This window comes from Enoplosus armatus, chromosome 13 (genome assembly GCF_043641665.1).
Source record: "Enoplosus armatus isolate fEnoArm2 chromosome 13, fEnoArm2.hap1, whole genome shotgun sequence".
NCBI classification, from domain to species: domain Eukaryota; kingdom Metazoa; phylum Chordata; class Actinopteri; order Centrarchiformes; family Enoplosidae; genus Enoplosus; species Enoplosus armatus.
The window spans coordinates 20096588-20218483 of record NC_092192.1 but is presented as its reverse complement, the minus strand read 5'-3'; the positions used below and the strand labels follow the sequence as shown (position 1 = coordinate 20218483).

Below are 121896 nucleotides of genomic sequence, written 5' to 3'. Positions count from 1 at the left end.
AGGGGCGGGATGGAGACGACCCTGAACATTGTTACGAATAAATGAACCCTAAAGCAGTCAACGAAGTCGTCCAGAATGGAGATCGTAATGGGCAAAAATGAGTCTAAATATAAAACGTCTTGAGAGAGCAGACGAGATTTACATTTCCAACCAAATTGTTAACCGTTTGTCCCAAATACACCTCATCAATGGAAGGGTTTCTTTGTTTTATTACAAACAAATACAGTACAAAAGCTCTACATATTATTTTAAGGCAACATTTTCCTTTTTTCAGTTACTGAGAAAAAGGTCACAATGCTTACAGCTTGGAAAAATATGCCTACAGAGGTCAAGAAAATGGACCCATTTAACATTTGCAGTATTTTCACTTTCTACAAACTGAGAGCACATAAACAAACAAAGATTTTCTAAATAAATTGCAAGTCATGATTCATTTACAGGGTGTCAAAAAGGAGCCTGGCGGTAGAGAATGGATTTTTGAGTGCTTGACTTAAGTCCAGACAAGAACGGATATACTATGTCCCATCATGTGCACAGAATGAGTGCAGCCCACAACCTTACATTGTCTGAAAGCCCTTGACAAAAGTGACATCAGTCTGATTCCATTTGTTAAAGATGAATGGGTGTGTGTTGACAGAAGCCCTCCCAGTATGGCAATGTCTTTCAGAGGCAGTGTTTAGAGTTGTTGGTTGAAGTCCAGTCCCCCCTCTTCCTCTAGAATGTGTTTGACTGGTCTATAGTCCATGAAGCGTGGAGCTGATGATGTCCATGAAGGTGGCCTCTACACAGTAGCAGAGCTGAACATCAGGGTCAGCTCCACCCAGTTCCTCTGCTGTCCTCTGGGGTAAAGTCAGCTTGGAGGAACCTTCTCCTGGAGCCACAGCCCCCTGAGGCTTCTCCTTCAGATACTGCAGGCCTGAGGCAGGAAAACAAACTTCTTATTCATGTCATTACTTAAACATTTATAGATCTAACTATAGTCTTTATCATCTGTCGTCATTACATTGCTATGGTTCTGACTGATCTACAAGACAGAGGTGTTTACAGTTTCTGGTATGTACATATCTCTAGAAATATTCTTCATCATATGCCACCTAACTTTTTTGTTTTTTAAATCTTTTTCTGTCCATGTGGTGTCTACAGGGTAACACCACAGAATGGGACAGCTGGATGAGCAGGCCAAAAAATACAAAACATGTCCAACATTGCAGGGGCACAGGTTAAATCAAGCCTATGGTGTTTCCAGCCAGGCAGGAAACTGTCAAAAATATAGATCGAAGTTGGATTAGCTTTATTAAATGTAAGGCAGGCCTACTTTAGGTAAAAGTGTGCAGTTACATCATGAAGTAAAATTAAAATATTGGATTCAAGACTCAATATTAAAAGGCAGTCCTGGGACATCGGAGTTTCTGTTAATACATTCTAATACATTAATTTAACACATTCTTATAATGCCAGCCAAGTGACTGACTATACTTACGGGCAATAAGAGGGTCAATGTCCCTGGCCTTGGTGGCAACATCGGAGGCACAAACCTGGCCCACTTGTACTAGCAGAGCTGCCACATCATCATAGAGTGGAGGGAAGGCCTGGCAGAAGGCCACCAGGCATGGCAGGATGGGCATGAAGAAGGAGAAACGCTTGGCACGAGTCAGCACTAAAAAACAGAACACACACACACAAGAACAGTATAAACAATAAATACAATGGCTAATAGACTGGTTTACACTGTGCATGTATGTAATAGGGAGAGAAAATGCTGCACTAACAGCCAAAGGCCAGATGGTGGCAGCCAAATATAGGGATAGAAATAACAATACATACTGTATGACAACAGCTGATATACTGTATACAGGCTGCATTGTGATTTACAGTATACAGTCTGTTAGGAGCGAAATCAGTGGCAGAGATGTAGAAGAAGTAGAGTGACTAAAGGAGGCTGCGTGAATGTAGAGCGTAGCGTGAAAAATAGTTCACTGACCTGTGAGGAGGGTGCCCATGACACTGATGGCCAACCTGGCCACACTAAGGGACTTGGGTAGGGCATACTGGGTACACAAGTATGACAGCAACTGGATTGCAAAGATCTGTGGGGACACACACATTCATAATGGCTACACATTTGTCCCACTTATTTATGCAGCAAATATGCAAACACTCGGCAGAGAGCACCCAATAGTGCTGCTTTAAAAAAAAACACGACAGTGTAAGAGAGGTTCTGGCTCAAGCCCAGGGCAAGTCTAGGATTTAAAGCCAGGAAAAAGAGAGGAGAGGGGAAGGGAGGGGAGGCTGGGAGGCCTCACCTGCTTTTCCAGCTGGGGCTGGGCCAACAGCTCTGGGATGAAGTCCAGACAGATATGGATGGAGGGGATGCCTGCCACAGTTAGAGGCAGCAGAGCTTGAGGGTAACCCTGACAGAGAGAGAGGCACAAAGAGGGAGAGAACAGGAAATATGAATCTTATGATGAAACCCAAGAATGATAACGAAGGAATAAGGAATACACAGATAATTCAATCAAGTACTCATTTAAGCACACAAGTATTTGTTTATTAAACCTGTGCCAATGCACACTGCAGCTTCTGCTTGGCAGTGTGGACGAGGGTGGATTAGTGTGACAGAGGAAGGATTGGTTTGATGAAGTCCACCATATGGCCGTCCGTTACTTCTGGGAGTGCTGCAGTCACTTACCACTAATGCCGTGGCAGAATGTGATGACTAATGGGGTCAACATGACTTGGCTCTTCTTGAAAAACTGACTCAAAGGTATTTTCAGCAATATGGCACTATGCACTCAACTACTCACATAAAGGGTATTTGCACAATAACATTACTTTGTAATGGCACAATTTGGAGCACAGTAAGAAATCTAGTCATGCAGGAATGTCATAAAGAGCCCAAGAACAACACAGGGTCAGGAACAACACATGCCCCTGTTGGTCTTGGATCCAGACCTGTGTCTTTTATGTGAACCTGCCAGCCACCCCACTGTCACAGTAAAACAAGTATCAAGTGTACAGCCCACTTCATCTTTTCCCCCATTGTGTTACCTGAAAGTGGACCAACTTGGCAATGTTGGGGTCGGCGATGAACATCTGATGCAGCAGACAACAGATGAGACATTGCACCTCCCTCAAGTCACTGAGCAGGCCTCCCTCTGGCTCAGCGTCCTCCCCGCCCCCCCTGGCTCTCGGCCCCAGGCTTCCCTGTTTCGATTTCCCTGGCAAGGGGCCCCTAATGCCCCTCAGCAGGCTCTCTGTGTTGGCCCCCAGCTGCTGCTCTTCAGAGGTTGGCAGACACACCTCCAGAAGAATCTGGACTGCTGCACTGTCCTGGGGTTAAATAGAAACAGGTGGTTACCATGGTACCAAGGTGTGAAAGGTCATCTGTTACATATTTGTCTTCATGTAAGGCCATATTATTTCTGCATTCATGCTTTACCAAACCCCCATGACATGACAATAAAAATACAGTCTTCTGTAAAAAAGTGAGGTTTGAGAATGTAAGCGAGACAAAGTGTGTGTGTGTGTGTGTGTGAATGTGTCAGTTACGGGTTAAAGCACCTGTGCAGCTAAAAGGGCATTTTTCAGCTCCTCCCTGGTGACCTCGGGTGTATCTGGTGGTCCGGACACGCCCAGGTTTGAGACCGTCTGGCTCTGCCGATCAAAGTCAGCTGTCTCCTTCAAGTGGCAGTGTAGGTAGGCTTTTGAGGCCAGCAAGTAGCCATTCAGCATGTGAAGGACAATGTCCATCAAAGGAGGACACCTGGCAAAAGAAAAGTTAAACCTGTAATTTCATTTGCTTTGGTATGAAATATATGCAGCGAAAATAAATGCAGCCAATTTTGTGGGTCCATGCAGCCAAAAAAACGTACACATGTGCGAACATACACCCAATGTAGCATAAACAGAACTGCATCTGTGTGCCGTTTGTGTCCATATATGGCACTTTAGAATATGTCCCATAGTTACCTGTACACCCTTTGATCACAGCGCAGCACAATGAGAGGGTCCACCATCAGGTCGTTCTGAGTGTACCTCTGCTGCCTGAGCAGCTTAGCTGAAGGTTGGAGGGCGTTTACTGTCATCACCCACAACCTGCAACACACACACACACACACACACACACACACACACACACACACACACACACACACACACACACACACACACACACACACACACACACACACACACACACACACACACACACCAGTTTTAACCTTCATTCACATCACAATAAGTATTACAATGCACTACCTGACTTGGGAGGTAAAACATTTTGTGCCGAGCTTTTGGGGGTTTCACTTCAAATTGAGATGTCTAACATGTGTAGAGTCTTGAAAAGACTCACAGCACATGAAAAACACATTATGGTATTTTTTAAAGGATAATCATCAAATTGCCAGTTGAGAAAAATATCATACTTATCTAGATGAACTACTAACCGTGAACTAATCATAAACTGTCCACCTTTTTCCCCAAACTTGATTTATCGTATTTTGGAAGTAAAATTACTCAAATGCTAATAAAATATGATATGAGACACACTTCAGTAGGGGTTTAATGAATTCAATTACTCACAAATTAGCCCGTGGCAGCATTTCACCCTCTATCTCTCTTGTCAGACCAATGCTAAACTACAAACAGCAGGGTACTCTTGGAGCTCCAAGCCTTCCTGCAGCTTGCGCACTAGCATCAATCAGTGGATCTGTGTGAAATTTGACACTGCTGCCCTCCTCCTAGATTCTCTCGTCTAGCCCTCTGCAACATTCAATACTACGAGAGGGAGAGAGGAAGCGAAGAGGGAGGGGGCAACAATCCTTTACATGCCCCTCATGGAGAGTCTCCCTCAGTTTTCCTGCCCTGAGCTCTTCTTGTTACAGACCCCTTTCGGATCGATAGGATGTCTGCTCAGAGCTTTGGTAACTGTGCTCCTGTGGGCCCTGGGGCAGAGTGAGGGTCACCCTCTTCTGTCCAGAGAGTTCACGCAGGCTGACAGAGTTGCCTGGCTCAATACCTCTGATCTATTCACACAATAACCATTGCGCAAGTAGCCTAGGGGTTAAGGGCAACAACTGTTGTTCCACAGGTCTTCCTTTAATCCATTTACTGAGTCTCACAGCAACTTTACACAGCCTTGGGAGAGACGACACCAAGTCAAGTACTACTGTTAACCTTTCACTGAAAAGATATACAACAAAAAAATGTAACCAGCAGCCAAAAAGGGATTAGCTTTAATATTCATATTTTTATTTGGGCCTTGAATAAGTTTTGTTTTTATTTACTTTTACTTTTTTCTTGTGAAGTTGAGCAAAAGATCCCAAATTAGAGAGGCAAGATACAGATTTGAACTCTTGATTGATTTTGAGCCCCAATACCCAAGTGATGCCATTAATTTAAGGCATAGTAATAAAACCTGAAGGCAGAAAATATACCCATGTGACATTCAGTGATATTTCTCACTTGAGGTTGTCACAGGAGCATTTTCTGTCCTTTGTCCACACCATCTAAATCGTGTCCGGAGCATGTACCTGCGGGGCATCACAGTGTTGAGGCCCATCCAGAGCTTGTTGAGGGTCTGCAGTATTCGACGAGGCACAGCAGGCTCCAGCAGCAGAGCCATGCTGGCTGTGAGGGCCTCCGCATAAGGGATCAGGTCTCCGGGTGAAAGCAGCGTTAAATGCTCCAAGATCCGCATCAGCCTGGGACTGCTAGATGGTAACTTCTGGAAGGCTGAGGCGGGGGGGGGGGGACAAACAGCTGAGTTAATCTCTGGAGTCTTGTTGTGTTCCCTTAACTGATTTGAACCAAATGTGCACACTGAAATTAATAGAAACCAAAAACGTCTGGAGAATCAGATCAGATCCAGTGCAAGACAGTAGCAGCATCTGGCATTTTGTTGTTCTGCAGTCAGCATTTGTTTAGACTTAATGGTGGCGAGAAGAAAATAAAACTACAGTTGTATCATCCTTTAACCTTTTCTGTTTTCTGTTTTTAGCCTAAGAACACACCCTGGATGCGTTATAACAACACATTTGTGTAAAGTTGCATAAATACATAAAATATCAATTTGTAAATGTATATATATATGTACTGTACATCAAGCTGCATAATGGTGTGTGAAACTGATTATATGTTACACTTTTGCATTTTGTCAAGGATCTCTACCAAAGAAAAGCCAATTACAGCCTAATCCTCTAAAGCCTGAAGGATTAACCATTGACATAAGATTTCAGCTGGATAATGGCTTTCACCTGTAAATGTATTACACAACACAATATTAGTATCTCTTCCCCGTTCTATTCAAGACTGGTAACACTACTCTCTCATCTACACCTCTAGGGTTAGTCTCACTGGTGCTGGCTTATTTCCAAATGAGATCTTTCTGGATTCACTTTGGCTTGGTTTAATCTGAAGTTTTCCTTTTACCTTTTTTTCAATCCAAACATTGTCAGTTTATCCTTTAATTTTATCTAATCAACTCATGTAGAGATATTTTGTTATTTACCTTGTGAATATATGGGGCACTGACTGTTAAAGGACTTTGGTATATTTAGCAGAAAGGCAGGGGTCCATATTAACTCTAACTTCAGAACTACAAGCCTCAACCTTCTGCCCCAATCCTGTTTCTTTCATCCCTTATTGCCACCCTGCTCACCCTGGTGTAGCTGACTCTGAGTGTATCTGCAGGTGTTGCTGGGGAGCATCATCCTCCGAAGCAGAGGCAGGGTACCAGTCACCTCCTCCTCACACACCCAGTCCTCCACTAGACATAAATGGGGGTAGTTGGTGGCCAGCAGCCTCAGCAGGGCAGAGTGCAGACCTGGGAACAGGGAAAGAGAGAGGAAGGTTATACGTTTTTTTTACCAGCAAGAATTTTGGTTTTTGAGCTTTTTTAATTTTAGTTTTTGTGTTTTTCATTTTTTTCCAAAAATAAAAATTACAAAAAAATACAATCTTGGTAATGTAATTTGCACAAGTATGTAATACAGTATTAGTAAAACAAAATATGAATATAGAGATGTAACCAAACATTAAGTCCATATCTCACCCCCTAGCTCCTGCTGCAGTCCCTGGGCCTGAGTAACCAAGTACTTAATAGGGATCTGGTCCATCAAGGCTGCTGAGTAGGACTTTGGCTTCCTCTGCATCAAAGCTTGAAAAAAAAAGAAGAAAACAGAACTATACGACAGGAAATAGAGAGGGTGAGGACATAAGCAAGAAAAGGACAAGACTGAGCATAAGTGTTTTATTTGGCAGTGTAAGGACGCCAGAGCCGCTGTGCCGATGCGTTAGAGGAGCAGAGGTGATTTTTCATTGACGTGGGTTCATTACCACTGCTGATGGGCTTCATTACTCCTTCCTTGAAGGCTGCGGGAGCACTTGGGTAAACACAGCAATTAAAGAGACGGGCATAAACTCTCACATAAATCTGGCCTAATGAAGGGCAAGAGGAGAGCTCGTCATGGGAGAGAATAAACACTGACTAGGCTAACTGCTAATGCTCAATCTAACCTACAGCTGTCCTAGTTAGCTCAGCTCCCGTAGCCATTGTACTTGGCTCTTTGTCAGCCCTCCATTTATTCTCTATGAAGCGGCCAACATTCAGTGCCGAGAGAGAAAGGGATGAATGACTGCACATCCAGAGTGAGAGCATCTCCTACAACTTCACAGAGGACAAAAGCTCCCTGTCTCCTCTCACTGCCTGACAAATTCCCTCCATCTCACAATGGCTCCTTCAGTGGAGGAGATGACAATGGATGCACTTTAGGCAGGCAGAAGAAGAGAAAATAAGAAATAGAAAGGAAGTGAGCCAACAGCACAGTGAGAAGCCAGGCACAGTGCAGAATTATATGGGACACAGTTATTGTCTTGTAACATACCCAGTTGTTTGGTGCTCGCCAACAGGTTCTCCTCATAAGACAGGATGTAGTAGAGGATAAGGAGTTGGGTGGTGATGGAGTAGCGCTGTCGTCCTCCTCGATTACCCTCCCCTTGCTAACCAATAGTGAAAGAGAGAAGCAAAACAACAGCTTCAGTCAAGGATGGGCAGCATAATAGGGCTCTGCAGCATCAGTGAATGTGGAGATGGACACTTTCAAAAGATTCATCAGTAATATAAAACCTGGAATGCTTGGAGTTGGCAATGAATTGCTGGCAATTTATCTTAACAACCCAATTAACACCGACTTCAACTAAAAATAATCAGTAATTATCAACAAATGTAAGTCTAACCATTTAAGAAAAAAAGCTTATAAGCATATAATCCATAACTCCTGAACCCTGATAGCAACAAAAGTTTCATCTATCAGCAATAGGATGGACATGGATGAAAGAAATACAATGTGCAGTAGTGTTAATGAATTCCAACAATAATTACTGCTATAACAATAACTAAGTAAAGTAAATCAGGGCTGGCAGAAAGACAGATAAACTCCATTCATTCTGGTAACTTAAAGAGGAAAACATGGCCTCACACATACTGTCATCAAAAAAGGATATGGAAAATTAACAACACACCACAAAATCGAACCACAAATGCCATTAACTGTTCAGGGTGCAGTTTTAGGTTTTTGCAGTTGCCCTGAAGCCACAGTGCTGACTAACCCCAGCAGAGCTCAGGAAGACATTGAGGATCTCCTGCTCCGTGATGGGCTGGTTGGTGGCCTCTGGGTTGGCCTTGGATGCTGGAGTGAGGATGGAGTTAATGTAGGCGTCAATTAGGGGAATCAGTTGAGTGTGGATAGGGGTGGTTGTCTCACAGAGCTGACGATAGATCCAATCCTGGAAAATGCACACAGGAAGAGCACGGGGGGGTAAAATTAAAACTTTTTTAAAACAGACATAACACTTAGAAGCTAGATTCTGAGCCATCTAGTGCACATCTCCTACCTTGATGGACACTTTGTGCTTGGTGAAGGCTCGGCTCCGAAGCAGCTGGTAGATACAGTGAATGGGGAGGAATCCTGTGATGTTGGCACTTAGGTTGTTGGTCACTGCAACTCTCACCGCATGGGCTGTAACCACCTACACATCGGAAATAATTAACAAGTTATGTAAACAGCAACAATAGAAAATAAACAAAGATACACCTACAAATTCTGTATAGTTCTACGTCACATTATAGTGAGAATGTGCACAACTTTTTGAATTTCTTTTTTCTGGCTCCTTCACTAACAAGCTGCTTCTTCTACTGAGAGTATGTTAACATGAGGCTTCTTGATTGCTAATTACCATTAGCAACAGATGTGATGCATACTACTAATAGTGCATACATCTATTGACACTCCTCCATAAGTAACAGACAAGATATGTTGACAGAAAACTGGGCACCACGACAAGTTTCCATGTCACTCTGAAACAAAATGTAACAAAACATATCAATGTGCTTTCTTCTTATATAAAGGTTTTTCACATTATTAAATTAAGCCACCGTTTTAAAGGGTGTCAGACATTTTTGTTTGATGGCCTGATAGTCATGATCACAGGTAATGCAATATTGTTTACAAATCATTTACCACTGCTGGGTAGTGTCAAATAACCTACATTCAAGTGATTTATGGCCAATTGAAAACTTTATTTAGTGAAAAAATTTATTGTATTTTGACAATTTGATACATCAAAAGCTTCTACATTCCTGAATTTACAGCAGCCCTCAATGGGGAAAAGAAATGAGCATTGATGAGAATAAAAGCCCACACAAATACACAATAAATCATTGACCAATTAGGAATTTGCAGGTAGGAAATATGCATGTGGATGGACTTGCTATGTACCTGTTCTGTGAAGATCTCCTGTGTGAAGATAGTCTTCATCTTGCTTAGAGAGCTGGGCTTGATCGCAATCTATAGAGAGTTGAACATTTGGCAAAAAAAATAAATAATAATAACATAAAAGAATGAAGAATATCAACAACGGTAGGTTTACTGTGAGTGAAAACAACCTGCAGGCAACAGTGCTGGTATTTTGTAATTCCCTCCTTTCATATTTCATAAGAAGAATTCTACACGGCAGGCACAACACTGAATTGAGAGGATTGCCCCAGGGGTGGAAACAAACAGGCTCTAAATCCAATTACATTAAACATCTTAGTGGAAAATACACTGACACAGGAAAACTACTTAGCACACAGGCAGGAAACAATAGTGCACTTAATAAGTAATAAAAGAGCAAATTGGCCACAGGGTATAGTGTCTTCGTAGACATGAGTATGCTGCAAGTGTTTCATCAGTGATATAGTCTTTATATGTGCCACTGCTACAGTGGAGGAGTGGGGCCAGTAGCTGGTCAGCCAGACTGATGTATTGATCACTGCCTCCCTCCCACCTACCACCTTACCTTCATCCCCAAAGTAGAGCACACCAACTCAATAATGGAGCTGAGCTGGTTGCTATGGAAATACATGGCAACCAGTAATAGCATCTCTCCAAAAGAAGCAGATACGCCTGCAGCACTGTAAAGAGGAGGACACACATATGCATGCAAGGCAAGTGAGAAAGGACACTTAGACTTGTCGTTAATCCTACATTTTACAGGATAGAATTGTAATAAACTGATTGTTAGTTGCATCAACACACACACACACACACACACACACACACACACACACACACACACACACACACACACACACACACACACACACACAAACACAAACACACTTCTATCAGCCTGTGCCCCTTTAGTCACCCCTAAAGTCACTTAAAACTCTGACATGATTTATACTTCATGGACTAGAGTCACAAACACACACACACACACACATTCATATGAACTGCTGCAGTTATTACTTGTTAAGACAGGCCCATATTAACTTAATTGTAACAAAGAAAAGCTTTGCTGACTTTATCACTGGCTATTCTAACAAAGAACAAACTATTACAGAGGGAACATCAAATGCCTCCAAATAGTGGACACACACACACATTCAGTATGAATTCAGACATGGATTTGCCACATTTAACTTGTTATTTAACTCCTACTGCTCCTTGTTTCTTCCGTGAGTATTATTGTGTCGGCCCTTCTACCTCATTTGTTCTGAAGTTTCAATAAACTCTGTAGCTGACGTGCTCTTCTGGAGCAGAAGACCAGCAACCAAGTGCAACAATAGAGAGGCTCGTGTACTCTGTCTGAACCACATAATAATCAGACATTTGCCGAGGACGACAACACAATGCTATAAACAAGCTAAGATTATTTGACACATTAAATGGAATAAAACCATACAAGACTGGCGACAATTGTATGTGTTCAACAAATAATAAAATACAATAAAATAAGGAGCTCTGTCAAAATACGCACGGCTATCAGAATTACACATGATGTCCTCAATATATTTATAAAATGTTAATGCTTTCTCATATTGGCTAATGCAGCATTATAAAATAATCACCAATTCTGTATAAGTATTAGTAGACTATGTAGACAGGCTCTGTAATTAAGTGCAGTACAAACGCTTTAATGCAAGCTGCGTGCTAAACCCAGACACACCTTCCAGTAATTTTGAGAGCCACTGCTTTTGAGAGATACATATTCATTGTACCACAGGTGTCCGCTACATAACCTCGGTGTTAATACCTTAAATGATTACATAGTGTAGTCAAGACTTATGTCACAATTGTGGAAAAAGTGGAACATATGTATAAAATTAATATTGGGATAATTATCGTATTGAAGATAGTAAAAGTAAAAAGTTAAGCTTGCTTCATTCAATTAAGTAAAATGGCATGAACATGAATAGCAGAAACAGTGCTCTCAAGATCTCAACTGTGACAGATTTTGGTCAAATTTTACTCACTATTCTTTTGGCCAGTAAACGAAGAACCACAGTTTCTCTATACAATAATGCATCATTATCATAAATATAGAGATTCTTCTTACCTCTCAAAGTATTCCTCCTCTTTGATCATCCAGCTGAGCCACATGACCATCAGCTGTTCTTGCTCTGGAGTGCTGGACACAGACACACATGAGATAATGCTCACACGGCAAAAACTCTCAAACTCAAGACCACTGTTAGTTGAATAACGTTTGTGAGTCAATAAGACAACTTTATGTACCTGACCAGAGTAGGGAAGGCCAGCAGCTTGCAGAAGGACAGAGAGACAAAGCGAACACCAGCAGGAGTAGCCGGGGGACGGCTGGTCATCAGCTGCAAGAGCTGCTCTGCCTCTTCATCTGTAGGTCTGTAGAGAGATCACAGCGAGTGTATTATCTTTACGAAATGAACTTTTTCCAAATTAAACCAATCCTTTAAACAAATTCACTGACGTTGGAACATTTTAAATATTTGTACTGGACTAAATAAAGGATTCTGATTTAAAAACAAGTAATACACATCAAAAGTATGAAATATCAGGGGGGCTACTGCATCCTCTTTGACCTACCTGAGGCCCGCGATGCCCATGAGGGCACAGTAGAGACGGAGCAGGGCGCTGGCCTTCACCACGTGCTCCTCTCTGAGGCCAGAGTACCCTGAGCCGCCCCCCTCTTCCATGTCACCGTTATTGGGCATGTGGGTGCTGCGTGAGCGTGGCAGGATGGCGACCAGCTCCAGCAGCAGCTGTCTGCGCATCTGCCACAGCACCGAGCTGCTTTCTCTCTTTCGCTGGCAGTGCAAAGACAAAGCGAGGGAAGGACATGAGCCAACTGTTGTGCTCTGACATTTTTGTATGATAGATGACAAACAATAAACAATGAATTGATTAACAAGACTGTCAACAATTAATTTTCTGTCGATCAATTAATTGACTGATCGTCAAGAGGCAAACTGTTCAAAACAAAACAGAGCATTCCAACACATTTCCCCAGTGCTGCAGAGAGGCTTTTCTACACAGCTGAGGGAGAGCTTTATCGTCTAAAAATAAATAATAAAACTATTTTAAAAAGGGAAACAAACAAATGATGGCATTTGCAGTGAAAGGCTGATTGTGAAAGTATCTGTACTCCATAAACTGCCAGAAATGCCAGCAGATGGAAAGATTCCTGATTCCATTTATATCTTTTGTGATATTTTATACGTCAATTCAAGAACTGTCAACTGAGATAGACAGAAAAGAATGTGGATGACACAAAACAAAGACACTGTGAATGAGAGCATAGGTGTGTGTGTGAGAGAGAGAGCGAGCGAGCGAGAGAGCGAGCTTTAATATGGTGAGGTTCACACTTTTGCCTTAATGTCCTCTGCTCAACATGAGGAGACACTGCTCACACTTTTTCAAGATACTGAGGAAGATCTTATTGCATTACAATCTTCTCTATGTAAAGTAAACTGAATAAACCCGGGCCCCTCACCTGTTGACCATTGCGAATAAACATGCTGAACCAGGTGCGGACTTTGCTATTGGTACCCAGTAGTAGACCGCTGACATAAGAGACTAGAGGACTGACTGCCTCATCTGCTGTATCTGGTTTATAGTCCAGAGTCAGAGCCACACCCAGACCAGGCAGGTGACACTCCTCCACCTGAAAATACACAGAATAAACAAACACACAGTAAATCATATTATTAGATTAGTAAATTATTCTGATGGCAAGGCAAGTTTCTGTTAAAATAAATAAATAAATAAATAAATAAGTCAGTTTCATTCTACAACCCACTTGTTTATGTCTTCTGGTATATTCAGCAATTAAAGTAAGACATTTTGTTTGAATTATTTTGTCTGATCATCTGTCCAACAGGAGGGAAGTAAGAAGACACATTTCTCCCTTCAGGGATAGTATCACAAGTGAATCACAACTTGAATCAGTAAAGAGAAAAATCTTCTGTTCCTAACCTCTATGAAGTGAGTGTTTGTGTGAAATAACGAGAGACTAAAATGTGCCTGGCAAAACAAAGCATATCACTCGTCGAATCAATTGGGAATTTACAAAAACGCACAAAAAATATATATATATATATTTTCATGATCAATTCATCTGCAACTGACTATTTTTTGGATTATCAATTAGTGAGCTGCAGATTCAGGAAGTCTTATTTTCACATTGCTATTTGACACATTGTTATTATAATTATTATGGCCATTTTAAAGCCATTATGTTTAGCATTTGAAAATTCACGACCATGGCACTTAAAAAGGAGGCACTGATGGATAAGGCCTTGAATTTGAATGAAAATCATTAAAGACGTGGTTACAGTAAATACTTGTCAAGATTAAAACTTAATTTTTATTGTATCACACAAACTGACGAGATGCTAAAAATTGTGCTATTCATTTTAGTTAACACATAGCAGCTGTGATGAATTCTCTCATCTGAAATAGACACACGGAAGGTTATGGATTAAGTGTGATTCTGGCGTTAGTTTGGAGTCCTGTGATAATATTAATAGTGCAACGGACCACCATCGCTCTGATGTTGAGGGCCTGTGAGGGGTTCATTTGACATAGCTGCCTGAGGGCTTCAGTCCTGCGTCGACCACCCACACTCTCCTCATCCTGACGCTCTCCATTCTTGATCAAACCTCTACAAACTGCAAAGACAGACATGCATATTTAATTAAACAAACAGCATATGACACCCTTAATTTGGACTACTGAACATGTTGATACTTTTAATCAGGTGATTGATTAGAAAAATGCTCACTGAATTTCCCCACAAAGTGAAATACTACGCAAGCAAGACATTTTAATGCTGTAAGTCATGTTTGTTTAATAATGTAATCTTTGCCTAAAGGTCTCCTGGTTTTCTGCACATCACTGACAGACAGTAACACTGTATCATTTCTCCAATGTCATGGCCAAGTCATGTCCCCCCAAATACCCTAGAATCATGACTCAGTTATTTGCCTGTAAATAAGATTTAACAGCCATCAGAAGACAGCCATATCTCATTTTCCTTATACTTGTCCACAGCTGACAGTTTAAAAGGCAAACTGTTTATGGCTGGCTGATATTATGACATGCACTGAAATCATATTAGTTTCCATCTCTGCCACTTCCGGAGCATTTCATATGTCATAAAAGATGCAGTGGAGTTAGGTCTGGTTACCAGCTTGTGTTCAACATGAGAGACCTTGACGCTTCTAGACAGAGCTATTTCCCACACTTCACCCCTTAGATCAATTCATTTCACTTCTAATTCAATGAAACAAGGTATTTTCCTGTAACAAAGCCAAAAGGATTCCTTGACGTTGACTGCTATGTAACGCACACAAAAGCTATTGACATAGCCCTGATAAGGAGGCACTGGAGACAGCGGGCATTTTCTTATAATGCAGCTCTCTAAGCACACACAACACACTCTGTGAGCCAGAGCGAGACAATGATGTTCATCATAAATCAAAGACAAATACATAGGCAAGGCTAGAATTAGAATTAGGTGGAATTATATTGAAGCTGTCACAGAAAGCTTCTGAGGTAATGTTGAGTAAAGCCTGATTCCTGCCATAGCAGGTACACCCACTATATTATTACAATATGAAGCTAGAACTGGCAATTAACCAGCCACTCCATCTCACATCATCAGCTGTGCGCAGTGCTGTGAGACAGATGAATTACCTTCATTGAAGCTGTCAGGGACATTGGCAACCAACAGACACAGAAACCAGTCTCCATTGCGGACATGAAGCAAAGCCTCTGCCACATCCACAATGGGCAGCAAGGAGGGCAGCTCTGAGAAAAAGAAAAAATAAACATACATTCTAGACTCATTTGTCAACTGCAGAAGACAATATCACTGTCATAGTGGTAATATACAGCTAATGTTTGCACACAGATATTTTCTCCTCACTATCATCAAGCTGAGAATTTTGTTGCGATTTATGATACATATTCTTTATCCAAAAACATAACTCCACTTCCAAAACACATCTAGGTAAAACTATTAAGAAGATGAAAGGAGTTGGGTACCTGCTTGTAAAATGCAGAGGACATCGGCAACCTCTTCCAAGTAAACGGGGCTTTCAAAGAGTTCAGAGGACTTTAAGAAAAACTCTCCATTTGAGTCCACCACCTGAGAAACAACAACAACAAGGGAAATAAGACTGTGTGGATCAATCATCCAAGTCATCCTATTAGGTGAAGATGAAAGTACTGAAGGACAAGTGCAGTGCAGAGAAATATAGAATTCGTCAGTCAATGTGAGAGCAGCTGCCAGAAATTTGGGAATCGTCTCTGATGCAGACTTTCATGAACAAGTAAAAGGAAGCTGTGCAGGCTTATTTCTTTCATCCAAGAATTTCCACAAGTAAGATATTTTTATCATTCAGTATTTTGTACTAAGTCATTGATACTTTAATTTCTTTATATTTAGACAACTCTGTCTCTCTATATTCAAGCATGAAAGATGTCTCTTCCACATCTCTATATTATACAAAAGTATCGACAATACTTTTTATCTGCGTAGTTTAGGTGGCATAACAAGTACTATCTTTAAAATCAATCAACAACCTTTATAGATTAAATGTATGCATTTTATTTTATTTTATTTAGCATAATTTATCTCATATTCTTGTATTTTCTTGTCATTGGGCATCTTGTTTTGTAATTGATCTCAGAAGAATAATACTTATTGTATGTCCTTTGATTTACTGAATTATTTGGGGGCCTCTGACTGTACCTTATTCATGATAGCCAACAGTTCACTGAGGGTCAGACGAAGTCTCCTGAGGGGATCACTGTGTTCAAACTCCAGGGTCAGGCCATGCTGTAGCTGAGACACCAGGATGCTTTCTCCATTAGAGCCACCTGCCTTGTGCCTGGCAGAAGAGACAGCACATTGTGTATGCTGCTAAAATGAACTCCCCGTGAGTTATTGGAAAACATCAGTTATCAGTTGTATGTGGTTTTTATGAAGAAAGCAATGCATGTTTGACTTGATGAAAAAAACAGAGGCACTTCATTCTAATCATTACTAGACTGTAGCAATACTCATATTACCACGTGTAAGTCAGCTATACCTAAGCTGCTGTTCCTTTCGTGCATCCTGCTCCAAGGCATGAAAGTCAACAGACAAAAGCGCTACAATGGAGTTGACAGCTTCCACTCCAGAGAGCAGGCGGAGGATAAGTTTCTTGTCCTGTGCCCAGGACTGGCTCTGATCCGCTGGAGCACATAAAGCCATCCTCACCAGGCAGGGCAGCAGCAGCCTGAGCTCTGGGTCACTTAGGGCAGCCAGGCGCACCACATCCACCTTCTGCATGGCTTCAAAAGCATAGGAGCTGACAAACTGCAGCCCTGCACTGTCTGCCATCTCTCTGCAACTAAACCTTGAGGGAACAGGCAAAACACACAACTTAGAAAGGGCAGAATCGGATTCCATCTGGAGCAAATAAAGTGGACAGTCTTCTAGTCTGGGCATCTTGTGGGGCATGAGCAGATGCACTGATTTAAGGGTTTAGCAAACAATACAGAAACTCTACAAAACTATACAAAGTTAACTGTAGTCAAAAAGCCGCAATGCATTCATTTACCGCTTTACTAAATCTTTGGCTCATTAGTAATGTGTTTGTTAGTTCATTTCTCTAGAGGTTTGGCTAGTAAGTTGCTACAAAATAATGTTAACTTACCTTTATTATTATCGTGAAAACGTAAGCAACAAAACAAAGTAAAAGCTGGCTATCGCGGATAACTGACGCTAATGCTAATGGTGCTGATGCTAGCTAATACTTGGAATATTACATATCGTTTACTTTAGCTAACTGACATGGAATTTGCTTACCCCAAGTCACAGCATTATGTCGATACATGTAGCACTCACAAATGTTTAATACGTATTTTTAAAGCACAAGCAATATCGTAAGATACAGTTTAGTCTAACTAGACCGCTTATTATCGCTAATAGCTAACTGGCAGTAAGTTAGCTAACACTCGTTCACTATCCCCATTGCTTTTGAAGCTCTTAGCATTCTACTAGCCAGCTAACAGCTAGGCTAGGCTAACTTGCCAGACGACAATACTCGCATTTGCTGCCCAGTCCGTCTCTGCCGTGTAGACATGTAATGCAAATGCAATGATTCGACAAGGACAATCTTACCTCACTTATTAGGATGATACTTAGTCTTTTATGAGAGAAATTTCACCACCGAGGCCTTCAGACCTCGGACTCGGTTGGGTACCGTCAGCCTCTAACGTTATTGGGGAATCCTAAGCCAATGACAGAGAATGAAGCTTGTCCTGGCTGCTGCCGGTAGGTCTATGGAAATGTCTTTGTATTTCTTAGCGCCCTGTCTATTATGGTTTCCGCATATCCACTTGGACCATATCTTTACTTACAGTGATTACTATGTCAGTGTGACAGTGAGGGAAGTGGTCTCGTCAGCAGCGTGGAGCAGCGCTGACTGACTGTGGCACTGACACTCACCGGAGGCAGGACGATACTCCGGTCCTGCCTTGACCGTCTGCAGGCAGCGGTGTGATAAACACGGGCTGGGCTGATGTTGACACATTGTAGAAGTATTATGGAAACTTATTTTCATTTGCAGAACAAAGCAGTGCCTCCAGCGTCATTTTCTTTTTTTTTCTTTTTTTTTTTTTTTAAAGTTGTTCGGCTCCTTGGATAAAAGTAACGGACAAAATAGTGGCACAATGACTCCATGTGGGGAAATTCACCTGATCCAAGGTATACTCGAGTATCCCTTCTGCACCGTTCATAGTGAATGGAAAATAGACAATGAAGATAGCCACTAGCGCCCAGTCTATTCTCCAAGCCCTTGTGCCAGACAGGCCCATTATCTACATCTGGTTAAGATGCAGAAATGAACATATTAAGATTTAATGTGGCATGGCAAACTTGGTTTTACAGTTATAAGAGCAAACAAACACCAGTGTCTGTTGATTTGAAACAATACATATTTCTATCTTAAATGCTGTAGACTTTTACCTTCCCAGTCATTGTAAATTCCACTACATCTTCAAGGGCACACTGACAGCTGAGGGATAAAGGCAAACGGAGCAGGACCTCTGCGTATTCAGAGGCTGCTGACAGCAAGGAAAAAGGCAGTGCATTCTCTTAAGAATGAATGGCCAGCTGCTGCTACATGACCCCGGGGCAATTCAGAAATTTACAAGCAAGATATCGGACTCAAATTATTATGCAGCGCTATTTTCTGCCTGTCCCTGCTTGCAGACCTACTGTACAGTGTAAGCAGATGGTCACTGCGAACAACCATGATTTCCCAAAATGAAAACATGGCACTGGACTGAAAATAAATGTTCAGGGTTTTATTAAATATTGAATGTATTTAACTACACTCAAAAGAAGTCCAAATACATGATGGTCAAATTTTCCAAGCCAACAAATATTGGCAAATATGCAAGGTAAGGAGCAATAACCAATTTTTATTGGTTGGAGTACAGTTTAGAAATCCAGACAGTAGATCTTCCTTTGTGCACAAACACTACATATCCAATGGGCAGCCATCTGTAGCTGGTTAAAGTTCATTTACACCACACATTTACTTTCACAGTGAAGTAAAATGGGATTGGTCTAAATGTGTCCGTAACCAATCAGTGTTGCCAGAAGAGCCCAGAGCTCAGCCAATCAGAGTAAGGAGAGGAATAGCAAACTCAAGGGATGTGCTGAAAAGGACACCGCATGTCTGCCATTAAGACAACCGCTCTCGTTTTTCTTTTTCCTGTAAAAAAACAAAAACAAAAACCAAACCTGTGGTCAGATACCTCCAAGAGATGCCAATCGTTCTCCTTCCACTCCACTATTGGTGTCCGTGTCCAATTGCACATCACAGTCCCCCTCCCCAAAGCAATAAACACAAGCACAGGAAAATAAGTTGACGCACTTTATTCCTAAAACAGAAGCCACACCACCAACTGCTGGCATGGCATTCATATATAATTATTTATATATATTGCCGTTTGGTTTTGTGTCTAAATGTGTGGTATAAAATACTATATACAACAATGTACCTCTTTATTTGAACACAGTGAAGTTCATTGCTGTACAAGTCCTCTGTAGCTACAGCTTTGCTGTAAGTCCACCATGCTCAAAGGCATGGAACATAATTCTCCACTCTAATTCTTCTGTACATTGTGACAATACAAATATTCTGTCTCCATTACAAAAAATAATACTCTAAAATCAGCCTACTGGGACTTTATTGAATTTTTATGGGATTTTTTTTCCTGGTTGTTTTTTTAATTAAGACGATTACATATATCTTAGACCAATTGCTTTAAAGCAGGAAGGTGATATAAACCTTCTCCATTTTTTATATATAAAAGAGGTTAAGAAATAAGACAAATTATACATTTAAAAACTTACAATAAATAAGATAGATGCAGGCATTTCATTTGGATACTATTTCATCCAAAGGAATAAAAAGGAATTTCAGGTCTTAAAACCAAAGATCCATTCTTGAGTTTTTTTCCTTGATCAAATATGTCCCTTTTCTTCCAATAACTTGACAGACAGACTTGTCTCTCCAATACAGACTGGCCAGTGACTGTGCTGCCATGCTACATACCATGACAGCCAATCTGTCATTCTCTCACGTTCATTAATTGCGATTCAACTTCTGGTTTCCCCCTCTTCTTTATTCCCTTGTCTCTATGGCCCTGTTTACACCAGGGCCTATGTGCATGTCTCTGAATCACAGGGACAGGACTGTCTCAACCAGTAACAGCTACAGGGGACAGGACCATCTCAGCTTAGAACAGCCGTCTGATCCCAGTTTGGTGCAGGATCCAGCACCGTAATCTTGTCTGGCTCCTGCAGTTTTCTTCAGTCTTGGTGAAACCTCCTTTGGAGTTGTCACTTTCCTCTTCTCTGAAATGTTTCCCCCCCCCCCCCCTTAAGTGTTGGTTACAACATGTTCATGATGAAGTTGTACATCTGGTTGAGCACCACAAAGTGAATGGGTAGACATGATCGTCGGTCCTGTGTAGCTGGGTCACACGTCAGCCAGGAGAGGGCGTTGTACTGCTCCAGCACAAATCTGTCAGTCAGGCATACAAAAGAGATGCAGTTACTCTTTTGTATAATTAACCCACTCTTTTGTATAATGTTTAACTCCTGTACATTGTCTTCATTTTATCTAAAAAGAACTATTACAAAATATACAATACAAAATCCCCTCCATGAAACAATGAAGTTCAGCAGGGTGGTAATAGAATTTTGTGCGCTTGACTTGTGGCGGAGTGTGTTCTGGTGTTGTTTACCTGAGTACATCTGAGGTCTGATTGGAGTCGAGGGGGTGGGAGTGTTTGCTGTGCAGTAGTTCATCTGATTGCACTGAAGACACATGGAGGTGCAAAGAGGCCTGAGAAAGGGAGCACAGGGAAAGAGGTGGTATCAGTGGCATAATGAAGTTATTAACTTTTTATTATATATCATCTAAATAATTATAGCTCTTTGCACGGAGAAGAGACGGCAGCCGTAGAGTCTGTAGCTAATCCCAGAAGCAAGGGATATCAAAACGATGTACTTTTCTTGTATGTACAGGAAAAACACTCGATAGGTAGTGTCACATAAGCAACAAAATTGACAAAAATGAAAATGGCATTGTAAGGGCATTTTTAAAAAGGACAGTTGTGGTTTTTATGGGGAGTTACGCGCTGGACTATTTGTTAGCCGTGAGCAGTGGCCTTCTGGGGTCTTGTCGTCACAGTAAGTTTTCCAGGCAAGGCCAAGAAATAGTCCAGCACGCAATTCCCCACAAAACCACATGACTTTTTTTACACCGCTATTTTTACACAAATGAAACAAATGAGACATCACATGTTAATTTGTGAGCTTTTAGAGGTGCTACTGGGCACACTTATGACAGCGCAAGGCTAGCCGTTTTCCCCTGTTTCCAGTCTTCATGCTAAACTAAGCTAATCTAATCACATGTGGGCTTCATCTTCATATTTAATGGACAGACATGAGGGTGGTATCATCTCACATAACTCTCGGCAAGAAAGCACATTTCACAAAACGTCAAAGCATTCCTTTAAGGTAAAGTAAGTAATATCCCCACAGTCTGATTTAGTTGTACACCTAATGCGCCATGACCTACCTTAACTGTTCCACTAAGTTGTCATGTTCAACCACGAAAAGTAGTAGGCAGCACTTAAAAGAAGGCCATTACATGAGCATGCAAGAGGGGCAGAGTCTGGTACCTTGAGGAAGAGTGGACACTGGTTCTGAGCCTGCGGACAGGCAGACCAGAACCAGTCAGGTAGTGGGCCGGCTTTAGCCGTGGAGACAAAGTAGCCGAGGGCCAAAGGCTGCTGCAGGAGGTTAGGAACCTCTTCATGAGACTCCATACGGTCCGTACTCTGGCCCTGCAACACGGTAGCAACTCAAGGTTAGCTTTGTTTGTTTGTGTCATATCACATGTTGTACTGTATGTCTTTTGACAGACTTTTCTGACACATTTAACAACGTACAGAGCAATGGGAGACGCGACGTGTGACATCACCACATCACCACCATCATATGGTACACGCCTTGACATGTGCATGCGATCTCACCTTACTGCCATCACCTCCGTGGTGGTAATGAGAGCCAGGGGAGTGTACTGGTGAGGTGTTGGGCGAGATGTTGATGATGTCTGGGTCAACCAACTCGTTCTCCTGGTCCAGCAGGTCAAAGATCCCGATAGCATCGGACCCATCTGAGGGGAACAGGAGAATAATTGAACAGGTCTGCAACTGATGAAGTGGTAAGATTTATTTTAACTGATTAGCTCCCTGGGTCTCTGAAGAAGACATTTCTTCTCCCTTTAATTTGTCTGTCATAAGCCAAGAATACAGATCTTTTTGTGGCAATAACTTGGACGGAATACATTTCAGAAAATATAATTCAGACATTGCCTTTACCTTCAATTGTGGTTAATTTGACTATTTATTGAGTATGGATAGTAAGTAAGCGTGCTTCATAATACATTTGTACAAAGGAAATAAGCTGAAGACGCTTGAGGGGGCTGTAGATGCATGTAAGCACACAAACTACAAAACAGACTCTTGATAGCCTGGAAAAGTAAACAGGAAGGATTTGGAAACAAACAGTACAGATTCAAGGGGAAATGCAGTAATTGCTGCATTTCCCTTAAACATCTGTGACTTCGTTTGAGGTCAAATAGGATGAGCCACACTGAATTGAAAAACCGCAAGAGGATCCCAGGGAATGACTGCAAGATAAATGAAGGAGCACTGCTGACCAGTGGTGGCGTTGAGAATGTCGATGTTGGGGTCGATGTTGGTGTAATTGGAGCTGGCCACCTGGACGAAGGCGGAGGTGGGGAAGACCAGGATGTGGGTGCAGGAGGTGTCCTGTGGGGTGCTCAGCTGGGACGTCTGCATGTTCAAGGTGGTGCTGCGGCCAAACACGGAGCCTGTCGACACAGAGTCTGATGGGACACACAGAGGGAGGAAAGAGAAACGGGTCAATAAGCTAAGAAGAATGAAACAAAATGTGGGTCCTTGTCACAATCCTTTCATCCGGTATGGGGGAAAACCTAACTGGTCTCTGACCGAGCAAATTCTCAATGTTTGAACCAAGGACATCATATAACTCACAAAGGACTGTGACAAGCATCAAACAGTAAACTGAAACTGACAAACAAATCACTGAAAAGTAACCCTCGATCAGTTTATACAGAATCCATTGTAACCATTCGTTCTATAGCCTTGTTTTGTTTATTTAGTTTCCCTCTACTAGCGATATAATGACATCTGCTGTAGTGTGTATCAGAAGTGAATGTTAAGCATACAGAGGCATGGAGGCCCGAGGAGAGACTTTATTTTAATGCCTCCACAAGGCCCGAGTGGAGATGGAGCTGTCCATCCATCCATCCATCCATTTTCTGTAACCTGCATTATCCTCAGCAGGGTCGCGGGGGGCTGGAGCCAATCTCAGCTGACATTGGGCGAGAGGCAGGGTACACCGTGGACAGGTCGCCGCTTTGAGATGGAGCTGTACTGGAGCTTATTTTTATGTCAAGTCCTTTCACTGATAATATATATATAAAAATACAAGTAAGATCTTTAACTGAGCACCAAGTAGCAGCTTTACAATTCTGATTAAAATAAGAGTCTAGGAGAAATATTTGTCTTACTGTCTTAATTTTAAAATATTGATTGTATTGATTGCATAAGCTAAACTCACAATGGTGGTTTCCACATGTCAACAACTCTCTTAAGTTTAAGTTCTATGTTACAGCGATGTAAACCGCCCCCCCGTAGTCATAGTCATCTGAGGCTACCGCAGCCTTGCTAATCTCTTTCAGCTTGAAGAGCTTTTTAGGAAGGAGCTGTCGTCAGCCCAGCATCGCTCAACACAATCCTGGTATGATGCACTGACAATCCCCCCACTCGTTTCCCAAAATAAACCCATTGATCTGACTCTCCATCACACTGCTTTGAGATCAATGGGAATCTGAGAGGTAGTGCTTTATGAGCGAAAGGTACATGATCTTCCCTGCCATCAATCTGCTCTGGACAAGGAGGGGACACGCATTCTGATATGCCGCTGCCATCCATCACGCTCACACACACACACACACACACACACACACACACACACACACACACACACACACACACACACACACACACACACACACACACACACACACACACACACACACACACACACACACACACACACAGACAACACACCTCAGCGCCGCCTTTCTTGGTAGAGTAATGCGACTCAGATGAGAAGTGTACGTTAAAACAGATACTAAGTGTATTTATAATCTTTGTCACACACTGTACCTGGCATGATGATAAAGGATCCCTGGGGCTCCATGGCAACCAAGCACACGCTGAGGATGCTGGGAGTATCTGAGGCGGAGATGCCACACATTCGACACATTTCCTTCAGACGGCGACTCAGTGACTGGAGGTTTCTCCTGCTCAGCAGAATACTCCAGTCTGGAACATCAAGAGAGGAGAGCAGCAGGGATGAATGAACAAGTGACACACCGGAATGAAAAATACTTGAATGTCTTGAATGCTCCATTTCTTTGCTCATGAAAAAGCATGTTAGCATGACAGTCCTCCTTACCTTTTAACTCTCCGTGTCCTATCCTGCCCAGTCGGCCAATCACCACCCTCCAGGGGACTGACGTCATCTGCACCAGTCCCAAGCACCAATCCCACAGCTTCTGCAGGCCGAGCCGCCGAACAGAACCCTTTTTCCTCCGTGCCCTGCGGAACATGCGTTGAAACACGTGTCAAGTATTAAGAACAAATATTAAAAAGGAGTCAAGTGTGCATACAGTGTGCTTAGCTCTTATTCAGTAGAGCTGGTTTACAATTGTATTAGCTCTTCATGCAGGTGAAGGTGAGCCTCTTCTCAGGAATGTGTGGGCCTGAGCAGACCATGCTTGGCTGCCAGCTGTGCGTTTTCCCTCTCAAGCCTAATTCATACTTCAACGGAAAGTGTCATTAGACAGCTAGTGTGACATAATTGATGCAAAGATCACAGTTTTTATATCTAGCAGACACATTCTGAGTGTTGGTGATAGCTGTCACGCACCTTTTGTAAAGTCACAGGCATTTGCTGCAGCTGTGACTGAATATTCACACAGAATAAATGAACCAGTCGAGAATGTGGAGGAAGATGGCGAGTCGAACACATTCAACAGTGATGTGAGTGCAATAGAGTTCAGACAAATGCGACGGACCAGATTGTTCAAATTACTTTCTCAATAACTGCACTAAACAAAACATTGCGTGACAGCTCTAAACTGTTTTTCTTATATTCACACCTGTTAAGGCAAGACAACTCATATCTCTTTGTGTCTTTTAATATCGTGCAGATGGTGGTCGTCCTACCTGTTGGGTACATCTATGTTGATGATGCAGGTCTCCAGGAGTTCCCCATACAGGTCAGTGCACGTGGCAAGGAGCCAGCGTTGGTCGTGGGACAGACAGTATCCGACAAACAGCACGTTGTATTTCTGCGATGCCTCCCCAAATGTCTCCCCGAGCTCCGTCTGCTTGTCTTTTACCGGCGCTAGAATGAACGGAGGTGTATACAGACGCAGACACTCCGGCCTCTGCAGATTGGAAAGTGAAGATAACAGGATAAAGAATTTAGGATACATGTTCAGTCCTTCTACCCAAAAGGATAAAAATTGAACATGCTCCAGATATGTAAATTGTGTGCCCTCCTGATTGGCTGCTGGACTTTCACAGCCACAGGAAGTTCACATTCTTGGTATCTTTACAAGCAAAAATGTCCCTTGCGTCACTCCCACTGTCCCATCCATATCCCAGTTCTCCCAGCTATGCAGCTCAAGGTTTGTGTTAAGGGGAAAAGGTAGCATTAGCTACTGACAAGGAAGGAAGTCAACTGATTTAGGTCCTGATCTAAAGCGCCCTTTTGTCTAAACCTGGAGTTGAGATCCCATAATGGAGGTCTCAGGGAGCTAGCCAAGCAAATAATGGAAAGAAAACTCTCGAGTAGCAGAGGGTTACAAGTTCTCTTGGTCCTGTTCCAGCAGGAGGAGGATGGTTAGCGCTAAGAACTCTATATCTCGTTGCTTTCTTTCTTTTCAGTGGCAGACTGAACACAGCCGGGGCAAAAGGCTGGGTCACATTCGGGTCAGGTTCATGTCTTGCGGGAGAGCTGAAAGCAGCTGAAATGCTGGTGCTTGGGCCACGGTGTCAGCTCCTGTTTGCTTGCCTATCGATCAGAGGACAACGCTAGCATGATAATGCTAACACACACAGCGGACAGGGTGCTGCTGCTGATCGGCTAACGATCTGAACGGCAAACTGCACGCTGGGACAACACCTTTCTCTGCTTTACAAATGGATTATGTCAAAGCAATTAGAGTGCAGCGGCTACAACTTGGCTATGTGTTGCATTTACCTCCGGGCTCTTCAGTGCGGTGTCAATGGCCAAGCCCGGGCCAAAGCCCGTCAGTGACTTGACATTGGTGGAGGTGGGCAGTGGCCGTCTGCACTGAGCGAAGACAGAGAAGGCTAGAGACTTGAGGTGCTGGGCGTAGATATGACGGTCTTCGCCTCGCACTGGCTGAAGCAAGTACTGGCAGGGGACAATCTGAGGTAAAAGGACACAAGTTGTTAGACATAGGCAACCTAAAAACCTAACACTCCCTCTACACACTGTCCAACAATGCTTCCACATATGAAATATCTCCTACTTAGAGAGCAGCAGCAAGTGAGCATACAAACGTTTTTTTAAAACTTTTTACAATTAATTTTCAGTTGTGTAACTTAAAATACGTTCAGAATTTGCATAAACGTACACTAAGTGACCAATATATAAAAGGCTCTGTACACTGCAATGCAATCCAATACAACACTGTATGAATGAAGGCGGCACCCTGAATGTTAATGATTCTAATCATCAGTTGAGAAGCCCACGCGACGAATCTCAGTTACCTTCGTGATATGAAATACAATATGGTCAGAAATAAAAAAACGTGGCTCTCCTGAGAACTTTACTTACCTGTACAGAGATAGAATTGCGGATGTGTGGGGGCAGGAACTGAAGCATCTCAAGGTAGCAGCGTAGCAAACCCAGCGTCCACACACTGGAATGGGCCGGCACCGGCCCCGGGCCGCCGTCGGCCTCCTCGTAGCTAAAGGGGTCCACAATGTAAACAACAATGGCGGGTGGATACGTGATGGCGTGGGACTCCCCATCCGTGGGCACGCCCACCTTCTCTCGTTCCAAAGTGCTGTGGAAAGCACAAGATCACACACACAGTATTAATAAATCTATCTCGTCCTCGGCTCAGTCCTTTGTTTTTGTCCTCAGCTTCAGAATGGCCGAGTCACACTCAAGACTACTGAAAAATGTCTTAAAAAAACACATTTATCATTCCACAAACATTTAAATGGCAATGATCAAAAATATGCGTGTCGCCTCACAACCTCCTTGCTAGAATTCAAGGACGAGGATACATATCTTGCTCTGAAGAAGATAAAGGTTACTCTATTACAGAATCATTAGATTATTATTGTGTCTACCATTATCTCAGAAGGAATTAACGATTCAGTTAATTCAGTGCTTTCACAACACTAAAATACAATAGATAGATTGTTGTGACTTTCTGTCTTCTGAACAAAACTGATCAAACACATTTTTTTTGAGTTGTTGGTGTGCAGGCATATGCGTCCTGCAGTACCTTTCAGGAGGCTCTGCGGGCCCCTGGGCCTGGCTGCTGGAGTTGTCCCCTGAGGTGCCAGTATTCTGGGTACCAGCCTGCTGTCCCAGCTGCCCACTCTGGGGGCCACCTCCCTGACCTTGGCTGCCCATGCTCCCAAAGGGGGGAAAAGAGCTGGGCTTGGCAGACGGCATCCCGCTGCCAGGCTGGCCTGAGGATGTCACCAGGCTGTTGGATGACGCAGAGCCATTTGTGGACCCACTGTTGCTGCTGTTGTTGGGAACCGAGGAGCCTGCAGCGTTCACTGAGCCCTGCTGGCCCACTGAGCTGGAGGCGGAGCTAGACAGTTGTGTGGATGATGACTGGCTGGACGAGGGCGGGGGACTGGGCTGTGTGAGGAGGGAACTGTCCAATGGCTGTGATGCGAGGTATGGAGCTGAAGGGTGAAAGCACAGCACTTTTATTAATAACATCAAACACGCTTGGAGAAAATGAAAAGACATTCCTTTTATTCCATTTCAACTTGATCTCCTCCTACACTGATTTCAAGTTCTCTTTTAAGCAGTCATGGCTCTCTAGCTAGCCTTTTTATAACTAAACCAAGTGGTGTTAGAGGTGGAAACTCAGCAACAAAGAACTGACTGAGCCCAGCATTGAGCAACAGAAAGACCAGGGACCACGTCAAACATGCAGCAGTTATCCACCAGGCTGTAAATGACACGTACCGAGGTTGTGGCGGCACACTTGTGCATAGAGTTTGAGCTTAGTGAAGGCGTCGCTGTTGCTGCTGGCAGCCTTGAGAAACCAGTCGCTGACTGGCTGATCCACGAGGTTCTTGGCTCCACTGCCGCCGACGAGGACTATGCCATCAGGGTAGCCTTTGGAAATGGGCCGGTGCTGGCCAAGTCGACATGACTGTAGAGAAACAGAAATAAGTATATAATTGTTCTTTCAGCATAATTAACTGCGAGAAGTAAAGCAGTGTTACATTCGGACAGCGCTAACACTTGCACCCTTCGTCAGAGTCTCTACCTCGTAGACAGCAGTGAGGTCTCGGAAGAAGCTCTTGGCGCCGCTGAGCAGGGCCTCGTTGTCAGGACAAACCACCAGGTACCCAATGTCCCGCTGGGAGCCAAAGGGATCCAGCAACAGTTTCTCCCAGTAGGGCAGACCAAACGGTGACAGCACCACAAAGTCATACTCATAACCCACCAGGAAGGTGGGGATGGGCAGGGGCTCTGGGGACTCGTCTGTGCCTGTGGGAGTGAAGAGGAGGAGGGGGAAACCAAGTGTGGAAGGAGGTAGAAAGAAACACAAAGAAAGAAAGACCAGTGAGCGAATGTTGGTAAGGTGTCAGCCCTCTCCCCTCCTTCCGCCCTCCGCTGTGCATCAGAAAGTGGGGTCACCAAACAGAGCTGACAGCTCCTCCCAACAGAGCTGACATCTGGACCACAGCAGAGGGACCACACTGCCTATTGATCTGACAACATCCAGAGTTTTTCTACCCCGAGACACACACATCCCAAATGTCACGCACACCAACACCAAATGTTGTCATCACCCTCACAGTCATGGACTTGACCAGTAATCATTTTGAAAGCCTTTACTTGCAGGGAGTTTTTCCAAGAATGGTATTCTTGGTAGAATAGTCTGAAACCTTAATTGTATATGTGGTGGAAAACACTGATTTTAACACAACTAAACTGGATGGTAGCAAAGCATCAGTCAGAAACTGTGTATCAAGTGGATAAACTTCCCCAGTTTGTCCCCAGATTTACCGTAAGAGCCCCGTCCAGCCATCTTGTGGAATTGCTGCCAGGTGAGGGGACCCTGAACGCCCCACGACCTTACCGTCCTCTTCTTCTGGATTGCGTCCTGGAGTACGGGCTGGAGGGACATCAGCACCCGCAGCACGTCCTGAGAGCACAGTGCACTCACGTCCACTGCTGGAGAATAGATGAGGAAAGGGGAAGCTTAAGAACATGAGAAACTCAACACTCTGGCTACATAGTTAGTGGCAAGTAGAAAGTTTGACTTTAAAATACTATACTACTATATATTACTCCTGTTTACAAACATTACAGATGTAGAAAAATGACAGCATAAAAAGAACTAGTTTAGTTAAGACTTGGATAAAAGATGTGCATTAGTTTTTAAGATTTCTGATGTTACAAATGTGGTTTAGTTTGTTTGAAGAATAAGTGACTATCTCAAGACAAAATAATCTCAGGCACCATGAAAACAAAATGTTTCAAATAAATTTTTGTAAAACAAAATTGCCATTTGGTTAAATAAAAATGGGCTAAAAAACTACAAAGAAAAAAATACTTAATTTGATGTCCAACTGAGCCAATTTTGGCATTTATGAAAACCTAGGCTGCCATATTTCTCACCGTTTTGTTTGGCCCAGTGGTGCAGGCAGGTGCTCTTGACCAGCGCCTCGTCCACCTTGCCACCCGACATGTTGTCCATGAACTGCCTGCCGTGCTCCAGGGCCATGTAGCAGTCACTGTGGTAGTCCCTCTCCTCCACCCTCACACAGGGCGGCACAGGGGCCCCGCTTGGCCCCCGTGTCACTACGTCATGCTCCAGGGTTGAAATGGGTGAAAAGGGGTTGGTGCACTGGTCCTGCATGAGGAGAATCAGCTCATCCGGGACACGGTCACCCCTCCCAACTCCAGTTCTCTCCAGCGAGGAGAGCCGCAGCTCCTCAAAGCGCTTTTCTGCCTCTCGGCTGACGTCTGAGCCACGGCCGATGATGTCCAGCTCGTCCTCCAGGAAGAGGCCTGAGCCGTTGCCGTAACGCCGGTTGACCACGGCGCTGAAGCCGCAGCTGCAGGGCTCCTGGGCCTCGCCGATGGGGTCGCTCAGGTACACGCCCACATCAGCTCCTTTTATGTTCATGTTACATACGCAGATGCAGCAGCTGTCAAAGTTGCAGTCCTTGAAGAGGTTCATGACTGACTCAGACAGGATGAGGGTGACATAGAGGCTGTGGGCCTCGGGGATGGAGGGTACAGTGGCCGGCTCTACGGAGTTCAGCGGTCGGCAGGTGGAAGGGGTGGACGCCGGCGAGTAGAGGTCGGAGTTCTCGTACTTGAGCGAGCCCTGGACACTGGAGGGACCTCGAGGTGTGCGCGGGGTGCGTGGCGTACGTGGGGTGGGGGCAGAGAAACGTGGGGTGGCAGGTGAAGGCAGGATGCCAGCGCCGCTGTTACTTGGTGGAGCACTGTTCGACATGAAGGGCGTGTGGGTCTGAGGGGTGTAGGTCTGGCTGTAGTCCTGGTCCATGGTACTGCCCACACTGGGGATGTTACTGAGAACAGAGAAATACAAAAGGACCTGAATTAGATAAAGCTAGAAATAAAAGGCGGCAATACTGGATGTCTGACAGTGGAAACAAAGCAGCACATTTTAGGGTTTTAAAATGACAATTAGAAATGATCACTACATGGAATTGTTGCATGAAAATAAGGAAGACGCCCTGCACTCGTACACAGAACACATTTGTGTTTCTCAGGTCTTTTCTAAAACCAAAACAGCAATGTTCAGTACATTGCTTCAAATAACAATATACTGTTAGCCAACTGTCTCACTGCATTTGTGATGATAGTTTGAGTAATAAGGCAGTAGGGCACGACAACATTCACTACAAAAGGAATGCAGAGAGGGCTTGACTGCACACATGAGAGAACAAGAACGAGGAGGGGGGAGGGGGGGGGGGGGGGGGATGAGAAACGGGTAGCAAAAAGAAGCAGAGGGAGAGAGAAAGACATTCAATAAACATTTCACTGAGCGTCCCTCTGAGGTGATGTTTATTTTGGGGCTGGCAAGCAGGGAGAGAGAGAGACACAGAGAGGGGGGGGGCACATCATGTCCCTAGCTGTATGTGGGGAACAGTTCCTGGCACAGACCCATTAGAATGAAGTCCCAGCACAACTCTCTCCCCTGCAGCCGGGGCACACTCAAGATGTGATGCTGACGCAAAGGTAGCACAAACACAACATTATAAGATCTTTACCAATGACTTTTTGGACATTGGCCAAGCTTAGTCATGTGCCGACAGCTCTCCCTCCCTGCACAGTCAAAAAAAATAAAAAAGCCCTACTTTTTAAAAGTGTTTTGACCACCTTTGTTGCTGTTCTGTTCTACATTTCCTGTCATGCACCAGTGTACTCTAATAAAAGAGAAAAGTTCTGAAAATAATCTTAATAATCAGGAAAAAGTATAGCCCCACAGCTGCAATTAGCTCTACTGGAAAAAGAATGAAGTCCTTCTTATGTACAAGTCAACATTTCCAGCTCAGCCTGAACCTGCAGGACAAACTCTCTGCTGACAACACGTGTCCCCTTTCTTACAAGCCAAAACATTTTCCAATCACAACCATACTGACCAGTTTATTAGCTTACAAGGTTTGTGTCCTTTGTTCAAAATTGATTGGCCTATAGTGCATCTTACAATACAATTCAGCCAAACACACAAAGTAAGACTGACATGGTTAAAAGCTGGAATTAGAAGTGCATCATGGTAAAAAAAACAAAAAAAAAACGTTCTGCTCAGAGTAGCAAGATTAGATATAGATCAGTGAACCCCTCAAGTTTGGCGAGCCTGCCAGATTTTATGTTTGCAGATCAATATAGCACACAGGTATAATAAATTCAAGTCCATACAAATGTAATAAGGGTCGACTGGCCTGATTGCAAAATAGCACAAAATCAATAGAACAAAACACGGTTTGTTTTGGGATTTTTCAGATAAGAAATTCCCATGTGTGTGTGGAAAGCAGCAGAGGTGTTAGCCGTGTGTAGTTAAGAGGAACAGTGACCGATACACTGGGGACTCCCAGCCGCTATGAGCAGTGAGGTGGCGTGGAGCCGCTGTGGGGGCCCATCTCACCACTCCAGTGATAATCCTCATCTTCAACCAAGAAGGCATTTTATACACGTTTCCCTGCTCCGCCTGAGGCAGCCATGCATGGGAAATTGAGCAGCCTGCTAAGGGGGTGTCCGGGGAGAGACCAGAGGGTGTGTGTGGACAGAAAGGGAGCAGAGTATGAGTATATGCTTCCGTGCACACAAAACGCAAACCAGCCAGCACAGCCTTGGCATTTCTTCAGCAAGTCTAAATTAGAATGCCTCAGTGACCTTCTGCCCAGATCATCATGACAAATCATAAGGACTCTTTGAAACAAGCTAGATAGGACTTATATAGAAATAAGGCATGTAGGAGTGTCAGCACTGCCCAGTAATAACACCACTGTTAAGCATTTATTTATGTGAATCCTTTCACTACATTCACTACGACAACAGCAACACCCGAGATAACAAACACCCACTCATTAAAAACCTCAGTGAAAAGCACTGCAGCGGCATACCTGTCCTTGTTGAGGAAGGTCATGACAGGCACAGGGTTGAGCACATCCCTGCCCATTGTCCAGCTTGGCCGGTAGATGCAATCTTCTGGTATTTTGATAGGCGGGAGACACTGGCTGGGTAACGTCTTTAGAGGAGCAAACATGGAGCAGCCTACGAACGCCTGACACAGCTCTGGCTTGAACACAAATGAATAGTCCTACAAGGTGGAATAGAAAATAAGACATAGTAAGGTGGAAAAATAATTATGTCCTTACAGATCCTTGCAGACAGAGTCTAGATTTGCTTGGTGTCCCCTAGGCAGGTTAAGGACACAGGGAAACACGCAGAACAGCAATCTCAGAAATGTGAATACCATGTTGAAAACAGGATGAACAAACAATACATACTAAAGACAAAAAGATTCCTGGCTAAAACTTTGCTACGTTATATTCCCCTGAACACAACATCTGTGGCAGCTTCATCCCACTAACTCCAAGTAAATTACTTATACCTGACACAAGAGTCTAAAGTGAAAAATTCCATTATCCTTTAGTTAGTTATATAGTCTGTATTAGCAGTTCCTGTTTGCAGTGTATACATGGATGTACAAACAACTGTAACTGCCATACACAACAGATTTACTGAGTCTGGACCCACCTTGATCTCAGATGGCTTGGGGCTGCAGAAGCTCTCCTCCACCTCAATCTTGAAGTGACTGAGAGATAAGGTGCCGTCCAGCGTGGTCATGCCTGAGTTGGGATCCATGCTGCCATACTCCTTGCTGCACATGTTCATGGGCGAGTAGCCCATGATGTGCTGCTCTAGGGAGGGAGGCGTGGGAAACATCTGGTGCAGGTCTGCTGAACCTGGTGGGAGAGAAGAACAAGGGGCTGTCAGAATAGGACAGACTTATAATGTATTTGAAGAGAGAGAGCAAGTGCGCAAGGAATGTTAAAAGTCTATTCCAACACAGTTGCCCTTATCACACAGCTTACACTGCCAAACATGCTGATAATGAGATAAACTTAATTGTTTTGTTTCCAATATCTCAATTGCCCTACAAACAGGACTTTGAGACACAAACCATGTCTTAAGATAACAATCCCGTGAATCAGGTGGATGACTTAACAATGTCAGATGTGTGTAAGGAGTTGTTTGCTTCTGTCGAGATGCTTGCTGATGTATGTTTTCTTGTTCTGCAGCCAAATATGACAAGCAGCTGTCTTTCTAGGCAGCTACCATGTAAATACAAGACAGATGAATATTTAATAGACATGCTTTAAGTCTAACAGGCATCTCGCCCACGCCTGATGAAATGTTTACATAGTTTGCCACAGTTACCTTTGGCACGTTCATTCGCATATTTTTCTTTTTATATTAGCGAGAATGTTTACAGGATCCAGCTGAGCTGTTTATGCAAAGTTGAAAGGTAGGTAAAGGCAGGAGCGCCTTCTTTTTTATATTGCTTTAATTCTTATGAGACTACAATACAATGACAGGTTTCTTGGTAAAGATATGTACATCTCTATTTAAAGATAGCCAGACACTGTGTGGGGAATATCCAAGGCCTCAAACTCTCAAACCATTTTTGTAAGCGCAAGATGCTTCCAGGGGGCTAACAAACACAATTCATGGTAAATGAGAGTCTAGGACTGTACAGTATCTGTTCACAAAACTAAAGCAAAATGGTTGATCATCTGAGACCAATTTGCTCTAAATTAGTGTCCCTAAGCTCAACCCTAAGAATAAATAACTAAATGGAAAAAAAAACAAATGAGTTACTGAAAACAGTCTGGTGCAGTTGTGTTCCAGTCAACAAATTGGTTGTAATTTTAAGGCAAGACTCTGTGTTCACCGTGTAGTAACAAAGGAGACAACAAAACAGCAGCGACAGGGTGACTGAGCTCTCAGTTGTGAGCTAAACACTGATGCACTGTGAAGTGAATTACAGCCATATTTTCCGCCACTAGGTGGCAAAGCCAAGGGTGAGCATCAATGATGCTTGAGTAGCATACATCTTCATTACATTTAGTGGTTTAAAAGGATATGATGCCATTTCACTTAGCAGAATTTGTGAGCAGGGGGGAATACTACGTTTAAAAGTGAAGTGGCTTCTGGCTAAATCTCAGTGTACCGCTCTTAATTTTCACGGGGCTCAGGGATGACGAATCTGATTCTCGATTAACACTTCAGGTAAATTTGTAGTTTAAGGAGACATGGCAGGGGAGAGAGAGAGAGAGACATCAGTATAGACAAATGTAGAGGTACATACTGATGCAGGAAACGGGGTCCAAAGTGGATGGCTTTGGTTCCTTGCTGCCAAATTTCTCGTCCGTTCCATTCACCGGTCGCCTTGAACCAGGCTGTAAAAAAAATAAAAAAAGAGAGAGAGAGAGAAAAAAAAAAAAGTATTTTAGCACCTGACCATTTTGGTGTTTCAAAGTGTCGGCTAATTATACTGCTCTAACATCATTCCTGTTGTATTTTTCACACCGCTGGGGCCTGCAAGTCACTATCACACATGCCATCTTAGAGTAACTGCAGTGGGTAGTGAGAATTGTCATCTGATGATGAGCAGAGTGAAGACGTTGCTCTGGCACATGAATGTCAGTGGAACACACACACACACACACACACACACACACACACACACACACACACACACACACACACACACACACACACACACACACACACACACACACACACATTGTGCCAGACCGTGCTCTGTGTAAGGTCCAAGGTCTCTACTAACCGCCAGATCATCCTCGTCCGAGTTGAAGAGGTTGTCCAGGTCGTTGATGGACACTACCAGGTCTGTCTCATGGATGAGGCTGGTGGAAGCCATGCGGTTGTGAGCAGCCGCCCGCTGAGCATCTGCACAAACAAACATACTTAATACTAAATATCTGGGGTTTAAATTTCTGATGTCCACAAGCAGATTTTGGGTGCCTGAGAACTCAATGAAAGCCAAAAACCTTGCTTCGAGCTATAATTGATTATGCTAAGTGACTACCCGGATTGGCTTCAATTTACTCTCTATTCAGTCAATTCAGGAAGCAGATTTTCTTCTAAATTAAATTATTGAAATGCTCATGGCATGACAAATCCGTTATGAGATTTGAATTAAAAATAATTAAGGATGAATGTAGCTTCTATTGACACGCAGGAAAGACTTAATTGAAAGTGTAAATGACAAGTTTCATTCGGAATGCTAACTCCCCAGATCTGAATGAACACCAAGATACAACGTGCACCCTTTGGCCTCACCGTCTTGGACATCTGAGGGTGGCGGTATGACTATATGTGTTTGTGTGACAGCAGCCAAGTCATAGAAAAAGCCAAAGGGGGTTGTTAGGAAATAAAGAGGCTCCTTACCATCTGATGGACCTGCTCCTCCATCTTCACCCTGTGAGGAAAAACAAAGATGGGGAGGTTAGAAGGAGGGACAAAAAAAATCACATACCCATGCAGCCTGTGAATGTTTGGCAATGCTTTGGCTGTACAGTCCAGACAGACAAATTGTTTATAATAATATGACATCAATCCCATGTCGATGAAGCTTTTTCTTGTACTTAATGAGGGCCCATGGCTGAGCAGAGTCTGTTTCATTACTGTGTTGACATGTGGGTGTGTGAAATCCTTTGAGTCCATCACTGTGATTAAGAACTATACAAATACATTGGACTGGGCCCTGAGTCGAGGTAAATCACAAAACAGCATATGTACAAATAAATACACACAAATACACAATACATAAATACACACAAAAAAAACACATGTCATCGAGCAGCCAGATTGTACTTACAAAAGGGGTTCCTTTCTCCAATCAAGGCAAAAAATTATAGTTAAATAAATAACAACAATAATAGTAATAATAAAAGAGAAAATTGGAGAGAAATAGAAGAACAGAGAGAAGGGATTGCTTGCCTCTGCTGTGGCAAATGAGATTTCCAGTGTGGATCAGAGTGAAATCATGATCCAAGGAATGGCCTCTTAGGCTCTCACCCAGACAGCAATATGTGGGAGGGCTGGCCTTCTGTGTGTGTGTGTGTGTGTGTGTGTGTGTGTGTGTGTGTGTGTGTGTGTGCGCTCTTATGACGGGTTGTGTGTACACTGTGTGCTGAGCAGTTCTAGCTGGGGAGCAGGAATGTTATGTCCTAGCCATTGATTTCATTACGCTCCAGGGCTTTTCTCAGAGTAACACAGGCTTTAATCTGTCTCTCTTAAAGGACCAATCCACAGCAGCGCACAACATCCGCACCAAGGACATAATCTATAGGTGGTAATGATGCCTTAACCCCTTATCAATAACGGGCCTTGGGTGGGAAAGGTGTGTATGTGTGAAGTCTTTACATATTGCAAAAGCTTGCTCGACTCCAAGGCTGCCGGCACGAAAGCATCCAATCGCGTTTTTCATCCGTCTCACTAGCTTTCCTCATTTATGAGGCTTTTTCGAATGCATGCGTCTTCTACTTAATAATCCAACGGACAAAGGCATACCACTTCTGTGCAACGGTATGGTCATCAGATGATGGCCCTTTACAGCACATGCGTCACATCGCCTGCAGTGGAGTCATTAACTCTCCAGTTTGAAGATTTCATAGTCTGACCACTGGAGATGCTCATGCGCGGTTCACACTAGGTCTCTGCACTCTACAGTGAGCCACCAGCAAGTGGTTTAATAGCGTGATGAGCAATGAATTAAGATGTTGTGACAGCTTGTCGAGCTCCAAACCCACTCACAAAAAAAATGGGTAAAATAGGAATAATTACTGGAATCACAAACTGGATATACTAAATTCATCCATCAAGAGGAGACTCTCTTTGTGCTCCAGGTTTATATTCCACATCAGCCAGGTAGGAGGCCAAGTATGTTGCAGCTACAAAGAATGAAAAAGATGCTCAAGGAAAAAGTCCCCAACACTATGGTATTGATCATCTTGAGTAAAATTGGGGGAGGAACACCCACATGCATGCGGTGGATATGCACACATCACACAAAGCAGATTGTGGAAGGGCTTCATTGCACAGACAGATCTTCTGGGATGCTCCACTCCACTGAGAGCTGCCTTCAGCCTTACATTCCAGCACAGACCGGGGGGACAGAGAGAAGGAAAATATTTGAGTGCGCTTTTTAAGCTTAATGGTTCAGTGAGCCAGGTTTGTTGCCGTGGTTGGACTCCAGGCTCTGTGTTCATTCCTTGGCTGCATGTTTGCATCGGGTTTCACACACACACACACACATACACACACACACACACACACACACACACACACACACACACACACACACACACACACACACACACACACACACACACACACACACACACACACACACACACACACACACACACACACACACACACACACACACACACACACACACACATCGAATCTCCCTTTCAATGCTGGGGGCGATCCACAGCTAACAGGTGGCCCTTGTCTGGAGCCGCAGCCAACTACCCCAGAGGCAGAGGCAGAGCAGGGGAATATGGTGGGAAGGGGAAGGAGGGAGAGGGCAGATCAAATAGGAAAAACACAACAACTTAAAAAGGAAATTGGACAGGCTAACAATTTGGTGTTCCTCTGGGCTCGGCTAACAATGGGGATTCAGGGATAGCTTCCTGTTCAGTTAGACTTGGGCAGTGAAAACGGATGTATGCGAAAAGCAGTTGCACCGTTATTTTTAGTGCAGTATTGCTGAGAATGCTGATGGCCTATTTTCTACCTCGCCTGCTCCCTGATCTTAAAATCAGCCCTCTTGTCCCCTTTTTACCCCAGGCAACTAGTGAGGAAGGCGTGGGTAAAGTGGTTACTCTCCATGCTGCCTTTTAGGAAGGCTTCACACTGCTACGCATTTTTCAAACCGTCACTGCCCTTTTTTTTTTGCATTAAATCCAATGGGGTGTGGCTGCAAACTGGATTGAAAGCAGCCAACTTGGAAAAGGCACTGTGCGTGAGTTATTTCTAGACAGAGCGGAGTTCAACGTGGACTGGAAATGGACTGAAACACTAACTACACTAGTACATGATTAATCTAAGCTGAATCATGATGCTTGAATATCTTGTGAGATTATCTACCCTTATACCCCTAATGGGGTATTTGTGGTCTCAAGTATGAAGCTTTTAACATGAATTATTCTTGAGTTGCAGTCCCTAAAACAAAAACAGACAGAGGCAATTATGACAGGATGTCCTGAATACCACGTGGCATATTGGTCACAGTGATCAAGGTTCAAATTTAAGTTTAGTTGTCATGTCAGCTGTAAGAATTACAGTTAAAATGAAGGACCATTGTCAGAGAATGGCATCTAGACAAATAAAACATCTAAAATGTAAGGGTGAATCAAAACCTGAGAGCAATTAAAAGATTGTTGTTCAGATAAGATGCATATAGCAGAATCAAGAGCTGGTATGGAGTGTATGTTGTGGGAGAAGCAGTTAAATAAATGTCTGAGGGTTGCACAAAGGTGATGCTTGCCAACACAGAAAGGTACTGCAGTTTGTTGTTATGGAAACAGGTTGCAAAACCTGTTTTATCTGTATACCATTTAGTTGATAATGCATATGTAGGACAAAATATAATAGTTGTATCATGGCCTTACGTTTTACCTGGCCTCTATCAGATGCTCCTGTCCGGGGCAGCAATAAGCAAGGCAGGTATAATACATCCAATAAATGAATGGTGTAGTCGAGTGATACTCCAGTTCACACACATTCCTCACTCCTCGACTTGGCTGGCCTTACCTTATGTTTCTTGCCTGGCTCACGCTCCCCGCCTGCCTTATCCTTCTTGGAGAATGTGAACTTGACATCTCCTTCCTCGAAGGCGTACGGGTCCACCTCCGGCTCGTGATCGCCGTCGGTTATAGCAGCAGACAGGTACTGGTTCCTCCTGGCTCGATACATTTGCACGCGTTCTTCAGACACCTTCAGAGGCCATTTCGACGTGGACATCACCCTGGGAGGAAGGAAAAGCAGAGGTGTGAGGACAACCATCAGGGAGATTTGCAATTCACAGACAACAGATGTGCATCCCAAGAGCTATATTTCAATTACAGACCATTTTAAAAGAGCAGTTACCAATTGACAGAAAGAAGAGCTGTATGTGAGTAGAGAAGTAGAGAACCACTTCAAATGATTGTCTGCTTAAAATTTTGGCAACAGCAACATTTCCTCAACTGCTCTGTTTTGGCCTGATGTCATATGTCATAGTTGCCACCATGTTTGTGTGCAGAAACAGAAATGGCAGCAGTTGCAAACCATCCTGACAGCTGTCATGCAGCAGAACTGGATGCATCATGTTTGTTGTCACACAATTACATTTCGAGCAGATTTATGAAAGCGTGGTGACTGCAGCACTGACTGCTCATACACTTACAGACAGACACATTTATCACTTGTTACTGTGACACGGCTCATCAAAATCTCTGATATGGCTATGACTGTGGCCTACTTGTTCCAAGTTAGATGAACAGGGAGGGGAGGGAAAAGGAGAAAACTACTGGCTGATCGGAAGGAGAGGGGGGGACTGACCCAACTCATGTGTTATCCCTCCCCTTCACTGCCTCCTATATTTCTCTGCACTTCTGTCCTCTCGTCATGCCTGTCCAGCTCTGATGTGAGGTGATGGTGTGCGGTGGCCTGGGCCGGAGATTAGCCGCCATTCAGAGCTGCGGCTGGGAGGATTACAGCTCACTAGAATAGCCCATCCAAGCGGCTGGCCCCGCTGGGATTGCATAACCCTGCCGATAATTCCCACTACGGCCACCCTAACGCCTTGCTGGTCGCTCTGCCTGCCTTCACACTGGACAAGCCCCCTCGCCCTGTCCATCTGTGATCCTCTTCCTTCCTAGCAGCTTCTTCTTGGTGCAAGTTTCCCTCCAGTGCCTGCCAAACTGACAGCCAGCAGACAGCATTTCTTTCAGCTTCAACTGTATTACAATAGCAGAGGTTTATCTTTATCTACCCCATCATTACTCTTCCTCTTTCCTAGCTCGGATATGTGTGTGTGTGTGTTTGTGTGTGTAGGAATCGATGAGTAGTGCTGGCCCTGCACATTGGTGATGTATGATGTCAAAAGGGCACATAGCAAGAGATTAACATGCTGTGTGCAGCTAAGCGCGATACCGAACATTCTGAAGCTGAGGGAGGGGGAGAGAGAGTGAGAATGAGAAAGGGGGAGAAGGTGGGTTTTGCATCTCTCTTTCAAAACAATTTTTTCTGGACTATTGAAAGGGCTCCTAAGCGGCCCGGGGCCACTCTGTAAAAGGCTTGGGTGCCTAACTGCTTAGTCAGTCTACCAATGGCTGAAGGCTTTATCGCTGTGTGAGAGTGAGAGAGAGAGAGAGAGGGCATTGAATAGTGATTTTTAATTGGCAGGTGTCACTCACTCTGTGACCGACACCAGGTTGTCCTGTGATGCAGAGGCCTCGTCCCTTAGCTTGTCCCCTGGCAGCAGTGGCGTGGGCAGCTCGGCTTCTTTCCTGCGGGGTAGGTTGAATAACCTCCATGGTGCGTGGGAGCCGTCCTCCTCCAAGTTGACCGCCGCACCCACATACACAGTGGGCTCAGGAGGGTCGGAGTAGGTCGACGCTCCGGGGTGGGAGTGTGGGTGATGGGAGTGGAAGTGCTGATTCAATCCCTCTGGCTCCTCGCCGCCACCCTTCACCCCGACGAGGCAGGGCTCTGGGGGCGGCTGGTAAAAGTGTTGGCTGTTGGGGGTTGAAGGGTTCTTCATGCCCTCCCCTGACTCCTCGCTACGCTCGCAGGGGTGGGGGCTAAGTGGTGGGGGTTGGGGGGAGTTAGTCTGTTCTGATGGCCCAGCGCTGACCCCCCCACTGTGGAGCTGGGGAGCTTTTTGGATGGCGGACACATCCGCAGAGCGTATACTAGGGAATCTTCCTCCATCCTGGCCCCTCATGGCCAGCCTTTGGCCCGCTGTTGCGTCTGTCTCTATTGAAGTGTCGTCATTGGTCAGGCTGCGATGATGGAAGGGTGTCTGGGGTCTTTTCTGCTGCTTGTCACCCTTCTCTGGCTTTTCTCCCCCAGCTTTGTGCTTGGTAGGAGGCTGGGAGGGCTGGCCTGCTGACTGAGTTTGGCCCGGGGTGCTGCCTGTTCGCTGCTTCATTGATTTATATCTGCAGGGGAGAAGACAAACAGGGAAATGTGGTGAGACTATGAGGCACTGGTGACACTGAGCAAAATGGCAGCAGAGACAGAGATAATCTATCAAACCATAAATATGCACAATTCATTTTTCATTTTCATGGTGCACAGAGATCTTGTGCTAATGTAAAATCCCCATCTAAACTCTCACATCTGCTTCTTCTAGAAAACATCAATTAACTCAATTACTCTCACCTGCAACATGACAGCCCCACTAATTCATCTCAAACCAATTAGCAAAAACACTGTTACACGGACTGCAACACCTAATCCACAAATGTTATTGCACATTCACAACTTTCTTTATTATTCACAGTCAAGCTCATGACATGAACAAAATGCATCTTCTAAACGTCTATACATTACCTTTAAAATATATATACATAAATAAAGCAAATAAACCAAGCTGTTGTTGAAACAATATCTTACTCAAGGCTTCACCATTGTCCTTGCCCTGTGGACTACCGGCTCTGACACCCCCTGACCTGTCCACAGCCAACCCAGCCACCTTCTCTTACCACAACCACTGTATGTCTCTTGGGTCAGCTTCAGCGTTTCTTTAGCCTCTCCTTTGCTGGGTCACCACTGAGCCTACTGCTGCGCCTATGCATTAGGGTGTTGATGAGGAAGCCGAGTCTCTTTAATGGCCAGGGTACTAGCGTGTCCTGACAATTAGATGTCAAGATAAGCAGACACATGGAAGGCTTCCATCTACAAAACAAAGCTAATGGCCTTTAAACCTGGCAATGCACAGAGCTTCCCATTTCTGTGTCGCCAAAGTGCTGGGTGGCTTCCAACAAATTAACATGCTCCAGCCGACTGACCCAATCCACTCTGCTCTCGTCTGCAGTCCAAGCCGGCTCTCCTCTCCCTAGGTGGGGAAAAAAAAAGCCTAGTGCAAAGGATTCCCCAATGGAAGTATGCCCAAACTTGAAAGGTATCAACCTATCAAAACACACACAAAATTCAGCGTAGATAGTACTTGCTCATTAACCATAAATCTGAATTTTCTCTCGATCTATTAGATAGATCTACTAGATTAGGTCTAGGGTCCCCCTGTGGAGGCCAGCCAAGCATCCAGCTCACTGATTGGACCAGCAGTGTGCAGAGGATGGCACAAGCTTGTGTTTACATGCACCCTTGTGAGTAAAACAGCTGGTTGCGACTGTGGTTAGCCCAGGACAGATAATAAGCTGAAGCCTGAAGGATACAGGGGACAGCCGATGTGCTGTTTAAATCAAAAAGAATGAGGCCCCAAAGACATTCATTAAAGTCCTTAAATTAAAATGTAATGAACAAGAAAATAAACATACTACTGAAATCAAGCTTTTCATGAGGCTGAATTTAAATAGTCGTACACAAGAAATGTAAGTATAAGCATGCACAACAAACGCAAAGAATATCATGGACATTAAATTGTCAAACAACAAATCGTATGCCTGCATGTGATGAGTGCGTGAGTGTATTCTTAATGTGGGTGCCTGCAACTGTAGCCTTTCCCTGCCTGTCCTGACAATATGCATCAACAGTAACTGTGCCTGTCTGTCCTAGTAGATAAAAACTACAGTGACATTCAAACTGATACATATGGACTCATTCGACATGTTTTGAGCTCATTTGTCAATGTTGAGAACATGCAACACACACGCGTTCTCCTTTCACCACCACAGTATCCCTCAAGTGCTCCATCAGGGGTCAAACTATTCTTTCTCCCTCAAATTATTCCCATCAGTGTGGGAATAAAAATGTCTGACTCACAGAAACACACAGCAGAGGTCTCAGCCCCAGCACAGCTGTCACTTAAGACAAAATAGTGATAAATTGAAATATATGAAGAATAATATGCTTGTCAAAGTCTAGACGTGGATATAACTTACAGGTATTTTGCTGACTATGGTCCCCTGTGCCGCTGTTCAAAGCTCCGTACTCTGTGTAACCTCTTTGAAATGTCTTTGAGCGCACATATATGAGCAATACCTGCACATACTTCACATCCGCATGGGAAGAGACTGACCTGGAACAGCTGCAGTATGACCTTTGTGAAGGCTCCACAAAATCCCAAGCTCCCACTTTCTCAGTCAGCTCCTCCTCACAGGTACCGTTGGTTGCGGCTGAGAACTTCCGCCTGGGGAGGGGGGAAGAAAAGCAAACAACTTTCACATACAATTCTAGTGAGGGCTAATTTCAACTGTGAGTATAGCCGCTTACTCAGCTCTTTTTCACGTGAAGAGACCCATGCTCTTTTTTCATATAATTTTTGAAACATAAATCCTAAAAAGTGCACAGCCCTTTCTCATGCTCCTTTGGTTTACAGTGGCAAATGGTGAAAGCTTTGTGCTGAGGCTGACTTCGCCGCCCTGCTTGGAGCAATAATATTTTGGCTGACAGGCCAACAGCTAACTCCGGCCGACATTCTGTGCTTGGTCAAGGGGCAACAGATCCCGGGTTGCTCCCAATGTGTCAGCTTCACTGATGGTGAATAATTCCAAAGACCATGGGACAAAACTGCAAGCGAACCCTTACTTTAATGACTAATGATCATTATTTCCATCTATGCTTTCAGGCATTTTTGTATGGGTTTATGGACGACAAATAAAAGCATTACGGAAAACGGTTTGACACTGAAGACTCGACTGATATCGGACAGAATTGTCAACTCGTTACATTCTGACATCGATTTCTGTGGGGCAGGGGATTGGATTTTCCCTAACCAATCACCGGAGACCAGCCGACACTGATGTGTAGCCATGCCAACATACTGGTTTTGCCAGGGTTTTAAGAATGGAGTGGAGAGTAAATCAATCAAGGGGGTCAAATTCAAGAATATCATTTAGTAGACTAAACACAAAAGATAGGCCATTAAGTGAACTCCTTGGTTCCGAAACAGGGCGTGACAGCGGCGTTAGTCCCACCCGTGGAGCTGATTGGCTAATTGTTTGCACTCACTGGCTAATTGCGTTTTCAACCGAGAAACTGCTGTTTCATGTTGTGATGCCAGACGAGAATCGGTCAACTCTGTGGAGTGGGTGGATTTAAAGGTCTGGACCCAGGAAAACTCAATGGAGTTATATATGACAGACGTGCACTCAGGAGGCGCAGGAGAATAACACTATGCTCTTCTTTACTCTGTTTGATACAGCAACACCTTGTGAAAGCTCATAAAAGAACAAGGAGTACTGTCAAGAGATGGCTGACTGGTACTCTCCACTGAGACGAAAGAGTCAACAAGTGGTTTGAACATACTGTTGATGATTTTACTGAGCACAAGATATGTAGGAAGACAGGGGAGTAGACACTCTTATGGAGGTTGTTTCGGTGGCTTATTTGTATGCTTGCGTACTTAATTGACATGAACTATAAACCCTCCCACATCATTGCTCAAACTCTCAACCACTGTTAGCAAGAAAATATTTGTGTGCACAGATGACAGCATTGTCCAGCGGTCCACACCTAATATCAGAAAGTTGACTCTTTATAGTAAGTGAGAATGTATACTTTCTTCCAGGTAATACCCTGCTTCATACTCAACACCTGCATATACTCACACCTTGGCGTTGCAACAAGTCCTTGACTGTAGGCACTTGTGTCGGTAGTGAATGATGAACTGACTGGTTGTTGAGGCAAATGAGAAGCAATCCTGCTTCCTTCTGATGTTTTCCCAGATACAGGGAACTCTCACAGCCTCTTTAATCTACCGCTGGCCCAATCAATACGCAAAGAAAATCTTTTGGGTTCTGGCAGTTTGCGTTAATAGCATGGCTAATCAATCTGTGCTACTTTCTAGAGACAATAACAAACTCACTTGTTCTGGGCTCGGTTGATATTGCACTCTTGCCAGACGCGCTCCACCACCTGACTGGCTAGCCGGCGTGGAATCTTGCCCCCATGGTGACTTGTTCTGTCCACGCTGAATGCATCAGATGATGAAGGCATCTTAACCCACTTCTGGGCCGAGTGAGAGTCCACTGGAGAGGGAAGGAGCCAGGTTAACGGACATTTGACAGAAAACTACCAATTTAATGACAGATCAATTCAAAAGGAAGACTCGTCCTTAAGACTTAACTGAAGTCTTAACTGTCCTGTCTTCTAAATTCACACTGTGTTTATACCGCTACCTGTCTGTGCCTCCTCAGGCGATGTGGGAGGGGTGAGGGTCACCAAAGACATGGCGGGCTCTCGCTGGGAAGCAGGCACTTGGTGGCCACCCGGGTAGACGGTAGTGCAGTGGGAGGACCCCACAGGGGCCACAACAGGGATGTCTGACTGGGGTACCAGCACCAGACAGGCTGGGTACACCATCCGTACACCACCTGTACACACAGAGGCAGGATGTTCAGAAGCAAAACCAGTCAAAAGTAGCAGTCAACTCTGCGTTTAAAACAGGCGATCTCACAAAGATGAAATTTAATGATATATATTTTAAAGACCGACCTACGAGGACCTCCACGGAGGCCAGAGAGTCATCCTCCCAGTCCATGTCCTCCACCTTGTCTTCCGACACACCCTCCTTGGCTCTGGGGCTGATGGGATAAAACTGGTTCCACTCCTCAATTAGCTTCTGGGTGGGTGGGTCTGACATCTTGAACGACTGGCCAGTAAGTGTCCCGTTTAGGCCGAAAGGACTCAGGATTACTACCCAGAAGGAAGGGGTGGAGGGAGAAAGTAGGAGAGAAAGACAGGACAATGTTAGTCAGCATAAGGACATCTTCAACTCTGCATCATTTGCACAATACAAATCATCCCTCCCTCCCTCCCTCTGCTTTCCTTCTGTATCCTTTTCCTCCCGCACTTCTTCTGCCTATTTTTACTTTTATTACCAACTTTTCTTTCCTAATGTCCGTGCTTCTCCTTACAGTTTTATCCTCTTTTTTTTTTTCATACATTTCCCTTTCTTTCTTCTCCCATATGCTTTCCTTTCCCCTTCACCCTAAACATCTCCATCCGAGACAGCAGCGCTCTGACCTTTCCAGAGCACCGCTGGACCCAGCCGGCCCCGGCTGACTCGCCAAATACTTATAGAGCAATCCCGACGCCAATTATTGGCAAGCGGTGGCCTCTCAGAGCCCATAAACAGCGGCTTATAAAAAGGGCCACTCCTCGGCAAACACACTTGAGTGCACAGACATATGAGAGTCACACAGTGAGCCCATAAGTCTGCTTATTCAACAGACCTACATCCATCAGAGAATGCAGATAGAACCATAAACTGACATGCATAACGCATACATGTGAGCACAGAAACCATATGCATGTGAACTTGACATGCATATATACACACACACACACAACACGTCAGCTTGTTGTGCATCCATTCTCTCTCTCTCGGTGTATCATACATTAGAATATGGAGAGGGGGTATAAATGGTTCTGCAAACATACTGGCTTGGAGGGTGTGTGGGTGTGTGAGTGAGCATTAGTTAATGTCTCTCTCTGCTCTGCTTTTCTAGTGTGTCATTACTAGGCTGGATGGCCTCTGTCCCCAGGTATTGATCCTGCGGCTAGACCTAAGCACAGCTTCCAGGATGGGAAAATGGCGGGAGATGAGATGCATTAGCAGTGTTTCACCTCCCAAATCTTCCAACACTAAAAGGGTATTATCCTTAAGATTGTCAGGAAATCAAATCCCATTTTGATACTATTTATGGTCCACATTGTATCTGCAATAGCAAGTCAATATATCTACATTTTGTGATGACCTCTCTATATAGCAGTTTGTAATGGTAGTGGCAGAGTCTGCCATTCCCACGCAGGATTCAGGTTGCCTACCTATGCACAAAGGAGTAAGGTAATCCAGCGCAATTTTATCTCATTGATATCAGCCTCAATGTTTATTGTTCTCTCTCTAACACTTTGTACTGCCTCTGCTTCACATGAAAAGTGTTTAACTGGCGAAACACATTGCGTTTCCTGCGTCTGCCTCACAATAAATGCCACCCTGTATTTATCATCGCAAGTGGCGCTGGGCGCTATCGTTCATTAAAAATGCGTCTACAAAACAAGGCAAGTCATTTTTGGCCCCTTTTTTTTCCCCGTCAGCCGATCAGTTGTAATTTTTGCAAGGCAATAATGTAACAAGAAGGGGCTGTTAATTGAAGGCTGCAGGCGACAGGCTGCTCACCTCCAATTCAGCAAGCGAGCCAACTTTACTGCGTCCTGCTGTTGGCTGGAAAACTATTCGCGTCATGTGCAGCATGAAATCAGTTTGTGGTTGTAATTATTATTGACTTTATTAAAACAAGGTGAGTTTGTCTGGTTGTGCCGTAAACAGAAACACCAGCTGCTCTTTTGTTGTATTTCAAAGTAGCTGCTCAAGGAGAGCTTGCTGTAGTATGAAAACATACCTGTTGTTACCACAGGTGCCACCAAATCAACCAGGCCTGAAATCTTGAAGATTACAACTTTAAAACGAGAAGGTTTGAAAATTGCTGGTTTGATAGAAAAATCTAATATACACATCCAACACTTCTGGATATTTTAAAGGTAGCGACTGGCAGGTGGTGGTGGAAGATAAGTAACAAGGCAGTGGAGTGAGAGCACTGTTTGGTGCTTGGAGAGATAATATTCTTTACACTGTCAAATGAACCTAGGTGGAATTCAAAACACTTAAATACTGAAACATTTTTCATAGCTAAAGCATGAAACATGTTGTCTAGACACAATGTATCCTGGATGCCCCTCAGAATATCTTTTCACCTCAGTCTACAGAACATACTACCTCAGCAAAAGCGACCCCACAGAGAGAAGAACAAAAGGTTATTTATGTTGCGGTACACATCATCCAGCTATGGTCAATCATATTAACCTTAATTAAATTCAACCCCACTCCTTTTCCCTTTCATTTCTGCATTTCTTGATGCACGCACACACGCACACACCTAAGACCTGAGGCCAGTTGTGGAAGAGAGATCAAATTCAGCACAATTATGGAAATGGTTTACCATTTTCCCAATCACCACCCCACCGCACCCTCCCCCCCATCCCTTCTGCCTCCCTCTCTCTGGCTGTGAGTCTATCTCTGGCTCCCTGAAGACATGTCAAATGTGCTCAGATCAGTGTAATGGGCTGAGAGTTCATTACATTCACTCTGCGCCCTTTTATGAGGTCACATCCTGGAGAGGTCTGCCTGCCGGAGCGCTCTGCCGCACAGTAAACCAAGCTTGGCAGAGGTGGGGGGGTGGGGGGGATGGAGGGGGGTGGAAGTTAGCCCTTCCTCGACACTATGCTTGGTTAGCCAGGGAGGGATGCACTGCGGCGGTGAAAACACACACCTGCGCATAGACACACACTGTACTCAAAGACTAAACACTCAGCCTGTGCTGATCGTAAAATACACACACACTCTGGAGACACATGTCTGCCTTATTTGGGCACACATAAATCACTGGTTCTCAACATGGGCTGCAAGTACCTCCAAGGGTGCTTGAGGGTGTTTCCAGTGCGTCCCATCAAAATGAGAGTTAATATAATTTTAATGGTTCAATTTCAAGATAATCCACAAGAATTGAGTATGCAAGCAATTGAACTGAAGCACTGTTAACTCACAATGGACAAAGAGGGTGTGTGTGTGTGTGTGTGTGTGTGTGTGTGTGTGTGTGTCTGTGTGTCTGTGTGGAACTTGACATGGCAATTTGAAGTATCGTATTGTATTGTAAGTCTTGAACTACATGACTGGGAAAATAGAAAGATAATTGGGCAAAGGCAGACATTCACTGAACAATAAAATGAGTCATAAGTAACTGTCTACTAGGTGGTGGCTAGGGAGCAATATGATCATCCTAAATGATTAGCAAAACCCATCAACATCCCTATAGGAATCCATACGCCAAGTTCCAATGATCATTTTATTTTCTTATCCAAGGCACTAGTCTTTAACTAGACAGCACATTATCATCTCCCTTCAGAAGATCTCTAGAGGCAGTAAAGGGGTTGGCTATACAGGAATTACTGTGGTGAATGGAGGAAGTGATCACTGTTATTACTCTGGAGGGGGCAAAAGGAGAGGGGAGGGCTGAATCACATCTATCCAACTATAGATGAGAAGGCAAAAGAAGAAGAAAACTCCCCCGGCCTCACTCAACTTGCATTTTTTGGTAGAAAGATTGAATTATTCCAGACAAACTCTAATCAAAAGTCTCACAGAGTGCTCCTGTTTCAGTTTTCTGGGCAGCACTCCTTTCTATTCACAAACATGTGGGTTTAAAATGTGTGTATTGTCTCGAGGCTGGTTCAGGTGGCATGCTGTTGTTAAGTCAACAACAGGGTCCGTTTAGATGCAGATATTCATACCAAATTGTTGATAGATACCACAGAATAAGTGTGTGTAATTTTCAGTTTTTTTTAATAGTGTTGTTCAGAAAGCAGACTATGTCACTATGTCCTTCCCTTCACAAAATGAGTTAAAATGTTTATCAGTCATTAGATTAACATTTCTATATGTGAGCGCAAATGCAAGCAAACAGTGGTTTTGGGATTACATAGTGTACATGGTGTGGCTCTTTACTCTGAAAGACAACCTAATGTTATTTTGAGCTAAATGGGGTCCTTGAGTCCTGAAGATTAACTTGTGTTTTAGTAGATGCTATTTCCTAATTAATCACCAGCAGTAATGTGGGTACAAGAATGTTTTTTTTGTGGTTAAATTGGCTTCCTGAAAGTAAAAGCAGGTCCACCAGATGAAAGAAGATGACCTTTCAATATCTGATAGTATTGGGCATGTTGTTTCTTTGGCTATTCTTTCATAAATGGGACCAAAGAAGGCTTTGATTCCTCTTTGCGTTGGCCCACTGATACATGCTGCCGTTGTTGGGTGACCGTTCACAGAAGAGATGTAACTTTTTGCAACTTTGTGAGTGTGGGAGGAAAAAAAACTTCTCCCTCAGCCAACAATACAGCATTATTCTTATTTTCAAAAATAAAAATGTAGCTGGGCAAAGCCAAAGGATGCAGAATGATTTTCTTTACATTTTAAACTCAGACAGCTGCTATATTCACATTCAGCACAGTTTGGTATATCTTAATCAATTAGGCTAATGTTTGTCAAAATACTAACATTTTTTTTTACTAGACTGCAGTTTATGAAAGATTCTCCTCAACTCACCCTACATTTTGGATAAAATGGGAAAGCAGAAAAACAATAGGCTACCAATCCTTCTGCTCTGGCAGTCTGACTGCACAGGCATGTGTGCAAATATGCAAGTGTCAGAGGGTTTCTGCTGGATTCCGTCAGCTGATTACGAATGAGAAATTCCAAAACAATCTTAAAGCGAAGAATTAAAGAGTAAACAAAAAGCACAGTAGTAGTATTTATTTCCTTCCACAAAAAGCAGGCGGCCTCTGTTTGTTCATCTGTCACATGCAATATTTCAGACAGCACTGATCAGATTTGGACAAAAATTGAGGGTCCAGAGGCAAACTTGCCACATAGTTACATCTGGGGACGAGGTTACATTCTGTATTTGTTTGTTGTCGTGTTACATGTTTGCTTTGATGGTTTCAGCTCACACACACTGCTCCCAAAACTACCAGGCGCAGTGGCCTGGAGACCCACCTTGGAAGGGGCTGGATGCCTGCTGAGCCAGAGTGAGGTGCTCCTCCGTCAGATGGTAGACAGGCTGGTGCTGGTTGATCTCCACACTGGTGCATACGTTGCTCTCGCCATGCAAGAAGAAGGTGAAGGCGCAGGATAGGTGCTCACTGTGAGGAAGAAGAGGGAGAAGGGAAGAGGGAGATGAGACGTTTGGGATCACACTACTTTAATATGCACCTTTGAAAAGAAGTATTGCTTGCAATGAATAACTCCAATAGAGTGCGAGGTGGAGAAGCGACTGCTGTGGGGAAAGGGGAGCAGATCAGATAGTCTAGTTCATCTTCCTGTTCACAGAGAAAGAAGAAGAAGGGTTTGCAGGGAGAGGAAAGGTAGAGAGAGAAAATATGATTATGAAAGCCTGTGTCTTTTTTTTTTTTTTGTCAAAGGCTACAATGGAATCTCTCCTCTCAGTCATATTCTGCTTCAACATGACAGAGACTCTTGATAGGAAAGATGAAGCCAGAGATAGATACAAGGGGAGTGAAAGAAGACGCTACTGATCTGTGCACCCTCTGGTGATACAAAGATGCCACATGAGCCTATATCAAATTGCTCTAATGGATGGACAAGTCTATCGCTACAGACAATAATGAAGCGTCTGCATCCTTCCAGCGTAATGTTTAATAGTAATGCCTTCAATAAATGGCACATCTGGGTAAGGAATTTGAGTTCAGAGGCTTGCATAGAGATCAGGGTGCAAGTAAGTCAACACAGCGATGCTCACAGGTGGTACGTGTGCGCTGGTGTGCCTCTGTCCAACTGGTGTGGATAGCGCTGTGTGTAAAACAAAGGGGCAAGCTCTGACTAACCCTGGCTTTCCAGCCAATACGCTCGGCTACAACAGCTCTCTCTCTCTCTCTCTCGCTCTCACACACACACACATGCACGCAAGCTCTTCTGCTTACAACAACGCCTGCCTGTGCCAGTCTGACCTCAACAGCACACAACAAAAGTGACAAGTTGAAGAAGAAACGGAAAGCAAGGACGAGGCAGACGGAAGGAGAGAGGGAAAGAGCAAAATGCGGGCCATTGTCTGCAGGCTTTCCTCTCTCTTTCAGCCTGGTCTCGTTCAACACACACACATGCAGAGAGTGCGAGAGACAGTGCAAGTGACGGATGACCAAATGAAAGTGGACGCTGTGAATTTGGAAGTGGATCAAAGAGGGTTGCCTCCTCCGAGGATTTGGTTAAGCAAATATCAGTCTTCACTCCCTGTCTCTCTCTCTCTGGCACACCTACTCTGCAGAGGATTAAAGAGAAGGAGCAGAGAGGGAGAGCAAGGCAGATAGAGAAATAGAGAGAGAGAGAGCACTTCAATAAGATAATACCACCTACATAGTGAAGAGATGCCCTCAGCCCCCCCAGAGCTTGACATTCATCTTACACTGCTTTTTATTTCTGTAAAAATTAGGTGGTGCTTGTTAGTGAATGGCTATGAATACATGACACTCAAATTCTACAGCGGGAAGCAAGTAGGCTAACGAAGGTGCTACCAAAACGTGCACGTATTCAGGTATTGGACTGCTATTGCCATGAAATTTAAGGATAATAAAAAAAAATGACATGCCTATTTATAGCTACATTGAAAGCGCTATGAGTCGCTGTCGTCTTTCCTCCTGTTTATACAGAGCAATCCCTTCCTAACGTGACTACAATATAAGTTATGGTGGACAAAATCCACACATACATCATTCTTAAGTTCATCCAAGGCTAATACAAGACGTCAGCAGTCTGAGATACTGAGCGTTCAGATAGAAAACAGCCCTGCATTCTGTAGTTTGGAAGGAACTTCAGTAGTCTGGATCGTGGGTATCTTCCAAAGCTATGGTCTTTTTTAGTACAAAATTCCCTTTTTATGTTTCCACACAGTGTTTCATTGTTGAGCTGCACATAAAGGGAACACGAAAAGGGAACTTCACACTAAAAAGACTAACTAACTTTGGAAGATGCCCACTTCATTTGTCTAGGGATGCATTTGGATGACATAAGCACTGCATGAAAAAACACAGCCACCTCATTCATTTGAATGGAGGCCCCTCTGTTGATGCAGCGGACTCCGGCAAATAATGCAGTGTCGCCCAGCAGAAAAGCTGAACCTGACTCAACTTTTGCCAGACCACGATGTGTTATCATTCAGCAAGGCACTGCATTGGCCATTGTAATATGAACACTGACCATTTCTACTGTTTACCCCGCCATTGTTGAGGTGAGACTAAATGATTGCTGTGATAACTTTTCAGAGTTGCTAAATTCTGTCTCACAATATTATACAATGCTGTGCAGTGTTATGGCATCTGATAAGTCTTCCTACTGGAGGTACACACCCCCACCAACTCTGCTTTGGTTTTGGTCTGAACACCCACTTCCTCAGACTGCTGAAGCATCATATTAGCCTGAGACGAACTTTAGAATACATTTTTTCACAGAACAAGAAGTGTGGATTTTGACCCCCATCCTTAGGACAGGATCGCTTCACGGCTAATATGGACAGTAGGAGTGAACGTCGTGACCAATAACTCGGACTCAATACGTAACACAAAGATTATAACATGGAATGATATTTTCAAACAGACTGAACAAAACTTGGGATAGACCGAAAAATAGTATCTGCACATGACTAATGTCTGCATTTTGTTTTAATGGACCAATAAAGACAGAGGCTTCAGTCTAAACTCTTAGTCTATTAGCTCAAGTTTCCCTGTCAAACAAATATCAAATTCAGTTTATACACTGAAAGAAAGGAATTTTAAGTGCAAATACCATAAATTAGTTGAACATGCAAGTCTAATTGTGTGACCCATTATATTTTGTCTTAATGCTTCCTGAAAAGTTTGACACAGTATTATTTTAAACCGTGAGCCTCATTCTGACACTCATTTAAAAGAAGATTTTGCTCTTTGAGAGAGGGGGTGGTAGGGTGTACATTTCTGTTTGTAGTGTGTGTATTCTTGTTTTTCTTTTAAATACAAACAGCGTCTTTGTTTGGGAGATGTGTCGCGACTGCTCCGGTGCTGAAATAGTAAATTACACTAGACTCCTTTGACTGTGCGTCTAGGGAGGGGGGTGTGGTGTAAAACAGAGACAGCAAGTAGAAAAATAAAGATGGGGGTAAGAATGGTAGCCATGCATGAGTCCTCCTCATTAGCACAGCATGGAGCCCGAACACTAGAAGCAGTGGCAAACTTGGACTGGGACAAGCTAGAAAGGGGTGTTGGGGTTATCTAAGGCTCCCTTGAAAGGAATACACCATGTTTTTGTTAGGAAATGGATGAGCTTGGTAACCTGTCAAGCAATGTTGACGTTGTTGTCAATGTTGTCATTATGAGAATGTATAAGCTGACAACAAGCCATCCTGTTAATATAACACTGTAGTGCACATGGAGGAAAAGAGGGGAAATGGCCCGGAGAACGACAAGGAGAGGAAAGGAAAAGCAAGCAACAGAGTGAGACCTAATGTGTTGTCGTGTTCTGCAGACGTCAACGGAACTGCAGTCCACCGTTCTCCTTTCACACGCAGAGAAAACCTGACACTACACATTCACACACACACACACACACACACACACACACACACACACACACACACACACACACATCTGCGTTTGCAGGACACGTGTAAGCTTGAGGTAGAGGGCTGCCATCTGTGGCTCAACAGACAGAAGTACAACCCAACTCACTCACTCACTCACTCACACACAGTATCATAGCAGATTCAAATCACCTCTTTACAAATGTGATTGTGCAGATTGCTCTGTCGGTGTCAGCTGATTGGTTAAGAAGATTATCAGACATGCCAGCTGCTGGCATTAAAACTGTCACAGGCTAAATGATCATATTACTATCCAGTAGTGGTTAGAAGATGACTTGTTCTATATGTATCACTTCACATATTTAAATGTCACCCAATGACTCTGATATCTGTCTGCTTGTCTAAACATCTATACATATAAATATGCAGTTGAGGCACGAAATAAGTTTGTCTTTTTACTTTTTCACAGATCAAATTGAAAATAATCCTGTCTGCCAACCTCATTAAATGTTGTGATTTTATTGATCCAACTGAACACTTCGACCACTGAGTTGCAGAATGATTGCCGACAGAGGGACAGCTCAAATATCAACAGGTGCTAGGTCATCACTTGGCCAAGTAATCACAGGAACAACAACAACAACAACAACAGCAGCACGTTTCCTCACCGCTGTGTCTCTCACTGACACACACAAAAGGAACCGGATTTAGAAAAGCTTGTGCTGTGAGAAACTGCAGCACAAGCCTATTGGATCAGTCAGTCAGTCAGTCAGTCAGTCTGTCTGTCTGTCTGTCTGTCTGTCTGCAGGGGCGCTCACTGTCCTGTCCACACACGTGACATACACAAACACGCAGCATCGTGCCATATTCAATTCTTCTGCAAACATCCACGGCCTGCTGGTGAGGCAAACAACACACGCACACACCCCAGCATGTGGGCTACACATACACCGGCAAACAACAGCTGCTAAGCATAGTGGGAAAGTGTGTATGTGGTAGGGAGATTAGGTGAGCAGGTCAAGTGTAGGCAAGGGGAAACCAAAACACTGATTCAAGTATTTTCCTGTATTTTATTACAGATCAGTTTTTTTCATAGCATAAATGTAAGAGACTATTTCGGTGATTTCTAAAGATTTTTATGTTGAGGTCCTAAAACAGATTAACCGAAGATAAAAAGGTACACCTTTATTTTCGGATATAATTTCGTAATAAACTCTCTAGATTAGACGAGAAGATCGATACCACTCTCATGTCTGTACAGCAAATACAAAGCTACAGCGAGCAGTAGGTGGGCTTAGCTTAGCATAAAAACTGAAAACAGCAAGACAGGGTGCGTCCTCAGGGAACAAAATCCACGAGGCAGCGCTACTAAAGCTCACTAATTAACATGCTAACATGGGTTAAGTGCCGGACTATGACTCGGCCCGGCACAGAGACTTCCTGAACTATTCTTTAAGATACACACAGATATCCCTGTAACATCCCATCCGCCTCATCTCCAAACTAAAATTCATTTGAAAATGATTTATACTTTATTAGTATGTTAAAGTATGTCGAAACCTGCCTCAAGACTCAGGTTCTCAGGGATTTTAGAACGCCATCTGACCTTAAGCAAGATACTGTGCACTTCGAAAAAAAGGCCAAAACTCAAGGCCAGTGTTGAGCGCCACAGAAAACTGCACGTGAGGAAAACACCACCTGTCAGCAGCTCACTGTGCATGAGCTAATGGACGCAGAAATCCCTCTTTAAATAAATCTCATCTCGTTTGTTTGCTCTATTATTACGGGAATTACATGCATCGTTTCAACAACGGAGAGAAAATATATGACACAGCAGTGTGCCCAGAATGCTGAGTCAAACAGCCTTCAAAACAACTAGATACTTGTCAGAATATCATGTTCATTAACTCGATGTGTGGGATCTCACTTCACGTGTTTTCTCTCTCTTAGTCATGTTGAGAGAGAATATGAAGGAGGGAGGGCCGCCGCTGTAGCCTGACAAAAAGCCACAAGATCTTTTAATCATCTTTTCTCTCTCTGTCTCCACCTTTCCTCCCACTCCCCTCTCCTCTTCATCTATTAACCGGCAAATAGACTGGGCTGCTCTCTGATCTGCTCTCCTTCTCCTCACTGCCACACACAGCGTACGCTCGCTCACACACCAGTGCGATTGTCCACAGAGGCACTCCCTGCTCCACCTCTCGGATGCAAATGGTCTTTGGCCTTTGGCTCGGTAAGGAGACAATAAGATAATCCGGTGAGGATTTGAAGCGGGGCCACATACAAAGGAGGGCAGGTGGGCACATTTGCCTTCAGCTGCCATGCCATGGAAATGAGGTGCCAAAGGCCAGCGGCGACCAGTGCGGCTGCAGGGAGCCGAGCGGGACTGACAGGCTCTATCACTGTCACATGGATGGTCTGCTGTGTAGCACACAAACACATGATCAGCCATTTCACCATCCCAAAGTTTTGACAATGGCATTTATTTACAAAAGGGTATGTGCATTACAGCCTGTTTCTGGGTGGTATACAGAACAGGCCTTTTGACATTTTACTTTATCTGAGCGCTTATTCACTGTACCTGCACCAACTGACACACCGAAGCAGAACAGCATCCTCCCATGTCAAAATTCAGACTGCTTTTTACTTTTCTCAAACATTTACTGCACTGGACACTAGATTCCACATTTTTTCCCACTGTTTGCCTGCAACTAAGGATTTAACAATGAATCTGGTTATATTCTTGATTAATCGTTCAATGTACAAAAATGTCAAAAATTGTGAAGAATAACCATCGCAGCCTCTCAAAGCCCAAGATGACGTCTTTTCCAAAGATATTCAGTTCACAATGATGTAAAACAGAGAAAAGCAGCAAATCATCACAATGGAAGAGCAGGACCTAGTGAATGGAAGTTGTGTTTGTAAAATAAACTATTAACTGATCAGAACAGTTCCTGATAGAACTTTCTGTAGATCAACTCGAATAAGCTTTTGAAGTAATATTAACTCTTATTAACTCCTATATTCAGACATGGTGGACAACTGCTATGAAGGAAAGGAACATTGCTTGTTCTTTCTGAATAAAACAATGACGTAAGCAGCACCACCGCACTATCTTCTGTGAGTTATCTGTACCAAAGCTTGCCAGCAGATGAATTTGTAGCTTGTTGTTGCAGCAAAAGTAGTTGTCCATGTAAACCTACTGGGACAGAGCATCCCAATTCATTCATTTAATCATTCAGAGTATCGCAGGATGATGATGTTCTTGCCAGATTTGCATGCATTAGTAGAATTTCCATTGAGTTTTATTTCCATAGTCCGGTCAATTTTGCTGCACTTTTCTAAAATGTGTTGGTTCTGTTTCTTTAGATATGATATTGTTACCCAACACAAGTGCTCCACAGCTCGACATCTTTTGTTTACTTCAAGGTGAGTTGTTTTTACAAGCCTCTCTGGGAGTTTTCACTAATCTGCGTTTTACTGACATATAATTCTGTTGCAGTATTTCATCGCTGCTCTTCAATGCTCTCGATCTGTCAGTTTTATCTAGTTGTGTCAGTCATTGTGTCACAACTGTAAGAGGATAACAAAACTGTCACTGACCATTGGGTACTGAACGTATTCCAGCTAAAGAGTTGCATGCTTTTCTTGTCAGGCATCAGGTGAATGCATGCACATATACAGTTACAAAAGGCAATATGAAACTTGATTACAACGTGAACCAAAAGTCCAACGGAAGCAACGGAGCGTGGAGTTTAACAGGACGGGTCGAGGAAGATATGAAGATAGAGAGGGGAGAATAAGGAAGGAGGTTGCAGAGCTGTGACATTCCACAGATGTTTGTTGGGCTTGGCTGGCCGCACTCTAAGAACTGAGCTTCCATTTAGCTGACGTACACTTCAGCACAACAACAACAACAACAACAACAACAACAACAACAACAACTGCAGCAGCAGCAGCAGCAGCAAGTGTCCCTACTACTGGGAACAGTCACCCGTCCATCTCTGGCCGTTTTGCTTTACTGGATACTTCAGTCTTGTACATGGATATCTGCCATTTGCTGCAGCTTGTTGTTACTATCTGGGGTGTGTAAACATGTTTTGACTTGTCATGTGCTGCTGCAGTGACACAACATGCTGGCATTGGCACAGTTTCTGGCATGACATTATTAAACAATGTTTCTGGAATTAAAGCTTACAATAACAATCAGCCATCAAACGAAGACGGGTGAATTGTTTTGCTGATGGACAGTGACGTAAAAGACTTGCCAAGAAACCATGGTTAGTTATTAAAGCGCTTTCTTCGAAAGAGCAAGGAGGCCATTTTTCTGAACAACGCTGGTACTAGGGAGTTTGCATTATTGTTTACATGATAGCTATAATTACACATCAGAATATTTCAAGGCAGTGCAGATCTGACTTTAACATCAAAGCCACATTAACGTTCAAGAGATAAGACAAAAAGGAGGGAAAGATGACAGGGGGAAAAAAGAACATGAAGATGGTAAACAGCATTGAATTAGAGGACACATTTCCAGGGTGATATAATCTTCCCTACTGTCTAGCCACCTGACCATTGGGAAACAACAGCACTGTCTGCTGCCAAAGCAACACAAGCACACAAACACACAGAGCCCTGAGAGACGCACCAGCACCGGCTTTAGCACACAGTTCACACAGGGGACTAGGTGCTAGAGAAAACACTAGACTAAAACTCTCGAGGCCAGCACATTCACTTACACACACACACAGCTCTATTACTTTGAATTGATTTCCCTCTGCCACAAATGGAGAGGGGGTGAGCCTCTTTATATAAGTCAGATTAAACTTGGAAGGGAGAGAGGAATGGAAAGAGATGGAACGACAGGTCCACAAAAAGAGGAGAAATCCGATCCTCTGCAAGTCTATCATAGCCACACACACACACACACACACACACACACACAGATACAGCCGACTAAAGATAATACTGACATAACCCTGACAACAAGTCAGGTCCCAGCTCTGTTTAGGCTATATCACACCAGATGCACACACACGCGCCCCAGGGTTCCTCTAATACACCTGATGTCAGCTAAAAAGAAAATGTCTCAATCTGAATAGAGATACCTTTGCTCTTCTGAAAAAAATTTTTTTTTCCAGTAATTATGCTCATTACCATGTTCACATAATCACTTTGCAACTGCATGGTGACTGTGATGTGACATCTGTTCCTTCTTATGAAAGAGGCACTTATATCACTGCGGTGTGATATGCACTCTATTCACATAACATAATATGCATGCAAACAACTTTATCTGTGTAGCACGACACCCTTTCAGTGAAAAATCTGCAGTTATGGTTGCATGTAAAAAGGATGGCTGTTTTAAGCCATGCTCACATTGAGTCATTAGGTCATCATGCCCTTATTAATATGAGTAGTGCAGTTGTAATAATAAAAGGTTCATCACCCAGAGCCATGGCCAATTAGTCAGCCTCATCCTGGATTAAAACTGGGCTTCTGCAGTTAACCCACAAAAGGCAAGGCCTAGTTTGGCCTTTTTCTCTCAAATTAGCAGAGACGCCTGGTGAAAATCATGTTACACTGACTACCAGCTGTGACACATTCAACACGGAAATGTAACTAAATGCCATGGCCAAATTTGTAGGTCCCACAAAAATGGGGAAAGGTCAACAGGGTGACATAATCTCTTTGTTTTACTGAACAAATGAACCCACTTCTCTCTCTGTGACTCTGTGCAGTGAAATTAAGACTTCAATATCAGCTCATGGTGCATGTAAACCTTTATCAAACTGTTCATCTCAAGAATTAGATGTGCTTTATTTTTGACTCGAGCTCAATTTAAGTAGTCAGATTTGTTTTTTTTATCAAATTACGGGGAGAAAAGACACAAAGTATATTCCCTTTTTCTTTTCAACATTACCTCCAGTGGATAAGACTATGTGTGTTGGCCCCAGTACAAAGGTGACTAATCAGACCAGAAAAGTTTCAAACTAGATGTAAAGTGTCGACTTCTCCTGGTGGAGAAATAAGCTGTTCTTTATGCTCCGTGCATGCCAGTGGAAGTTTGCTTGTTGATGCTTTGAAAACATCTGTTGCACTAATCACACTCTCAAATAACGCTGGGCATAACACAGTGTAAAGCTGTGTCACCTCTGTGCTACACGCTATTCAATAATCAAGCAGCACATCAAAACAACTACAAGCAGCAGGATTTTTGTTTCGTCTAGTTCTATAAATGAAACTGAAAAAACGTGAAAAAGTGTGCAATGGATTACAGACCTCAGCTGAGCCGTTTGAAACTACAGGCTAGATGTTAAAATGCATTTTGCCTCTCTCCACTTAAACTGCATGACAATCCCTTGTTAGATATTACTTCAAATTAAACCCCAAAAACGTTGTTTCCGATACTGGAATCAATCTCAATCCACTTTTAAACACATTTTAAAACACTGAAAATGAACATGTTAAATCTATTGAGCTTTGAAGGAGGGGGATGAACTACAAGTTGTTTTAGCTGATGGCTGCACAGTGTTGTCTATACAGTGAGAAGAGACAAAGACAGGATCACTTACAGACCCCTGATCGTGGGCTCTGTGTAAGGATTACGTATTCTGCAACCCTCAAACACTCCTTAAGTATTCTTGGGTTGCATTATTAGCCTATGCAATGAATTTCAACAGAAACTTGCTAGCTAGGTGAGGTTCCTGTAGATCATTTAACATTTTTGGCTAGCTCAGGCTACAATGCAGCCACCTTGTAGTCTACAGCGATGAGGTGAAAGGTCTAACGCCATATAAGGGATTAGCTTTAAATGTGGCCATCTGTCTGAACCTCTGGATTAAAGACAGTACCATAGGAATCACAGTTACTTAGAAAAGGGCAGAGAGGAGGGTTGGGGGGGGGGGGGTGTGTTGCCTGACGGATTAACTATGACGACTTCGTCAGACCTTCGCTTGGCCCCGTACTCTGCCATAGCCTCTGGTCACATGAGAAGACGACAGGAATGGGAGGAATGCAGGGTACAGCAGCCGAGGAGGCAGGAGAGTGTGAAGAGCAGGGGGGGTTGAGAGAGAGCAGGGGAAATGTTAAGGACACAGGATTCCCTCCATGAAAAGTGAAACGTGTCCCTGCTGCTTCCCTCGAATTCCACTGCTGACACAAACATGAGTTTCCTCAGTGCTACAATACATAAAAAGAGAATGACGCCTGTTAACTTCAGTAATGAGAGATAAAGTCTTTGTTCTCTCAGGGCCTCTGGCTGGCATTAGAAGAAATGAGATGAATGAAGTGAATAATATTAAAATAAAATAAAAAAGGTGCTGTGAGTTTTCTGATGGTCTCTTTTTCCTCACACCACTTGAAACATTGTTAGCGTTTTGTTCGCTGTGCACACTGTCACGATATACGTAAATCAAAGTCATATTGGCTTCTGTAAATCATAGGTCTCGTTCACTTGGAAATGCTATACCTTGTTCAACACGACAGAAAGCCATAATCCATCCTTGTCAACTGAATGATACCAGAGAAATGGTTTACTTACTTCCATCAGGCTTCATGAATAAATATAGTTTCAACCAGTGCAGTCGACATAAATAATACGGGTTGCCTTGAGGCTGACAGTTCAAATGGGGGTATATGGTTAAAATGGGTATATTAGCAGATAGCCACAAATTGTAGGGTCTTTGTAAGGTCCGTGAGGCAAAAGACTTTGCTTTAAATTGTAACACTAAAGTGATGCAATGGGAAATGGACTATTAATAATGTATAATTGTGCAGCAATTAAGGAAATGGCCCATACCAATGAAAAACACTGGTATTTTCCTTTAAGAGCCATATTTATCTTCTGGACGGGATCTCTCCAGCAACATGATATATCCAGAGCGCCGGGTCACATGGTCCCACAGCCCAGTCTCCCTGGAGTTCCTGTTGCTAGAGAGACTGATGAAGTATAGGAAAGCCAAGGGGGTATGGGGTCCAGTGTTGGGGGCTGGGTGCTCAGCAGAGGTGCCGAGTTATCCTGTAAACCTGTATCAGCAGTATTAGTATGTATGCTACGTGTTATATGTGCTTTTTTTCTTTTTTCTGGCTGCATTTCTTGTGTCGCACACCAATAATTCTAATGAAAAGCTTGTGTGCCAACTCCTCCACTGCCCTCGGTGTGGACTGGATTGCATGCCGATTGTTGACGAGCATGTTTGTGTGCCTGTCTCCCTGTGTGTTTGTGTTGTGCTGGGAGCAGGGAGGGGATAAATTTAGCACTTTAGCCCCAGACTGGAGGCAGTGGCCCTTTATCCTGCACTGTCCTACTTAACAGAGTGCTGCTCTCTGCTTCCGCCTGCCACAGCGCACCAGGACTCACACATTCACCTCCCAACATCGGGCCAAAACAATAGAGGAAGAATGTCCTCAGCCGCATCACACACAGCCATGCAGAAAAGTGCTCACAGTCGCATGTGTTAATGCAGACATATCTGTTATTGTGTAACTATGTGTTGCATTCATTCATTATCATTCGCTCTTGTAATATAAGCTGACGCACAGTGGCCTCATTTCATAACAGCTTGATTTGTTAATGATGTTTTCAGTCAGACAACAACTAAATGCACAACAGACGACACATATTCAAATACAGTGGAGTAGTAATCTAACACTCTCCTGATTGCAGCGCAGTCGGAATAGATTGTGGATCTTGTAAATGCTGCTTTTATACGGAGCGCATAACAAGCAGATAAAAAAAAACGATATCCCTTTTGTCCTGATCAAATTGAAACATCAAAGCAGGCTGGATTTAATGTTGCTCTGAATTGCAGTAACGCAGCCAATTAGGAGCAAGTCAACGAGTTAGTCTGCCTTAAACTGACCAATAGAGCGCGAGCATCCCACTTCACCTTGGAAACACACAATCCCATGGTGCATTTCCCTGCTGCCATGACAACCGAGAGGAGCTCTCCCTTGTTCCCTCCCTCCATCCCCCGTGTTCTCTCCCGCTCCCTCTGTTTCCTGAAGCCAGTCTACCTCACAGCATAAGGTTCACAGAAACAGCCAGGCTGCACAACTTGGAGCCGCCTGTACTCCAGACAAAGAGAATTACTGTCAGCTGTATCAACACTTCCTGCTGCATTCGCACTTCACGTTTAAAACTAAACGCTTCAACCAATCAATGTGCATTGATTCATTTTAAAAATATATATATCAAAAACAATTAAGTTGTTTTCAATATTTTATTTTAACTTGAATCTTGATATATTTCTTTTTCTTGCAGACTCAAAAGAAATGTGATTCTCTGCAAACAAATGTGGCTAATTCCTCATAATAACTAAAAGAAAACAATAGGAGCAACTGGAGGCACTAATAGAGGTCATCATTATCAAAGATTGTGAAAATGCAGTTTTCTGCCCTCTGCTCACCACACACATCGGGCTAAAATAAGAAAGGAGGGAGGGAGAGTGAAAGAGGAGAGGGAGGGGGGTGAGGGGAGAGATGATGTAAGCATTTCAACACAGGCTGAGGTCTGGGGTTGAGGTTACAAACACTGTCAGATGACCACAGCCTCCACCAACTGGAGACTTGGGATGCTGCAGAGGAGTTGTCCGATGACCAGAGGGGTAGCCCGTGGTTCCCTGTAAGCAGATTTGATTCGTGCGGCCCCCTGTGTTTCTTATTTCTAGCTTTCCCAAGTCAGAAGACTAGGACTGATGACTGACAATGACAAGTGAGCTGCTATGGTACATTCAAGTAGAGCTGCAACGAGTCAAACACAAATTAATCTGCAAATATTCTGATAATTGATTAGGGCCACATCTACAGATTATTTTCATAAATCAATTAATCTGCCAACTATTTCTTCTGTGTACGCACTCTCTCCTCCACCAACATGTCTGATGTTGGAGTTTTCCCAACAGCACCTAAACAACCACCCAGCCCCAAATTCTAAACTTTGGGAAACACAACACATTTATTGAAATTCACGGTAAGAGATCTAATGATGAATATTGTCATCCTGGTGACTAGAATAACATATGCTCCTTAGTAAACTGTGTGGTATTGCCTAATTCAAAATGCTGTCTTACTATGACCCTACCAGTTATGCTCTGAAGAATCCATTTGATTATACAAATATATTTCATGAGAATTTTGTAGGAAAAGATATGCTACACATTTGGTTTTCCTTGCTGAAAATCCACTTGTGATTTAGAAGAAGAGGCAACACTAACTAGCGCCTGACCTACTTAGAGGAGACAGGTGAGCAGAGGTGTTGGCAAATACTGTTAACTAATCAGTTTAGTGTGTGTTTCTGTTTCTAGGGAGGGAGGGAGAAGTATCCCGTGAGACAATGTACAGTTACGTACAGTTTTCACTGAACAATAACAGTGGGAACTCCCTGGAACTTTCCAACGCCATTCCCTATGGAATCGGCAAGTCCATGAGAACGAAGTACGATCCGAACGCTGACGTAAACATTGTCATGCCACCCATGAGGATCACGTCTCCCAGGAGGTGAACATTAAGCTCTCTACGGCGGTACTGCTGGGACAAACTTGGGCATCTCCTCGCTGACAAGACGCATCAAAGGCAGAGAAGCTCTTTTCACATGCAAGCATAAGAGAGTAGGACCTATCACTGTGTACTTAGCATTACTTTGTCCCACAGAAACGAAAAGCAACTTTACGTCAGCCATTGAGTAATTACAAACACTACAGCCCTACATCAATAACAGCTCAGGAAATGTTTCACTGTCAGACAAGCTGGTCTGGGCGCAGTAGAGACATCAAAAAAAACACATAAGGGGTCTAGTAAATTTCCGTCACAGTTTTGTGGTGCTTTGTTTGTCAAAATCCCAGCGTGGCTGGAGCACAGCGGAACACACCAGAGGGAGAGGAAAAACATCCTTGACGACGACTAAGATTCAGGGTGGTTGCACCACTATTTATAACCTGCCCAGTCTGCTCCGTGACAGCAGAGGGGGATGGAGGGAAGGGGAGAGAGTGTGTGAGGAAAGAGAGGAGAGAGAGAGAGAGAGAGACAGCCAGACACACAGACAGAGGGTGGCCTGTGAATTCCAGAGCAGAGGAAAAGACCATTGTTTTTTTTTTCCCTTGACTGGGGCCCTCTGTGATCGGCGTACTGGGTAAAGAGGCAATAGAGCTAAAACAAGCCATGAATATAGCTTAAAAGAGAAGTGGCTTGTTCTTCAGTATTATTTTGTCTATTCGTTTGTCTATCACTCTGCCAGTTAAGTGAAAATCTATCATGTTTCTCCTGAGAGATGAGAGTCATTGTCCGCAGATGCAAGGCCCTGAAAGACTCTGCATTAAAGCTGGCAACTCTGATCTGCCACCCCACATTGTGGAGATGATAAAGACAAGCTGACAGCAGATAGCAGAGTTCTGGCCGTTTCTATCCTGGACAGAGCAACTGGCCTGCAAACATACACACACACAAGATTATGTCGCTGTGTGGCCCCCACGGTCACCTGACTGGGAAATCTGGCAATAACACCAAAACAACTCCAGAAACAATAACACACCGACACACGCTATCCAATGTATTCAAAAAAACACAAGCTCTGTGATTCTAGAGCTTTTTTTTTTCACAATTTAGAGGCTGCTGTCTGCTTTCTCATCTAACACCGCCCTGCAGTTGTTACCCAAGCCAAGCATACATCTTTCACACCTCACACTACAATTCTAATTTTCAAAAGCTAAATAAATAAATAAATTCCATCTGAGCTCTCAAGCCATAGCTGTGAGTTAAGTGTGGAGACATGGTGAGGTAGGGAAGAATCTGGGAGTTTGTGGGAGGGGGGCCGGGCAAAAACTACTACAGTCATTTTCTCCACACTACCCGCGTCTCCGTCTCTTATCAATAAACCCAGACACCAAGGGCAAGAAATCCAGCTCAGCAGATAGGAGAGAGGAGGTAGAGGATGTTTCAGTTGTACACAAACACACTCGGAGTGAGAGGAGAGATAGGAGACAGACAGTTCTGGCACTCCGGCACAACAGCACCTCTTTCAGTATTTGTTAAAACTCTCATATCACAACTGTAATGTAGTGTACAATGCAGGGATGTCCCGAGCTGATGCCCCCGGGACAGGGGCCAATCCAGACCTTTGTTTGATACATAAATAATGTTATATAAAGCCAGGTCCATTTTAAGATCCTTTGCTTGTTTGCCTTGTTGTACGGGAGCTGTCAAAAAGTGCCCAATGCTCTCCATGCAAAGCAACCTACAAGCAAGTGACCTGCAAGTTAACTGTGGGGCACACAAAACAAATAAAACAGCAGCCAGCCAGTTTCAACTGCACTGACAATATGGTGATGTGCAAGCAAGCCGAGCAGTTAAGGGGTTTTAAACCAAGTTTGGGCTACACATCTGAACTCCTGCAGTTGGTTGTAAACCGCTTTTGAGCTTCAATATTTTGTTGATGCTGGAGATGAAGAACCACTGTAGAGCACCATGTTAAATGAGCCAGCAATTGAAAACATGCTGTCAGTAGTTCTTAAACTAATTCTTACTCAAGGCTAAGGGTGCACTGTGCAGCTTAATGTTAAAGAAAAACACAAATGTGATAAAATAAAATAAAATTGTATTGGATAAATAAAACATGAGAAGGAAATCCTTTGTACAATATATGCTATTCCATATCTGCCTCGACCCAGAGCAGCCATATGAATACATACATTTGTACTGAGTGCTGCCCAGTGGGAACAGAACCCCTAACCCTGAAAGTGTGGGTTCAATAGCCTACACACAAAAACTGTGAACTCAGCCTGAGCTGCACTAGACCACATCACAGCCTAACAACAAGAGACAACATGCCTAAAAAGGGCAACGGTAGGGGAAGGAAAGCCAAGAAAATACCCATTTCCTCAGCGCAGGTACACGTGCAGAGCCCCGCCATGAAGGAGAGACAACGTGGATAAGAACTGAAGTGGTGACAACGTACCTCTTATTGATGGGCTTCTCATCCTTCTCGTAGGGCTTGACAAACCACTTGCCAATGCGAACGAAGCTGCGATTCATGAGGCAGCGCTCCAGCAAGTTGTGGATGGCTTTGAACAGCAGTGTGCGACATTCGTAGGAAAGGCCATTCTCCCACAGCCCATCATCCTCGGCTGGAAGAAGAAGAAAAAAAAAGAGGAGAGAGACAGAAAAAAGGTGAGAGAAGTGGAAAGCTTTAAGAGTTTTTGTGCCATTTTTACAAACTCTCTAGGGCAAACAATGTCAGTGTTGACAGCACAAAAACTCCATTTACAATTACAGAAAGAATGATGCATGTTGCTGCTGTGGTTGGAAGAAGCATGGCACAAAGCAGCCGTACCCTTGATCAGATGGCACAGATCGCTAATAGGGACATTCCTCAATGTTTACAAGAATTAGTATGAGAGCACCAACTGCCATACCAAACATGTTGTCACATGACACCGTACCACCAATATCAAGCATGCAAGTTAAAAATATTTAATTTCATCACCCAGCTTTACCTTGTTTAAGTTAAAAAGGTGACTCGTGAAAAGGTCTCACGGTAAAAACGTGTGCAAAACTCACAACTCCAACATTCTATAACTCTGCATATACAGTAGTTCATATCATACACTGTTTGTGTGGATGACATCAACTTTGAGAACACAGTTCACTTACTAAACACTCAATGAATTCAGTCCTATAGATTACAATATGAAACACCTTGTTATTCCAGTCTTTCTAATAAACATAGACGTAGCTGTGAGCAATTATGTTTCTAATCAAACACACAGGAGACTCAGAATGGGATCTTGTGTATACACTTGTAAGAATAATCACTGAAGGAGAACCGTGACGAGCCATTCTGAAGGACCTGCCAGTTAACGGTGGACACCTTGATACAGAAATGGCACGTTTCCTGGAATGCAAAACAGTAAGCCATTTCTAAAGTGACATCTGAAAATCGGATCGCAAAAAGATGGCAAACACGCAATGAGAAGAGGTTAAGTAGAAACCTGCTGCTGCCTGCTTTTAGGCTGTGGAGGTTTCAGGTGCTTTCTGGTCCTCCGCACATTCAGTTTTAATACCAGGAGTGTAACGGTACACAAATTCACAGTTCAATAGTACCCTGGTTTTGTTTTCGGTACAGTGGGGGGGAAAAAAACAAGATTTAACTTCTTTTCACTTTGCTGTAAAAATGAACACAATCAAACATTTACAAATGGTCAAAAAGTGATGTGGAATTAAACAAAAAGGCAACAGCTGTGTGCTTTAAAACTGTGTGCACACGTAGGAACATTATGTGGCTCAGACAGTTGGAGCATAAAATGCATGAATACCATGTCTTCTACAAAACTGATGATGGTAATATATATATCAGCTGCAATAAACACTCCTGTGTGTAACGTCCGCTCCACTGTCATTGTTGATGTTTCAGCGAGTCGCTGCTTGAACACCATGGGAAACCATGATGATGGGCGATTTGTGATGGTCTTTTCTGGCCTCTCTTTTGCGTTGTTATACAGGCGGGGATAACCCAGCGACCACGGTTTAGCAAACAGAAAGCAACTGACACTCTCTGGTGGAACTTGCACTTTCGAGTTTCTGTTCCACAACTACAAGACTTGTGCTGTAGTTAGACCGTGTTAGGCTCACAGCACTGCAATTATTTGGTTCATAAGGCGCACCGAACCGAAACGAGTCACATACGAAACAGGGTATCCTGTACCAAGCTGTTCAGGGTGGATAAATGTACCGTTACAACCATATCAGAGTTGCTTTCTGAATCACATTCGGCGCTGGCCTGAATGCTGGTCTAATCTCATTAACAGCCACTGCTCACATCTTACAGCACTTAAGCTCCTTTCAGTCATGTCTCCAGCAAACATCTCCCCAAGTGTGCTGTCTCTGCCTGAGCACAGACGAAATAAATACCGGGTGTGACCCACCCTTCGTGTCAGCTTGGCGTGCACCGGAGGAGGCACAAGACAGCCCAGAAGCAAGTTAATCAAAGTTTATTGAATTATTAAGTGAAGCCTTGGCTTGCTGTTATAATGCAAAGGTAGGTTAAGATATTTTAAATTTAGATGATTCCAAGGCTTTCAAAATAGGAAATTACATTGATTTCCTTCCTTAAACAAGAGAGACACCATGGGCCCTGTGCCAGCCTGGCAGGTCTGAGAAGCTTGTTTAAGGAGATGCTCAGAGCTTTTATGCTTTTCCTGACTTTAAGCAAACAGCCAGCTATGTTGCATGGATGCAATTACAAAAGTCTGCTGGAAAAATGTAAAAGGAGTCAATTTTGATTTTAAAAAAGGGAAAAGGGTATCCCAACCCCATCAAATCCACTTTCAAATGCCACAGCGAGTTCAGCTAGCCTTTAAAACAATACATTCAACCAAAAGGAAAACAACCTCAGGCTACCTGCCAAGTGAAGGGGGCTACGTGCCCGATAATTTGGAGAGCAACAAACTAATTCATCAGGTGCACACACATCTTGAGGGATAAGATCAGGAACACAGAAAGGCAGGGCAAAAGCAGGAAAAAGGAAGGAAAACAGCAATTTCCCATTAGAAATTAACAACAACTGCAGAATGAAAGTAAATCACATCAACAAAAGTATGAAGCAATTTAACTTTCTAGAAAATGTGGATGTGATAGAGTATGCATGAGATCAAGAAGTCTGCTTTTCGTGATTTAGTAGCTGCTCTGGCCATCCTGTAAGACATGGCAGGCAAGAGGGCAAAAAGTCAACAAGAAAAGAAAGCCGGCCCACTGAGGCACTGACAGAGGATTAAGGAAAAAGGACAGGGAAAAAAAGAAAACAAAATGCGATTTAGGCCAAACTCTAATGCTTAAGAGACAGATCAGTGTGACTGATAACGTTTGAAAGACCGGGGAAAATGAGGAGAGCAGCAAGGCTTAAACCCACAGCAAGAGAGACATCAGCCCGCGTGCATTTTGCAGTTAAACCTGCAGTCCTACTTCAGTTCTCTTAGGATGAAGGCTGTAAAACTGGCAGAAACCTCCCTACACCTACTTTCACATCAAGCGCCATGGCAATCCCATCTGCTTTCCTCTGCCAAGACCACATCTGCCCCGTACCTCCTCCTCCTCCTCCTCCTCTCTGTCGCCTGTTCCTCCTCAGTCTCTCCCTCGAGCGCAGAGCAGCTCTAAAACAGGCGTCTGGTTTACATCAAGTGTTCCTAACGACCTCATGTTCATCATGCAATGCCTGCTGCAGCGCTCCCCGCTTCAGACGGACACAAAAAATGTTGCAGTCGAAATCTAGCAATTACGCCGATGTAAACAATGTGACACTCACCCACTACAAATGGCAATGCAAACTTATAAAAAAGGAAAAAAAAACTAACTTTCAGAAGAAAACCAAACATCCTGGGAAGGGGTGACTCTCTGCTCCGGGATAGACAGGACTTGCCTGTGTCTGTTTTAATGGGGGAATCCCCATGACAGATGTCTCCAGACTCGACCAGCCACAACGACAGGGCAACAAAATCCTTGTTGCACCTGTCTTCCCGGGTCCTCGAGTGAAACCCATTAGACTTCTTTGAGACAAAAGCGAGAACGAAAGTCTCGGCTATCAACATTGCTCTGCATAACCCCCCCCCCCCCCCCGCAAAGATAAAAGCTAATCAGCAGATATAGTCAATTGAAAAGGAGCAGGTCATAACTTGCAACAAAGTGTTGTGTGACACTTGGTTCGTGCAGAGATTGCAAATTGCAAAATAGCAAAACATGGCACAGAACTATTCAACAAACAAAACAGAACAAATCCTGTTTAACCATCTTATCGTACAGCCTCTGAAGTGAAAGCTATGACTGCAACTAACAATTATTTTCATTATCGATTTATCTGCAGATTATTTGTTAGTCAATAAATTGCCAGAAAAGAGTGAAAAATGCCCATCACAATTTCTCAGAGCACTAAGTGACGTTTTCAAATTGCTTGTTTTATCTCACCAAGAGTCCAAAATATGCCACTCAGTTTACTGTATCCGATAGAAAAGGCATCAAATCCTCACGTCCTAACAACTGGAAGTATTAAATGTTTGGCATTTTTGACTGAAACTATTAATTAGTGAAATAGCTGCCAATTCCTTTTCAGTGAAAGTGTACATTACCATTAACCAAACTGTTTGCAGTAAATGTGCATTTTGCAGGGCTACCTCCCATTTCAATTTCCACCGTATGTACTTCACAAGTTTTTACGTGTAGTAGATGGTTATAATGAACACTTTAGGTACCGAAAAACATAATTTTCTCTTATATCTGTGACCCAAAATTCCAGCTTGGTGACAGATCTGTGAGTGCACATGCGATGGGAGGGTGGGGAATGGTGAGCGGTGGTCAGTGCACAGGGCGAAAGATGAGTGGCCTCATTTAGACAAAGATTTATGAGCTCAGCTGATGGCTGGGACACTTTCATGTCTCTGCCTCCTGTGTAGCAGGCCCAGATGAGCTGACCTTTATAACAACTCTCTAGCTCTAGCAAGTATACCCACATCTACCTCGAGCAAGGAAACACCTTTTGACACAAAAGCACAAGACACCTTTCCTTTAACACTGAGATGCAATGCAACACCAGCATGCCGCGCATCCCAAAAACACGCCTAAATATCACAACACGACACAAGTGTTTCTGGGGTCTGAGAAAGTTAAGGAATTCAGTAAAGGCTGAGGAACATTTTTTGGAGGTCCACTCCCCAGTTGCTCGTCTGTGTATAAGCAATTAGAGCAGCAGTCGGTCATTAAACAGCAAGATTAATGCCTTGTGATCGACTGCTCAGGGGGATTCTACCAAGCCTGGCCAGAAGGTTCTCTCCTCTCCTCCACTTCCTCCTCCTCCTTATCTACAAGGAAAGAGAGAGAGAACCAATGGTGCTCTGTAAAGTCTCCATTACTAATTAATGAATATTTCTTAAGCAGAGAGGGAAAAGAGAGAGAGATAGAGAGAGAAGAGAGGGAGACTGCACCCATGGGCCAGAGCTGCATGCATGGCCGAGTCCCTGCGCTGTGCCAGTCAATGGAGATCCATCAGAGAGAGCGAGAGATGGAGCAGGACGAAAAAAAGGAAAGCGGAGGGTGGTTCACAGGCAGGAGATTAGCCCGAGAAAATTGATCCCCAAGCACAAAAGCCAATGGCCTCCTCTACTTTTTCCTCCTCAGAGCTGGTCTGGGTGTATCTATTCATCATTCTCTGCGTTGCACACAGAGGTTTAGAGCCACCTTTGAAGGGGGGGGGGGGGGGGAAGAGAAAGCATCACAAATCCTAAGCCAAGGTTAACCACGTGTATCACTGACTAATTAACTTTGATACACAGCCACACCAAACCAGTGTGTAGTCCCAACAAACACTCACCAAAACTAAGTATTGTTGATCAAATAGTATACAAAATTAGAATTTTCTAAGACAAATTAAAGAGAAAATACAGCTTTCACAGTGTTAACAGGATGCTTAAATGTCATTCCAGAGAGCAATGTTTCTTGTCCCAATTAGTTATTGTAAGTCACTTCATGAATTAATTTTAGCCATAGCCAGTACGTGGCCCAGACTCTTCACTGTCCACTTTAAAGCTTTTGGACACCCTTTGTCCATGTTTACAGCTGAAGTGTGGAGATTTCAAAATTTAGTTTGACTTTCACAAGCTGTCCAAGTCAATAACATTTGGAAATCCTAAAGAGTGAGTGGCATTTCTCCTTTCTGAATCCTTGCCTGGGGCATTCACAGCGCTGCAGTGCATACAATGGGCCTTACATCATTGGGGGACTGAATCTGTATCACATTCATTTTTGTGTGTCATCGCTGCTGTCGCTATCCAAGAGAGCAAATACGCTATTATGATCTTTAAAATAGGATTGCAAGTGCAGAGTCAGACAACCACATAACTGATGGCTTGACATTTTCCTCTGAGAATATGGCTCTCTCATACACAAATATGATCCTACATCTTCATAGTCGAAATTTGTCAAGTCATAAAGATTAAAGCTTAAAATCCGCAGGCAAGTTTCTCAAAGTGGGGAAAAAGCAGATACTCGTACTGATGGGCTGCAGGCTGATGGAAACAAGCACCAGGAAACGAGTGCAAGAGTGGCTGCATGGCAGCAGCAGCAATCAAATAAACATGATTTATTGAATTCAATACAATTGCTGTTTTAAAATTACAGCTGTCTAACTCAGATTAAAAAAAATGAATTTGAAGTCTACCATGTGCAACATATCAGCATGCCACACAACCAATAAATCAACCTGCTGAGTAATTCTAAAAGGGTACTTGTCAACAGTACCTTAAACCAATTGCATGACGAGAAGATCTGTTTGCTTTGCTAAATGCATTTTGATGTTCGGTGTCACACACTTGGCAGCAGTATCACTTCACAAGAGTTTTATTTTAGATTCAGAAAGTGTTTCCTGTATTGATATGAGTAGGCAGGAATTGTCTTATGATTATATAGAGAGCAGGAAACAGATCCGTTTCTTTTCCGTACAGACTCCCTGGTGATCAATGCAAACTTGAGCTACAAAAGGTGTAAAGCTGCCAGTACACAGTTTACTCCACCAGCTGCATGCTGGATGGTCGAATAGCTGTCTTTTCTAGCATAACAGGCCCTAAAGGTACCAACATGCCAAATAACTTTGTATTGTCCATGCTGTTTTTTTTCCCTCCAGTAAAAAGAACTGATCATCTTTCTCTGTTTTAGGATTAAAGTCTGTTTTACACAAAAACAACAGCAGATCAAATCTTTCACCTAGGTCAGGTGGTTCATCATAAAGTCATTGTATAGACAACAAAAATCCAAGGCACTTGTATTCGAATGCTGTGGAGATTTGTTGTCAACAAACATCTGTATTCTGCAGGTAGTGCTTCAAACAGAGCATCTCTCACAGATGTGAGGACAGTTCAATCCTTCTGAAGTTGTGAGATCTTCATAGAAGACAGGAAAAGAATAGTCTGACCTGTAAAACAGTGAAGCTTTCAGCCAGCACAGCCTTTGCAGACTACTGAAATATGCCCTTTGGAACTGGATATTCTGCCCTGAGGTGCAACGCCGGGTTGTTTTTATTTCACCCTTGATTCAAATAGGCACAGAGGGGAGTGGTCAAACAAGAACAAAAAAAAAAAATTCTATGAACTTGGCAAAGCTAGAAAAATTCCAAGAATTACTGCACACCAGCAAAAACCAAAACAATTGTCTGAAGATCGCTGTGGAAAACAAGCACACAAGTGCTGCTAAATTGAGCCTTTCTTCCCTTAATGATTGGATGGATCCCAAACAATGTGTTCGTCATCAACTGGCGGAGGAGATGGACATTATAAATGCAGTCCTCTTCTTCCCTCCCCCACTATCACTCTCTGTCGTTCTCTAGAGATCCGACCCAACACCCAGTAGTGAATAGATGTGTGAGCCCCTGGGACTATGGTGGAGACGGCTCACTGATGACCTGTTCTGGACAGCAGATGACCGTCTCCCCGCATTTAACCTTCCCCTTAACAACAACAATGTATTCATTAAATCAGACACTTACTAAAATCTCTTTTTCACCTTAAACTTAATCAGAAAGGTAAAGAATGACTGCACCGTCATGCCCACCACTCTAGAGTCACACGCAGCTGAGGGAACAGTGAATGAGGAAGACCCAGGAGGGAAATGTGGTGCCAGACTGCCAGCAGTGGAAGCCCCAGTGGGACTTCGTCGTAAAGGGGAAAGACGTTATGGAGGGTGGGAAAAGGGACCGGGAAAGACTAGTAAGAACTCTGTGGAGAAATGTACCACCGTGCAATTACCCTCACAGACAGACATCCACTAATGTCTATGCAAAAAAAAAAAAAAAGAGATCAGTGGGTCTTAGAGGGAAGGAAAAGGCAGCCATTTATCTTTCGCTTTGGATGTTCCTGGTCAGGATATTCCACCAGCTTTTGAGGGGAGAGGACGATGAAGAGAGCAAAGCATTTGCATAAGAATACATGCCTATACTCAACCAATGGTGGGGGGGGGGTTGATTCAGCAATGGCATTCACTTGTTGGGAATAATCTCTGTGCATGGCTGGGGGAAGATTAGAATTGGTTTTTCTCGTTGTGTTAGTACTAGCAAGTCGGGTTGTCCAACAGTGTAGAGATGGGACTTGGTGGTTACCCATACGTTCCTTCAATGGTGATTAAGTGTCAGACATTAAAAGATCCCTCAAGTTTTCCGCCCTTCACTACTCATCTCCGTAGCTCACTCCTTCTCCCCTCATCTCCCTGGAGAGAAGGGATTACTGGCACACTGGTATACAGAAATGGCACTTGCTCAAAATTAAAAGACTTTCACAGGCCGCTAATCTAATGAGGGTGGAAAGGGGTGGGGGGAATGAGCAAGCGCCATTTCAGCCTGCCGAAATGAAAGGAAAAGAGCGGATTTTCATGTTTACCGCCAACATTGCACTAAAGACTAAAAAGAGGCTAATTACACAAAAAGAAAAGAAAGCTTTTTTTTAAATTCCCAAGAGAGGCTGGGACCTAAGGCAAAAAATAAAAATCCATCAATCTAGTGGGATTTTAAAAAAATTGTGGCAGTTAAAAGGCAACAACAGTTGTGACATTCCAGTTGAGTGCACGGGTCGGGCCGGTCCTGCCATGGTCTGCCCTGCCAACGCTAGCTGGTATTTGTCGATTCACACCTCCACAGGCAGAGCACCCAGGAGAGTCCACAAACGGAACAGACTGTCAATCATCTCCCGACTTCCTGGGCTACATACACACACACACACACTCTGCCAGCGCAGTGATCTTCAATCCTGGCGCCCAGGACCTATCAGCATTCATGCGACACTGCCTTATTCCCAATTAGATGGTCAGAGCGAAGACCTGCAGGAATCTGGGGCCTTAGCAGAAGGACTGAAAAGTCCACTGCACTAAGGGGCGAATGATGCTAGAAAATAACTGGTTTGTACGACGTGTTGTCCAGTTTCTCCTGGAAGACAGTCATAGTGTTGAACTCTGTTGTTCACATGAGAAGTGACAGAAATAGCCGTGTAAAGAATGAAAAAAAGAGCAAGAGAAGGCGTGAAATGAGTGTAAACGCCACCCCCCCCCCACCCCCTCAATTCAGACATTGGAAAGGTGTGGGTGAGGGTTTTTCTTTTTCTAACGCTAGGAAAAGGTAGACATATACAGGTAAAGCAATCTAGACAGAGGTCCCGACATCCCTCCAGTCCCGACTCGGGCTGTGTTGTCAGGTCTCAGGACACACCATCCTGAACACACTGATCAGCAGCTGCAGATCAGAGGTTGGGGGATGAGGACGAGAGAAACAAGCCCTCTGGCTGACTTCAGATCCATCTAGAGGCTGCTCTGCTTCACTTCACTGGCAGAGCCCCACAGCAGCTACAGGAGAGGGAAAGGCTCAAGGAGGAGGAGGAAGACGTCTTCAACTAGAGAGAAGGGAGCAGCAGCTTCCAAACAGGAAACACGGATTACACCGCCCATCTGGGAACCATTCACACCGAGACACAGTTGAGTCAGGGTGCGAAACACTTGAGGAACGTGGGGATTGTGAAAAGTCTTATCAGGTGCTCGGGACACATGTCTCTGTGTCCACGTCATTCTCTAGAGGAATAGGTGCCTTGCAGGTGTGGGGTTTTATCAAGAATTCAAGGAACACCACATCTGAAACAAGACCTGCCACGGGTCTGCCAAAACATGATTCATCATTTTGTTTTAAAATACCCGGAAGGAAGATGTGGCGCAGAGTTTCTGGTCAATATTCATTATCTAATATCTATCTCCTGAAAAACAAAATTCATCATGCTTAATCTCCCCAACGCCAGTGTGAGAACATAACACTGACTCCAACAATTTCCAAATATAGATTCTCCATACCACCCCCTCCTACTTGAAATGTAGCGCAGTACATTAGAGGGCCTGAGCCAGACGCTTCAGGTAATTACCAGGACCCGTTAGGCCTGAATGAGCTGCCCATCGTAGCCTTCAGCTCCCATTTTGAGTCCACTTCAGGCACAATGTCCCATAATGAAGGAGGGTCACAGACGGGCTGTGCTTGGCTCCGACTCCGAAGTTCAATCTACATGGCAGAGAGCATGAATAAAGACGGCCTTTTCCATCCTCCACCTCTAATGTTACTGTTACTGAAGAGGGAAAAGAAGAAAGTGGGGGGTGGATGCATTTGCCTCGTTTCTGCATGGCCGCTCCCACATGCTGCATTTCTCACTCAAGTTATAATCGGACTGAGCTCAGTTTCCTTCAGTTACTTCCTCTGTGGAATGGCGACCTGTGACCTTAGATTACTTGTTCTACTTGGTCAAAATAAAATGCAAAAAGGTGCTGCTTCATCTGTTGTAGGGTAGCGGCCACTTAGACATAACATCTCTCTCTCTCTCGCTCTCTCTCTCTCAAACACACATGCAATAATGAGACTGCGTGATGCGCAGTGTCTCCAGGGAGAGGAAGTAGCCCTACAGGTGTTGGCACTACCAGCCTGGCTCGCTATCTTATCACTCAGGAGGAGGGTAAGAGGGGGCATTAGGGAAGTATCAGATCTCACAGATTTTAAGACTTCCCCGAGGCTCTCGCTTACAGGGTATCTCCCCTGTGCCTACCTGACAATCAAGCAGTGAAATCTGTATCATTTTTCATTGTACAACCAATAACGTATCTTGACAAGGTGATCGATGTTCAAGTGCTTCTTTTACAAAAGCCGAGAGCCCTCTACACTTCCAGCTATCTTTTACAGCCATCACTCATTTAGCTATATAACCTTGAATGAATCCAACAAAAGGTGCATTGGTAGGGGAGGTGAATTTCATATTCATAAGTGATTTTTCTTGCCACAGCACTGAATCAGAGACATTGAATAGCAGGCTTTTCCCTCTTTTTAATCATCTAATTTGCCAAAACAACTAGAAAGAAGAACTTGGCTGACCATCCACCAAACTATCATGCAGCAGCGGGGTAAATTAACTGCTTTTTAACTGTAAGAAACACCTCTGAGTCAGAGAGCTCACTCCCTGTTCCCTTGAAGGCAATCAGTGAATCCCTACAAGCACCCTGGGTGTTATTCAGTAGCTGACCCTGACCTCTGACCTCCATGTAGTGAGGAAGCAGCATAAAGAGGAAGTACCTGCATAGCTCAATAAAACATACAATATTTTTTCCAATTGACATGCCCTTATGCGTGTGCCAAGGGGTCCCAACCTGTAAGCTCGTGGTGGATGAGATCTGCGAAGTTCGGGTCATCCCCCCACCAGAAGAGCCAAAGCTCTCTCCGGCCCTGCCGCTGGCTGCGCCGCCATACGCTGAGCACGTCGGCCTTCAGGCAGCGGCTGAAGCTGCATAGGATGGGGTCCTCTTCTGTCACCGGGAAGAGGATGGGTGCAGAGGTGGGACCCTGCCACACAAACCTCTTCCATTTGATCCCTGTCAAGTCAGCCTGCAAGACAAGAGAGGGGGGGGGGGGGGAGGGAGAGAGAGAGATTGTTAGTGTGCAGAGTCGCTGCTTCAGGATCCACTCAGCACCTCTGCGTAAACATGTGCTGAGCAGAGTGTAAAGAGTAGGTATTAATCCTCTTTTATGGGGCAGTACACCCACCAACTACTTCTGACAACAAGACACCCAGGCTGTCAAAATTGAAAAAAAAAGAAAGAAAGCTACACAGATGACAACAAAATAGAGCACCACTGTGCGTTGATACAAAAAAGAAATTGCCCTGAAGAATTGGGACATTTGTTTGTATCTGCAAAGAACACTGTAGTTGTGCTTCAGGTGCTTTCAATATCACCATGAACAACACGTTCGAAACACAAATGGGGAAAAAACTAATGTTGGTAAATGTGGTCTCACCACCTTAATCCTCATTATTGGTGAGTGCTGGGGGGTGCTTTGCCTTTCTATAAACGCCGTCTGGCTTTTATAGAGAGAACAAAACACACAGGAAAAAGCCTCATAGGCAGTAAATCACTGGCGGGGTTATTAAGTGTTAAAGCAGGAACATTACGCTCCACTGCTAGCTAGCACTGCTGCTTATCACCCAAGCGCCGACAGACTACCCATGTCTACCTAAACACATGTAAGCATACACACACTAACTACCACAAAACACACACACGGTGCCTTAGGCGTACATCCCCATTTCCGCTGGCAATCTTGAACCTCCATCTATCCTTGTAGACATTTCAAGTAATCTGTGCGAACATGGACTCTTCATTTTCATGCCGTTTAGTCCTATTCCGTTCAGGCTGAGTTGGCAAGCTGCCCCTCTGTATATTCAACCAATTAATCCATTACAATTCAGGGGATATCTTAACTCAAGTGCAGAGGCGCTGAGCCTGAACAAGTGATTTCCCGTGGTTGTGGCGAAGTGGTGGTCTTTCGCCTGGCTAGGGATAAGCTGGGAGATTTGTGGTGTTACTTGTGATGGTGGTGGTGGTGGTGGTGGGGGTTGGGGTAGGTTGGGGACTGTCAAAACAGAGCATTGTGTGGCGTCCGCTGGAGCAGAGCTGAATCGCATCAACGCGTTAGTAAGCCATAAGACGTAGTGAGCACACACAAGAGGACAAATCATTAATAAACCTGAAGTTTAAAATAGTTTGGACTATATTGACTCATGTAATACACCACAGCAGCATACAGGCTAGATTGTTGTTCCACAGTTATGAAGTATTCACTGTATGCATCATCAATAAACAGAAAGCATGTGTTTAATTTGTTCTCCACCACTAACTCAAGGGAAAACGTGGCTGGCAAGCATACAAAATCCCAAGGTTGCATTGTAGAGTCATCATAACTTAACAGCAGTTGTCGAGATGCATGATCAAAACATCATGATCTCTGATGAACAGTCGAGCTCCAAAGGAATTCAAAAGCTGCCTCACATGCTGAGGACAAGCTCCAAGGTGCAAACAGCGGAGCTAGGTCTGTGTGTAATGACAGAGCGGCAGCAGCGAGGCTGCTCCTTCCTGCTGGAGTGTGAGAAGCACTACATTACACCTGCATCTTGCTAGGAAACATCTGTGCACACAATGCAAAAGCGGAGGGTGGGGACAACGGTTAACTGTGAAACCAGATCATGAGCAGTACAGACAGGCAATTATCAAGTGAACACCCCCATCATCTTACTGACCATGGCCAGTCCCCAATGGTATTGTGTGTTTCACTGTATAAAAGGTTTTGTTCATAAGTGCCCTACAGATTTTATTATGGGCCTCTCCTCCTCATAGATATTGGTTTAACACTTTTAGACGTGATTATGTGCTGCACACACAGACAGCCAGGCATCAGGCTGGTGACAGGGCATACCTTTGTTCGAATTACATGACTCTTATTCAAATACATGTTTCCATAACTCTTGCACTTTTGTAGCCAACTCCACACTTAGTTGAGCTTTAAATTCTTTTATCTATATTTATTACAATTATTTGCATAAATGTTTTTTTTCTAACACTATCAAAAATTTCTTGCTTCGTCTACAATACCCCTTAGAAGTTCACTTCATGTTTTAACGTAGCTCTCAAGCCTTATTAGACAAACTAACTGTAACCAACGACCACTTAAAAAGGCATAATATTAATATTTCTATATTAAAATGTCTAAAAACAACAAGACCCATGTTAAATATTTTGTTGACTTATATACTTATATCATCCCAAATGTTTCCAACAATGTTCAAACTCTATAATTTTATTAGGTGTGTTTCATTTGGTCGCCCGTCAATGGCGTCATATCCCCTTTACCCCCTCTAGTTGCTATAACTTCCAGGGAAGCACCAGATGATACGTCAGAGAGTGAGGAAGGAACACAATGTCACACAATTATACTCATTACCAATAATACAGCCGCACACAGCAGATGTTTTTCACTCCTGCGTGCCATTTTGCAACACGGTAATCAATAGAGACCGAATTTATCAGTATATTTCAATATCGATATAGCTTACTACGAAGCGCTACTATGACAAGTGGCTCACGCCAACCACCAAGCTAATATATACGGTAATGTTATAACACCATAAAGTTATTTTTAGTGTTGTTTTGACCACGGATAACAGCGCCTTGTCTTGTGTTGTACTTGCACCAAAGAGGGTTAAAAGGCCTCTCAACCTTAACATTTCCTACTGTATCTTCTTCTATGTAGACGTTACATTTGCAAGAACAAGAAATATGAAGCAATGCAAACTGCTCTTTATCCAACCTTCAACCAAATAAAATGTAGTACAGCAATTACACAGTTACAATCTGTTCTCAAACAATTAAGACCATTAATTAATTAGTCAATTAAATGAAAATGAACTAGTGAAAACTTGGATTATCAATTAACTGCAAGTTATTTAAGACGTAACAATCACAAAAAAAGCTGGTTACAGACTCTCAGCTGACAAACCAGTTTAATTAGCGTATGCTGTTGCAGATATCGGTAACAAAAAGTAACAGAGTCACGGCATTCTTCAAATTCAAGCAAATAAGCAACTCCATGCATGTGGTCATGAGAAGGTTAAATTGTTTAATTAACAGTCAGTCTGGTATCAGGAGACAAGACTGACATGCTTCTTGTTATTAACAACAGTTACTGCGGTACAACTATACACGCGGTGCAGCCTGAACCAACTGACCACATCCTGTGGGCACTGAAACTTTGACCTGGTTCATTTCTGAGATTTAGCTACTGTAGTAGCAGTCACAGCTAAAATACTGATTAATTCTGCTGCTGCTGCTGTGCTGTTAATGTGTGAACTAAACACAACAGCCTTTCAAGCACAGAAGGCTAGATTCTTCGTGTCACATTACAGTTCTATTCATCACCTTTTTTTGCGACTGTTTCTGTCACTATCAGGATGTTTGCATCTATGCTGCAGTTTCTCTGCCAAGTAGGCAATTGAATACATTATGAATCTTTCCTTTAGAATATATGGCACAAAAGACCTTCACTACAGCAACTGTGGTATTAAGGAAAACGTGTAACTAAATGCTGTGTGTTACTGTCAACAAGAAATTATCCTCAGTAATGAATGACTTATTGATGTATGTATTGTGTTAATCATTTTAGTGCTACAGATGACATCTCCCCCCTCAACATCAAACATTATCAATAACAGACACTACATTATCAAACCGTCACAGCCACCTCAATTCTTCATAATCATTACTCTGCAATAAATGATCACTGCGGATGCATCTCACACAACATTGTTATTTCTTAACAGGGGAAATTACAACATCCTCATAGTTTAAAATAGCTAGATCCTTGTCTAAAATATGACAATAATATCATGAAATCCATTCCATTCTGAAAGCCACTAAGTGCCATTAGTGACAATAACTAACCTGTAAAACACTGAGTTTGATCAATACTTGGCAAATGCTAATGTAGTTTGGTTTCACTGGAGAAGAAGAAGGTGCTGCAAACATTTGTTACAGCACAATGACAATTTATGTGATACATAATGTCGATCAGCTGCAGTGTGCAGTTGAAAAGTGTTAACTGACATTCAGAGCTGCCTTTTCTCTTCTGCACTGCTTGGATGCGAGAGAGCACGAGGCAAACAGGTTTTACCTCGAGTCCTCACACGTCCAGTGAAATGCTTAGCTTAATGCTATGTGGATGTGGTGACAAGGTGGACTTAGACTCGACCCACCCTGAAACTCCATAAAGTTTTAAAGTGACTACGCTGACTTTTGGTCTGTTGGTAGTCTTACCAAATATCCAGTATGACTACACGTCTGAGAAAAGCAGGAAAGTGAGGATCTGAAGCTGCTCTAGAGCTGGATGAGTTCGTTTTAACGACACACGTCAAAACCTGCTGGACTTTTTTTGAGAGAATCAGACAAAAAAACGTCTGAATGAATGAAACAGGTCTCTCCCTGCAAGACTGCAAGCAAGCCAAGTATTTGTGCTGCTGATTCATAGTGGAGGTAACAAAAGACTAATCATTTGTTCATGTAATCTATCATTCTAAAAACAATAGAATAAAACCAAACGTCCCAGTCGAAACACTAAAAGTTTCTTTCTATATACAAATTATCAACTTGACACGGAAAAAGACCACAGCAGTTTTAAAATCCTAACCGATTTTGAAATGGGGTTGCATCATGCACATAAGGACACAGATGATGTTCTCTCTAATCTCAAAACATGAACACACTACAAGATTTGAAAATAATGGCGCATCACACACTACAAGATATTGTTAAGATTATACGCCACCTCTTCACGTGATCTCATGGAGAAGCAGATGTAAACAAAAAAGAGACTGACGTGGTGCAACAACTTGCTGTAGTGTAACGTTTAGTTTGCAGTGCGAAAAAGACAGAGAAAACGAAACTAGTCTGGTGGAGAAAATGATTGGGGACGCGGTCAACACGGGTTGTCTATTCTTCAGTAAGAACTGAGGGTGGTGATTTTAACTGTCAGTTTTAGTATCAGTCAACAGTAGTATGCTAGCTAACGTTAGCCTCAAGGGCTAGAATGTTTACTGTAGCTTGGCAACACAGTCAGCCGCTCCGGGACGCAACGCTCACTGGCTAATGTGGTCCCGCTCGGAAAGTAAATGGTCGTCACTTATATAGCGCTTTTCAACCTTAATGGTTCCCAACGCGCGTTCCAGTTTGGTCACACTTCAAAATGTCTTCCTTCCTTCCTCACTGTGGACAGTGGGAGCCAGGGATCCAACCCTCAACCTGACGTAATAATCCAGATTTTAACTCCCAAATATCAAACGTTCAAAATTATCGTGGCAGCCCCGATGAGTCTGCGAGCAGATCGGTAGGTTTAAGACTGTAAAGCCCTCACATTACCAGATAATCTGGGCTGAAAATCGGTACCGACTAAGGTCCAGATTTCTCCTCTGATTTTCGAGAGGGTTGAATTGGGGATAAATTGTCCCAAAACTCCTCAAGTCTGAGCCCAGCTTTAAAGTGTGTGTAGCACTGCTGGATATCAAACTGCAAAACAAAGACTGATTGGAAGCATGTGTAGAAATGTTTGCCTTGCATTTAACTCTACCAACAAAATGCATCTTGTACAACTTGATCCCAATAAAAAACTACATTCACTAATTCCTGGATTTGTTGTATCCAGGGGATGCAAGTTTAGTTGAATGCTGTAAAACTGTTAAATATGATTTCTGAGGTCTTCGAAGGGACTACTTCTTAAACAAGAAATATCTCACAAGTTAAGGTGTAGAAACAATGTAAGAGTTACATTGCTTGGAGTTTGTACCTCTGTTCTGTTTTTATTGCCATAAATGTCGTAAATCAGATTTTGCACAAAACAAATGAACGTGTATTAAACCAAACTGTGGACTACAGACAAAACATCAACTTCTGTCCTTACATACCCCTGAGCTTGAAGAGGCAGAACTGAATAGCCCCTCTGTCAAAGATTAGACACGTCAGTAGTCCACTCCTCATCAACAATATCCACGAGGCAGATTGCTCTATCAAGGATAAATGTGCCTTCTGCAGTTGTTCTCTCTGTCCTTTCAAAAGAAATTAGTGGCAGCATGTGTGCAAAACAAAGGGTGCCACAGATAGCTGTGTATTTCCTTCCAACCTTCATGCTTTTCCCGGCTGTGCATCAAAGACTTGCGCTGCTATGAATATACAAGGTTTCCCCCCTGCCTGTGTCTTAGTAAATGCTCAGGTATGTGAGCAACTGCTTGTGGTTCATTAGAAGTTTTATCTTTCATACGCTAAAGCCAAAAATCACACTGCTGCATTAGGAGGGAATCTAAGACCAAAGACACTGGATACAGGCAGGAAGTTTTCCTGAGTTGACGCGTACTGGGGGGGGGGTTACGACCCCTGATTGTGCCAGCTGCTCACCTTCCCCCTGGCCACTTAGGGTTCTGGGTCTCAGTAGGGAACACTGTGTCCAAACAGCTGCCGTCGTGCGTTTCAAGATATGAGACTAGCAACAGGTGAAGCTGCTCAAATCATGTTGCAGATGCTCCTCTTCCACAAAGTCTCTTTTCCTGTCTGTCACCTCTCTCCCTCATGCCATGGAGCAAACATGAAACTAACAAGTGTTTCATGTTCGCTCCGTTTCACTTTTGGTTGAGGAGAATGCAAATTCATCAGTTTCATTTCAGCTACTTGGCACACAGCTCTTCATTTAGTGTATGCCACATTATGGTACACAGTGCTTTGGTAAATATTAGAACCTACTCTGATGCTGAAATGCTGGGAAGCAAAAACTACAAATTTCATGAAAAACCAGCTACATATGTGCATAATTATGAAGGCAACAAATAAACTTAATTTACACTCTTAGTTAATTCCAATAAGCCCACTTTAAAATGAAGTAAAAATAAAGTATGCAACAAGTAGTATCATACTCCGGATAGGACTATCCACCGAAAAACTAAGGGGTGAAAAACTACCACAATATGTTCGCATTCTTTCACCATAAAACCACAAAGTGGAGTCTGTTCAGCAAGTGAGTCATAACAGCAGTGGTGTTATGCTTAGTCTCAGTGTGCAGGAAAATGTCAGCCAGACAGGCACAGCACCACAACTACCAGCCTCTACCTCGTCTGTCCACTGTAGCAAACACTGCTTTCAAGTGCTGTCACAAACATTGTAATTATGAGTTCAGTGCACACAATCAACCCAACTAAGTAGTATTGAAAGAGTGGGGATTTTCTACAATGAAATATTACCTTTAGGGGACGGACAGCTTAGAAGCTGTGTCAATTTGTGGTGAAAGCAGAGTAGTATTTTAATATATTGTTATTATACAACATTCTATGGCAACATTGCTATTGATGCATGTCTACTCTCGCTCCTCAACTTTTAATACTTTTTTTTGCATACATACATTTACAAATCAATGTAGGATCGATGCACTTTGTGGGTTTAACTTCTGCAACCGCACCACATGGTAGTTCTGTGTCATTTGATCTATAATAAAAATACACTTTTTCTAACATTTTAGGACAAATCACATCTACAACTTCCAACTGTTAAGCGGGATGTTCAGAGGAGCTCATGGAGTAGCATTACAATCCTCAGTTAACCTACAAGCAAAGTTGTAGTTAAGCCTGCTGACAAGCCAATTAACTACAACAACAAACACATACAGACCATGTTCTTGATTATCCAGGCCAGAGATGGAACTCTGTACACTCAAGAAACACCTTTAGATACGCTGTAGCGGCTAAAACTGTGGACTACACAGCGGACGCTTGCTGCACGGTTTGTCTCACAAGGGATTTGAAAAGAATACCTGTGAACTCCAAGTGGGTGGGAGCACAACCACAACTATTTAGGGTAATGTCAACTGGCCACAACTGACAACATGATATGATGAAGAAGATATTCAGAGACAGACAAACGGGGGAACGCATCATCCCTATCAATAGTGTGGTGTCTAGTAGAGGAAAGTGTGGCTCAGATATGTAGCTACCTAGATGCTTGTAAAGCCCAGGAATGTATGCCAGAGATTATATAATCAGCCTGGGGCCTGTGCCTTAGTTGGTGTGAATACTAGAAAATCAAGTCCAAGGAGATTAAGCCACTGACAAACAAGATGATGACATATTACATAAATAATGAACGTTTGCAAACAAATGCCGTTACCACAAACAATCTTGTTACATGCCTGTTGCCAAAAAAGAAAAGAAAAAAAAAAGCTTTGTAGGCAAAGCATGAGGGGCGTGCTTTAATCGACAAGCTGTGCAAGTTGGGCATTGACATTCGTTCCTCCAGGTGTTGTCAGCTATACAAAAACACAGCATTTCACAGCAAATGCACAGCGGTTTCCCCAGCCTCAGCCACAGAACTGAACGCTGCAAGCTGGAGTGCATGAGGGTGTTTGGTTTACGGGTCACCCACTTGATAAAAACATAGTTGGAAATGTAATGAGAACGAGATAGCAAGTTAATAATAAACAAGCTGCTGATGCGAATGGGAGTAAGTGCTACACCGACGAACTCATCGGGGAGCACAGTCGTGCTTTTGGCAGTAAAATGCACAACAGTTATTTTGCTAACAGGCGTTTTGTTGCTGAGTCTGTCCTGAGAAATGTAGTAAATGAAGCTTAACAAGCGAGTGGCGTTCACCTTGAGTGGTTGGTTTGCGAAGAGAAAAACGGAAATGTTGCGGAAAGAATTTTACAGCAGACAGACCATTATAACTAAGTGACAAGGTGTTAAAACTAGGGAGCACAGTAACATTACCGAACTAGGATACCTTGTTGTCCTGAAATGATGTCAGCTCGACAGGGCCGTAAGCCTAGCTAAGCTCCTATCAACTGATGCCTGTGTGGCTAACGTTAGCTTAGCCCCTGTTCAGCTAGTTAAAAATGGCTGCTTTCCTTTAGTTTTAAATCTCTTACCAGACAGAATAGATTGGAATGGCAATCCTCCAAGCTGGCCCCGTTTGGTACATAACAAGAACTCATCCTTCTTCACTGCGAGATCCAACTCTCCATCATTTCACTTCCCGGGAAATAAAGAACAATTTGCGAATTTGTGTTTTCTATGATGTGCAGGCTTAATCAACGAGAAATATTTTTTGTAACATTTGGCTGGAGGATAGTTAATTCAACAACCTTCCGATTGCAGTTCCCCCGCCGGAGCTAAAAAGCGGATAAAAGACACTGTGTGGTCTTTATGTAGACATCTCAAAAGCACACAGTGAAAACAAATTAAAGGAAGCGAAAAATGTTCATAAAACAAAAAGAAAAGGAGAGCAAAGAAGCAACTCTCCCCCTCCCCCTTAGCCCTAAAACGGTCTCTGCTTAAAAAAATAAAAACGTCCTCTCTTACTCCTCCATCGCAAAAATTAGTCTAAAAACGAAATACATCCTGTAAAAACCTCTCGAAATCTGGCATCAGCCTATATTTTAACGGTTATTTCGATCATTTTTTCAGCCTCGGTTCCTGTTGGTTTCCATTTGAATTCATGGATTCCTTTCTTTAATGGCGGCCACAGGGACAACTCTGCCTTCCACAGCCTATTGGCTCATTCGTGGTCAAAGCTTTGTCAAGCTAACCGAACACAGCCAAACACAAATCAGAAAGTAGGCAACATTTCCGGCAAAGTAAAAGTAAAGAATTATGTTATTTCCTACTATGACTAATGCTGAGAACGTAGCTTCAGGACAACCTAAAATTGTTATAAAGATTGAATTAAAGAATAATAAATTTGATGTCCTTTAGGTACTTTAGGCCCCAAAAAAGATGCTGCAACAGGTTACTCTCGGTGCGCGTTTTATTTTGATAGTCCTGACAAGGCGTTCCGTGTTATAGTATGGCTACCTTGACACTGTCGTGGTCATGAGGGCTGTAATAACACAAGACAGATAGGTATTGCCGCTAGCCCAGCGCGAGTGGCGCTACTGAGCAACAGATTTTGTTACCAATGATCAAACCCTATAAACTTGCTCACTTACACAGTGCACCACCTAGCGCATGTGATGTTGCACTTGCAATTGAAATGTGCAACCAAGATGCATTGATGCGCCCTTTGTTTTTGTTCTGTTTTTCAATCAAATACACTCGACTTGACCCCAATTTCACAGAATGTGGCTTGAGCGAGATAATGAAAGCCTTAAAGTCAAACATTTATTAGGTGCAGAAGGAAGAACACTTAAGAAGCAATCACATCATGAGGACATACCGAGAACACTTCAACATATACATTTAAAAAATATACTTGTTGACTTGTACAGAAAAGGACAGAAATACATTACGGTCAAAGATAAATCAAATAAAGGGGCACGGTAATTAATTATACAAATTCAAAGTCAAAGAGAGAACATTAAAAAGTGGCACAACAGGCAACAGTTTAATAATTAGTAAACCCAAAGGCCAAACCAATTTTATTCTTGACTAAACACTGACTGTGACACAGTTATGACACTTTGTTATAAAACCTCAGCATGGCTGAAACGCACACACTTTATTTCCATGTTGTTTTAGATGAGGACAAATAAAACCATTTCAGAGTAACACCAGAGTATTTTTTTCAGGTTGCAACTCATCCACGTTTTTGACTGTAACTGTTATGCACAACAAAAAACAGCTGTCTTCAGGATATTATCTTCATTTTTTATTTTTGCAGGTTTTGGCTGCAGCCAGCATTTCCTGCTAAATAATTTCTTACACAAACCAAACAGTTGGGTATCATTAAGCTCCATGATATTTTGCTCTGGAATGAGTTCAGTTATACATATAATTCTTCCAAAATATTGCAAAAACATTGCACAATTGAGTGCTGTACCTCTGATGTCATACAATCAGCATCCAAGCTGGTGTTGGGCCAAACCAAAAGGGCTTCAATTACAGCTTGTAAGAGAAATAAACCAAACAAAATCAAAATCAACCCCCCCCCCCCTCTTTTGGCTTGTGTGTACTGTAGGCTCCATTAAGCTTGAGGCTGACAGATTTCAGAGGGCCTCTGTGGCCACTTGAATTTGCGTTACCACCGGGTATAGGAGTTTTTCTCTGTAAGCTGTGCATGCAAATACTTGTTACAGTCAGTGCTATTGGAGCTGACATGTATAGATAATTTCAACAATGAATCAAATCCTTTTACTGTGGATGAATGATTATTATGGATTACACTGTACACACAATATTGTGATGCAACATTGTCAGGCACTGTCATGTAAAAAAGTTTAACAAATTCTTCCATCACTGTCTCTCTTTGTACAAACCATTATTTGAACCAAAAAGAAAAAAAACAATCACTTTTTCAGGCAACTGAGGGATTTTAACTAAATTCAGCCAACAGAATTTCCCTTCCATTTTTACCCCAAGGCGCACTCCCAGCCAGAATATTACTTCCTCTATTTCCAAGTGTGAGCGCTGTAGGTTTATGCAATATTAATAATGAGTTTTTAACAAGTCCTTGTCCCATCATTGTGCAATGCCTCCTAATTATAATACAGCGTAAGCTGTCTTTAGTAATATTATTATTATAAATATTATTTATCCTGTTATCCAGTGATTCGCTAATGAACAATTACTATCCCTTAAAGTGCAACTTTTATTTAGCAGTTCTAGTAATATCCTTTGCCATGTAATCCCAGCATTCTAAACCGTTATTTTTATTAGTATTCTTAAGTAAACAAGCTGTATAATATCTGATTGTGTCCAGACATCAGAGCTGTGCTATAATCTGTGACAGTTCTTTTCTTCTGTGCCGACAATAACATAGAATCATAAGTAACATTTCTTGTTTGCGATGCTGAAAGTGAGAGCTGGAAAAACCGGGCTATAAAGGTGGTGATGACAGCAGGTCCTGGGGGCAAAAAGCAGCTGTACTGCAGAGGATAAAAACGACGTGGACACCTGAAGGCAACTTTCTCTTCCACTATTTCTTCCGTTGTCAACACACAGTGTTTGTTCATTCTATAACTAGTCCACCCTTCTCCCAAGTCAAAGAAGCATCTGTCCCTCACATGAAAAAACACAGGAAATATTCCAGATCTGAGAGATGTGATCCAGCATTGATATATTAATTATGCAAACACTTTAAACTCATTATAAACACAACGTAAAACAAGAGTTTGGTGCTTGTATTGTGCGGTCTCCAAGGCCCTTGGAAGACATTAGTGGCTTTGTGACTTTCATCTGATCCCAAAGGATTGAGCGGCTTCCTCAACCTTAAATCTTCCCATAGGAATGAATGAGAATCTCACATTCGGTGCTTCCCACGCTTTATCATCACTCTCCTTGATACGAAAAAAAAAACAATTGTGGCATGATACCATCTGTATGAGATTGTTAAACAGAGAAAAACATCTAATAGCACAGCCGATGAGCATAGTTGTCATAGCAGAGTAACTAATGTGAATATCAGATTGCCATCATATCTGGTGATGGTTTTCTCTCACTTATCTCCGGCTCCCTCTTATCTCAGTCCCACAGAGACATTCTGTCATATATATTCTACCCCGACAGCACTCAACAATATTGGGGAAATGAAAGTGTAAGATAGTTTGGAGTTGGCCAACTGCTCTTTTGACATTTGATTTGACATGCTCTGTGGTCCCTGCCATTGTGCTATAGGAGCATTTTGCCGGAGGGCCCTGTCTCACTGTTGTGTGACTAAATCCTGCACAAGAAAGTGAATAATAAATCAGAGATTTTGCCAGACAGAGAACATGGGCTGAATTTAACGAGTGCCTGTGGTCAGATAAGACCGAAAAACTTGAACGTGTCGGACGGAAAATTAGACTCGGTATTCATTCAACATGCTAAAATAGTCACACTCAAGGTGAGAATAGAGCCTCTCATTTGTGTGTTTGTATGTGTGTGTATGTGCATGTGTCCTATGACCTTAGACTCAGGGTAAAGAGACAGGACGAACAGCGCTGCTACTGAAAGATCACAGGAATCACGTGACATATTTGAAAAGCTTTCTGTAAATCAATAAAATTGACCACCCAGACAGGAAAAAGGCTTTTGCCTTCGCTGGCAGACACAGCTGAGGCATCCAGCAGTTAAGAACGTGGCTCTGAGGTCCATAGTTCAACAGCATAACTTGTGTTTACAGAGGCTAAGTGGTAATATCCAATTGTTGGCCTCTGCAGAGGAGGAGTAGTTATGAAAAGGGTCAACAAGCGTGCCATGTTCAAATAAAGTAGCCCTCCTCCCAACCCCCATGTTAAAGCACACAGAGATATGCGCTCTTTGCTTTCCCCTCTCTCTCTCTCTCACACACACACAAACATATACACACTGCCTATTGACCTTTTTTTTCCCAAGCACCCACAAACCTAGTCTGCAAAGATGGATTGAGGAGAGCTTTTGAAAATAATGAGAACAAGCACTTATTCCATTCATTTACTCACATAATTGCACTTGGCCCTGACTGCAAAGTTATTAAAATGTGGGATAAAAACATCTTGAGAGCCAGGGTTGTGCTTGAATTACAATAATATAATGTTTTAAGAGCCACGAGACTGATCCGAAATATAAAAGTGCATGAGATTCAAGTACTTACTGTATTTGGTTCATATTCTGGAGATGGTAATTAGCCCTTTTGTAATTGACAAAAGTAAATAATGTACTGGTCAGCTTGTCTGTGACATAGCCACAGTGTGTTACTGGACTAAGAAATTTACTTTGAAAAGGAAGGAAAATGAGAAGTATAAATAAAAGCAGTTCTAGAGTCGGCTGATGAAGTTGCATCTAGGAAAGTAGAGTAAATCTTACTTGTACTGCAACATAAAACATAATGACGCAGTTGGCTAGTCAGCCAGGCAATGAAAATAAAAGTTGACCAGTGAATTGATGGAAACAGAGATCATGCACAGCATTTAATTGGCTTATGCTTGGCTCGAATACAGACAGTATAGAGTTTGCGGTCACCAGGATATAAAATGAATATAAAATGATCACTACGTCATTATGGCACTATTTCATTGTGTTCACCATAAATACAGTTATTATTTTAGCTTACGTAAATGTGAGTAATATCTACAGGAGGTGCAGAACTCTTGCACTCATACAAGCTCCAATAGGGAAATCCCACTTTTATTCTGTGGGATTCAAGACATTTATGACATTTAAGATGCAGTCATCTCTTCTTGATGATCCCTACAGAATAAACCTTTGAACGGCTTGTAAACCTCGAAGTAGAAAAACCCATCAAGGAACCCTGTCTAGAAACCTGATATTAATTTAATGAATGAAATGGATTATCTGGCACTGATGGCTGGGGGTGTGAGCTGGAGGCCTGAGGGTTCAGTAGGTGTTTTGCTGGGATGGTCTGATCTCTGATTGGCAAGTGCGAGTTGTGCAGGAAAAAAGGTCTAATGAGGTTATGAGGTTTGTAAAGGCAACACCCAAATCAGCAGGTTCTAAACTTGTGGTGTGAGACAAGAACAAGTTTTTAATAGGCAGAAAACGCAGCCCATTCTGCTGCCACTGGAAAAAGAGTTGACACTGCCTAAACTTGAATGGGAACCTCCCAGCCCCTCCCACATACATACACAAGCACAGAAATGCCAAATTGAGAGTTCTTCGTATGAAAAAGTGGGAGCAGCCCCCTCGTCATTAGCTTGAGAGGGCTGCAGAGTGCTGAGGATGCAGAGAGGCTGGCTCCGTGCCCTCAGCCTCCATCTGAGCAGCCGGGCTGGAGTGTGTAAAGGCTCGCTGAGTGAGGGGTCAGGCAAAGCAGATTGTGAACCAGAAAGAAAAAGTCTCCTGGTAATCATTATAGCATGAAAAAATAACTGGCTGTCTGCTTGTAAACCGTCTTCACAGGGGATGGATAAACTTCAGTTCTTTGTCAGCTGACACCTGCTCAAATCCAACTCCACAACCGGCTTTGTAACCGGACCAGTGTGCTACGACATGAGTCTCTTCAGAACGACGTCAAACAGTGTTATTCAGAGGCAGTTAGGCAGAGAGAGGCTCTTTGTTGAGTCACGTCTGTAGTTAAATGGTGTGAAGTGCTTGTCAGCTCAGTTGTTGCAACAATGCTTTGCTTCTCTATCTGGGGTGAGGTCTGGCTGAGGTTAGCGCCATGTTCCCTCCCTTGATGGAGCTGAGGGTTAGTTGTTCGGGTGCTGCCCCCTGTGCGCCCAGGAACATTCCAGGCGCACAAATAAAGCCATAGCTGTGCCTTTGTTGCAGTGCTGACTAGACAAGAGCCTTTCTGCAGGGCTGCTGCCTTTAAAAAGACGAAGTCGTGCATCCCCGCTGGTAAATGATCTGACACACTTTTTCCCGCTGCAGTCTTTTCACAAGCCCTTGTTGTTAGGCTGTCGTTGTTATTCTCCCTCTCCTTTCCCGCCTTCTTGGTTCCTTACCTCCCCCCCTCCCCGCCCTCCTCTTTCATACACTTTTGCACACACATTGCAAGCAGATGGAGGAAAAGGTGTCTATATTGAAGATATTTTCCCCCTTCTTAAGCAGCCTTCCACCCTGCAGAACCAGCATGGGATTAATAACTTCAATATGAATTGAAAGCTAATGAAATGTGCACCCCCACCTCTCCCTCCTGACTGCCTGTCGCTGGGAAGAGGGCTGAGCACAGAGCTCCTTGAGACCAGGCAGAGAGAGGGAGAGAATGAGATCATTGTCACAATTACACCATCAAAAGCAGCAGTCAGCAAAACCATAAAACTGGCCCGCTGTCAGGAGGCTGACCTGGGTGACTGGCTACAACATGCCCGGCATTCCTCTGTGACATGGTGCTTTGTCATTTTCTTCACAGTGACACTGGAGGGACGGGCCACATCCGAGGAAGCAGTATTCACACTGTGTTATGAGGGTTTACAATGTATGCTTCAATGTGGAATTATTTTTCCAAAACACACAACAATATTGATAGTTTCTATCTTGGAAAATACAGAAATTAAATTTAAAAGACTCTAACATTCAAGAGGCTACATCCAGTGTCATGTACACTAAGATGCTGCATACAACCCTGAATCCTCACTCTTGGATTACGGCAGCTCGTGCCATAATAAAGGACACAGCAGCCACAGGAAATGCATCCAGGTTTGCAGACACTGCAGTTTTCTCAGCATCCATATGGACTGCTGCAATTAGAAACAGAAACAGAGGGAGAGAGAGAGAGAGAGAGAGAGAGACAAGCAGACAGAGAGGGAGAGAAGGAGCAGGAGGGGGCAATGAGACAGAGAGCAATAGGGATGTTAGAGTTCAACTCAAGGGCAAGCTCAGTGGCATGGAGTAGGGTGGCTGAAGGGCTGTTGATGTAGTGGAGGCCCTTGTGCAGAAGGACCAGCCATGTTTCCAATTAGAGCAGCCTCGGCCCCTAATTGTTTAATTGGAGGCTGTGTGTGGGATGGAGGAGGCTCCAGAGCCCATGTGCTCTCCTCTCCTCCTCCTCAGCTGATTGATAGAGGCCCGTTTACCACCCAGCAGGCCTCCAGTCCTCATGATAGGATTTCATTGCCCCATCAGCGTCTCCATCTCCAACCTCGCCCCTTAGCTTCCTGCACTGAGCTCATTACATTAGTTGATCACGCTGGAAAAATGCAACACTTGCAGAAACGTGTAAATTAAAAGTGGCACTGTGACTGATGGATATCGCCAAGCACTATTTCAAACAAACAACAGATGTGAGACACAACAACCCCTGTTTGAGTCACTTAACTCATGAGGTCTGAGTCTCAATTCAATTTCCAGCTCATAAATGTCAAAGTCTGAACGGCCAAGTCGAGTCAACTCACAAGTACGTTGTGAAACAAGTGGGGTCCACTTCAGTCAATCCAGTCATTTAGAGCCTGATGAAGAGTCTGTTCATGATTAATAAAATATTAGGAGCCCTCATACTTGTCTAATCAAAGTCTACATCATGTGAAATAAATAAAATACTACAAAACTGTCCTACTCCTAATATTAACCGATAATATTATTTCCCTAAAACAACTGTAATATTTCAACTAATTTGAATAATCCTCCTATATCTTACATATATATCTATGAAATGTATATAAACATTCTATAAACTAGTTAATTTACACAAGACATGAGAGGAATTTCTCCCTCTCTCTTTTTGGATATCTGATTGAAACATTTATAATTCTACGTTTGATTCAATTTGACTGACGATATGCATAATAACCATTATTAAAGCTTTATTTCTGATTGTTGTTTGCTTAGTCACATTATGTTTGAAGTTTCAATGATCTCAGTGAAAGCTCTGCTGCATGAATGAAAATTCACCAGAAATTCAGGTATACCTCAGGATTCATCAGGTCTGTAAATGAAGATGACATTTTGAATAAATACAAACCAATGAACCATTAAATGATGAATAAAATGTGAAAAGAAGTGAAGTTCCATTACGGTGTTTCCACATCCTGCTCTAATCGTATCAAAACTATGACTAACTAAAATTCAGTTTTACTGTTTGTTTTCTTTTCATTCAGGTAAATAATGACTTTTAGACTATTCACATCAGATTGTAACACGGATGTAAATACATTTCAAAAAGACCTCCATCCATCCATGCAGTCACAGGAAACAAACAAAAACACACACCCAAGGATCCAACACAGCACACTCATCAACATTTTATGGGACGTGGGTCAATATTCATGAGAAGGGTTTATTTGAACATGCTAGTCATTGATCAATAAGTTTAACAAGTGCAGCATCCAAAGCCTCTGTAAACAGTCTCGTCCCGATAGAGAATGCTGCCAGGTACAGTATCTCCTCTGCGCCGCGATCAATAGATGCAGTACACTAAATCTGTTCTGGATGTAAAGAACAGCATAGTAATGACTTCTCATTATTAACACTAACTAGAACTGACACTGGACTGTAGTGTACATTTCTATTAATGCATGCGACAATATAGCGTACATGTCTTACTGGCTCAGTGCAAGCCAAGCAGGTAGTTTGACACAGGTTAGAAGCTGCCGAGAAGACCCCCGCCTGCACTGCCTGCAGAGACTTGATTGCTCAGTGTGTGTGTGTGTGTGTGTGTGTGTGTCTGCAGGCGTGCGTGCATCAATGTACATGCAAATGTGTGTGTGTGTGTGTGTGTACGTACATGTGTGTGAGTCATTATTCACGGTGCAAGATGCCATAAATACTCTCAACATGGCACATTCACATCACAATGTGAACACTTGCTCTACACTCATACATTATGCATGTCTGCATCTGTGTCTTACATTTACTGTGTAGAGTGTCTTGTTCTGAGGGGCAATATGGTTGGCATACTGTAATGCGTGTGATCAGCTTGCACCATTGCCTGCACTGCACGGGATTTACTCGACATAAACTCAGAGCCTCAGCTTGGTCGCATTGTCTCATATCATTATTTTAACAATAACAGTGTTCGTGTGAAAAAAGGCAGACACATTTGCATGCATGTTTTCAAATTGTCCACCTTGATCATGTGTACTTTCAATTGATGTATGAAAGAAGCAGCGCATGGAAATTACAGCATGTTTACGGCAGCAACACTCTCCTTTTTAAAGCTTTCGGCACCCTGATCTCAAGACGACGGAAGATCGAAAGAGACATGTTTAACTTATCACTCTGTCAGTTTATCTGCAGCTTGTGGCAGCTGCAAAAATGCGTGTATACATACTGTAAGTGGTGTAATTTAGTGTGAAATGGTTCTTTAATATACTCCACTTGTGAACAACTGAAAGAGACCGTTTTGGCTGAGGGTATTTGGTTTGCAAATCAGATATGCCCTTACATGTTCGAGTGCTTTCATGATACCACTTAGAAAGCCTGGGAAGGGCACAGCCGGCTGAGTTCGCTTCATCATCATCACCGCAGCTTTCACTGGACCACTGCCACCGAAACCTGAAAGCTGCTCAGTCAGTTGACTCCTGCAGGTTTTACCCCCGACAACATGTAGCGCAGACAGCAACAGTATATTTACTGGAGCCACACTATAATAGATGACAGATGATAAGACTCTGCTGTAATCTCTTTGTGTTCATATTGATTAGAGATAAACATCCGTAGTATCAGCCACAGAGGCTCTGTGTTGATGTGGTTTTGAGGACATATTAAAACCTTTTATTGTACTCCTGGCACCTCCACCCACTACCCACACACACACACACACACACACACACACACACACATACACATACAGTGCACACAGCATTCACTCTGGCCTTTTCTCTCTGATTCATGGCCATGTTTGACTTGATGAGTCAGAGGTGGCCTTAGTGGAGGATGAATGAGGGGTGGGAGGTGGTTCACTTCTGTGCCGCTCTGTGGCCTTTTAACCCTGACCAACAACAACGTCACAGCACCCCTGCCTTCCTCCATGTAACGCATGGTAGAGTGGAAGTTAAAGCAAAAAGTGCTCTGAAAAATATGTATTTTGGTAATTATTTTCCATGAAAACTATTTTACAGACCAACATCATGAACCTTGTACTTAGTCCCATCATGAAAGTTTCCATCAGAGCACTGAAAAAGCTTCATTAGGCTTTTAAAATAAGACTTAATTCAACATAAACAGAACTGAACCATTACATGAATAAAACCTACAAAGAAATGTCATTTTATTTGCACATTTTAGAGACTACAGACAGTAAAATTACAGCTAAACTAACAAAATTAAAAATAAAGAAATTGAACATTTAAATATTTGAAAAACGTTTAGAAATGTGTAGTCTGCGTCAACATACACATTTACACAGAAAATGATGACTGGCAGATGGCCACATGATTTTTACATCCTGTCTGTGAACATTAGGGCTTTGTACAAGGTTGAACTGTGCAAACTTCAAGTTAGTCAAACTAAGAACTACTGAGTTGTGGCCATATAAATACATCATGTTGTAGCGCCACCTGTAGATGCAATGGCATAAAATTTTGCGGGGTCACTCAGAGTTGATACACAGTTTACATGTGCCACCCAGATGTGGTTGCAATTGCACAATGTATTGAAAATGTGAAGATGTGAGATGTAAAATAGGCCACGCCCACAACAATTTAATCACCAATTATATGGAGTATCAAAACATGAATGAAAAGCTTTTGCTCATCAACATACATTATGTACAACTTTTGGTGAGGACTGGATGAAAGCAACAAAAGCAGCTATTTTAGGCACCATTTAACTAGACTTTTGAAGCTAACAGGTCGGCTTTAACTGCAGACCTTGTGGGATCAGAACAACAGGGAGGAGAAAAGCAGCTCCCACTGAGCCTGTGAATGCAATTTCCATGTTTCTCCAACCATCAGTCACAGCGGGGAGGCCATGCAAGCTGGATGCCCACTACCTGCGTTCATCAGGGTGAGCTCCAGCGGAGAGTCAGCTCATGATTAACCCTTCACAGAACAGAAACTGACCTTGAGACAAGCTCAGTGGAGAAAAAAAGCCCAGTATTGGTGTTAAATCAGACCAGTACTGAGGGAAACTGTGTTAGACTTTGCTTTGTTAGACTTTCTAATGGATGATGTGTAACACTTAGCTCTCTACAGGGATATTGAATCTGTGAGTGTGGTGGGGCAGTGCATATTATATATTGGTTTATACTGTCAGGAGGATGTAGATTTTACTTCCCTATAGACATAGATGAAGGAACCTCAGAGGAACAGTGCAAGTGCTAAATAATTTAGGGGAAATGCTCTTAGAGTTCTATGAAGACTCTTTTTTAGGACAAGTAGACATTTTCTGACAATCTTGCATGCAATTACTTTTATAACAGCCAGTGAGTCAGGCTGCACTCAAATCAATGCACACTGCAAGAATAAAATGAATTCCAGCGTGCACTGGAAGTGATTACTGTAAACACACCTTTTGGAGGGAACATGGAACAAGCTCAGCACTCAATGTGTTATCATATGCCTGAGCAGAAACTAAATGTTGGATATAAATTAACTCCAGAAAGCTTGCTCCAAATTATGATTACAAAACCATGCAGTTGGCAATTAATGTAAATAGATATTGAATAGCAATCATTCTTTCTAAGTTGTGTTCCTCCACGTATTTAAACTCAAATTTAATTATTTTCACCAGTACAACGGTGGCATAGAATAATTTACATAGTAATTATTTTGGCAACATATATAAAGTAAGGAAAGCTATTTCTTGAAAACAAAGTAGTAGTCACATCTTCATGAGAAGTCACCTGTGCCACACAAATACATTATTTCAATACTGTAACTATTACTTACTTATTATTTAACTCCAAAGCTAAATCTATGCAGAAATCATTATACGCAACACAATTGGGGCACAAATCTCAATGCAGGTGATCCTTGATAATCAGCAATTAATCTCTATCAGTACCAGTTTTTAAGAGGTCATTCTAGTAGCAAGTTAACACATGTGGTGTGGATGTAATGCTCCCATCAGTTTGGAATTGTAACCTGTTATGATAGGAAACAGGTTAATATAACTCTAACATGCCACCCAATGCCTTTCCAACCATTACTGCTGGCTTGCGTTCCTCAGGCACAGATCCTCATGTTGTGTCTGGTAGCTTTAGCTGTAAGTAACAGCCAGAGTGGTAGAGATCAGAGGCGGGCCTGGCAGAGCGACTGGGAACGACTCCTCAAGCTTTTTGTTAGGGGTTTGTGTGTGTTCTTATACTTCTGTCCTCATGAGGACCAACTGTCTGCAAAAAAAAGTGAAGCTACTGTGCCAGTTTGCACATACAACACACAATCAGTTGCTTTAGGGGATGACTTGAGTATGTTGTACCATCAAACTGTGATTTTCAGTGCATTGCAAGAGTTGCAATGGGATGGCGATGTCAGTCTGTTGGCATATCAACTACCATGGTCCGTGAAATTTTGTACGGACATTCATGGTCCCCAGAGAATGAATCCTAATGACTTTGGTGATCCCCTGACCTTTCCCCTAGCACCACTGTGAAGTTGACATGTGTGGTTTTAAGTGAAATGTCAACAACTATTGGATGGATTGCCTTGAAAGTTGGCACCGACATTCACAACATTCATGTGACCCTCAGGATGAACTGTAACAACAAATGATACCTTAATACGCCAGATACACCAGCATCTAACTGGACCCACGTGACATTTGCAGATATACGTTTACATGCTATTTAATGTAGCCGAGCAGCTAATTAGCTATCTAGCCTGCAAACTGATGTTAACAGTGCACATCTCCCCGGTGAATGTTTGTTTGGTCACTCGTTCAACAAGCTAAGGTGCAGGACAAGTTCATGTTTGGAAGTTAGCGAGTTAGAGTTGGACACTTTAGCAGGAAAGCTAACGTGGGTTGTTGTTTAAAGTCTGTGGCTCTTTTTTTCTAAAAAGGAGAAACCAGGACAAGTGATTTAAAGAACAGATGCTGTAGCAGACAAAAAAAATGCAATTTAATTTTAGTTGGACGTTTTATCATCATTTTATCATCCACCAAAGAATGGACTTCAACCTGTCAGCTGTTGTTTTACATGTAGGTGGAGAGAGCAGCGGAGATACACAGTGAGAACAAGAGACAGGATTTGTCAGTTCAAGTAAAAACGAGAGTTGTGCCTGTTACTCAAAAGACAACATGTCTTGTAGGTTTTCTGCCTTCTGGGCTACTGAGGCTACTGCTGGTGGAGAAATTAGTTTCTGTGCATCTTCTACGACCTGTTCCTCTGAGCAAGATTGTTGAATATTGATGCAAAATGATGAATCTGGAAGGAAGCCCAAGCTGATTGAGTCTGAGGGATTAACTCCACATGTTAAGTGTAAGATAACTTGCACTGGTTAGGTACATCTGAATGTCTTTAAAAAGCCACTTGAAGTTGTGCACTTAGAAATGCCTCTGTTATGAGTCACCGTAGCACCTCTGTGCTGTGTGAACAGGTAAATGAACACACGCTGAGAGCCTCGCTGGAAATAGACTGTTAAGCCTACAAGTTCAATTCTGAATGCTATAATTAGGCTCAGATATTAATGAGTGTTAGCTGTGTAACTATGTGTAATCTTAGCTGTCACACATGCTCCAGTTATTTCACTCCTGGAACAGTAGCTTCTATTTTGCTTTCACTGGAAAGAACAATCTGGAAGATCTGAGGCTGCATTTGGTTAACAATGCTCCCATTCATATTTCAGGTTTTCTGTCATTGTTTACTTTCTGAATGTTTAACACTGGCACGTTTGATTAAAGCTACATTAACTGGTTTGTCAGCTCAGCCCCCCCCCCCCGCCCCCCAAGACAGCCTCTCCTGCCTTTGTTTCTTATTCCTGTCTCCTGTCTCTCACTCTGTCTCTCTCCTTTGTGTGTCTGTCTCTCTCTTTCCACCCGCCTCACTCCCCCCATACAGCTCGGAGGATACCAACTGACTGAATGTTCAGGGAGTGTGTTTAGAGGGATTTCTGCTGAGGGAAATACATATTTAATGACAAATCTGCAACTGCGCCTCTTTCAACCTCACTCATTCAGCCAGCCTCACCTCTCCTCCTCCCTCCTTCACCTCTCTGGAGCTAATGTCCCCCACTATCCCTCTCTCCATCACCCCACATTGAAACAAAGGGGGGGGGGGCTCATGCACTTGCCTGGGTTTTACAACTGAGGCTTTAACAGCAGTCAGGCTCACAAAATGCAGGCGCATACATGCGGGCTAAATTTGATTTGCTGCGTGCCTTTATTTATTTATTTATCTTTCAACAACTGATTAGTCTCCCATGGCCCCCGAGTTTCATGCTAGACTTAGCATTTCAATTCAGCACACATCTAGCTTTATCCTGGAGCCAAATAAGTGTCTGTCTCCAGTGGGAGTTTCAGCCCATAAGAGCGCAACCACTTCGATGCGTGGTGGTGGAGGGGGTGCGTGAGGAAGCGCGCGGGGGCACTGCACAGCCAGTCGCAAAGATGAAAAACGACAATGAGGGGTCGCCGTGAGGGGTCGCCGTGAGGGGAACAAGATCTTCTTCAATGCAATTACAGCAGACAAACTGGACAACACATAATACCCTTCCCTTCTGTGAGAGCTACACACAGCTGGAAAGGCAGCAAGGCTCCTCTTTTCTTCTTCTTCTTCCTCCTCCTCCTCCACTGCTCTCCGCAACCACAGCCCCAGAAGCAGCAGCAGCAGCACAACTACTGAGGGGGCTGTGGGGGGCTATTTGTAACAGGAAAACACCTTACCAGTACATCTTAATGACAGGTGACAAATGAGTCTCAAGTTCGACTGGGTTATTCCCTGTTCATAAATCAAGGCAAACTGCAGACAGGGGTGTATGTAAGAAGATTGGTTTACTCACTGCTCCAGAACAAACCTAAATGACACCAATGAAGCAAGCAATCTAGATCACGGATGTAGGCAGGGGGGAGCCGGTAAAATTCTGCCTGTAAGCACTCTGTCACGCCGACAGTAGCTCACCTTTTACAACCCACAGAGTGCAGGCCCAAGTAAAACACACTACATGACCAAGAGATGTTCTAATCACTGGATTGCTGCCGTCACGATTTCAGGCTTCTATTCAAACTTCCAAAGTGTGACCATGGGAACTCGTGTGAAAAAGAAACGCATTATCAAGTTACTGAACAGGAATCCCTTCTGATTCACATCAGAATTCACCCATTTAATCTCCTCAGTCCTCCCTGCATCTAGGGGTTGTGGTTATGAACATCTGGAACACACACATCCCTTAGAATCTGGTTTTTGATTTAAGGCCTTTTTCGTTTGGCCATCTATCCTCCCAGAGCCCCATTTTTACTCTTCCCTTGTCCTCTTACTCCAGGCTGTGTTGGATGAGACGGATGCTTTTTGCCGGACTTTTCATTTGCCAGTGAGCTTGGCACAGGAATAATTACCTGTCTCTATGATCAATTACCTGATTACTCACCAGAGACGCACAAGACGTCTAAAGAGCGGAGCCTGGGCCTGTGCTGTAGTGGAGGACGAGGTTGCAGCACTGCCTGTGCACACGGTACAGATACACACACACACAAGTATACGCATATGTAGAGATAAACTTGTATACTAAGCATGCATACACACTCCATATAGATAGCTCTGTCTCACACACACCCAGAGGATCACACTCTCCTCGCGTCATCCAGGCAGCTAACCAGCTGACAGAGTCAAGGACACGCTGACTGGTGGGCCATTGAAAACACAAGGAAGTCATTAAGAACGATCCTGACACACATCACATCCCTGTGTGGGGAAAAAGAATCCCCCTAAACTGCCTTGTTATGATGAGGAATGTTTACCTGAGGGCAATACATGAAGAGAAGAGAAAAAAAAGAGTGAGGACACACTGAACGTCATTATGTGATATTCAGATATTATCCCCGTGGTCTGAATGAACACTGGAGTCAGACCATCATCATGTTGTGCAAGGCCCCCGCAGTACTCCTCATGATATACAGCTTGACCTCTAAATAACACTTACAGTGACCATCCACACACAAACAACGCAGGAGGAATCACCACGATTTCCCCTCCTCCATGTCACATCTCATCCCACACATGGCACGCAGAAGAAGCTCAACCTAATGCTTGGCTGTGAAGCAACGTGTAAAGAGGCTTCCCCTGAAACCACGAAGGGAGAATATGTGTTCACACGCTCTGTGCATATATTATATTTGTCTTCAGTGCAGCACATGACGCACCACACAATCTGTTTCCCTTAAATCACACAACAAGACGTTTATTTAAACCCGGTCTGCCCTTTACTGAGCAGACCAGACTACACCTAGTCCTCACAGGAAATATAAATTACACACCTGTGTATGTAAAGGCGCAGTCAGGTGCAAACGAAAATGCCAACTTAATTCCGCTTTTGCTTTGAGATTGAAGGCCAAGTTTTCAGGTTTTAACAAGAAAATCAAATCAACAATTGGAGTTTTGGCTTTTTACACAACAGCAATATGTAATATCTAGAGGGGGTCACCAAAACTGTTCTTGTTATATTTCATCCACCTCCTCGGCAATGTATGGACAAAATAATCAGGTGCAATCTCAGCCTCAAAAATGACAATGCACCCCCTGCAAGGCAGCAGTGGGCTCAGTGGATAGATCTGGGGATGCGCTCAACAAAAACATTGGCGCTCTTGAAAAACGGGGAAAAAAACTTCATGAACTAGACCTGTTTATGCAGTCATTCAGGTGTGTGTCCTGATTGGACAATTGAGGCAGCAGGTAAGAGATAATAAGCATCATTCAGAAAATACTTCCCTTGAACTCACAAACGCTCCCCACCTCTAATGGGTCATTGAATCACTGCTGTTGTGTGCGTCCTTAAAATGTTTTGTTACATGGCACCCATCATCTGCTGTTGTCTGATTCATCTAGCAGGACAAATCCCTGAATTAGTGCTTAAAAAGGCCAGACTCTGGTATTGTCTCCTTATTGTGTCACGAACAAGCCATGTAACCAATCAAAACTCCACTCCGGCTCCTCTACGTGTGAGAGTCTTAAGTTTTATGCACAATATATTCTCACATGGTCTTTTTGTCCAGTCACTGCACATGTATACCCCATTACACAGTATAGGCCTCACACAAACATTTGTGAGCAGACAGACTGTACCCTGTGAGATCAGTCCCCAGGGAGTCGGCTCTTTCACTCAGAGAAAATAACAAAATCTTTCCAATCAATTTACTCCATTTCAGCCAGTAATGAGGATTGGCAGGCTTGAAGACAGCAGCTGCCTTCCAGTCATTGCTGAAGGAACAAAACTCCCAAGGTCTGCGTGAGAAAGGTAGAGTAGCACACGCAAGTCAGAGGCTGACTCAGAGGTGCTGGCTGCCTCAGCTTTGTACAGATTCACTCCGCTCGGTAAGAAACAAGACGGTCTCTCTCGCAGAGCTGAATTAATATCACTCCAGATTCCTGAAAAGAACAACTAAAAATGAATGAATTATTTAAAATTCTCTCTCACACACACAAAGTAAAAAAAACAAAATCACAAACATGCAGCCACTCCTCAGACATCTTGCACAGTTTGTTAAGTCACTCACAGAGACAAAGCTCTGCTCAGGGGCAATCAAAGCTATGAATAGCTCTGGTTAGTACACACAGAGCAAAAACCTTGAAGCTGACTGCTTTCATGAGAAGCAGACTCTGAGTGGCAAGAAAACACAAACACTACTCCACCGTCCTTTCTTCTCTTCTAGCAGACGCCACATTAACATAATATAGCCTGCTTGGATTCCTTCGTCTCCACACAATTATGACTCCCCATTTAGACTCGTACACTCGTCAATAAATCCACGGAAGCGAGTCACAGCCACTCTCAGTGGCTCATAGATATGCAGATGCCATGATCCAGAGGTTCTCTAATTTCCCTCTATGGGAGAAGCCATTGACCTTTTCCAGTCCCTGCATGTGTACCAATAACAACAAGGCAGCAGTTTGGCAGGGATACAAGAGTAGATCATACGGGAATTCATTGCACACAAACAGTAGTACCTAGAGTTATTAAAGTGATGTGAAAGATCACTGAGATGTCTCTGGGCGGGCAAACACCAGTACCACAGACATGTTCCTTACATCAGAGAGGAGTAGCAGCAGCAGCCTCTGGGTGAGAGAAGCAGGCTCATAGCTGGCAGGTTGCTGGTTTGATTCTGAGGACCAGCTGGAAAAATGAATAGCACCCAAGGTGCACTTAAGAGAGGCAATAAACCCTAAGACCACAGTGGAGCTGCTCACTGACCAACTAGACTTCTACAGCTGATGGACAGAATAACAGCATGCTATTATGCAGCCCAATGCAACGGCCATGCTACTAATAAATACTAAGGTTGTGAAGCATGAAGTATAATGTTACATTTTTCTCACTGTGTCAGAGACACAAAATAACTTTTTAAAATGTAGCCCATGTTTTCTCACCCAAGCACTGACACAAAGCTAATTATATTTTCACTTCAGTGCTGTCTTTTTTCAAACTGTAGTTTGCAGTTTAAAAAAGGATAGCTTCACATTTTGTCTTAAAACTACACTCACATGCTCATATGTACTTGTTGCTGTAATCATTCCTACCCTCTATAGCGGCCATGAAGGGATCCTCTCCTAATGCTATTCCAATTTAAGAGATGGGAGTTCAAATCCATAGTCCATGTGCTCTCTCTGTAATCGCAGTTAGTCAAATCAAGTGTCAAGTATCTTCCCTTTAGTACAAATAAACTACTTTTTGTTACGGTCCCTCCTCTGCAGCTCAGCAAGGCAACACTGTCCACGGTAACAGAAAGAGGGAATTTCGTGCTAAAATGGCCGTAACTTACCCACTTGATCGGACTAACCTAGACTGCTGAAGCCTCACATTAGGCTTCATATCCACGCCTTTTTAGATGAAACGAGGACTGAGAAACGAGAAAAAACCTCTTACATCGGAATCACGTTGGGAAGGGATTTCTTCACAAGCAGCATAGTCAAGAATGAAAATTACAGCAACTTTTTTTTTTCTTTTGCTATTTTCTTGGCAATGTCACAGAATGTACAAGACCAGTTATCAGATATTTTTACATAAAACCCTTTCCAGTTTTTCATATACATGACTATATGCATATGCACAGACAAAGGTATTTATGAGCTACAGTACTTGTGGGCCATAACTATCTATCATATCTAGCTATTAATTATTAAATGTAACTATAAACATTAGAACCAAGGGAGCTTACATTTCTACTATTCCCATCAAGAAGAGGAAAGGGGCATGAAATGTTAGTGAACTCATACAAAGTCTGCTCGCATTGGCATAATAAATACGATCTATTTATTCAAAATTTGGTAGAATGTGTCTTTCTGGATCCTCAAAGAATAAGTCAACTTTTCCATTTTGAATATTTCCAAAATTATTGCATGCCAATCCAGGAGTAGGAGTACTGGACTTTCTAGCCACTTTCTAGTGATTGATTTTTTACTTGCCGCCAAAAGGGCCTGCAGCAGCTTTTAAATCACTCCTCTGTTTCAAAAACAAAACGTGGCCCAGATAAAGAGTCCCAAGTTCAGGGGTATTTGAATACTGTGCTTTCTTAAATATCTTACAATATTTTTCCAGCAGTGTTCTCAAACAGTAACTCTTTCATTGTGCATATGGACACGTAGTGGTGGAGGAAGTACTCAGAGCTTTTATTTAAGTAAAAGTAGTAATAACAGACTGTAAAAATACTAGTAAAATTACGTAAGTATTTTCAAGGCAAGATAAGGTACTTAAAGTATGCAACGCAGAAAAATGTCCCCTGTGACTTTGACATGGAATGTCCTCAAGGAGGCCCAAACTGGCTCAAAGATGACCTGGTAATGAACAGTGGAGGCTGAGCTGTTGAAGATCGGCCTCTCATGGGGCGAGGCACAACTAGCTGCAGAAGAGCGTGGTAGGTGGAGGAACATTATCGATACCTTATGCCCTAAAGGGGGTGAAGAGCACAAATAAAAGAAAACTGTGATATATCTAATTAAGATAGACTTGAACAAATGTGAACCAATCCTTGAATTATTTGCTTATAACTGTCAATCAAAAAGTCCAAAAAATGTTAGCAGTTAGTTTGCATTTCCTAATAAATTACTCTGCAAGTGGTTGAACTGTCCGTGTCTTCCTGTGTGATAAATTAGACCTTTAAAAAAAACAAAAAAATCCCAAAAAATCAAAGACAAGTTATGCTAGAGGAGGATAAACACCAGCCAAAGGGATTTTTCAAAACCTGGCATGATGCCTCACACGATTTCTACCAAGAATGGAGAGGCGGCTATCTCGACACCCAACTTCTCCTGTGTCCCTCCCGCTGTTGCTGATAATTCACGACTGGGCCTGGAATAATATATCTCAGCTCCTATAGGACTTGGATTAGAGAGCCATGTTACATAAAGAAAACCATGCTCCCCAGAGAGAGCTGTATGGCTGTCAAGAGTGGGAGGTTACCATCACTGTTCACTACACAGTAATTACAGATCTTTCATTACTAAGCCTCACTACTATACTCTACCTTTCTGTAGAGGGTGTACATTTCCAGACAGCTCTTTTGATCACACAGCGCAGACACTCACAGGACAATTTCTGTACGTAAGCCACTGTATTATTTCCTTCCTTCCTTGGCAGCACTGCTTATTTTCTAAATGTGAGCCTGCTCTGTAGTTTTAAAGTGGCTAAAGGTTTTTATGTTAACCAGCTTTTTTGCTTCCTGCCTTCTCATGCACTCCAACATGCAACCTCGCTATGAGAGTGAAGTGTGTGTCCAACAAAAATAATCAGGGTAGGTAGCGTTATTCTAATGGATGCTGTATCTGCGAACAGTGTGAGTCATGGCAGTTCCATGGTGAAGGTGGTGATGCTTAATTATACAGAGGCCCAGGAGGGTTGGGGGGGGGGGGTTCAGTGTCTGTTACACAGCACGCCGTATGCCTTCCTGGGAGCTTTCCGCCTGCTTTGATTCCTGACACTGTGAGATGCCAGTGAGAACCTGCCATCAGGAGAGAGAAAGAGAGGAGGGGTCAGGAGAGAAGGGGGTCTAGGGGGTGAAGGGAATGGGAACAGAGACATGCAGACGCCGCCGTATACCTTGTGGCTCACCAATCAGAGTAATCTAATTATCACCGACTTCATTTGAAAAATGACAAATGCCTCTGCCGAGAGCGGCGTCTGAAGCAAAAAGCAACTTAATCTGACTTACAGGAGTCTGTTGGTGCTGCGAAACGTCACATTTTTGTTTTTAATCGAAATATCTTGACAACTGGATGGATTGCTGTGAAATTTGGTACATTTGGACATTCATGGTCCCCAGATGATGTAAAAACTTTTGTGTAGAACCATCATCAGTTCAAAATATCTGTTCATGGAGTGTACACTTCATAAACTCAAGATATTGTTAACCATTTGAGTTGTCAATTCTATATCATAAACAATCGCACAGTAAAGTTATCTCCCAGCGCCTTCACGCCCCCAGAGCAGAGAATACTGGTTCTTTTTTCAAGATTTTGAGACCAAATGTTATATACTTGGCAATCATTCAAATTTGGCTGACTGGCTAAATAACACATTTCCAGTGGTTTCAGTGGTACACATATTTATTATTACTCTACACAGACTTTAAGGTCAACCTGGACTCTCTCTGCCACTCCTGCTTCCACTTCTGTTACCCGACAACCCAAACAAAGCTGGTGTCAGCTCCATCATGACACTGTGACCCAACTTTGACTGGACAAGTCTAGCAACTGGGCCAGTGGAGTGTGTGGGTAGGCGGAGAAGACAGGAGAGGGAGTAAGTTGAGGACTGATTGCACAAGCCAGTGATACAGGCAGCTGCACAGGCAGATTCCCCCCTGGCACTGTTGGTTCTGCCTGATTATTTAACAGGAGCAACTGGAAGTGGTTGACATGGTTTCATGGGCTTTGTGCAGTGCGCACTCCTCAATTATGGATGGGAAAAGTGACACTGTGACAGCTGTAGCTCTCAGGGGGTCGGAGAGAGGGAGGCAAAGTGAGAGACGGAGAGAGTATGCAAAGAGTAATTCTTTCCTCCTCGAGCGGGAAGATAGGAGACAGTCTTCAGCATAGATGTGACACAAACACAAAGACACATGCAGAAATACACACACATGCATGCACGCACACATGCATGCACGCACACACACACACACAAGCCCTCTCCCTCTTCTTGTTAAATTAAATATGCCCTGAAAATGACGGGAGGGGTGGGTGTAATGAGGAAATTATTCACAATCTTTGACATGCTTTAAATCAGATTATACTCTCCGCCTGCCTCACTGGGCCCAGTCTAAAGACACAGACCAATCCATTTCTTGCTTAAGGCACACCGCCTCCTACACACACACACACACACACACACACACACACACAATGAGAGGTATAGAAAAGCTCATCTGCATCCATCTCAGTTAGAGACAGGGGAGTGAGGAGAGGTGAATTATCCACAGCTTTCTCCATGGCTGGATGGAAAGTGGGCTTGGACCTGCTGCCATCTCGGAGAATCATTATGTCCGATCCTGGAGGGAGTCACGCTGCGAGTGGAAGAGACGAGCCAAAAGAGCAAGGTTCCTCAACAGCAGGGAGCCTAATGAAATGCATATTAACCAGCTGAGAGGGAGGGAGGCAGGGATAGGAAAAGGGGAATGAAGGAGACATCACTGACTCCAGCCCACTCCCCTTTTCACCAGCTCACATGCCATTACATACAGAGGAAACACGGGGCCCATTGTTTAGCATTAAGGGCTCTTATGCTAAGAGAGACATCTTCGCTGGTGCACCCTGCAATTATGTGGTAATGAGGTCTATGCATTTCACATGCCTACTTGAGCGGTTAGAGCAGGTAGCAGGAGTTGTGCAGGGACAGTAGCATATAGCACTACAGAGTGTCAGAAATCTCAGGCACTAGCTCCTGATATAAATCAAGGATATATTGTTGTCGCCGTCATTCATGTGATCCTCCCATTTAAATAGGAGGGCGCCAGTGACCTTGCACGCAGCCTCAACATGTATGATCTATGGTAATGTATGTAAATTGAGAGCAGTGATTGCATAAATTAGAGCTTGAGATGTGTGTTTAGAGATGCATGTGTGTGTGTTTGATGTGGTGGGTCACACAGCCCACAGCAGCTTGGGTTAAAGCCCACAGCTGGAGGCGCTGGAAGGGCCAGGTCTCAGAGGCAACAACATTCAGCTTAAACAAACACAGGCGGGCGAGAGAAGTCAATCTCACACACACACACACACACACACACACACACACACACACACACAGGTGCAAATACAAATGCAAGTTCACAAAAGCACACACACACACATCTAATTTGCTCAATTTTTGCTGTGTGGGCTCATTTGCAAACACACACAACCACTGACTATTTATACGGCAGTGCAGCGCCGCTGTATGTAGCTGCATTCCTTTACACAACCAGTTAACCTGCATGGAAGCATTATCCTCACGTTTCAATTACTGGGATGCATTCCAAATCCATTCTAGTTAGCGTGATTCATCTTACAATATAAATACACTAAGTAGCCCTCATCTGTTACAGAGGTAAGATGCACTAACAGGAATGTTTACCATCCTGCTAGCCAGTGTTTTCCAGGGCCAGGAGCATCAGTCTGTGTTTGTCCCTGAGGATGGAGGAGGAGAGGCTGAGTAAGCTGTTATCTCAGAAATATCTACCACCACAGCTGAGGCCAAGGGCAATAACAACAATTATGATGATGAAAAAAGGGTAAAGACATAGAGGGATTAGAGCATGGAGATATATGGATGACATACACATATAGAGAATGTAAAAGAGAGGGATACACAGAGATGTTGGGAATGTCTGTCCTTTGTGGATACAGTAAGAAAGACTTCCCCAAAGATGAATGGCTGCCAGTGGATGTCCTGAAATAACCGGACAACCAAGGAGGACCGCAGGAAGCAGATGCCACCGGCTGAGTGTTTTTACACACTGACAAAAGGAGGGACTCAATAACTGTGTCTACGCATGATCCTCAGTCTTTAACAGGCAAATAGATTCAAGTCCAATTTAAATACTATAACAAGTATGCATTTCCCTTTGGTATGATAACCCTCTATTAAAGCAAACGGTCCAGTGATGCGTTTTTTTCTGAGAAGCAAATGTATATTTGAAAAAGGGTTCACTGGAAAGTCAATAGCTATCTTTAATGCCACTAAAATAATAATTAAACCTTTAATTTATACAATGTTAACCTAAAGTCTGACATCTATAATGTGTTGAATTCACATTTCAAGTACATCATTTTTGTCATCAACCAAACTGCATGTTCAGAAATGCCATTCCCTATAAATCTCAAATGATGCATAAAACACCTAGAATATTTCCATATGATGGAATTATGCAGCCATAAAAAACATGGTTTTGAATATTCCACTTCCTGTAAATGTCATGAAGCTTCAATGAAGAGTTGAGACGAGCTGATACAGAAGTATATATGTACACGTGTGGTTGTAGGAAATAGTGTGAAATAGAAATATACATATTCACTAGGAGCAAAGGAATCTTCCTCCTCCATTAATGGTGAAAACATGTATTAAAAACACTAGTCAAAAAGAACCAGGATCATAGGTCACAGATTCGTGACACTTTGGAGGAGCCGACTCTGATCTGTGTAAATTCAGCACTAGGAATTTTCTGATTTTACAACTTGACTTAGTTGAATGCACAAAGGCTGGCCATTGCTGCATCATCTCCCTCCTTTTAATCTATCCCTCAGTTTCATTTGCAGCAGCAATGTTTCTTGAGGAGCAGCTGCAGGTATGACTGGAGGTCACTCCTTATACTATCATTTTGCCGACTGTGAGAACGGACAGGATCATATTTTAGTGCTGACTCAACTTCTTGAGAAGCACAAAGGATCTTATGCCTGAAACGAACAGCTCAAATCACAAGGTTTTCCATATTTAAAACCTACACACCTTTAGAGTGATGCAAGAAAAAAATCCTCTTTACATCTATATATCACCAAGACTCAACAGTTTTTTTATTCTGACACTAGAATATTTAACTTCAATGTAACACATAAACAGCCACAAAAGCCTATAATGTATGCTTTCAATAACCAGTAGCTGGGGGAAAAAACAAGGTTTTTCATCTGTAATATGCTTTCCTTGTGTCATCTGTACGGGCCATAAATAGTTGATAATACTGTTGTTATATGTATGATTCTTATTTTTGTCTCCCTGGGAATAAAGGTCCTCTGGGATCAGCTTATGAAAATACATTAGCATGCAAAGTCAATCAAGTCTGCAGTGCAGATGAGCAGCAGTGGATAAAACAAGCTATATGGTTTCCTTTTCTTCTGGAAACAATAAGTAATATTTATGAGGACTGTGGATAGCGGAACAGCAGGGCCGCGCCGCTAAAAGCTCTTCAGCTCTACCTGTATGGCTGTTTTATTCCACACTGCACCGAAAACTCCAGCAGCGGCTATTGTAATTAGCTTGTGGCAATCAACATAAGATTATCTGCTTAATGACTGAGAAAAACAAATGGTATCCATCCAACTGGTGGAGGAGCTTCAGAGCGATCAAACACACAACATCATTAAGAAGTCTGCTTTACACTTCAAATTAGCATGAAACAGCTCCAAGATAATTAAGTTGAGGTGGAGGTCAGGCCTACTGGAGATAGGAGATCTGTGAACAAATAATCGCATTCCCTTATTAATGAGGCATAACAATCATCCAAAGGGTAGTATATTTTCCACATACTAAAATGGGCTTGAGAGGTCTACTTGCTTTCAGCCAATACAAGCTTTTAAATCCAATCAAGCACTCAAGAGCTGTGGTGTGGAGGTACCGGTCCCATTCTTGCTATCTGAAGTGGACGTTTCAGTCCTTGAACCTGATGAAATAGATCCAGGGACCAAGTGCCCTGCTGTCTGGGATTCAAAGATGAAAACAAGGAAGGTCATGCATTCGTAGTACATTTTACAATCAATTATTGGGAGGCCTGCTTTGGGGACTAGCCTGCAACCTTGTCAGGCATTGAGTCAAAAACCATTCATGATGTGCATGATCACAATCTGGTACCTCTCCCAAGTAATCTGCATGCATGCCTTTAGTGTAATAAAGTCACCATTTTGGCAGCTGAGTGCTAAGTGCACCTTGTTATCATGATTTAAACAAAAGGTGGTGGAGGGTGGTGTGTGTACCCTCAGGACCTTGAGAGAGACAGTGAGGGAGAGAGTGTGATAGTGAAAGATAGAGTTAGTGCCTGGGTATATGCAGAGAGTATATCAGAGAGAGCAGAGCCTCATTTGCATTCACTACAGACCGACATTGGCGGCATACACCGAACCAAGCCCACCACCACCACCACGCCCCGAGGGAGCTGCTGCTGCTCTCGCCCAGAAAAAGGAGACACCCGCCTCTTCTGCTGATGAGCAAGCATGATTTTATTAAACAAAAACAGAGCGATAAGGAAACAAATGAGACAGAGGGAGGGTGTCTGGGGGTGAATTTTGTTTTCGTTTTGCTGAGGACATGAGCTCCTTTGGTAGCCTACCATCTGGATGTCTGGATGCAGGTTGCACAATTGTGTCATTGTTGGGGTCTATAAATTCCCTCCTGTTTTGTCACATGTAATCAACATTGAGCACTATCTTTATGTAAACGTTAGTATGCAATAATGGTATTCATTGTGTGGATATGTCTCCAATGGACAAAATGGCCCAAATGTATTTATACATATGTATTTCTACTTTCTACTGAACAACATATACTTATTTTTCCAGCATATAACCTGCAGAACAATTACATTCACCTTTTTTATGAACACTTCTTTAACTTGTTTCGTCATGGGGTAGAGGAAGAGGGAGGGTGAGAGGAAATATGGAGGTGGACAGGGAGATGACAAATGTCCCTATGGAAGTGGTGGAAAAACTCAGATCTTGTACTAAATGTACCAATGCCACAAGTAAAATTCTCGATTACAAGCAACTTCTGCATTTAAGTAAAAATATGTGGTATTATCTGTTGTTAAAGTGGTTGTTCTGTAGAAAGTTGGCCCCTGTGAATCACATACATTACATTTACATTGTTAATACTGCAACAAGGCGTAAGCAGCATTTTACTGTTGTAGCCAGTCGAGGTGGAGCTGGTTTTAATTACTTTATTCCATATGTTTGATAAGTAGTGGAGTACAAGTAGATAGCAGCTTAAAGTGGAAATACTCAAGTAAAGTGCAAGTACCTAAGAAATGTACTACTTGCCTACCCCCTGGTCTATCGGAGCTCAGTTCACAAGGTCAAACACTGGGATTCATGGTATTAAGGCAAAAACCTGGCTACTTCCCTGAGACAGGAAGGCATTAAGTTAAGTCCTGGCCCCGATACACTGTGGGTAGAGGTGTCAGTGGATGCCAAGTAGAGTTGAGGATCCTCCCATTCCTGCAGGGTCCTGCAGGGCCACACAGCATCCATCCACTGCAGTAATTAAACACAGCCCACAACTATACACGCTCACACACACACACTAATTGCAGGCAGGACGCATCCTACTCATTATAGGCCAAATTAAAGCAATCAATTGAAACTAGGGACCAGCAGAGAGGAATTCATTCATGATGGCCTGATCTGTATAAAGACCGCACAGGCTGTGTCAGCTATATAACTAGATAAAACCATGCCTATTGACCAGGGTCTGTCACATAATCAGTCTGTTAATCACCTTCATAGTCAGCTAATGGGAGGCACATGTAAATACATTTCAGCTATTCCATGTTGTATATGAAACCCTTCAGCCCGTTTACAGCACAGAATTATGTCCTTCTCAGCACCAACAAAAATCTCTTGGCGGCCACAAGTGGCTACATTGCTGCACACATCTGCAAGGCATTTCCTCGCCCAGTGCTTCTCCGAGTTTCTTCCTCTCTTTCCTTGCTTTCGCTTTGTCCAACACAAACACACACACACACACACCAGAGGGGATCAAAGTGTCGAACATCATGGAAAAAACCCAACTGTGGCAGGTAGGGTAATGCTCTCTGTTGGTCTCTGTGTTAAGCACAGGACGCTGGATAAAATGAACACATCTGCCAAAATCAGCCTCTGCATCTCTACACAAGCCTGCTTAAGGGAGAGCGAGAGTGTGAGCGTATCCAATTCCAACATTCCCTGTGTTTTTACAAACACATCATGCTCCTGTCACCAGGGAGCCCCCCTCCCCTCCTCTCTTCTCCCTTCCCCACCAGCCAGGCCAACTGTTGCTCCATCTCCAGGGCAGATTAGGGGAAGTGCTGGCTCCTGAAGAATGCAGGCCTGCTGCTGCCGCTGCCGCCACCGCCACTCTCAGCTGAGGATTTATTAGGACTGGCATGGCGGCCTAGGCTTTTGGCCTCCAGCTAGTAGGGGAGAGAGGAGGAGAGGGCGGTGGAGGAGGAGGACCTCTGCTGAGATATTACATGCCATCAATACAAAACATCATGGTGCCTCTTAAAGGATCGCAACAGCTTTTTAACCTGTTCTTGAGTTTTCCTAACTCTGCCAGCCATAGGTGCTTGTTAAATGCTTAGAGTTAAGGAAGCGGGGTTTCAGTTAATACAAAATAAAAAGTTTGGTAAAACACAACCTCCAATTTGAGATCACCTCAATACAGAAAAAAACATCCATTTCAGCTAGCCATTATCATGTAGACTCAAGGTTAATAAACTTTATTTCACAAAGTAAAAGGTAAATTGTTTGTAGGTGAGTCTTCCACTGTGTCACTGGTCACGATGACATTGAACAAATGTACCACTTTATGAACATTAAGCCAACCGGTGCTATGTGAACATTTAAGTGGACGCTGTGTTATACCCAGTGTGAGCCGCAATAACAAAACAATTACACCACAACAGCGACAAGATGTGAGCAGTGACGTGTATCCATGGTGAGTGGCTAGAAGCCTCCACAACTAATGCAGTGGCCTGGATCCAAGCTGCACACATCGATCAGATTGACAATTGAGAGGCCGTGTCGTGGCCGATAAGGCTGTGTTTTTTTTCCGACGGTGGCTGGGGAGAAGCCCATCTATTAAGAAGAGAGGGAAAAGGAAGACAACTGTGCAGCCATGCCAGTGGCATTGTAACAAGAGTGGCTACCAGGCCTCAAGAGGGGGAGGAGGAAGAAGAGGACAGGGGCGGTAGGGCATGTTCTGAATAAGCAGTGGCACACAGAGGTCACCAGGGAACGATTCCTTTCACCTTGGTGGCCATCGGTGTGCTGTGAGCATGTGCAAAGAGCACAGCACTACATTAATCCGCTCTTCACATCTGTCCGGAGCTAACATGGATTTAAGCACTTTGTTCAGTAAACCACTTAATTCAGGTGATTTGTGATGGCTGTTTAAGGACAGCCAATCATAAGCTGAAACACCTGCTTTTGTGTCCCACACATACAATACATCACAGTGTGGGCCTAATTTATTGCTGAGTACAAATTAGCAGTATTTATCATTTCCACTCAGTTGTAGCTGTGCAGTGTTACTGTTTAAGCCTCCTTTCATCACTTATCATACAGCACCACCTGCTGGATATTAAGGAAAATAGTGACCAACAAGGAACGAGTATCAGAAAAAAAAAAATCTGTCCTTCAGTGTCTTTGATGCTCTGCAGTTCCGTTTTTATGAGGCATACATTATAAGTGGAAGGCCTGAGGTAATATTTGATGCCACTGCACACAGTGACACGGCCTTTAATGTCTGTATGGAATGCTATAAAAAACCCTTTATGAGTGTAATACTGTAGGCCAACCAGACAATGCTGGGGTCATCTTAACAGAATGGATCATACTGTACAATCAGTGTACAATCCTACTCAGTCCCCTTTAATTATTTAGTCATGGTGTATACATTTCTTCTACATAAATGTCTGTTCTAAATGGGTTGACGTGTGTGGAAAATACTTTGAATAACTTCACAGGTAAAGGACAGGTTCTCAAGTCAGTCTTAAAACAATACTCACATGTACATTGAAAGAGCTTTTGTTTGCTGTAATAGTTTCTCCTGTTCAAACTGGTCTAAAAGAGGTCAAGTAACGGGGGACAAAATCCAGTCCTCGTTCTGTGTAGAAATACCTTCCAAAGCTCAGCTGAAGCTACGAGAAGGTTTAAGCAGTCTGAGTCAAACAAATCAAGTGGGTATCTCCCAGTCTTTTCAGTACCAATTTCCCTCTTTGTGTTAAAATCCATCTGCTGCGGTGGCTCAGCAAGGAGATTCCAGCAGCCCTGGAGTCAAGACATGACAAAAGATAATTTACATTGTAAATGAGTTAACAATAATCAATCAAATAATAATCTCACCCCACTGGCTGATTTATGGTAGTCCACCCTTTTCATTGTATTACATGTTTGTGAAAATAAGCATTATAAAAACATAATTGTCAAATTGTCAAGCTTGCATGAAAATACACCTGGGTCAATACCCAGCACGATCCAGATGAATTATTATGCATACTGCATAAAAGTGGCTCTGTGGCAGGGCCGAGATTACCAGGATTTCTTCACTGCATCCAAACAGAAAATACTATATAATAGCATTATCTTCAAATGTAGTTGTCTCAGAGACCAAGAACATGTTACCAGCTTTGCTAATTCTATTGCTTAAGAAATCTACCCGACCCTGGCGTGACACATTTGGTTTCTAGACCAGGACACTGCACACACACAAACACCAGACAGACTGCAGACTCCTCTGGAGACATATAGACATAAATCAAGGCTGCAGAGGAGAGAAATGTGCCTCCCACATTCATTGTCGGTCACTGGAATTCTTCCTCATTGACATAACGTGGACAATCCTGTGGAGGGGTGATATGTGTCTCTTGCAAGACACAAAGCAAATGTCTATGGACAGATCATGCCATAGCGTGTGTGGAGGAACCTGTATATTAACTAATCCATAATGTTTTAATGTCAAGTCATTCTCTATGAGCTATCTTTCCAGTTCTAGACAGTAATAAAAATCCCTCTATGGATTCTGACTCAGTAAACTGTAGGGTCTCCAGTTGCTATGAATGTGATCTAAAAAGGCCAGCCAAACCCCCCAAAATACCACAAAGCTGGGTGACACAAACACTGCAGCATAAAACACAAACAAGATGCAGTCATCAAATCCTTCATCTCAACTGTCAACATATTATTGAGTCATTGATGCATAAAAGCAACAAGTATTCAACAAGCTGCAGCCATAAACCCAGCTAGTGCAATAATACATTTGCTTGTGTTATTAGAAATCTTATGATATAATAAATAACATCAACAGGTTCACAGTAATAATCTTGAGAAACTTTATGGAATTCTTTCCTATTGTGGAAATCACTCCAGGAAGCGATTCAACATGCACTCAGGTTCTGAATTGTTATTTCATAGTATAAATGTCCTAAACAGTAACCCAAGTGAGCAGGCAGCTGAAAACAGTGAATTACTCTGATGTGTCTATGTGCACACATATCCATGTATACAAGACAGGACAGAACTACCATTGAGTCTTTGGCAGCTCCAGTAAGACATCAGAGTAAGCAGCAGCTGGCACCGTGTACAGAGAAAGGAACAGAGAAAGATGACGGGGATATACGGCGTCTGTCAGAAGCAATGTCAGGTCCTGCTCTCCGGCGAGCTCCATTCATCTTGGCAGATAGCAATTTATATGTCAAGTTAACCTCCCTCCAAAGACTTGGCACTGATGTCTTGACTGGGGCAGTACAACTCCACTGACAATTCTACAGTGCAGTAACACAATTACAGGGCGCAGGATAGAGCTGGGGAACAACTCACGCAGCCGTAGTACATTAACCTCCTTTCAGCACAATGGCTGACTTCATGCTCATAAAGCGTCTGGGCAATGCCAAGGCAGACTTAAGACAAACAAAACCCCTTTAACAGAAACAGGTCAAAGGATTACAGTTAGAAATCTTCAAAGAGGCTAAGATCCCATTCTGTGTAAATGGTACTAGTCATATTGTATGATTTATAGTTGATATTTCATTGTTGGTATTGCAAAACAATTTAAGTTGAAATTCTTAAGTTTAAGAAGAAGATTGATTGATTTGATTTCAAATTTAAAAACCTATTTCTCAGCCACTGTGGCTGGATTCCCAAGTGTTATTTACAAGCCTAATTGGTAGAAAATGACGCTAATATTACAAAGCTGTAGAATTTAATAACTACTGAGGCAACCCATCCGAAAAAAGAAAAGGATGAGGTTTATGTACAGTATATTAGCCCAATCACATTGGTACACCCAGCTGTATCTGAAGTAGTCAACTAGCTACAACACCACCAACTACAATAGAAAAATGCTACTAATAATTTACTTCTTCTACCACTGTCCAATCAAGACAGCTGCTTTATTGAAGGCTAGTTGAAAAGCTATACATATGGTTCAGACCTGTAACAGTGACAATGAGTAAATGTAGCGGTTTTGTCT

The 121896-nt window shown here is 43.2% G+C and overlaps 2 protein-coding genes across 3 annotated transcripts; both read right to left on the bottom strand.

Moving 5' to 3' along the window:
• Nucleotides 1-221: 221 nt before the first annotated feature.
• On the bottom strand, nt 222-17190 carry ints2 (integrator complex subunit 2). The gene is made up of 24 exons (XM_070917673.1): nt 16898-17190; nt 16558-16696; nt 15849-15951; nt 15498-15611; nt 14340-14470; nt 13294-13464; nt 12387-12607; nt 12060-12185; nt 11881-11952; nt 10339-10453; nt 9777-9845; nt 8893-9027; nt 8608-8784; nt 7884-7989; nt 7052-7156; nt 6659-6823; nt 5532-5733; nt 3970-4095; nt 3562-3763; nt 3049-3330; nt 2304-2411; nt 1982-2087; nt 1481-1657; nt 222-916 (listed from the first exon to the last, which is right to left on the bottom strand). Exons 1-24 carry the CDS (start codon nt 17188-17190, stop codon nt 735-737), a joined length of 3627 nt encoding a protein of 1208 aa, XP_070773774.1. The 3' UTR covers nt 222-734.
• Nucleotides 17191-20240: 3050 nt separating this feature from the next.
• Nucleotides 20241-89109, bottom strand: med13a (mediator complex subunit 13a). 2 transcript variants are annotated; one of them, XM_070916851.1, is made up of 30 exons: nt 88987-89109; nt 79854-80088; nt 68623-68791; nt 52103-52248; nt 46987-47187; nt 46671-46865; nt 46358-46520; nt 44570-44680; nt 41781-42527; nt 40135-40348; nt 36760-36790; nt 36137-36258; nt 35654-35744; nt 34039-34247; nt 33402-33598; nt 30421-31331; nt 29806-29973; nt 29060-29283; nt 28753-28942; nt 28049-28463; nt 27367-27598; nt 26764-26955; nt 25722-25945; nt 24949-25091; nt 24657-24815; nt 23099-23287; nt 22410-22552; nt 22056-22220; nt 21114-21214; nt 20241-20890 (listed from the first exon to the last, which is right to left on the bottom strand). In XM_070916851.1, the coding sequence occupies exons 1-30, from the start codon at nt 89050-89052 to the stop codon at nt 20758-20760; spliced, it is 6486 nt and encodes a 2161-aa protein (XP_070772952.1). In that variant the 5' UTR covers nt 89053-89109; the 3' UTR covers nt 20241-20757. The 2 variants fall into 2 exon arrangements, with proteins under 2 accessions (XP_070772952.1, XP_070772953.1); XM_070916852.1 differs by having other exon boundaries at nt 22410-22589; nt 23166-23287; nt 30421-31343; nt 34039-34241.
• Between the last annotated feature and the right edge of the window lie 32787 nt (nt 89110-121896).

Bases quoted from the DNA above. Each gene is read 5' to 3' on its own strand.
- ints2 (XM_070917673.1), bottom strand. From the start codon at position 17,190: ATGGCAGACAGTGCAGGGCTGCAGTTTGTCAGCTCCTATGCTTTTGAA. The intron at 12,186-12,386 runs GTAGGTCAAAGA...ATCTCTCTACAG, and splicing joins ATGGGCATCGCGGGCCTCAG to ACCTACAGATGAAGAGGCAG. The intron at 917-1,480 runs GTAAGTATAGTC...TTCCTGCCTCAG, and splicing joins CATTGACCCTCTTATTGCCC to GCCTGCAGTATCTGAAGGAG.
- med13a (XM_070916851.1), bottom strand. From the start codon at position 89,052: ATGAGTTCTTGTTATGTACCAAACGGGGCCAGCTTGGAGGATTGCCAT. The intron at 25,946-26,763 runs GTAAATGCAACA...TCCAATCTGCAG, and splicing joins CCGCACTGAAGAGCCCGGAG to AGGCCGGAGTGTCTGCGTCT. The intron at 25,092-25,721 runs GTAGGACGACCA...CATGTTCCGCAG, and splicing joins AACATAGATGTACCCAACAG to GGCACGGAGGAAAAAGGGTT.